Source organism: Balaenoptera musculus, chromosome 19, assembly GCF_009873245.2.
Source record: "Balaenoptera musculus isolate JJ_BM4_2016_0621 chromosome 19, mBalMus1.pri.v3, whole genome shotgun sequence".
In the NCBI taxonomy this organism is placed as follows: Eukaryota; Metazoa; Chordata; class Mammalia; order Artiodactyla; family Balaenopteridae; genus Balaenoptera; species Balaenoptera musculus.
Window position 1 is genome coordinate 251,793 of NC_045803.1, and position 125,229 is coordinate 377,021.

The window sequence follows — 125,229 nt, forward strand, 5'->3', positions numbered from 1 at the left end:
CCAGACATACCTTGACTGAACTGGGAGGCAGTTCAGAGGCTGCACTGTGTAGTTCTGTCTTCCCAGTCTGAGTGGCCACCATGTGGTGGTGCCAGACTGTGTCTCCAACCAGAGGCCAGGTCTCCCACATCCGAGCTTGGAGCTGTGGGAGGAGTGGGAGTCCTGTCCTTCCCCACTGTCCCTCGATCCTGAGCCCCGTTTACCCCACCCGACGCCCTCCTGGACTGTTGCCCAACCCCTGCCTGGAGCTTGGCCCTCGAGGTGCTGGCATACAGCAGTTGTGTATTAGGCTAGCATTATCAACTAATACTTGATAAACTGTGTGTTTGCCTATTTCTTCTGAGAGGTCTGATTTACTGGCATGGAGTTGCTCATAACACTCCTGCATTCTTTTAGTGCCTGCAGGGTCTGTAGTGATGTCACCTCTTTCATGACTGATGTGGTGTCCCTTCTCCCTCTCTCTCTGTCAGTTTAGCTAGGGGCTCATCAACTGCATTAATCTTTTCAAAGAACTTACTACATTTTGGCTTTGCTCATTTTTGTACTGTCTCTTTTCTACTTTGTGAATCTCTTCTTGTATCGTTACTGGTCCCTTCCTTCTACTTACTTCTGAATTAATTTCTTCTTTTTCCTTTTCTTCAGGTGGAAACTTAGGTCATTGGCTTCTGGGGTTAAACATTAGTAACAGCCTAATATTAGGCTTAAAAATAGGTTTGTGTTACTTTAAATCATGGGAAATTACTTCTTTGTGGATAAAAAAAAGATCGACTATTGGCAGTTCATCCATTACATCCAGTTGGTTGATAGGTTGTTCAGGTCTTTTGTATCCCTATTGATTTTCTGTCTTCTTGTTCTGCTGATTCTAGAGACAGGGGTGTTGAAGTCTCCAAGTATAATTGTGAATTTGTCTGTTATTTTCTTTCAGCTCTACCAGTTTTTGTTTCCTGTATTTTAAGGGTTTGTTGTTAGATGCATACATATTTGGAATTGTTGTGTGTTCTTGGTGAATTGGCCCTTTATTACTATGTAATTTCTCTCTTTATCCCTGGTAATTTTCCTTTTTCTGAAGTCTACTTGGTTTGATATTAATATAGTGACTGCAGCATTCTTTGATGGAGTTTTCACATTATATACCTTTCCCCACTCTTTTACTTTCAGCTTACCTATATCATTATATTGAAAGTAGGTTTTTTATTTTCTTTTTAAAAAAATTCCTTTTAATTGGTATGTTTAGACTATTTACATGTAACAATGAATATGCTTGGGTTTTGGTCCACCTTTTTCTCTTCTGTTTGTTCCTTCTGTTTTCCGTCTGTTTCCCCTTTCCTGCCCTCTTTTCGGTTATTTTTTCTCAGGTTCCATTTTAATTCATCTACTGAGTTTTTGATCATCTCTTTGTATAGTCTTTTTTAGAGATTTCTCTAAGGATTACAGTATGCATGCTTAACTCTTCATAGTCAACTTAGAATTAATATTTTACCACTTAAAGTGGGATTTAGAAACTTTATATAGGTCTCTTTATCCTCCCCTTTTTAAATTTTTTAAAAAATCTTGTACCCTAATCGTTTTCTTTGAGATATAATTTATAGACAGTAAAATGTACAAATCTCAAATATATCACTGAATGAATTTTGATACCCTGCTCTCTTTGTGCTGCAGTTGTCATATATACCACGTTAACATACACTGAAAACCCTACCAGAAAATGTCATAAATTTTACTTTCGACCATCATACATATCTTAAAGATCAAATGTATGCAATCTAAAGTCCCTTTAGCATTTCTTTTAGAACAGGCCTGCTTGCAACAGATTGTCTTAGTTTTGCTTCACTTGAGGATGTCTTTATTTTGCTTTCTTTTTTTTTTTTTAATTCATTTTATTTATTTATTTTTGGCTGTGTTGGGTCTTCGTTGCTGCGCACAGGCTTTCTCTAGGTGCGGCGAGCGGGGGCTACTCTTCATTGCAGTGCGCGGGCTTCTCCTTGTGGTGGCTTCTCTCGTTGTGGAACACGGACTCTAGGCACGAAGGCTTCAGTAGTTGTGGCACGTGGCCTTAGTAGTTCTGGCTCGCGGGCTTAGTTGCTCCGTGGCATGTGGGATCTTCCCGGATCAGGGCTGCAACCCATGTCCCCTGAATTGGCAAGCGGATTCTTAACCACTGCGCCACCAGGGAAGACCCTGCTTTCATTCTTGAAGTGCATTTTCACTGCGTATAGAATTCAGACTGACAGTTCTTTTTCTCAGCATTTTAAAAATGTTGTTTCCCTGCCTTCTGGCCTTTATGATTTCTGATAAGAAGTCTATGATCTTACGGGACTTCGCTGGTGGTCCAGCGGTTAAGATTCTGCACTCCCAATGCAGGCGGCCTGGGTTCAATCCGTGGTCAGGGAACTAGATCCAGCATGCCACAACTAAAGATCCCGTACGAGGCAACGAAGATCCTGTGAAACTAAGACGTGGCACAGCTAAATAAATAAAAAAGAAATCTATGATCTTTTGTATTAATCTTTATGTGAGGCATAGTTTTTCTCAGGTGGCTTTCAAAAAGTTTAAATGTTTTTAGTTTTCAGCTTTGACTAGGATGTGTCTGGGCATGGATTTCTTTGAGATTCTGCTGTTTTGGGTTCACTGAGCTTTCCGAACCTGTACGTTTATACCTTTTGCCAATTGGGAAAGTTTGCAGCCATTATTTCTTCAAATATTCTTTCCACCATCATCACAAAGAATGTGATTTCATTTCCGACTATACTTATGGTTTCATGAGTCTCTCATTGTGATTCTGTCCTATAACAAGGCTGTTATAACCTTCCTGGTTTCAAACTATTATGTCATCCTAATGCATTGTTCTTTTTATAAAAATACAGTGATCCTTTGATCTTAATAATGTTTTTCTGCATTAACAGCTATTTTGTCTGAAATTAATACAGCTCCATCAGCTGGCTTCAGCTTCATGCATCCCTTGTATATCCTTTTGTGTTCCTTTACCCTCAACTTTCCCATATCCTTGTTTTAGGTGTGTGTCTTCTAAAGAACATATGCCTGGGGAATTCCATGGCGGTCCAGCGGTTAGGACTCCACACTTCCACTGCAGGGGACATGGGTTCGATCCCTGATCGGGGAACTAAATCCTGAAAGCCCCGTGGTGCGGCCAAAAACATAAAAATACAAAAATAGAAAACATATGCCTGGATTTGAAAGAAATCCAGTCTGTTAGCATTTGTCTTATTTGGTGTGTGGAGTATAGTCATGCTTATTGAAATCACTGACATACTTGGATGTGCTCTCAAATCCCAGGGCTTCCATCCCTCCATCCTACATTCTCTGAGCCCTCTCTGCCTCTATAAAATGGGGATGCTGGGCTTCCCTGGTGGCGCAGTGGTTAAGAATCCGCCTGCCAATGCAGGGGACACGGATTCCAGTCCTGGTCCGGGAAGATCCCACATGCCGCGGAGCAACTAAGCCCGTGCACCACAACTACTGAGTCTGCGCTCTAGAGCCCGCAAGTCACAACTACTGAGCCCGTGTGCCACAACTACTGAGCCCGCGTGTCTAGAGCCCGTGCTCCGCAAAAAGAGAAGCCACCGCCATAAGAAGCCCGCGCACCGCAAGGAAGAGTAGCTCCCGCTTGCCGCAACTAGGGAAAGCCCACGCACAGCAACGAAGACCCAATGCAGCCAAAAATAAATAAAAATAAATAAATAAATTTTTTAAAAAATGGGGATGCTTGTCCTGCCCTCAGAGTGTTGTGTGAGGATTAAATGAGATGCTGTATATAAATTATTTGGCAGACTGACCAACACAAGCAGGCCATTAATAAAGATTCCTTTCTTCCCCTGACCTCCTTCCCCTTTAGACAAACATGGGCAGACACACTTCTCATGGCAGAGTTGGTGTCAGAGATGCTCAGAGCGCCGAGGGTAAGGAGATTTGGTTCCTCAGCGACAGAGACTGGGAGGGTGGGGGCAGAGAGGCGGAGTCAAATGCCACCGGTCAGCGCAAGTGGCCAGGCCCTGGATCAGGTACTGCACAAAGCACGTCTTGTCATCCCCTCGTTCCAGGCTGAGCAGGTCACTGAGGTTCAGGGAGGTCACTTATCCGACGCCCCCAAAGCAGCCTGACTTCAGGGCCACTCCCTGCAGCCTGTTGGAGGCCTGGGAGCACTGGGAACATGCATCTCTTGCCTCTGAGTTTCCCCCCACATCTGTCAACTTTCTCAGTCCCTCGGCCTCGGCCGCACTCTGTGTGGAAGTCGACCTGTGCCTAGGTGTACCTGGGACTCTCTCGGAGATGCTGACACAAGATCTCCATCTCCCTGGGTCTCAGCCTTCCTGTTCTGAACCACCCACGTCGGTCGGTCTTTGTTTACTCGTGACACAGAAGGAACGAATCCAATATGGAGGGAGAAACACAGGGAGAGACGGTGACGATGACCAGTACACAACAGTATGTGGGGTGGTGTCAGATGGTTCACACACGATGGGGTCATCAGAGAAACAGAGGAAAGAAGGCCGACGCCCTGGCAGTTAGGAACAGAGGCTGCGACATCCAGTTACAGACCTGGACCCTGCAAGAGGGGCAGGGGTACAGCATTGTGAGAGAAGGCAGAGAGCACAGTGACAGGATGCTGGCTGCCAGAGCCCACGGCACCAGGGGGGCTCTGGGGCCACGGAAAGGGTGCACTCAATACAGGAACCTTTTACTGAGGCTGCTGCGTGCCAGGCTGGTCTGAGTGCTGGGGCCCTGGAGAAACTGGATTGTTTTGCCCTGTAGGGCCCACAGCTGGCACGGGGGAGAGAGCCACGTAAACATCTATAAGGACGACGTAGGGCGGAGCGTGGTGACCGCCACCGGGAAGGCATCGGTCATGCATTCAGCAGACATGGGTCAGGGCCTGTTGCCCTGTGTGCTGTGGATGCTGAGAATAAGACATGGCCCGTGCTCTTGGAAGCTCACAGTGTCCTTGGGAAACACCGTCTCCAAGCTCTGTAAGGAGAACTATAATATGATAGGAGGTTTAAGAGGAGTAAGGGGGAGGCACTCTGGAAGCAGAGGGGGCAAGTTGGCGTCTGTTTGAGGTGGCTGGGGAGGGATATTGGAAACATCTTAGAGGGAAGAAGAGAGGCGGGTTCCAGGCACAGGCACAAAGGCACGTTCGCGGGAAAAAGGGTGGCTTCTTCAGGAACCGCACATTGTTCCGTGTGGCTGGTGTGTGGGAGGTGTGGCCACGGGAGACAAAGGCTGGGGGCCAGTCACGGATGACCGTGAACAGCAGGTGATGGATCTGAGGTTTATCACACAGGGCAGTACTTTGAAACCATCTTCACTCCACTGCACACACAGAAAAACGACAGTATTCCTATACACATAGGAAGGTAACTGGAGAGACGGCTTGGCACCCAAAGCAACTTATATCTTGGCAAGCTTGTAACCCATTCAGGAAGCTTTGCTGTAGAAGGTGACGCGGTGGAGAGCTTCCCACATGGAGAGATACAATCAGATTCGGGCTGTGGAAAGAGCCTGCTGGAGGCTGGTGTGGAAAAGAAAACGATGGTTTGTGTGTGGTGTGTGTGGTGTGTGTGGTCTGGGATGTGTGTGGTATGTGGTATGTGTGTGGTGTGTGTATGTACGTGGTGTGTGTGGTGTATTATGTGTGGTGTGTGTATGTGTGTGGTGTGTGTATGTACGTGGTGTGTGTGGGTGCATGTGTGTGGTGTGTGGTATGTGTGTGGTGTGTGTATGTGTGTGGTGTGTGGTGTATGTGTGTGGTGTGTGTATGTGTGTGGTGTGTGTATTATGTGTGGTGTGTGTATGTGTGTGGTGTGTGTATGTACGTGGTGTGTGGGGGGGGTGTATGTGTGTGGTGTGTGGTATGTGCGTGGTGTGTGTATTATGTGTGGTGTGTGTATTGTGTGGTGTATGTACGTGCTGTGTGTGTGGGGGTGCATGTGTGTGGTGTATGTGTGTGGTGTGTGGTATGTGTGTGGTGTATTATGTGTGGTGTGTGTACTATGTGTGTGGTGTGTGTATGTGTGTGGTGTGTGGTATGTGTGTGGTGTGTGGTATGTGTGTGGTGTATTATGTGTGGTGTGTGTACTATGTGTGTGGTGTGTGTATGTGTGTGGTGTGTGTATGTATGTGGTGTGTGTGGGGGGTGCATGTGTGTGGTGTATGTGTGTGGTGTGTGGTATGTGTGTGGTGTGTGTATTATGTGTGGTGTATGTGTGTGGTGTGTGTATGTACGTGGTGTGTGTGTGGGTGCATGTGTGTGGTGTGTGTATGTGTGTGGTGTGTGTATTATGTGTGGTGTATGTGTGTGGTGTGTGTATTATGTGTGGTGTATGTGTGTGGTGTGTGTATGTACGTGGTGTGTGCATGTGTGTGGTGTGTGGTATATGTATGGTGTATTATGTGTGTGGTGTGTGTATTATGTGTGGTGTGTGTACGTGTGTTGTGTGTGTATGTACGTGGTGTGTGTGGGGGCTGTATGTACGTGGTGTGTGCATGTGTGTGGTGTGTGGTATGTGTGTGGTGTATTATGTGTGGTGTGTGTGTGTGGTGTGTGTATTATGTGTGTGGTGTATTATGTGTGTGGTGCGTGTAGACGTGTGGTCTGTGATGTGTGTGGTGTGTGGTGTGTGTGTTATGTGTGGTGTGTGTTATGTGTGGTGTGTGTATGTGTGTGCTGTGTGTATGTATGTGGTGTGTGTGTGGGGGTGTATGTGTGTGGTGTGTGTTTGTGTGTGGTGTGTGCATGTGTGTGGTGTGTGGTATATGTGTGGTGTATTATGTGTGTGGTGTGTGTATTATGTGTGGTGTGTGTATTATGTGTGTGGTGTGTGTATGTACGTGGTGTGTGTGTGGGGGGTGTATGTGTGTGGTGTGTGGTATGTGTGTGGTGTGTGTATGTGTGTGGTATGTGTATGTATGTGGTGTATGTACGTGTGTGTGTGTGGGTGCATGTGTGTGGTGTGTGTGTGCGGTGTGTATTATGTGTGGTGTGTGTATTATGTGTGTGGTGCATGTAGACGTGTGGTCTGTGATGTGTGTGGTGTGTGTATTATGTGTGGTGTATGTGTGTAGTGTGTGTATGTACGTGGTGTGTGCATGTGTGTGGTGTGTGGTATGTGTGTGGTGTATAATGTGTGGTGTATTATGTGTGTGGTGTGTGTATTATGTGTGTGGTGTGTGTATTATGTGTGGTGTATGTGTGTGGTGTGTGTATGTACGTGGTGTGGGGGGGTGCATGTGTGTGGTGTGTGTGGTGTGTATTATGTGTGGTGTGCGTATTATGTGTGTGGTGTGTGTATTATGTGTGGTGTGTGTATTATGTGTGTGGTGTGTGTATTATGTGTGGTGTGTGTATTATGTGTGTGGTGTATTATGTGTGTGGTGTATTATGTGTGTGGTGTATTATGTGTGGTGTGGTGTATTATGTGTGTGGTGTGTGTATTATGTGTGTGGTGTTATTATGTGTGGTGTGGTGTATTATGTGTGTGGTGCGTGTATTATGTGTGTGGTGTGTGTAGACATGTGGTCTGTGATGTGTGTGGTGTGTGTATTATGTGTGGTGTGTGTATTATGTGTGGTGTGTGTATTACGTGTGTGGTGCGTGTATTATGTGTGTGGTGCGTGTAGACGTGTGGTCTGTGACGTGTGTGGTGTGTGCATGTGTGTGTGATGAAAGCAGGGAGGGGTCAGGAAGGAGACCCCTGCTGGAATCCAGGTGACAGGTGATGTGGGCTCGCATAAGGAAACAGTGGTGGAGAAGATGGAGCAGAGGTGGCTGTAAGCAAGAGCAACAGGGCTGACTGATGGTGGGATGTGGAAGGAGAGGGGGGTAGAAACGGATGCCAGGCAAGTGGCCAGCCGTACCCTCAGGACACGGAAAATGCGATAGAGGCTGAGGGTCTGGAAAAGGCAGCCTCACAAGCTGGCCTTGGAGTCAACGTGAACAGGTGGAGGGAAACAGCACGTGCGAAGGCACAGAAGTGGGCATGGGCAGGTGTCCCTCCTGGGCTACGCGGCAGAGGAACGGGCAAGAAGAGACGCCACGTGGGAATGTGAAGCTGGAGCCTCCCCGCCCCAAGCATCCAGGGACCACTGTCCTGAGAGCAACTTGACCCTGACTGCCTTGGCTCCGAGGACCAATCCACATCCTCAGCTCAGCTGTCCTCTCTCTGAGATGGGCTTGAGTGGGGTATGGAGGGCAGCAGGAGCCTTCTGGAAGCTTCGCCAGCTGACCTGAATAGCTTTATGTTCATCAGGGGCCGCCATCTGGGTCCCAGAATGAAGAGTTGCTCCCGGACAGCCCCAGAGTTTGCCCTTTAGCACCCGGTCCTTTGGGGGGGATTCATCAGTCACCCGCCCCGTCCCTCCCAGCTCTTTCAGAACTCAGGTTTCTCTTCGATGCTGAGCCGCTGTGGGGAGGCTTCCTCGGCCACTGCAGGACGGTGATGTGGATCTGCAGGTGAACCCTGAGGGCTGAGACGCGGCCGAAGACCTTCCCACAGTCGCTGCACTTGTAGGGCTTCTCCCCCGAGTGGACCCTCTAGTGCTCGATGAGGGACGAGCTCTGTGCAAAGGCCTTTGGACAAACCTGACACTGATAGGGCTTCTCTCCGGAGTGGATCCTCAGGTGCCGGATCAGAGCCGAGCAGTCGCTGAAGGCTCGGCCGCAGGCGTCGCACCTGTAGGGCTTCTCCCCTGTGCGGATGCGCAGATGCTGGGTCAGGTGGGTGCTCTGGCGGAAGGCCTTGCCACACTCCTCGCATGCGTAGGGCCGCTCACCCGTGTGCACACGCTGGTGCTGGCTGAGGTGGGTGCTGCGGCTGAAGGTCTTGCCGCACTCTTCACACGCGTAGGGCTTCTCCCCGGTGTGGATCCTCTGGTGCTGGGTCAGGTGGGTGTGCCGGCTGAAGGCCTTGCCGCACTCCTCGCACGCGTAGGGCCGCTCGCCCGTGTGCACACGCCGGTGCTGGCTGAGGTGGGTGCTGCGGCTGAAGGTCTTGCCGCACTCCTTGCATTCGTGGGGCTTGGCCCCCGTGTGGACCACCTGGTGCTGGGCCAGGTGTGCACTCCGGCTGAAGGCTTTCCCACACTCACTGCAGGTGTGGGGCATCTTCCGAGCACGGCTCTTCTGGTGGGCCTCCAGGGCCAAGGGGCTCCGGAACGTCTTCCAATACTCACCACACTTGGAGGGCTTCCTCCCCAAGTATGTGCCTGGAGGCTCTGTGCCATAACCATCCAGTGGATCCACTTTCTCTCTGGAAGGAGTCTTCTCTTGGGAGGTGAAGTCTGGCCACACGTTGGGACTGTCCCCCAAAGCACCAGCTTCACAGCCGGGCTGGTCTGTGAGGGCGCCCTTGTGAGGCCCTGAAGTTTTCCTGAAATCCATCTCTTGGGTGACAGACTCTGTCCACATCTTCCCTGAGAGTCCGGCCTGCCTCTCTGAGCTGCCCTCAGGTTCGTGGGCATCACCAAAGGTGGGTCCTGGGGAAAGCCCTCCTACCAGGGTTTCAGTGGCCCTGTCTGACGGCTCTGACTCGTCCGAATTGCTCTGCTTACAGCTCGCCTCTGAGAGCTCAGATCCCAGCACCCAGCCTGCAACAATCCGAACCACAGTGTCACCACTTTTTCCATACCAGGCCTCCCCTCTCTGCCGGGCCCTGGCCTCACTCTGAAAGGGGAGATGTGGGCCACTCCTGATATTTGGCCCCATTTCCAAAGGAAAGTTTCTCATTTGGTGTCTTGGATGACAAAAGGGCACAGTGCTGTCCTCCCACACCATCAAAACCGGCGTCACACACACAGATGGCCAATAGGCACATGAAAAGACGCTCGTCATCTCTAATTATTAGAGAAGTGTAAATCCAAATTACAATGAGGTATCACCTCACACCAGTCAGAATGGCCATCATCAAAAAGTCTACAACTAAGAAATGCTGGAGAGGGTGTGGAGAAAAGGGAACCCTCCTATACTGTTGGTGGGAATGTAAATTGGTGCAGCCGCTATGGAAAACAGTGTGGAGGTTCTTCAAAAAACTAAAAATAGTGTTGCCATATGATCCTGTAATCCCACTCCTGGGCATATATCCAGACAAAACTATAATTCAAAAAGATACATGCACCCCTATGTTCATAGCAGCACTATTCATAATAGACAAGACATGGAAGCAACCTAAATGTCCATTAACAGATGAATGGATAAAGAAGATGTGGTACATATATACAATGGAATATTACTCAGCCATAAAAAAGAACGAAATAATGCCATTTGCAGCAACACGGATGCACCTAGAGATTATCATACTAAGTGAAGTAAGTCAGAAAGAGAACGACAAATACCATATGATATCACTGGGAGTTTGGCATTAGCAGATGCAAACTATTATATATAGAATGGATAAACAACAAGGTCCTACTGCATAACACAGGGAACTATATTCAATATCCTGGGATAAACCATAATGGAAAAGAATTTTAAAAAGAATGTATGGGACTTCCCTGGTGGCACAGTGGTTAAGAATCCGTCTGCCAATGCAGGGGAATGGGTTTGAGCCCTGGTCCAGGAAGATCCCACATGCTGCGGAGCAACTAAGCCCGTGTGCCACAACTACTGAGCCTGCGCTTTAGAGCCCGCGAGCCACAACTACTGAGCCCACGTGCCACAACTACTGAAGCCCGTGAGCCTAGAGCCTGTGCTCCGCAACAAGAGAAGCCACCACAATGAGAAGCACGCGCACTGCAACGAAGAGTAGCCCCTGCTCTCCACAACTAGAGAAAGCCCACACGTAGCAACGAAGACCCAATGCAGCCAAAAATAAATAAATAAACAAATAAATAAATTTATATATATTAAAAAAAGAATGTATACATGTGTATAACTGAATCGCTTTGCTGTACAGCAGAAATTAACACAACATTGTAAATCAACTATACTTCAATTAAAAAAAACAAAACCCTGCATCACATGTTTCCATCCACCCCTCAAACCACCCACCGCAAACTCTCCATTCTTTAAGGCTCCTGATTTTGTCACAAGTGTCAGGAGGAAAACCCTGAGGTTGAATGGATCTGAAAGAGAGAGTGAGGGAGAGAGTGAGAGAGCAAGCACGCCAGGCGCCTATGCACCTGCTCCCTTGGACAGGCTTGAGCTCTGTCCCTGCCACCTGGATCTGGATGCAGCTGCAGATGCTCAGTAAATACCGGCCGAATGAGGGAATCAATCCAGGATGCAGTAGACTCTACCCTGAACCCCAGGTAGACACCTGCTGCTGTGGGTGGGTGGGTGATGCCTCTACCTGGCCTCCCTGAGCCCCCGGGAAGCCTGAGGCCTGCTCTTTATAATGCGCTGTGAAGGCAGAGCATGGCTGAGCGGCAGCTGGAGATGGGCTTGTGTACGAGGTAGAAGCATTCCTGAACGGACCTGCCCTTGACGGGTACACAGGGCACCTTAGGACGCCTGACTGGACATCATTTACTGGACAGATTCCAGGAAGTGGTTGGGGGGTGGCCGGAATAACTGCTGGTTAAGTCCACAATGGGGCCCCAGCTCTGCCGCTCGCCAGCTCCAAGGGTTGGGTAGTCTTGCCCTCGTTTGGGCCGCAGTTTCCTCATCTGCAAGAGGGGGGTGCTATTCTGCTTGCCTCCCAGGGCTGCTGGCCACTGTTAGGCTCTTGTTCTGTGCTCGGCTCCAAGTGCAATGGGTAACTCCCATTGCCTCGTTTCAGCTTCATTCTGCTCTCAGAAAGGGGCACTTTGACAACTGTGTTTCAGGCAAGGAAACTTGAGGCCCAGCTGAGGGGAGGTCTTGAGTAATTGGTACAAGACCACATGATTAATTCAGAGAGGTTGAGTAACTTGTACAAGATCACACAGTTAGCTAATGGCCAAGTCGGGATTTCAGCTCTAGACTCTCCTCCTCCTCTAGACCCACAGGTGTTCCCTAAGTCCCTCAACCTCCCTAGCCACATGCTGGGTCCCGACCACCCTTTTTTCCTCTATTCCAGAAACACGGCACCACCTGCCCTTCCCAGAATGCACCAGTGCATACCATACCCCAGGGGCCTTTGCCTCTCACCATTCCCTCTGCCTGGAGTGTGGTTCTTTCTTGCTGTTTCAGTGCCGTTTTGCATTTTCCCTGAAGACTCTCTTGACCCTACAGAAGGATGAGGCCGCGCCCTCCCTCCTCCCCCGTCCTTGTGACGTCCATGTCTCGGCATGGCTGATGGGGCCAAGGGAGCGCATCTGACAAGCTCTTTCAGAAAGGTTCGTTTCTCAGGGAGCAGAACAAATTTTCCTAACAGCTCCAGTTACCACGTGTCTGATTTGTGCAGGCACCATTTCACAGGCTGCATAGACTGCCTTGTTCACACCTCTCGATGACACTGAGGTAAGTATTAGGACTACTATCCCCATTTTACTGACAGGGAAACTGAGGCACAAAAGAAACACACAGCCAGGAGGCGGCAGAGCAGTGGTTGGACGTACCAAGCCTCGATGATTCTTCTGAGCCCAAACTCCATGGTCTCCCCGCCCACGACCTCCGCCCTGGTTGCTGGCACACCCACCCCACCAAACGCTCCCATCAGGTGGGGCTGGGTCCTCCTGGGGTCCCATCGGATCTCCCTGGGCTGCGACATCTGAGTGGGTCTCTAAGCAATGGTGCCCACTCTGGCCTGGGGCAGGTCTGTCTCACCCAGATGCTGGAGGTCAGCATAGGGAGGGCTCCAAGGGGGTGCATCGGGACACAGGGCGTTTCTGCCCCCTCCCCAGCCCCAGGCATCCAGCCCCCTTATCTGGCAGCAGCAGCCTGGTTTTCCTTTGGGGAACTTCCCTTGCTCACATCAGGCCCTGGGGCTTTGGTCAGTCAAAGACAAGCACAAGACCCCGACCAGCTCAGTGAAGCTCAGCTCAGTGAAGCTCAGCTCGGGGATCTCTCGCTGTTCTCCCCATGAGGTTTCTACATTGATAAGACACAAGCATGAGATTGCTGGGCCAACTGTGTCTCCCTTGCGGACAGAAGCTACTTAAAGATGAACCTAACTTAGGAAAACGCAACTGAGAAAGAAAGGAGAACGAGAGAATCCTGATGCCGTCACCTGAGCTCCTGATACACAGCCATGAAGCCTCCCTCCTTGGCTTCCGTCAGTTTGAGCTGGGCTTTTGGTCACTGGCCGTCAAAACAGACCTGCTTACCGCAGCGTGTGAGGGTTTGGGTGAGTGCCCCCAAGTGCAAACCTGCACCCCCAACATTCCGTCCAGGCTTTGCCCCGTGTGCCATGGGCACCTGCCTGTCACCCCCTCACCTCTCTCGTCCAGTGCCTGGGTCAGGTCCTCCACGAGTGCCACAGCCTCCTCACCACTCTCGGGGCACCAAGCCCGCATGCGGGCCTGGATCTCGGCGGGCAGCGCGCCCAGGAACTGCTCCAGCACCAGCAGCTCCAGCACCTGCTCCTTGGAGCGCGCCTCGGGCCGCAGCCACTGGCGGCAGGGCTCCCGGAGCCGGGCCAGGGCCTCACGTGGGTTGGATGCCTCCTCAAAGCAGAAGTGTCGGAAGCGCAGACGGGCAGCCTCAGGGTGGGAGGGGTGGCCAAAGTTAGACTGCTGGGCCTGAGAGAAGCTGGCCTCCTCATCCTCGACCTTCACTCGCAGAAAGTCATCCTGTTCCCAGGGCACCGGGCTCACAAGGCTCCTGGGGATGGCCATCGGGCAGCAGACCTCCAGTGAGATATGGGATGGCTGGAGCCTTGGAACTGGGTCTGCAGGAAGATCAGAACTTGGTCATCCTGTGAACTTGGGGCCCTGCCTTGTGGCTGCCGAGTAGGGCAGATGCGGGCTTGGGGCCTGTGAGATGTGACTCACTCTCACAGAGTCACAGATGATCAAAATAATCAGGGCAGCGCCCATTTGGTGCTGAGCACCTTTCTAAATGCTTGCATATAGTAACTCGTTTAAAACTCACAACAAACTCAGGAGGTGGGAGCTTTCTTTCATTATATGGTATAAAAACAGACAGGAGAAAAAGATTTGCCCAAAGTTTCCCAGATAGTGAAAGGAAGGGCAGTTGCTGAGCTACAAACCCCAGTAGCCTGACCCCATGGCCAGTCTGCTTCAGGCCTACGCTCCTCCCACACAGAGTGGGTCTGTCTTCTATCTCACACACACCCCACTCCCCTGGGAGCCACAGGGGCATTCCCTTACTTTATTTGCTAATTATTTTGTAGTTTCTGAGACGAATATTTAGACAACTGACATTCAGTCTTTCTTCTTTTCTAATACATGTATTTCAGGCTATACATTTCCCTATAAACAGAGCTTTAGCCGTACATCCAGAAGTTTGGTTTTGCATCTTCGTTATCATTTAGTTAAAAATATTTTCTAATTTCTCTTTTGGTTTCTTCCTGAACCATGGGCTACTTAGAACTCTGCTGCTTCATTTCCAAACAATTCAGAGTTTTCTGATAGTCTTTTTATTACTGATTTCCAGATTAACTCTGTTGTGCTCAGAAAATGTGCTTTGGTCGATTTTAATCCTTTGATATTTGCTGGTTTGAGACTTGGTTTGTGACCCAGTGTATGGTTTTGTGGTCAGTGTTCCACATACACTCAAAAATAATGCAAAGCCATCTTAGGTAAGTGACAAAAGAGGAAATAGATAAACTAGACTTCATCAAAATTAAAAACCTTTGTGATCTGCAGGACACCATCAAGAAGGTGAAAAGAGGAATTCCCTGGCAGTCCAGTGGTTAGGAGTTGGAACTAAGATCATGCAAGCTGTGTGATAAGGCAAAAAAAAAAAAAAAAAAAAGGTGAAAAGGCAACCCACAGAATGGGAGAAAATATTTGCAAATCATATATCCGATAAGGGACCTGTATCTAGAACAACTCCATAATAAAAAGACAAATAATCCCAAATTAAAGAATGGGCAAAGGATTTGACTAGATATTTCTCCAAAGAAGATATACAAATGGCCAACAAGCACATGAAAAGATGATCGACATCATCAGCTACCAGAGAATTACAAATCAAAAGCACAAGGAGATATCACTTTACACCTGTGAGGATGTAATACTCAAAATAACAGATAACAACTGTTGGCACTGGAGCCATGACCTTGGGCACAGGGAGAAGTGAACACGAGTAAAACAAGACCTCAATCCTGAAACCTTTCAGTGGCAGCTGGTGACTTCTGGCAAAGCTGTGCTCTAGCCCCTAACTCCACTGTAAAGCTTACTTGGGCCTCTTGCAACCTTGCCTTTGCCATTATCCCAATTCCTGAATTCCTTTGTCCCTGTTACTCTCTCGTCCTAAAATCCCTCTCTGCACCTGAGCAATTCCTCCTAGTCCTCCAGGCCCCACTTGAGCTGTCATCTTCTCCAAGAGCCGTCCCAGCACCTGGGAGCAGGCTACGTATCCTTCTGAGTGCCCCGGGTCACTCTCCCCCAGCTCTGTGCTCTAACCCTGTTTCCCCAGAGGGCCTGGGCAAGCTGGAGCCGCAGTGCCTATAGCAAGTGCACAGACAACAGGTGCTGAGAAAACGGAGGCACCAGGAGAGGCGGAGTCTGAGGCAAGGAATCATTGTTCAGAGGAGGGGGAACAGGGGTGGCAGGACTGACAATAAGTACAGCGACAGTTTCCAAGCTCCCTTTCGTACCCCAGAAACTGCTGTTCTGGAAAATCCCTGAGGACAGTCTCTGAGATACAGGGGCATGAACCATGCTCAGCTCACCCCCAACGTGCTGACCTCACATCAGGTCGAGGTCCCCTGTCCACAGCTGCTTAACCAGCTTAGGAGAGCAGTTCCTTCATTTCTTGCTCCTTACCGTACCCGACCTGACAGCAGGCCTGGCACACAGCAGACATGCAGTAGATGCCCACTCTGACGACTCCACAGGCCCTGCCAGGCTTAAGCCCACAGAAGGTGCGAGTGGACGTCAACCCAGCTGGGTGACTGCAGGTCACATAATTTCAGCCGCAGACAAATTCTCTGTCACATACTTGGTAAACTCCCCGCAAATCATCCAAATATAGTCCCCCTGACAAATCCCAGACAATCACGTAGTTACATGCATACACCCTACCTCGAGCACAGTCTGTCAGTCACATCCCAAAATATACCCCTGCGCCCAAACTTTCCCAGCGTCACTCACAGTCAGCCCAATAAACACAGGCGCTCACAGCACCGCCAGTCATTCATAATCATCAGTCACTGTCTCAGCCACTCACATACACAGACTCTCGGTTACGCCTGCAATCACAGTCAGTCACAGACACACCCTCTCACGCACAACAACACACAACCCTCCGACAAAATCTCAACTTCGTTGTCAGTCGCACACTTGATCGGGTCAGTCAGACATCCTATCAGCCGACCACACGCTCCCAGCTTGTCAGAAACACACCAAAACGAGTCAGACACAGAAACACAACCAGACACACACACACACACACACAACTGGTCAGTCAGCCGGTCCCGCACTGGAACAGAGTTCCACACTCGGTCTGTCCGTCTGTCGGTCCACGCGCGGCTCGAGGTCAGCCCCTCCCTCGCTCCCCATCCGCGCGTGTCGGTCCCACACATCTCGCTTAGACCACCGCAGGCGTTCGCCGCTTCGGGCTTTCCCGCAGTTTCTCTCCGGCAATCCGGGGGGGGACCCCACGGGGGGGACCCCACCCGGGGGGGACCCCACCCCCCACCCAGACCCACCTTACCCGCTGGCGCGCGGGCGGACGCTTCCGGGAGGCGACGCGGCGGCGCTGGAGTGAGGAGTCCGCGCGCCAGCCGGGACCACAGCTCCCAGAACGCGCCGCGTTCAGGCGCCCCGGCTCGTGCGACTGCCCGCCCGCCTGGACTACAATTCCCAGAAGGCGCCGCGTCGGCCACCCCAGCAGCCTGGGGGGCACGCCGGGAGTTATAGTCCGGCAGGGTGCGTGGGCCGTGGGGACAGCGGCCGTGACTTTGTGGGGCAGTGGTGGCGGTGTGTGGATGATCCGGCCGGAGGGTGTGCGGGAGGCGGAACCGTGCATGGTGCGTGGGGGATGGGAGGTGTAAGGGGTGTGTGAGGAGGTGAGGGGGGTGTGAGGTGGTGAGAGGTGTGTGAGGAGGTGAGAGGTGTGAGGAGGTGAGGGGTGGGAGGGGGTGTGTGAGGAGGTGAGAGGTGTGTGAGGAGGTGAGAGGTGTGAGGTGTGAGGGGTGTGTGAGGAGGTGAGAGGTGTGTGAGGAGGTGAGAGGTATGTGAGGCGGTGAGAGGTGTGTGAGGAGGTGTGAGGGGGTGTGAGGAGGTGAGGGGGGGTGTGTGAGGAGGTGAGGGGGGTGTGAGGAGGTGAGGGGAGTGTGTGAGGAGGTGAGAGCTGTGAGGGGGGTGTGAGGAGGTGAGGAGGTGTGAGGAGGTGAGAGCTGTGTGAGCAGGTGAGAGGTGAGGGGGGGGGGTGTGAGAGGTGGGGTGTGTGAGGAGGTGAGGGGTGTGTGAGGAGGTGAGGGGCATGTGAGGAGGTGAGGGGGGTGTGAAGTGAGAGGTGTGGGGTGTGTGAGGAAGTGAGGTGTTGAGGGGGTGTGAGGGGTGTGGATGCTGGGGGAAGGTGTGTATCATGTATGTAATGTGTGTGGCCCACTGCAACCATGTGGTCACAGTGCCTCTTTACCTGGTCCTCTTTCCATTTTCTTTCCCCTTTAAAAATTTTTACCATTTTTTTGGAGCTGTAATTCACATACCTTCAGTTCACCCTTCTAAAGTGGTTTTCAGTGGTTTTTAGTATCTTTACAAGGCTGTGCAACCATCACCACTATCTAGTTCCAGAACACTTTTATCACCCCCAGAAGAAACCCCATGCCCATTAGCAGTCACTCCCTATTCCCCCTGCCCCCAGCCCCTGACACCACCAATCTGCCTCCTGGCTCTGGGGATTTGTCTGTTCTGGATATTTTATGTAAATGGTCCCTTTGCATTTCCTGACCACTGGTAGGCACACCATGGGCACCCTAATCCAAGGAATACTTCACTTTCCCCAACAAAGACCCATCTCGCCCATCAAGTGCTGGGCTTTGGCCTGTGGGTGGCACTGGTGGCCTTCATTTCTTTGGGTCTTCTTGGCCTTCTTTGTGGTCTTCTGCCTTCTGCTGTCCCACTTCTGTTGTCAAAGGCACAGCCCCATGATGCCCACCCCCAATAATCACAACAATAAACCACATCTGCACTGAGCCCCGTTTGCACACCAGGCAATTACTGAGCCTAGTCCATTCATCCAGATTGTCAGCTCTGCCCATGACCTGCTCCCTTTTTGCACCACCAAAGGCTTTCTCTCTGGCAGCTCTTGCTTCCCACCCTCCAGCCCTGCCCTCTCCACCAAGCCCAGCTTCACGTCACTGATGTCTTGCGGCACTTGCCTTGATACCTCCCCGCCTCCAAGCCTAACTTGCCTCCCACCAGTGAAGGGAACCCTGGATTTTCCTGGTTCCTATTTCATCACTTCTATGAACCGTCATGTCCTTCTTCCTATTATACACGTGGGTGCAGTTGGCTCTGCTAACTGGTCTGGTTTGTGTCTAAAGAGGCTGTATTAGTTTCCTATCACACTACTGTAACAAATTACCACAAGTGCAGTGGCTCATAACAACAAAAATCTATTATCTTAGGTTTCTGGAGGTCAGAAGCCCAAAATGGGTCTCACTGGGCTAAAATCACCATGTTGGCATTTGTGTTCCTTCTAGAGGCTCTAAGGGAGAAATCCATTTCCTTGCCTCTTCCACCTTCTAGAGGCTGCCCTCATTCCTTGTTCTGTGCACCTGCCTCGCCGTCATTCCATCCCCTTCTCTGACTGACCCTCCTGCATCTCTTTTTCACTTATGAGGACCCTTGTGATTACGCTGGACTCACCTGGTAATCCAGGATACTTTCCCCATCTGCAAATTCCCTTTTGCCATGTAAGGTAACATACTCACAGGTTCTGAGGATTAGGATGTGGACAACTTGGGGGGCAGGGGAGGCATTATTTTGCCTATTACAGATCCTAATTTCATTGGTCTGGGTTTGGCCTGGGCATCCAGACTTTTTTTTTTTTTTTGGCCACACCAATGCGGCATTGCAGGATCTAGTTCCCCGATCAGGGTCGAACCCCGTGCCCCCTGCAGTGGAAGCGTGGAGTCTTAACCACTGGACTGCCAGGGAAGCCCCCATCCAGACTTTTAGAAGTTTCCAGATGATTCTAACGTGCAGGCAAGGCTGAGAGCCACTGGATAAGAAACAGCATGATGCAGTAGGAGGCAAAGGCTGTAGAGAGGGACCCAGCTGATTGCAATTCCCAGTTCTGCCTCGTAACTCTTTTATGGGCAAATGACTTCATTTATCTGGCCTTCTACTTCCTTCTCTGTAACACGGAGATAATAAACCCTCCCCTCTTCGCGGATGATCATGACGTCCTCTGCTTCTCCATGTCCATGGTGGGAGGCAGAGTTGTACCTGCTCAGACACAGCCACACACCTAGGCTCACACAGACATGCAGACCCACACAAAGACACACAGACACACAAACACACAACTTGCATCCAGGATACATAAAGAACTCTTACAACTCAAATAACCCAACAACAAAGCCCCTAAATAACCCAGTTTAAAAATGGGCAGGGAATTCCCTGGTGGGCCAGTGGTTAGGACTGCTGGGGGCCCAGGTTCCATCGCTGGTGGGGAAACTAAGATTCTGCAAGCCACACAGTGTGGCTACATAAATAAATAAAATAATAATGGGCAAAGACAGTAACATTTACCCAAGGAAAACATGCAAATGACCAATAAGCACATGAATGGATGCTCAACGTCCTTTGTCATCAGGGAAATGCAAATCAAAGCCACACTGTGATGCCACTTCACACCCGAGAGGATGGCTATGATCAGAAAGACAGGTAACAAGTGTGGGTGAGGATGTGGAGAAAGAGGAACCCTCATACATTGCTGGTGGAAACGTAAAATGATGCAGCCTCTGTGGAAAACAGTTTAGTGGAGAAATGAAAACATAGGTCCACACAAAATCTTGTACAGAAATGTTCGCAGTAACATTGTTCAAAGAGGTAAGGGAGGAGCCAGGATATAGAGAAGGTCTTTTTGCTGGAAAAACAAACAAACAACAAAACATGTAGTCGAACATCAAAAGATCACTGCTAATCGCAAAGAACAGACACCTCAAGTTAATAACGTTAGTGCTTCTCTATGTATGGGAGGATGCAAGAGTCTGGGTTCATTGAAATTATTCCTTAGATATGTATCTTAACTATCCAGGGCCAGTATCCAAAGCACGGAATGGATAACATTCTGTGTTATCCACAGAATGCTTCCTGTTTTTCTCCATCTTGAATTCCCCTAAGGGCTCACCGTCTGGAGGCATGCCCTGGCTGATGGAGGGAGAGGAGGAGGCTGGCCCTGCCCCAGGACCCACGCTCCCTGGGGGCTGCAGCTCCAGTTCAGCTCGGAGGTGAAGTGGCACAGAAGCAGGAACGGAAACGGGTGTGCCTGCTGAGAACACTGGCATTTTGGAGACTCACGTGGACGGCAGCTGCCAGGAGTGTGGAGTCCTGGGCCTCAGGCTTATGGTCCTCGATCCTCCCCTGAGAGGGAGGAGCTGGGGGAGGGCAGGGCAGGGGCTTGAGGGAGGCCAGATCTGCCCTCAGACCCCAGGGACCGCAGCCTCAAAGTCCCCTCACCCAGAAGCCCTGCCAGCCAGTGGCCCCTTTCCCAGGGACCCTGGCCCTCCCAGTCCAGACCCTCCCACAGGCGTTTGCTCCTGTGCTGCCTGCCCTCGGCCTGCTCCCTCCTGTTCGCCCTCCAGGGCTCACGGAACCACAGCCCCCAACGTTTGCTTTGTGCCAGGCGCGCTGTGGGAACCTTCCATCAGCTTGCTTGACCGTCACTCTGCCCCTACGAGTGAGGCAACACTACCTGACCCATTTGACAGGAGGGAAACTGAGGCATCAAGAGGGGAAGACGCCTGAGTTCACACGGACAGATGGGGTGATCTGTGCCCCTGGAATTAGTCTGGGGATGTGGCACACCACCTCGGCTCTGGTGCAGGGGTCTGCACAGCCACCATGGATCCGGGGTGACCCGGGGAAGACGCACGCTTGGACCAGGAAGTCCTGGACCTCTGGGCCTGTTTCCTCTCAGGTACAGCAGGGACAGTCTCCGGGAGCATGGACAGCATTACGTTGTGCAAAGTCTTTGTGAAATGAAACACAACACGGGAACAGCTCACAGGGCCTTTGCTGCCCAAGGCCACACCGCCTTTACAGCCTGCATCCCCGCCTGGCTCCTAGGCTGGGCAAGGGGTCATGGGGCTCAGGGCTCCATAGAAAGCTGCCCTCTGCTTTGATGCTTGGGGGCTGGGCCTCAGACCTGTCCCCAAGCTGCAGCCGCATGCCACCCCCAGCCTGTGAGCTTCTCAAAGGCTCTCTGTGCCACACTGGCCCAGTTCCCTAATGTGGGGACAGTCAGGTACTGTCACTACCCTCTGTTATACAGGTGGGGGAAAGCGGGGGCACAGAGGGGTTAAATCTAAGGTTGTGAAGCAAATAATGGGTAGGTGGGGATTTGAAACAAGGCAGTCAGACTTGAGTCTGTGCCTTCAAAACGGTAATTTTTAAAAAGAGAGATATCAGGGCTCAGCTCAATGAGTGCTGAGCAATGCACACACCTGTGTAACCACCGTCCAGATCAAGCTCTAGAACTTTCTGTGAGGATGGAATTTGGCAGCCGTCAGCCCCATGTGGCTCCTGAGCAGTAGGAACGCAGGTGGTGTGACTGAGAAACTAGATTTGTGATTTTTAAGTTTATTTACTTAATGCAGATTTCAATACGTACAACGTGGCTCAAAGATACCAGTTGGAAAGTTCAGCCCTGGGGCGTTTCAGCACCATGGACAGACCCCTCCTGGCTCCCCTCCAGGCAATGCCCTCCCCAGCCAGGAGGTGGTTACTGCTGGGATTTCTGACAGCGCGTGAGTTGTGCCTATTCTTGAACTTCGTACAAAGTGAATGATGTGCTGTGTAACAGTCTGAAGTCTCAGCTCCAAGCTCTCTCAGGCTCACGGGTGGCAGCGGCAGAAGGCACATTTCAGGATCCCTTGTTACCGGGACGGTTGGGGACGAAGCGGAGCTACCAGGTGGGCGAGTACTCAAGAGGGCTGAAAATCGTAGTCCCAGCTGTCTTGAATTCAGGTCCTGACAGAGACTCCCAGGAGGGAACGGCTGACTGAGGCCTTCTGCCCCTCCCCACAGGGGTGAGAGTGGTGAGCAGGTCCCTGGGGCCCAGTGCACCCTTCCTTCCGCCCGGTGTCACTGCTAAGCTGGGGACAGCGAGAGAGGTGGGTAAGTGGAGTCTGTCAGATCTAGGATCAAACCCACCTTCACCACTCCCTGATGGGTGACCTTGGGCTGCTCAGTTCCCCTGGGGCCTCAGTTTTCTATCTGTAAAATGGGGTAATAGTACCTTTTGTGGGAGGCTGTTTGTTCATCCATTCATTTAACAAGTACTCCACGGACTGGGCACCACATCATGAAATTTACAGTCTGTGATGAATGGGAACAAGTGTAAAGTGTTCAAACGTGGTAAGAGATAGAAGCGTAATGTGGGTTTGGGTGGCCAGGGAAGGCCTCTGAATAGCTAAGCTTATACCCTATCGAGTGGCCGGTGGGGTGGAGGAGGAGAATGATGGGCAAAGGGAGAGCCATAGGGGAGGCCTGGAAAACAGGTAGAAGTCAGGTCATGCAGGGCCTGGAAGGCATGGAAAGAAGTGTGAATTCGTTTCAAATCAGGGGTCAGCAAACACAGCCCCGTTGCCTGTTTTTGTACTGTCTATGAGCTAAGAATAGTTTTTACATTTTTAAGCGGCTGGGGGGGAAAGGTGAAAAGAAGACAAATGTTACATGAAAGTCAGATTTCAGTGTCCATCAACAAAGTCGTGGATTTCGTCACGAAAAAAGAAAACAGTGTGGATGTGTGTTTTCTCTCTTGTTAGATAAGAACCTATATGACCTCCATGATTTTGCCTCTTGGACTGCAAAGCTCAAAATACTTGCTATCTGGTGCTTTACAGGGAGAGTTTGCTGACCCTGCTCTGATGACTTGGGCAGTGACAGAGGGTTTAAGGGGAGGGGTGGCCTCACCATTCAGGGTTAAAGACCCCTCCAGTCTTATGTGGAGAGAGATGGAAGGGGCAAAGGGTGGCAGAGACCTGTGAGGGGGGGGTGGTCTGGACCAGGCAGAGGAAGGCAAGGAGCAGGACATATTTCGAGGGAGATCTGGTTTCTGAAAAATTTCCAGCCCTGTGACCACCACCCTGCCGTCTGCCTCACCTGGTGCCTCGGGCTCCATCACCTGCCACTCTGCTCCGTCTCTGGGCTGCTTGGCCTCAGCAGATACAGGACAGTGGTCTTGGTCTCAGGCTGAGGAGCCAGGTTGTAGGTGACACTGGCAGGGATGGATTCCTGTCCCCAGAGTCTACTTCTCACACAGCAGCAGGGCTCCAAGCTTCTGGCTTGAACCTTGGGGCCCAGGGCTGGGATTCTGGTAAATGAAGTACTGCTGGCTGGGCACAGGCAGCAGGAAGTGGGTGTGGCCACAGCCCTCCCATGGGCTCCCCTGGGACAGACCAACTGCCTCAGTCCCCCGAACTGAGAACATATGTCCGCACACAAACCTGTGTGTGAATGTTCACAGCAGCGACGCTTGAGTAAACAAACTGGTCTATTTTTCCATACGATGGAATATTATTCAACTACAAAAATTAAGTAAGTACTGATACACAGCACAACATGAACGGACTTGGAAAACATTACTTTCAGTGAGAAAAGCACACACACAAAAGCACATATTGTAGGACCCCATTTATATGAAATGTCCAGAACAGAGACAGAAGGTAGATTAATGGTGGCCAGGGGCTGGGGAGGAGGTGAACGGGGGAGTGGTGGCTACGGGTTCAGGGCATATAGGCACACACCTGAGGTCACACCTGCGTACATAGGCGGTGTCACACATGCGGGGTCGCGCTCGGATGCATACCTGAGGTCTCAACTGCCAGCACAGGTCGCTCCCCCACCCCCACCCCCTGGCACGCGCATCACCGCCTCTTCTCTCCCCTCCCCCACAGCCCGGCCGCCCCGGTCCACGCCCCTTGGGCCCCACCGCCTGCACACACGGGCCTCCCCCTTCCTCACACTCGCACCGCCAACCCGCTGGGACCGCGGACTCACCACAGAGTGGGAGGGCGCCCCCACTCTCGCGCATGCCGCCCTGTGCAGGCTCACTAAGGCCGCTTCCGCCCAGCGCCGGTGGTTGGGGACTTCATCTCCCAGCGGCCCCGCGCGCTCCGTGCCTGGAAACAGGCGGCACAGGGTGAAGGGCCTTCTGGGAAATGAAGTCCAAGTGCACCGCCAAAGAAAGAGCGTGGAGACGTGTCAGTCCGTCTTCCCCGGGGCGGGGCGGGGGCGGGGGCGGGGGCGGGGGCGGGGGCGGGGGGGGGCAGGTTGGAGGACTGGACATACAGTGACAGGCACAGTTTCCTGTGTCCTTTTAGATATGCAACGTATGTACTTTTTTCCTCTTCCTCCTCACACATATACGTGTATAAGTATTAATGGAAGAAATTTTCATGTATTGAGGTACGGGGAAGTCATTCTGGCTTGTACACGGTTTAACTTTACTTTTTTGCTAACTAAAACTTAAGCCTGTTTGCAGCCTATCACACACATATTGTACATCTGCTTTAATCATTAAAGAAAAGGGTGCACTGACCAGAAGTAAAGAATGTCCATGTTAAAAATAAAGATTAAATGCCTTCCTTCCTGGGACAGCAATGCCGGTCCTCCTTCAATAAGGCTCCCTTCCCAGGTGCCAAGGCCATGCTGACTCACTGTTTTTTGTTTGTTTGTTTAAATTTATGTTTTATTTATTTATTTTTGGCTTCGTTGCTGCACCCGGGCTTTCTCTAGTTGCGGCGAGCGGGAGCTACTCTTCGTTGCGGTGCGCAGCCTTCTCATTGCGGTGACTTCTCTTGTTGTGGAGCATGGGCTCTAGGCGCGCGGGCTTCAGTAGTTGTGGCTCACGGGCTCTAGAGCGCGGGCTTCAGTAGTTGTGGCTCATGGGCTTAGTTGCTCCACAGCATGTGCGATCTTCCCGGACCAGGGCTCGAACCCGTGTCCCCTGTATTGGCAGGCGGATTCTTAACCACTGCGCCACCAGGGAAGCCCCCTGACTCACTGTTGATCTGATTGGTTTTGTTTTTGTTTTTAGAAACCTTGAAGGAAGGTATCTTTGACTTCTCTGATGCTCTTTGTTCTGAGAAGATACAAAACTGCACTGAAAACCCTGCTTCAGTGGAGCAGTTCCTCAGAGTTATCTGAGAGGCTGTCTTCCAGGCTATAGTCCTCAGTTTGACTCAAATAAAACTTTCTTCTATTCCTACTATAGATTGGTTTATTGATGGGAAATGTATGTGCTACAACTAGCTTGCAGGAAACTTTATGGAGTCTAGGCTGTTTTACACTCAATTGGTCCTGTTAGCTCAACACACACGTGTGCATATATACAGAACAGGTGTGGCCAAGACACACAGTCATGGGGACATTTAACTGGGGGGAGACAGACAGTGAACAATGAAACAAATGAACAAACTTAGTTTAATTTGAAAGAATTAAGGTTTTGTTTAAATTTATTTTTTGAACTGGTAATACTTTTACATGTTTCAAAATTCCAAAAATATCAAAAGATATAGAGTGAAAATTATTCCTCATCCTTTTCCCCTCACTTCTCCTCCCCAAGAGCAAGTAGTATGGTAGTATGTTCACTCTGTACCCTTCAGATATAGTGTGTGTGTGTGTCTGTGCGTAAGCAATGGCTTTTTCTTTACACAAATGGAAACACACCATACAAACTGTTTTACACCTTTTCACTTAACAATCTTGGTGCTCTTTTCCACAGTTCATAAAGACAGCCCCCACTTTAAGGGCTGTGTAAAAGGCAGCCAGTTCACCATACATCACTTAGCCAGTTCCATGTGGCGGACACTGAGGTTGTTTCCAAACTTTCACTTTTGAGATCAATGCCACGGTTAAAACTACATACAAACAGTTTGCACGGGCACAAATATATCTGTGGGATTCATCACCGGCAACTGGCTTGCTGAGACAAAGTGTTTGTTTGTAATCTAGACAGCAACCAACAAAGTGCCCTTCACAGAGGCTGTATCAATTCATGCTCCTTCAGAAATGTGTATGAATCCCTCCTCCCCCTTTTGGCTAAAAGTCAAGGCTGGTAAGATGCTGGGTGGAGGTCACATTGTTACGATCCTCCTGAAAGGTAATTTAAAAAGCTACATGAAATCCATTTTCAGAGGAAAATGTTCAAGATAGAGTAAGAAGCACATGTTACAAGAGAAACAGAGGGATTCTAATTTTCTACACACAAGATAACTACACATAAATATTTTTGTTGTGTGCATAAGATTTAGTGTTCACTCTATGTATACACACATGTATATTTCAAGAAAAAATTACAAGGAAAATTAACAAAATCTTAAGGTAATGACCGTCTCTGGATGGTGGAAGTATGAGGAATTAAATTTTAAATAAACCTCCATACTTAACGTGTATTTTACTTTGTGCATTTTACAGGTTTTGCTACAAAGAATTTGCATTACTTTGACAAACTGATAAAACCATATATTTTCCCTAGTTTATAGTAATTTCCCCTGAGGAGTTTCTTATCTGACTTGGTTTCAAAGCATCTGTAAGGAAATCAGTAGGAATATGATGCCTAGAAAACGGGACCCGAAAAGAGAAATGGAAAATTCCCAAAGATCTGCAGTGCACGGGAGAGGGCGGCAAATGGCAACGGTGACAAGCTTGTTCCAGGCTTACCTGGTGAGGCCACTGTAGCCTCAGCCCACCCAGTGTCCACTCTGAGAACTGTGGAAACATGACCCTTCGGCAGCTGCCATTTTTCGGGCCAAGGCGGAGGGAACGGGGCAAATGCAGGCCTGGATTCCAAGCTGTCCAGAGCTGTGAAGTTACCGCGGGGTCTCCCCTCCTCAGAGCACACTGGTGGGGGGAGCATTCCGAGTCTGCACCCCACACCGCTGATGGGGCCGTGAGGAGGGAAAGTCAGAAGTGGGGAGGGCTCTGGTGGCCAGGCCACTTGGTGTCATGTCACTCCCCCTCTCGTGGCCATCCTGCACCAGTGGTGGCAGTGGGAATGGAACGGAATGAAAACGGCTGAGATGTTTAGAAGGTAAAACCAACAGGATATCTATCTTCTGGCTTGAGGGGTGGGGTGGCGGGTGGCAACCATCCCCGTGCAAGGGCCCAGGGAAGGAGGAACAGGTTTGGCCTGGAAAGTGGCCTTTCCCTCCAGGTAGGCTGTGTTCCGGGACTTCGCAGGACATCTAGGGGAACTGCCCAGCAGCAAGCAGGTGCTGTTCTAGCCTGAAGCTCAGAGACCAAGACGTGGGCGTGAGCAGCACAAAGCCATGGGTGTGGACGAGGACATCTGGGAGTGAGCGGCGCACGCAAGGGGCCTCGGGGACCACACCCCAGGGACCCCAACATTTAAGAGGGGAGGGGAGGGGAGGGCAAGAAGCCCCTCGAGAGGTAGAGGGGATCTGGAAGAGTGGCGTGTTCCAGAATGCCAGGGGACCGAGCATTATAGGGAAGGGGGCCTGGCCGGCAGGCTGAACAATCCAGGGGATGAAGAGGCGGAGCCGCGAGGCGGTGGCGGCATCTGATCAGGAAGTGGGGAGCACGAGCGACTCCTCCAAGAAGAGGCTGGAGGAGGAGGGCTGAGGGCGCTGCCAGCTGCCTATCCACTACCCGCTTCCCGAGACCTTCCTCTGGTGCAGTCTCAGCCACAGAGGTTAGAGAAGCTGAACACTAGCTTTCCAAGCGCCCTCGTCGTTAGGCGGCGCCCTGTGGCCCAGGCTTGGCCAATGAGACATAAGGAGCACCGGCTGGAAGCTTCGGGGAAAGGCTTTTCTTTGAAACCTCAGTGGAGAGATGAGCACAGGCCTGCCCTTCCCCCGTCCTGCAGTCCTGACTGTGGACGCAAGTGCTGAGGCTGCAGCAGTCTCCCTGCGATGAGGAGGGATGGGGTGGGAGAGAAGACACCGCCTGTGACGTAGCTGAGGCCCTGAGGACGCAGCATGATCTGTTTAAGCCGCTGTTAACCGGATGCCGACTTCAAGTGCTGCCTCCTAAGCTGTGCGAGCTGGCCATGGCTGCTTTGGTCCTGTGCCTCATTTTCCTTGTACGTAAAATGGCACCGCCTCACAGAACTGTGAGGCACTGCCTGTCTGAAAACACAGCTTTTCTGAGCCATGAAAATAGGTTATTTGCTAAGAATGAAGTGGCAGGTGGTGCAGGCTAAGCCATGAGGACAGAGGTGTTGTGACAGGGAGAGCTGACAAGGGAAGTCCGTGAGGACAAGCCCAGAGGACAGGTGAGCGCAGAGAAGCAAACGCGCGGCTTCGAGGGCTCTTGTGGAGCCCTGGAGACGAGCAGGGAGGCTGGCTCTGAGCGTCCTGGAGGCCAGCTCTGCCGGGATGGAGACCCCGCTGCTGGGACACCCACAGCCCCCAAAGAACAGAAACGGACAGGAGCAAGTTCTGACGGGGTCCTGACACTCAGCCGTCACGTCTCGGCAGTGAGAGTCCTGGTGCTGTCATTCTGACGGAGGTCTCAGAACTGCCGCTGTGTCCTTCCACGATACTTCTTCCATTCCGCTTGACGCTCTGCCAATCCAAACATTCCTTCTGGGATATTGTTAGGAACAATTTCCACAAGCTGAGATGTGCCATGACCAGTTTTCCTTCCTTCCAATTTCTGATGTTTATGGTTTGTGTTTAACTTCACTAGAACTCAGCTGCAGTGGGAACAGCAAACAAACAAAAAGAGGCAACCGTGCTGTATAACTGGAGCAACGACATAGTGTCCCGGTGGGATGGGCATTTTGCTCTTTCAGTGTAGGTTAGAAAGTAGCAGGTTTAAATCCTGGTTTTTACATCCTTTCTGCTATGAGATACCAAGGATCACATCTCGAACACAATGTTCTTCTTTATGTCAAGAACAGCATAGACAAAGGTCACAAGGCTTTGCTTTCCTGAGGAGTAAAGTTGGAGGAACGCAAAAAGATGATCCAGATGAAGTTTCCAATTGTGGACATGAAAATGGTCATGTTAGAATGTTCTGCATCGCATACAAATAAACCACTTTCTCAGACGTCTCTCTCTCCTGGGCATTGACAGCTGAAAGGTCTTCCGAAGGTCTTCCAGCAGAGACCCCAGCAAGATGGGGAGCCGTGCTTGAGATGGGGCAGACGAACTTTGAGAACAGAACAGTGAGTCACACCATTCACACAGCCCCTCATCAGCACAGCCTGGTGACTTGACGCCAAATCAGAAGTCACTCCACCAGGCCAAGGAGGGTCTGATGGGCAGGCTTGGGATGGGGACAAAATTTAGGTTATCTTGTTGTTTGTTTCCCCCAACATATAAAGACTAAAAAGAAAAAGAAAGAAGGGAGACCTATAGATTAAAAGAGACCTAAGAAAATATTAAGCAAATGCACTGTGTGATTTTTGTTTAGATCATAATTAGAACAAACCAAATAGAAAACAAAACAAAATTTATGAGGCAACCAGGACCATCTGAACACTAGACATTTAATAATATATTGAGGAATTACTGTTATTTCTGTTTAGATGTGAAAATGGTAATATAGTTTTACTCGAGATTTAATGAAATTAATCATTTTTCCTGCTTCATCACAGACATTCTTAAATGAAACCAACATTTTTTTTTTCCTTTACTGAAATGCCGGGGAAGGAAAAATATGAACAATGACCTTGGGACCACTTCCTTGATTCCCACTCAGGCTCTGGCAATTTTACCCACTGTTGCTTTTGCACTATCAGTGCAAACATCAACTTGGTGAAAAAGGCAAATGATGCCTCAGAATGATTATGAAAATGGTTTCTGTCAGCATGGGCTAACATGATTTTATATACATATTTAAAAGTCCATGCTTTTTAGAGATATCCAGAAAAATGGATGAAATGACAAGATTTCTGGGGCTGATGTAAAAAATAATCCCGTGGCAGGGCAGGGGTGCAGTGAAAATGTATTATCCACGTTTTACATGGAATGTCCAAAATAAAATGCTAAAATTTAGATTACTCAGAAAAATAAGTGGATTCTTTTCCTTCATACCAACTACGAATGCTACAAAACAGTGAAAAAAAATTACTAAAAAACATGTTGTGCACATGCTCATGATATCACTTGCTAAAATCAAATGTATAGGATTGTTAATACAGCCCCTGATCAATCCAATTTACAGAGTCTGGGGGAAATCGGCTCTTGTGCTGGGCATGGTTTCTCCACCTCAGGGCCATGTGATTCTTTGCTGAGGGGCTGTCTGGGGCTTTATAGGATGTTCAGCAGCACCCCTGGCCTCCCCTACTGGATGCCAGGGGCACCCCTCCCTTCCGCCAGTCATGACAACCAAAATTCGTCCAGACATCATCAAGTGTCTCCTGGGGAACAAAAGCACTCTGAGTGAGAACCTCCATCATAGGCCACACTGCTGTTCTAAGGCGATGGTTTCCAGCGGGAGCTGTGACACCCCCAGGGAACGCTGTGGAATTTCACGGGGGCTCCTCTGACACTTGATTTGGGCATGAGTGTGGCTGCCACGTATGCTCTAATGACTCTGAAGTGCAGAACTGGCCCCCAGGGACCGTGTATGTATGTGTGAAACCACCTGTCTGTAATGTATGAATTGAGACCCTGGGTCGACTCCACGTACAAACCAATTAACTCCTGCAAGTTTAAATGTTACACATAAACCTTCCAGAAATGCACTCGCATTTTGTTCTGTTCAAACCTTTTCCAAGAGTTAGTCACCACTTTGGGAAATCACACCCACACAGGAATGCCTCTCGTAATGTTTCCATGGTCAACACTACACCCCGTGTACCGGACGGCAACAGGCAATGCCCCAGGTCTCCGGGCACAATGGCCACAAGGTCACAGGGAGAGATACCACCAACTCAGCACACGTTACCCTACTGTAAATTACTTTCGCTTTAATTATCCTTTACAAAATGGGGGCACGTATGGATTTTTCAACATTACACGTGTGTGGGTTACATTACCTGTGAATTCATTTCAGGGTACTGGGCTTGACAGATTGGAGAACCACTGATCTCAGGTGTTTGGGAAGCGTCATTTCCTTAGGAAATCAGAGGGCATTTCTACCCCAGTCCCCCTTCCATAAATACACCTTGTAGGACTTACCACATTTTTGTACCTGTGGTTCAAAAGTCATCCGCAGAGTTTCTCCCCTAGGTGGATTCTCTGATGTCAAACAACACGGACGTGCCCACAGAAGGCTCTTCCACCCCAATAACGTGCACTGGGTTTTTCTCTTGCATGATTTCGTGGATGTCAAACAGGGCCAGTGCCCTGCCTGCGGGCTGCCCTGCCTTCGTCCCGGCCCCGGGGCTCTCGCCCGTGGGCCCGAGCTGGTGCCGCCCGAGGTGCGGGCTCCGGCCGCAGGGCTGCGGGCGCCGCCGGCCCCGGCCTCGGGGCTCCTCCCTGGTGTGCGTTATCTGGTGTCGGATGAGGTGCGAGCTCTGCGTGAAACACTTGCCGCACTGGCCGCACCTGAAGGGCCTGTCGCTGCGGGGAGCCCCCTCCCCAGGGGTCAGGGGCTCCGGCCACGCCGCCGTGGGCTCGAAGGCCAGCCTCTGGCGGCAGTCGTAGGGGCCCTCGCCGGCGTGCTTGCGCTGGTGCTGCGCCAGGGACGAGCTGTGCCGGAAGCCCTTGCCGCAGCGGCTGCACTCGTAGGGTCTCTCGGCCGTGTGCGTCCTCAGATGCAGGAACAGGCACGTGGTACGCGAGAAGGCCTTGCCGCACACGCTGCAGGTGAACGGCTTCTCCCCGGTGTGCGTGCGCCGGTGGCGGCCCAGGGACGAGTTCTGGTTGAAGGCCCGCCCGCAGTCCTGGCACGCGTAGGGCTTCTCCCCGGTGTGGATCCTCCGGTGCACCGTGAGGTGCGTGCTGTGGCAGAACGACTTGCCGCAGTCCGCGCACTTGTAGGGCTTGTGGCCCGTGTGGATGCGCTCGTGCTGCACCAGCGAGGAGTTCTGGCTGAAGGCCTTGCCGCACTCCTTGCACGCGTACGGCCGCTCACCCGTGTGGATCCTCCGGTGCACCGTGAGGTGCGCGTTGTGGTTGAAGGACTTGCCGCAGTCCGCGCACTTGTAGGGTTTGTCCGGCACCTGGCTGCGCGCAGGCTCGGGTTCTGGTTCCAGAACCGCCTGACCAGAAGAGTTGCTGCGGTCACTGTTGTCACGGGGCTGTCCTCCCGAGGAGCCCATCCGCTCACCGGCTGGACTCGGGTTCTGCTGCGAGCTTGTAAGCCCTGAGTCGGGAGCACACAAACACTCTGTCCTGGAAGTCTCTGCGAGGGGATTTGGGTTTGGACGCAGGGCACAGTTTTCCCCAAGTCTGAGACTTTCGTGGCTTCCATCTTGAACCAGTGCTTCCTTGAGGCTGAATTCCAATTGCCTCAAATTACCCTGGTCCTTCTCGGGCCCCTGTACCCGGCCCTCACGTTCCCAGTCTTCCCCCGGTGTAGCGGGACATGGAGCCTCCCCCAGGAAGCCTTCCCGCCCCTTCTCCTCAGGAAGGCCCTGCTCCTGGGGCGGTGCTCGGCCCTCAGGTCCAGGCTCCCAGCCTGAAAGAAAACCCAAGAGCTGTGAGGGGCTGGTGGACACACCCTGGGCCTGTGACCTAACCTCTTGCCCCACCTCTCAATTCTGCTCTCACATTGACCCCAGTGCCCTGTCTGCAAACACAGCTTCACTCATTCATCCTTTCAACAAAAACTTCTTGAGCACCTGCCATGGGCCAGATATTGGCCTAGATCAGGAGATGGCCAACTGTAGCCCCCAAGCGACCGATGCTTTTTATGTTTTTAAAGGGCTGTAGGAAAAAAATATGTGACAGAGATGGGCGGGATTCTGAAGCTGTCCGTGGCTGTTCAGGCAGTCATCCAGGTACTGCTATCAAGGGAGTTTGCAGGTGACACGAAGTTTACTCATCAGCTGACCTTAAACCTCAAAATAGGGGGATGACGCTGGATTAGCTGGCTGGGCCCAAAGCAATCCCCTCAAGCTTTAAAAGCAGAAGGAGGAAAAAAAAAAAAAAAAAAAAGCAGAAGGAGGTAGAAGGGAGAGGCTGGCTGGGCAGGGGGTATGAGCCAGGGAATGCGGGTGCCTCTCAAAGCTGACGGAAGCTCTCGGCTGAGTCTGCAAGGAAACAGGAACTTCAGTCCTGTGACCGCAGGGAACTGGATCCTGCCTGTGTCTAGATGCGGATTCTTCCTGTGCCTCCCAGTAAGTCAGAACCCCCACCCCCAGCCCGCCGACGCCTTGCCTTTGGCCTCGTGGGCCCCAGAGCAGATAAACCAGTCAGGTCTGACAGAACTGGGAGATAATAAACGTATGTTGTCTTAAGCCATGTTTGTGGCAATCTGTTTCAGTAGTGACAGAAAACAAACACTGCAACTGCAAGTTGCCCGCAAAGCCTAAAATATCTACCGTCTGGCCCTAGATGCTGGGGACAAGGCAGTGACCCTCCGGAGCTGGGGAGGCAGACACTGAACAAAGCGCAGAAGAAGCAGGCTTGGGTGGGGAACGAGTAGCTCAGTACAGAAAACCCAGGTGTGACAGGCCAGATCCCCAAGCGCAGGTGCCCTCTTGTCTGAGGACACCCTGGAGGAGAGGAACCTGGCCTGCGGATCCTCCAGAATCGCCCCTCACGCAGGCAAGGCGTGAAGTGGCGGTGGAACAACTTACCACACACTCACCCCTACAACAGCACACGCCTACTCTCTGGAAGGCAGAGTCTAGAGCCAGAGTCGGCAGGGCTGTGCCCCCTCTGGAGACTGCAGGAATGGGTTTCCTGGCTATTTCCGGCGTCTAGAGGCGCCCACGTTCCTTGGCCCTTGCCCTCGCCTCCAGAGCCAGCAGCGGAGCGCCTGCCAACCCCTCTCTGACGTCACCTGTCCTCTCCCCGCCTCTCTCACTAGAGGACTGCTGTGACTGCCATGGGCTGGCCCAATAATCCAACGGACGGGCGCTGGGCGTCAGGACGTGGACATCCTTGGGGGCCAGGCTCCCTGCTCACCCCAGCCCTCTCCAACCTCCTCACCTGCTGGAATCCTGTCCACAGCACACTCTATGTGTTCATTCACTTAGGGTCCATCTCACCACACCAGAATGTCCACAGCCAGTTCCTAGAGCTGACAGGGAGCAGGTTCTCCAAAATACACGCTTCAGATGCGAGGCAGTGAGGGAGCATTGGCCGGGGGACAGGTGCCGCAGGAGCCGAGCCTGGCCAGGCAGCAGGCGCCTGTCTCGCTCACCTCCAGCCCCCCAAACCGGACTCCATGCACAGTACCCAGAGGGTACTTAACAAAAACACCGGCCAGCCCACGAGAAAACTCTACAGGAAGGTTTCCAGCAGCACTTTTCACAAGAGCCAAAAAGTGGCAACAACCCAAATATCCGTAAGTGTGGTCCATCCATATAATGGGATACGATTCAGCCATGGAAAGGAATGAAGTACTGACATACGCTACAACATGACTGAACCCTGAAAACAAGATGTTCACTGAAAGAAGCTAGACACATACAAACTATTAGGTATTAAAATAAGCTACAAGGATATATTGTATTGATACAACACAGGGAATTTAGCCAATATTTTATAATAACTGTAAGTGGGGTACAGCCTTTAAAAATTGTGAATCAGTATATTGTACACCTGTAGCTTATATAATATCGTACATCAACTATATTTCAATAAAAAAATAAAAAATAAAACAAAACAAACACAAACAGAAAAAAAGAAAAAGCTGGACACCAAAGGCCACATATTGTAAGATTCCATTTAAATGGAATATCCAGAATATGCAAATCCATGGACAGAAAGTGGATTAGTGTTGCCGGAGGCTGGGAGGGATGAGGTGATAGAGTGACTGCCTTTGATATTGTCATTTAATGAGAAATATGTATTTGGTCTTCATCTCTGGTCCCCGGCACACAGCTCCTAAAAGCCTTGGGATTTCCTTAGTGAGAGGGGTCAGGAGTGTCTTTTCTTAATTGTAATAAGTCCCCCTCAACCATATGAGTTTATGCTAACGAGGTGACTCTTGGTGGGCCCCTGGACAGCTTCAGGATGGGGAGCTTCAGCCCCTCTCCCCTGACATCTGTCTGTTCATTTGTATCCTTTATATTATCATTTACAAAAAACAGTAAATGTAAGCAGTGTTTCCCTGAGGTCTGTGAGTTGTTACAGCACATTACTGAACCTGAGGGGGCCGTGGGGACTCCTGATTTACAGCCAGTCGGTCAGAAGTATGGGAGGCCCTGACTTGTGGCCAGTGTCTGAAGTGGGGGCAGGCTTATGGGACTGAGTCCTTAAGCCGTGGGGTCTGCACCAGCTCCACGGAGACAGCGTCAGAATTGGACTGAATCGTTGGGACACGCGGCTAGTGTCTGGAGGGGTGGAGAACTGGTTGTTGATGTGGAAACCCCACACGTTTGGTGCCAGGAGTGTTCTGTGGGTAAAAACCAACCATGGTACTGCTAATGGGCGACTTCTGGGCAGCAGAAATGTTCTGGAACTAGACACTGCCGATGGAGGCACAACCTGTGAATACGCTCAAAACCATGGAATCGCACACCTTACATGGGTGAATTTTATGGCATGCTTGGGACCTGGCAGCTGGAAGGGGGCTGGCCTGATGGGAGTAAGTTCAGGGCCTGGGGGTGAAGGCCAGCATTCGGGGCTGGAAGACGTCAGACAGGCTCCGTGGCCTCAGAGGAGACAGGGTACTTGTCAGTCCTGCCCCCGGGGGATGGGCCACACCCTATTGTGGAGGTACCGGGGCTTCCCTACAGATGGTGTCAGAGGCTTCCAGGTGGGAGGCTGGGCTGCAGGTACAGCTGGTTAGGTATCCCATGGCCAGAGCCCACTTCTTTCAGAAAGCAGTCAGGGTACCAACGCACCAGCCCCAGGGAAGGGATGGATAAGCCAGTGATGACAATCTAGACTCCCTCCTTCCAGCTTCCCTAACAGCTGGGGTGACCCCCTCCTGACCAAGGAGACCTCAATGGACAACATCTGGAATTCTGATAAAAGGGGACAAATGTGATTGGCGCCATTCTTCCCAGCTCCTCCTGCCCCTGTCTGGAGCACAGATGTGACGGCCAAAGCTGCTGCAGCCACGCTGAGCCCCAAGGAAACGCCAGGAGAATCAGAACCATCAGCCCTGGCATTCCTGGAATGCCAAGCCAGCACCAGCAATGGCCACCCCTGGGTTCCTGCTTCGTGAGAAAAATGCTACTCTCTTGCTCTGAGGTGCTCTAGCCCAGTTGTCAGGTATTTATGGCTGAACACCTTTTCCCGAGAGAACAGAAGGGTGTAGGGAAGAGGTTCACAGACTGTGGACGTGCAAGAATGAAACGGAGAGGATGAAGGGCAAGTTCACACATCAGAAACGATCCTGTGGTAAGGGCACGCTGGGAAGGTTGCTGAGAGAGGGAAGAAGTGGTGCGTTCTGACCCCTCGAGGAGAGGCGGGAGGTCTCTGAGCTCAGCGAAAGGGGAGCACGGGTGAGGAGGCCTCAGAGCACCGGGAGCCCTCCAGGCAGGGGACGGGAGGACAGGCCCAGACTGCCCGTGCAGGAAAGAGCTACAGGGCCGGCCCCAGGCTGCCATCCTAAGAGGGCCAGCTTTCAAGGCTGGTCTTTGGCTGGGTCTGGGAACTTGGAGTTGGGGAGGGTTGCCACAGACCTAACTGGTCAGAGAGGCTCACTGTGCCCAAGCTCTGCGACAACAATACGGTTTAGGGCGAACACATGCTTCCTCCTGGGAGCCTGGAGTCTCGGTCTGTGCCAGGTGGGGGGTGCCCACGTGACCAGCCCCCAGTACACCCCCTGGCACAGAGCCTATAGTGAGAGGCTCCCCGGCACCCAACACTTCTCCCCTGTTGCCACAACTCACTGCACGTCCAGGGAGGCATTCTGAAGCTCCCTCTGGACTCGGCCCCACTGGCCTCTTCCCTTTGCTGACTTTCCTCTGTATCCTTTCTCGGGGACCCCGACACACCACCCCTTCCAAGCAGCACAACTGCTCCTGTTAGGGGTTCCCACTTGGCGGGTTCTCACCTGGACAGCAGCCCTGAGCAGTTCCTCTCTCTGCCACCCATAGCTCAGCCCCTCGCTCCAGCTGGGAGATGACTTCGGGTTTGGGAAGCTCAGGCCCTGGAAACAGAGGAAGACAAAGGAGGTGGGAGCCTGCTCCGGAGAAAAAGAACCAGCCCAGGCTCCAGCCCTAGACTCCTGACCATCAGGACATGGGGGCGCCTCATGAGTTTTTGCATTGGGACAGAAAAGGGCAGACACCCTCCCACCCGCATGTCCCACAGGAAATGAGAATTCAAGGTCTCTGATCCCTAGCCCAGGTCAAGTCCTCACACCAGAGGCCCTATGACCCATAACCCATGAAGAATAAGTCACCACAGGAATCTGATTGTCAGCTTGGGAAGTGGGCCTCACCCACAGAGAGCAGGTGCCCGAAGGTCTCCAGCATCACGTCACGGTACAGGGTCCTCTGGGCAGGGCCCAGTTGCCCCCACTCCTCCTGGGTGAAGTCCACAGCTACGTCCCGGAAAGTCACCGGCTCCTGAAACATCACACACACTCTCAATCAGCCGGACTGTCCTCATCAACGTGCTCGGGAAGAGGAGGAGGAGAGGGGAAGGTGAAGACAAGCAGGCCAGTGTCCAGAGAGGGCACATTCTGAGCGATGCAAGTCAGGTTTCACTGGGCACCTACTGGGCTGCCTCATGTGGGGGTGGGCTGTATGGCGAGGACATGAGAAAGTATCCAGGCAAGATCAAAGCCAACCACAGCTGACCTACAACTGATCTCAGACAGGTGCCGGTGCCGACAGAGACCAGTGTAAACTGCTGACTTGCAGATTTGTGGGCTAAAGAAATGACTACTGTTCTAATCCACTAAATTTTGGGATAGTCTGTTGTGCAGCAACAACTAACTGACACACTAAGAAATCCTCAGATTCAAAGCAAGGCTTATCATCCTCCCTGAAAAGAGGGATGTGCAGCTGAGGTCAGAAACTCGCTGGCCTTGAGAGACTGGGCAGGCTCACAAGTGACTAAAGTGGGCCCACGTAAGAGCTTACGAGGGTTTAACCTATAAGAGGTGACACGGGAAGTGATGAGTAATATGTGTGACCTGTCTGAAGGGGTGGCTGGGACTCAGAATCAGTTGACTGTGGGGAAACACAGGCCCCATGTGGTCAGAATTCCCAATCTCTGGTGAGAAGCTGAAAATTCGGTCACATTTTATGAAGTGAAAACTTTAAATTTTGGTAAGTTTATGCAATGTGTTTAAAATGTTTCCCACAAATGAAACCCTTCTGTGGGCTGGCTGTGGCCATGATTAAAAGCTGGATCAAAGGCTTGGCTCTGCCATTTCCTTGAGAGGCAGAGAGCAGGTACCCACCTTTGCCTCCTTGTTTCCTTGCCTACAAAGAATCACTCCTTGGGAGCTGTGATAGGGATTAAGTGGCTGTAAAACACTTCTTACAGGACAACTGGATAGCCACATGCAAAAGAATAAAGTTGGTCCCCTACCTCACACCATATATAAAATTGAACTCAAAATGGATCAAAGACATAAATGTAAGAGCTAAAACTATTAAATTCTTAGAAGAAGGGACTTCCCTGGTGGTCCAGTGGGTAAGACTGTGCTTCCAATGCGGGGGGCCCAGGTTCGATCCCTGGTCCAGGAACTAGATCCTGCATGCATGCCGCAACTAAGAAGTCCACATGCCGCAACTAAAGATCCCGCATGCTGCAACAAAGATCCCACGTGCTGCAGCTAACACCCGGTGCAGCCTAAATAAATAAATAAATATTTTTTAAAAAAATTCTTTGAGGAAAACATAGTGCTAAATCTTTATAACTTTGTATTTGGCAAAGGATTCTTAGATATACAGCAAAAGCACCAGCAATAAATAAAAAATAAGTAAAATGGACTTCATCAAAATTAAAAACTTCTGTGTTCCAAAGGACATTATGAAGCAAGTGAAAAGACACCCATATGACGGGAGATGATAACAGCAAATCATATATCTGATAAGTGACTTGTACCCACAAGATATAAAGAACTCTTAAAACTCAATAATGAAGACAATCCAATTGAAATGGGCATAGGATCTATATAGGTATTTCTTCAAGAAGATATAAAAGAATATACAAATAGCTAATAAACACATGAAAAGACGCTCAACATCATTCACCACCAGGGAAATGCAAGTCAAAATCACATACCAAATACTTCAATTTTAAAATTGTATTTTCTTTTAAGGAAAACACAGTCAGATTTAAAAATATTAAAGATATTAAAGAAATATAGTACAGGTGGCATATGGCTCTGACAAAAATTGTGCAGCAAATATGCAGAACCCTTTGGTTGGGAACGGAGGTCTCCGCTCCTGTCCTCATATCCTCACCTCCCACTAAGAAGGTCCTCCAATCCTGACAACATGCTCCCTGTGCCTCCTGCCCCCACCCACACCACCTAACCTGCATGGGGTACCAGTGACAGCCCAGCCACCAGGTCTTCAGACCCTCGCAAACCTCCTCCTCCTCTGCACTGTTGGGTCCTGGAGGGATGGGCTTTGTCAGACCCCTTCCTCCCCTCTCACCCAGTGCCTTAGTTAGCTCTCAGTGTCTCTCCTACCCCCACCCCCGAGATGCCTGAATGTTTTTCTCAAACCCATGCCATTCCTGCTTAAAACACTTGAATGGTTCCTTTCCATCTTTGGATACAGGACGACCCTTTTAGCCTGGCTATGGTTGGCTGAAAAACGGCCCCCAAAGGTATCTGGGTCCTAGTTCTTGGAACATGTGAACGTTACCATAAATGGCAAAAGGGACTTTGTGGACGTGATTAAGGATTTTAAAAATAGGGAGATTATCCTGGATTATCCAGGAGGTCCCTAAATTCAATCACAAATGTTCTTCTGAAGGGAAGGCAGAGGGAGATTTAACTACACAAGGCAGAAGACAACGTGACCACTAAAGCAAATGCTATGCTGCTGGCTTTGAAGATGGACAAAGGGCTACAAGCCAAAAAATGCAAGGTCTACAGCTCTAACAGCTGGAAAGGGCAAGGAAACAGATTCTACCCTAGAGCCTTGACAGGAAGGGCAGATCTGCCCACATGTTGATCACAGCCCAGTGAAGGTGATTTCAGACTTCTAACCTCCAAAACTCTAAGAACAAATGTATATATTTTAAGCCACCACATTTGTAGTAATGTTATGGCAGCCAGAGGACGCTAATACACTGGACCTCAAAGCCCTCCACTTCTGGTCCTCGCCTCCTGTGGTGGCTGGCCTCCAAGATGGCCCCCAAGGATCCCCAGCCCTTTGTAGCCCCCTCCTATACGAGCAAGCTTGACTTACGTAACCAACAGGATATAGTAGAGTGTGAATTCTGACCCCAGGTCATAAGACACCGTAGCTGCCACATAGCTCCCTCCTGGATCGCTCACTTTGTGGGAAGCTAGGTGCCATGTTGTGAGGCCGCCCAGGCAGCTCCGCAGAGAGGCCCACGTGAGAAGAACAGAGGGCTCCTGCCTGTCATGTGACGAAGCCACCCTGGAGGTGGATCCTCCAGACCCAGTCAAGTCTCAGGTGACAGCAGTCCAGGCTGACACCTTGACTGCCATGAGCCCAAGCCAAAACCACCAGCTAAGTCATTCCAGGATTCCTATCATCAGAAACTGAGATAATATTTATTGTTGTTTTAGGCCACTACGTTTTTCATTATTTGTTACACAGCAACCGATAATGAACACACTTTCTCTTAAGCCTCTCACTGCTGACAAAGACTCTCTCCTTGACCAAACTTTAGTCTGGCTCCTCACAACCCTCTTCCCAACTAAGCTTTGACTTCTGGGCTTCTGTGTCCGTTTCTGCATCACTCAGTTTTACCAAAAATCCACTGATTTAGCTAGAATCCCACCCTCCATATCTGATCACTCTTGATATCTTTTCAAAGTCCTCATCCCCCACAATCCTCCAGATAACATCCCCTCATTTGGGTGCTTCAGCAATAATCCTGTTTTAGGTCACTTTAGCAAGAATTACCCCCGCCCCCCCCCCCACTATAAATACCCACTTTTCCCTGTTGTATTCGGAATAGAGCCCAGTTCTATACTGAAGTCTCTTTCCCCCTATTGCAACAGTTCCCAAATAAAATCTGTTTTTACTGCTTTAACTACTGTCCAGCTCTGGTATTCTTTGACACTGCTCACTCCCTGCCATCCACAGCAAAAGCAAACTAAAGCGTGGCTGCATTTCCTGCCAATCTGCAACAACACGTCTCTGAACACATGCACACCTAGGATTGTCAAGAGTCTCACTCTGCACACCAAATGCGAAATAAATGCAAACCCCCGCAGACAACAACAAAAAGACAGAAAGTCTGTAATTTCAAAGACCCGGAGCTTCAGGAATTATGAATTTCTTTTGGTTCCTGCTACGTGGAGTCAGCACTACATGGAGAACAGAGGCCACTTTGTCTAGAAAGGCTGGAGCTTTGAATCAGGCGCCTTCCCAGACGGCCCTGCAAGCAGACTAGCCTGTACTGCAGTCCCCCACAGCCCCGCAGGGGTCAGACCCGGTGGTCGCTCCCGCCCCATTAACGCGGTGTGTGGTCACCTGTCCTCACCCCAGAGGCTGAACCCGGCCGCGGGCCAGGGGGTTCGGGCAGCGGGGCTCTGGGTGGGTGTCGGTTGTCTCCGCATGTTGAAGCATCTCTACTCCAGTTACTATTACCCATCCTCACGGTGGTCGGCCTTCGGGGCGGGGCCAGCCCGGTCCTCGGGAATGACCCCAAGTTCTAGGCCGGGACGGAAAGGCGGGAGGACTTGCGGAGCATGCGCACTCGGGGACTGGAAGGCCTGGGTTCGATTCCCGACGCCACCCCTCACCAGCTGGGCTAGTCGGGGCGCCCGACCTGGGCTTCAGTCTCCCCGTATGACCAGGGGATAACGCCCGACCCTGCTCACCGTGCGCTGCGAAGGGTAAAGGGTCAATATCTGAGGGAGATGCCCGGCCTGGGGCCCGCTGCCGTCGTTGTTATTGTTACTATTATTGTTCCGCCGTACCTGGAGCCGTTCCGCCGGCGGCCCCGTAGCCATCTCCAGTGCCTCCGCTTCCTCCTCGGGGTCCATCCTGGGCCGACAGGTCGAGGACAGGCGCCCGATGTGAACCTGAACCAGAGAGCCGCTCCCGCTACAGGGACCGCGGGACTCGCCGCCCGCCGGACAATGGCGGCCGCGCCGGCGACGCTGCAACTACAGCTCCCAGAAGGCTGTGCAGCGCGCTGCAGCCCCGGCCAATGAAAGCCTTCGTTCATCGAGCCTTCGACCAATGGGGGCTTCCTCTCGCTTGCCCTTCGGCCAATGGGGCCCCTCAGGCCGCCGCGCTGTGGGCCTAGGCGGGCGGGGGTCCAGCGCCAGTCGCTATGGTGTTGCGGACCCCGGTGGTGGGGGAATCGTTCTCCCAGACCAAATGCCAGTCCGCTCCCTGCGGCCCCGCTTCCAAATGCCAGTCTGCGCCCTGTGGCCTGGCATCGGAAAGCCAGTCTGCAACCTGGAATGCCACGGCCCGGGTTGAAATCTGGGCCTGCTATTCCCAGCTGGAAAGGCGCAGGAGGAGGCCTGGGGCTTTCCTTGTTTGTCTGTGGATCGTATACTGCCGTTGTGCTTAAAATATTTCTATGCTTTACAATTACATGAACGTTTAAAGATTTTGTTAATAGAATAGGTTTAGGGGGCTAGTGGCCCAGAGGGGGCACAGGCGGGTTCTGAGAGCTGATCACGTTCTGTTTCTCGATTTGGGGTATTCCCTTTGCGAAGGGTCATATCTGTGGTTCTGTTAGAGTCCATTAAAAAGTTTATTAGAAAAGAAGAAAGGAAAAGCAGATGTCCACCAGGATGCAGTCGAACCAGAACAAATATTTATTTGATCATGTACTGTGTGCTAGGAACCAGGCACAGCAAGGCAGAGAACAGATACTCGTACGCCCCCACGGGGCTGTTGGTATAGTGGGGAGAGACAGACAGTAAACCACAAACATGGCAAAGGGGTGAACGACCGTGGTCACTGCGGGGATGGGGCAGCCGGCTTCCAAGGGGCGCGCGGTTTCCGCACTCACTCCCATCCCCGTCAGCCCTTTGCTGCTCCTGCATCTCTCCGCTTCAGTCCAACCACCGCTCTGCAATCTGCTGGACATCTCCCCTGCAACCCCACCCGGGACCCAACCCCACCAGGTCTGCGGTACCAGGAGGAGCATGTGTTCACTCACCACTCGCCGTGGCTGTGGGAACCACGGATCAGGCAGCCTCCAGGAGACCGAATCTGGCTTCTACTGGGAGCCTAACAAAATTTCCTGGTGGTATTCCTTTCTCCGTGGGCAGAGAAGGTCCCAGGAGGGACCCAGGAGGTCCCAGGAGGATCTATTGCCTTCCCCTTAGCAGCAGCCCCCCAGAGGGTGGAGAAGGTGGTGTGGGGTGTTGAGTCTATTATCTTCTCCTTGGGAACAGCTCTTGTATTTATTTATTTATTTATTTATTTACTTTTTAAATTTGTTTATTTAATTTATTTTTGGCTGCGTTGGGTCTTCGTTGCTGCGTGCAGGCTTTCTCTAGTTGCGGCGAGCGGGGCTACTCTTCGTTGCAGTGAGCGGACTTCTCATTGTCGTGGCTTCTCTTGTTGTGGAGCACAGGCTCTAGGCGCGCGGGCTTCAGTAGTTGTGGCACGCGGGCTCAGTAGTTGTGGCACGCGGGCTCTAGAGCGCAGGCTCAGTAGTTGTTGCGCACACGCTTAGTTACTCCGCGGCATGTGGGATCTTCCCAGACCAGGGCTTGAACCCGTGTCCCCTGCATTGGCAGGCGGATTCTTAACAACTACGCCACCAGGGAAGTCCTATTTATTTTTTTAAAGTAAAGTTTATTTAATATATAAATTTATTTATTTTAATTTTGGCTGTGTTGGGTCTTCGTTGCTGCGCGCCGGCTTTCTCCAGTAGTGGCGAGTGGGGGCTACTCTTTGTTGTGGTGCGCAGGCTTCTCATTGCCATGGCTTCTCTTGTTGAGGAGCACGGGCTCTAAGTGCGTGGGCTTCAGTAGTTGTGGCACGCAGTCTCAGTAGTTGTGGCGCATGGGCTTAGTTGCTCCATGGCACGTGGGATCTTCCCAAACCAGGGCTTGAACCCGTGTCCCCTGAATTGGCAGGCAGATTCTTAACCACTGCACCACCAGGGAAGACCCGTATCCTTTATTTTTATTCTAAATGTTTTGGCTGTGCCACATGGCATGTGGGATCTCAGTTCCCCTACCAGGGATTGAACCCGTGCCCCCTGCAGTCGAAGCGTGGAGTCTTAACCACTGGACCACTGGGGAAGTCCTTCAACTGTGTATCTTTTTAAAAAATATTTATTTATTTATTTAGGCTGCACTGGGTCTTAGTTGAGGCACATGGGATCTTCACTGCAGTATGTGGGATCTTTAGTTGCAGCATACGGGATATTTTTTTTTCCAGTTGTGGCATGCAGACTTCTTACTTGTGGCACATGGAGTCTTAGTTGCAGCATGCATGTGGGATCTAGTTCCCCGACCAGGGATCGAACCTGGTCCCCCTGCATTGGGAGCACAGAGTCTTACCCACTGGACCACCAGGGAAGTCCCAACAACTGTGTATCCTTAATACATCACTGCCGTAAATCTCAGCCGTGAGTACAGATGCTGAGCCCCATGAATTCTAGAAAAATCTCTAGATGTGGGAGTGGTCTTGTGGGCCACCAATAGATTCACTACTGGTTGTATAAAAAATACATTATGATTATTTTGGTATCTGTGTTTTAAAAAGTGGGGGGGTGGGCAGGGAGAATGGATTTCTGTTAAAAGGAGCCCCTGGGTCATATGTAACACAGGTGTGGTATCTGTTTAGGGTCTTCTAAAAATTAAGCCACAAATGTAAGTGAAACCAACAAAGAAGAAATAGATATATGGATATACAATTTTGAGATTACTCTTTACAACATGTTAAGATGGGTCCAGTAAGCTGTATTTCTAACACTTCCTTTCAGGTGGGTCTTATGCACGTTTTGATTTGGAATCACTGGGTATGAGAATCATTTGGGCGGAAAGGTCTCAGGTTCCTATTTCAAATGAGCCCACTTCTTGGGTCCTTAAGAGCCTCCGGTTTCCGATTTATGAAAGGGTAGAACCCCTCTCAGAGCAGGGCCTGAAGCACTCACTGTGTACACAGCAACTTCCGTCTTCCATTCCCCCCCGGCCCCTACATGCATCCTTCTTGTGTGATTCCCACAGGGTGTGGTCTCCAGGAACCCATAAACCCTATGCTCCTGTGTGGCGTCCCCATCTTGGGAAGAAGGGACTTGAGGGCACTGCGGCATCACACGCATCTTCCGTACTGAGTCCCTAAATAGTGCCTTCACCGAACGAGGCTACTTTTAAGACTTGCTGAATGGAAATGTCTCTCAGGTGTTTGGTCAACAAGAATTGTCAAACAACACTCACTTTGCTAGATCCATTGCGCAAGTCCTTCCTCCCAGGCCGCAGCATCTTCTGAAAGCTACACAAGGTTGGTCTCAGCAGCAGGACCAACTGCCTAACCAGGCAGCAAAGTCCCCTCTGTTCTGTCCAGGCCACTGTAGGAAGGCATTCCCTGTCTCAAACTCCAAGTCTCATATGAGTCACGCGGGCCGTTACTTCTAGGGTCTTATGGAAAGTAAATACCAGGTAACTGCCAGAGTGACCTTGGGGGAGTACATTCAGTATTTGGTGGTTATACAAATTCACACACCTGTCTTGTCCACCCAGGTGTCCCAGGATACCAGCACCTCTCTGGGACCCACTGACTTCCTGGTGATAAGGCTTCTGGAAAATCAAGTCTTAGAGCCTTAAAAGGACTCCAAGGAATTCTAAGAAGCCAAGGAGCCTTCCTGCTCTACTGTAATCAACTCTGATTGGCAAAAACAGAAGAGCCTGACATCTTTTCTTTAAGCTCTTGTTTCTTTAATCTTCAATTTACAGTGACACTGAGTCAAAAGGAAACATGTACATAACCCTCAAATCAACTGCAGGTGTCTTCATGCACTGTAGTTTTGCTCACCTATAGGTACACATTTGAAATAATTTGTTACCCAAATAAGAAGTGTACCACCAGGGAATAAAACACTACAGAAGGTTTAAAATGGAAAGCAGTTGTCTCCTGCCCCACCTTACCCAACAGCCACAAATCCCATCAACCACTTTTAGCCATTTCTATTCTGGTTCTTCCTGAGGCCACCTCTGCCATTCTGATCTTTCAGTCTATAGACTTTACTGGCTTCCTGCTCTGATAAGGAATTTAGATTTGACTCACGTCACTGCTCCTCTATTTGCTTCCAACTTTTTGTCATATTACTGTTTTGAGCTCTAGTTTTGGTCTCCTAAGTAACCTAAAGTATTGTATTTAAAAGCCCGCTTCCTAAGATGATGATACAGGGATACACTCCCTCCTTTCTATTTCTCTTCCCCTTTCTACTTTGTAACAGTCACAGGCTGTGCCATTACTATTGGTGACAGGACTGGGGACAATGGCACTCCACTCTGTTGCCATTATGAAATCTATTCTGTCATAGATCTGGGTTTCTTCCTAAAATTGAAAAATAAAAATAAAAATAAACAGTATCTACTGTTTATATCAGAGCTATGCAAACACTGTTCAGTGAAGGGCCAATCAAAACAACGATTATATTTCCCCCTCTTTTTTTCCAATTTCCTGAGTCCTCTGCCTCTTCCAGGAAGAATTATTAACACAAGGGTCAAATGAATACTCCTTTCTAAAGTTTGGTTCAGGGGCTTTCCTGGTGGTGCAGGTGGTTAAAAATCCACCTGCCAATGCAGGGGACATGGGTTCAAGCCCTGGTCTGGGAAGATCCCACATGCTGCAGAACAACTAAGCTCGTGCGCCACAACTACTGAGCCTGTGCTCTAGAGCCTGAGAGCCACAACTACTGAGCCCGAGTGCCAGAACTACTGAAGCCCGCGAGCCTAGAGCTCATGCTCCCCAACAAGAGAAGCCACGGCAATGAGAAGCCCGTGCACCGCACGGCAATGAGAAGCCCGTAGCCCCCACTCGCCGCAACTAGAGAAAGCCCACGTGCAGCATTGAAGACCCAATGCAGCCAAAAGTAAATAAATAAATTTATAAAAAAAAAGTTTGCTTCACATTTGGACTGCAATTATCTTGTACAATCTGTACATTTTCTCAATTTGCTTACTTTGAAGTCTCTGATTAACTTTTTTTTAATTAGAAGAAACAGTCCTTTTTCTTAAAAAAATATTCCTTTTCTACTTTCAAAATTCTTTCCAGAAGTTTCTGTGTGTTTTTTGTGTGTGTGTGTGTGTGGCTCTCTTTGGTCTTTGTTGCTGCGTGAGCTTTCTCTAGTTGTGGCAAGCAGGGGCTACTCTTTTGTTGTGGTGCGTGGGCTTCTCATGGTGGCTTCTCTTGTTGCGGTGCACAGGCTCTAGGCACGCAGGCTTCAGTAGTTGTGGCTCGCGGGCTCTAGAGCGCAGGCTCAGTAGTTGTGGTGCACGGGCTTAGTTGCTCCATGGCATGTGGAATCTTCCCAGACCAGGGCTCGAACCTGTGTCGCCTGCATTGGCAGGCGGATTCTTAACCACTGCACCACCTGGGAAGTCCCAGTCTGTGATGTCTTTTTAATAGTGTTCTCAATTTCTCATGCTGCATGGATCTATCCAGGATATGAAGATCTTTCAGCTCTGGAAGTTTCCCTTTTTCTTTCTTTCTTTTCTTTTCTTTTTGGCCCAACAGTCTTACTTTTAATTTCAGGAAGTCTATTCTTTTTTAATTAATTTATTTATTTATTTTATTTTTAGCTGTGTTGGGTCTTCGTTTCTGTGCGAGGGCTTTCTCTAGTTGTGGCGAGTGGGGGCCACTCTTCATTGCAGTGCGCGGGCCTCTCACTATCACGGCCTCTCTTGTTGTGGAGCACAGTCTCCAGACGCGCAGGCTCAGTAGTTGTGGCTCACGGGCCCAGTTGCTCCGCGGCATGTGGGATCTTCGCAGACCAGGGCTCGAACCCGTGTCCCCTGCATTGGCAGGCAGATTCTCAACCACTGTGCCACCAGGGAAGCCCAGGAAGTCTATTCTTTTTAAAAGAGCATCTTGGATTTATTTTTCATTTGCAATTATTTCTTGACTCACTCCTAGAATAAAATATTTAAAATATTTATTTGTCTTGAATATCTGTTCTCTTTGGTGGTGTTTTTTTTTCTGTTTTATCTTAGATTTAAAAAAAAATAATTTTATTAATTTATTTATTTTTGGCTGCGTTGGGTCTTCATTGCTGTGCGTGGGCTTTCTCTAGTTGTGGTGAGCGGGGGCTCCTCATTGCGGTGGCTTCTCTTGTTGCGGGTCATGGGGTCTAGGCGCGTGGGCTTCAGTAGTTGTGGCTCGCGGGCTCTAGAGTGCAGGCTCAGTAGTTGTGGCACACGGACTTAGCTGCTCTGCAGCATGTGGGATCTTCCCGGACCAGGGCTCAAACCCGTGTCCCCTGCATTGGCAGGCGGATTCTTAACCACAGCACCACCAGGGAAGTCCCAGATATTTTTTCATTCATGTTGGAGGCTTTCTTAATCTTTCACCCCCTAGCTCTCATGATATTGAAGAAGCTATCAGAAAGCAGAGGGTAAGCTCCACAGAGGGGTGGGGCTGGTTTAATGGCACACTTTGCTTTAGGATTAAAAGAGTAAGAACCAGCTGTTAGGATGAAGATCCTTGAAATGCCAAAATAAGGCAGCACTTGTTCTGGAGCATAATACACCAGATTCCCTAGTCCCTCAGACTTTTTTTTATAGCACATAATTCATTCTCTACTGTATTTTTTGCTTACCCATGGCCAGATACTTAATGCAAGAGAAGGGAGAGCAAATTAGGGAGTTTCACGGACAGACCTTCAATGAACCCTGCTTTCCTGCCCCACTTGTCAGTCTACAGCTCTGACAGGGGGGCTGTGACCTCCACTCCAACAGCTCCCTCTTTGCAAGTTCCTAGCTTCAGCCTTTCCCACTCTGCATCTCCAGGCGATGCTCTCACCTGCTTTCACATTGCTCAAACCTGCAATAATGGCCTCTCCTACTTGCTTCACCATTGATTTACACTTCAGCCTTTTTTGAACATGCTGCCGAGTTGACCTTCTTAACCAACCATCTGTGAAAATGATTTTATATGTTGTAACATTCTGTGTATATACTGTTTTGAGCCCTGTTTTCACTTCACTTGACATCTTTTGATTAGTCAACCTAACTGAGCAACAACCTTAAGTTAGAGCATGATAGAGTCCCTGAAAAATTCAGAGTCTACTTTTAATTCCAATAAAAATCATTTTAGAAGACTTCCCATCATTAGTTCTCCTTCAATTTGTTTTTTGTTTGTTTATTTTTGCCATGCCACACAGCAGGATCTTATTTCCGTGACCGTTGATAAAACCCAGGCCCCGGCAGTGAAAGGACCAAGTCCTAACCAGTGGACCACCAAAAAATTCCCCAATTTGTGTTTTTAATTACTGGTTTACACTGAACATGGCTGGCTTCAAATTTCATTTCCAAACACCAACTTCCTCATGCAATGGTTTCTTCTTAGGTTGAGTGTTTGGGGCTCTGTGTAAAGAGTATCTTTCAGTTCCCCATCATTTCCATGAATGTGGAGACAACGTCTGATTGAATTTGGGTGGCTGTATGCACTAAAAAGATTATCTGGTGGGTACAGCTCCATTCTGAGTTTTCTAACTTCTGCTGAGAGCTCTGACTGAACGTTTTTCATCAGTGGTCATATTCATGACCTAAATGCAGAAGTATATAAATTTTAGTATACATACAAATCACGTGTGCTCCTTTTGGAAACTGCAGGCTCCTGGGTTTTACTGCTAGATATTCTGATGTAGTAAAATGAGGGTAAGCTTGGTAATATGCAGTTTCAACACACACACTCCAAGCAATTCTGATGTATGTGGTCATTAGATTACACTCTGAGAATCATACCTTGGTCATCTGATGTCTAGTAAAGAAAGTCTGGCAGTGAGCTTTTCCATCTTGATTATTCATAGGGTTTCTCTCCCATGGGTTTTCTCATGTTGAATAAGGGATGAACTATAACTGAAAGCTTTTCCACACTCATTACATTCATAGGGTTTCTCTCCAGTATGGATTCTCTGATGCCTAGTAAGTTGACACCGCTGGCTGAAGGCCTTTTCACAATGATTACATTCATAGGGTTTTTCCCCAGTGTGTGTTCTCTCATGTTTTGTAAGCGTTGATCGATCATTGAAGGCTTTCCCACAGTCAATGCATTCATAGGGCTTTTCTCCAGTATGTGTTCTCTGATGTTCAATAAGGCGTGACCTCTGACTGAAGGCTTTAGCACACATGTTACACTGATAGGGCTTCTCTCCAATGTGTATTCTCTGATGCACAATGAGGGGAGACCTCTGGCTGAAAGCTTTTCCACAATGACTGCATTCATAAGGTTTCTCTCCAGTATGTGTTCGCTGATGCACAACAAGCTGAGATCGCTGCCGAAAAGCTTTCCCACAGTCATTACACTCATACGGTTTCTCTCCAGAATGAATTCTCTGATGTGAAAGAAGGTGAGAGCTCCCAGTGAAGCCTTTCCCACACTGATTACATTCAAACGGTTTCTCTCCAGTATGAGTTCTCTGATGTTCAATAAGGTGAGAGCTCCCAGTGAAGGCTTTGTCACACTGATTGCATTTATATGGCTTCTCTCCAGTGTGAATTCGCAGATGCCTAATAAGCTGAGTGCTTCGAATGAAAGATTTTCCACACTGGTTACATTCATAGGGTTTCTCTCCAGTGTGAGTCCTTTTATGTGCAACAAAGTCAGAGCTTTGACTGAAGGACTTTCCACAATGCGCACACTCATAAGGTTTCTCTCCAGTATGAATTCTTTGATGAACAGTAAGGTTAGAGTTCCACCTGAAAGATTTTCCACATTCATGACATTTATATGGTTTTTCTCCAGTGTGAGTTCGTTGATGCCTAATAAGTTTGGAACTCTGGGTGAAGGATTTCCCACACTGGTTGCATTCATAGGGCTTTTCTCCAGTGTGAGTTCTCTGGTGTACAACCAGGTCATAGCTCTGGCTGAAAGACTTCCCACACCGAGTACATTCATATGGCTTTTCTCCCGTGTGTGTTCTCTTGTGTACAACAAGCTTAGAGCAACAGCTGAAAGATTTTGCACACTGATTACATGCATATGACTTCTTCCCAGTCTGAATGATGTCACAGTCAGGAAAAGATGAGGCCACGTGGAAGGCACCACAGTCCTCCTCACATCTGAATGGTGCCTCTCCAGGATCACTTATTTTGGTTTGTACAAGGCATTCATCGCACTCGTACTGACTTTCTCCAAAATTCATTGGCTTGTGTTCATTCAGAGACATGCTATGATTAATGCTGTTTCCATCCTTACTGTCATTGCCATTCTCTGCTGAAAAAATTCTGTTAAGAAAACGAAGGGAGGTACCACAGTTGAAAGAGTCACTACTGACAGTATAATCATAAGGTTTTTTATTTCCCGTTTCAACATTTGCAATTTTATTCAAGTAAATGCTCTGACAGAAGGCTCTAGCACTTTGATGATCTTCACAGGACTTCAGATCAGCCCAGTTTTTCTGATGATTAATGAAAACCGAGTTCTGTTTCAACCTTTTAACCTGTGAGTTGAGCTTATGGAAATGTGTTCTTGTGGGTAATGTTGGAGGTAGAAGGCTTAGACTCAGATAACTACCCCCTTGAGCAAAAAGTCTCTCTGAGGTAAGTACTGTTTGACTCAGAGAGTCCTCCTGGTGCTTCCCTAGCTGGTCCCTCCAATGCTGCACTTCTCCTAATGACACCAACCAGGGGCCCTCCTCCTGTACACAGTGTTTCATTTCCATGTGGTGAGATGGCTCTTCCACAGCAATACCCTCTTCAGAAGCTGACTCTTTCTTTTCAAGTGTAGTCTTCCAGTCTGAAAGAAATCCAAATTGCCTGAATTACTGGAGAAGCATTAGAAGGGGAGAGTGGGATGAAGGAGACCACCAAGTATGAGAGGTATCTCTGGGTCTGTTTCTAATCCATGGACTGTAATTTCATGCAGGGTGTGAAAGGAAGGGATGGCTCAGCAAAGAGGAAATCAGTGGTAAAATACAAAAAAGCAAGCAAAGATAATGAAGAGATGACTCAGGAAGACTGGTCCCCAAAGAGGGAGCAGAGGAATAAAATAAGCAGGGAACGGTGAAGCTTAAAGGAGAAATTCACACAAAAAATTTGGGTCTGAAGGTATAAAGCCCTCAATCACCACAACAGATACCTACATTCTCTTTGCTTGGACCTGTCAATATGATACCTTATTTGGAAAAAGGATCTTTACAGATGTGTTAAGGATTTGAGATGGGGAGGTTATCTGGATGGGCCCCAAATGTTATCACAAGTGTCCTTATATGAAGGAGGCAGAAGGAGATTTGATACACACAGAGAAAGCATTCTGAACACAGAGCAAAGAGATCTGAAGGTGTTGGCCTTAAAGACTGAAGTGATGTGGGCACAGACCAAGGAATCCCACAGCCACCAGAACCTGGAAGAGACAAGGAATGGATTCCCTATTGGAGCCTCCGGAGGGAGCATGGCCCTGCTGCACCTTGATTTTAACCCAATGATACTGATTTTGGACTTGCAGCCTCCAGAACTGTGGGAGAATCAATTTGTGTTGTTTTAAGCCACCAAGCTGGTAATCTGTAATAGCAGTCACAGGAAACAGGATCTTAACATGTGCCTCAACCTTATGATCCACAATCTTAGTCTATCCATTTCCTGGTGCTGGATCTTGAAACGAGATCCCAAATACCAACACTAATTTAATATTCTTAACGCACCATTTCTACCATCGCTTCAGGCTGCCCACAGAGAAAAAAAAGGCTCTTTAACCACTCCAGAATTGATGTCACAGACTCCCCAGAAAAGTGCTGTGGTCCCTGAAGCAGGGTGCTTGGCCAGACTGGGCCACAAGTGGACTCCACCAGCTGGCGACTTCTGAGGCTCGATTTCCTTGGCAGTAAGCCAGGAATACGAATGCTTAGCTAACAAGGGTTACTTCGAGGCGTACACGAATCAGCATGTGAGCCTCCCACCGTGTCTGGCACACGGTGCACTGCTATACACGGTACTGTTGATGTCATCACCCTTATTATTGTTCTAAAGGGGATTCCTCCGCCTGTTGAAGATACTGGGCCTTTAACAAAGAGTGCCACAGGCTCCCAGCTCAGGATCCTCGCCTGCGTCCTCCAGGATTCCCTTTTTACTTGTCACTTTGCCCACATACTGTCCTTTTCAGTCGGGTAGCCACCCACATCCAGTAATATCAAGGCCTTTGCCCAGGGTCTCATGCTTCTCTCCCTATGGCTGCCAAGGAGATAAGTATCCTCCATTTGGCAAAGTATGACCTACACTCTCCAGCTATCCTTTGACTTCCAGGAGGACGTTTCCCTTCTGCCCAACAAAGACCTTCTTTCCCTCTTGGGGAAGGTCCTTATCTATGCCCAACCCCTCCCACGACCAGCACTGTTCTCCTTCCCAAGACTCTGCTGTGTTCCTTTGGGGTGTTGACTTGGAATCTCTGATGATGAGAACTTTCCAAATGAAACAACAGCCCCACGAAGGGGAGTGAAAGGGTATTTGGGGATAGTGGAGGAAAGGAAAGAAATCTTTGAGTGGCTAAGATATGTCCAAGATGTGCCTGGCTGTTGGAAACTGGGCAAAGGAGGTTAAAATTCTACAGTAGCATCTACACCAAGATCTTGAAATGAGGAAGACAGATTGTGCGGGTCAGCAAGAAAGTAACATCTTTGACAGAAGAGAAGAAAGACACTGCTGGTAAACTAAATTCAGAATGATGTCATTTGAGAACCACAGGTAAGTAAAAGTAGGTAAGAGTTCAGAAGTAAGAAATAACAGAAGCTGCAGGCAAGAGAGTAACAAGGTAAAAAGGCGCAGGAACACATGAGATAAATTAAACACCTCCAGGCTGGGGCAAGGTGTTATAAAGGACAAACATGTTGCTTACTGCTAAATGAAAGCAGTCACTCAGCAAAGAACACGTACTGCATGATTCCAACTATAGGATATTCTGGAAAAGGTAAAACTACAGAGACAGTAAAATAATCAGTGGTTACCAGGCGTTAGGGTGGAGGGAGGGTGAATAGGTGGAGCACAGAGGATTTTTAGGGCAGTGGAACTACTCTGTACGATACTATAGTGGTGCATATATAACATTATATATTTGTCCAAACCCACAGAACATACAACACCACAGCGAACCTAATGTAAACTGTTGATCTCTGTTGATAATAATGTATCAATATAAGTTCATCGACTGTAACAAATGTGCCAAAGAATGCAAGACATTAATAATAGGGGAAACTGTGTGGGGTGGGGTGGTATACGGGAACTCTGTACATTCTGTAAGCATGAAACTGCTCTAAAAAATAAAATCTATCAATGGGGACTTTCCTGGTGGTTCAGTGACTAAGACTCTGTGCTCCCAATGCAGGGGGCCGGGGTTTGATCCCTGGTCAGGGAACTAGATCCCATATGCCGCAACTAAGAGTTCGCATGCCATGACTAAAGATCCCACATGCCGCAACTAAGACCCGGCGCAGCTAAATAAATAAATAAATAAAAAAAGAAAATAAAGTCTATGAATTAAAACAAAACAACAAAAGATCAGAAGCAGCCCAATTAGTCAGTATGATGAACATGTTCTAAAATAGATTGTGGTGATGGATACACATGCTGCGAATATACTAAGAGCCTTTGCATACTTTAAATGGGTGAGCTGTATGGTATGTAAACTGTATTTTGATACAGCTCTAAAAGAAAAGAAGAAAAAGAAAAAATAATTCCAATTAGGCTGACACACAGGGTAGGAGGTGGGCCTATGGGATGAGGGGAGGTGGGAAAGCAGGTCCAGGAAGATTTAGTAGGAATCCTTCCGGAAGGCTTGGATGCACCAGTTTTTACCACACCTTGGGATCATCCTGAAGACACGGGAACGTCCAACATGGAGGAGGGCTGATCACCCAAATGGCAGAGCAAAGACCAGCCTGAAGGGGAGGGCTGAGGAGCTTCCACCCTGGGTAGAAGTCAGGATGAGAGGATGGAGGAAAAGAGGGGGCATGAGGACATGGGAATAAGATGCGGCAGCAGAGGGGTGAAGACCAGAGGAAGACGGGGACAGAAATGAACCCACGTGTGAGACAGGTCCTGACGACAGCAACAAGTGTTCTCCATGGGTGGGCTGGGCACAGAGACACGCTGATGTGGATGAGAACATAGCTGCCTTGTTGGACACGACGAGGCAGCAGAGAACAACTGAGCAAACGGCCTCCCTGCTCCTTGGACCTTAACCACTGGGCCGCTGGCCTGTTCTCACCTCGGGGAGGTCCCTGTTCCACCCTCCATGGGTCCTCCCCTTGCTCCAGTCGGGCGATCACATCCGGTTTTGAAAGCAGAAGCCCTGGTCAATGGAGGAAAAACAGAGGGCTTGGTCTTCTGCTTGGTGACAGGCCCAGCCCTCACCCCTGGGGTCAGACGTGAATGGACTAGGAGGGCCCCCGCACCCTCCCGAGATTTCCCACTCCCTGAACCACAAGCCACAGACCTGCTCTGGAGGTGGAATGAGCGGCAATACCAGGACCCAAATCTCAAAGGGACCCACTTCCAGCACGTTTCGGCCCAGCCTGGGCACACCCTTTAGATGAGCCGCACTCTGGGTCCTGCGGTGGGCAGTGCCTGCCTTACCCAGGGAGACCAGGTGACTGCAGGTCTCCAGAGTCACCTCACGGTACAGCATCCTCTGGGCCAGGTCCAGCTGTCCCCACTCCTCCCATGTGAAGGTCACAGCCACGTCCTTGAAGCTCACAGGTGGCTGAAACATCACTGGTGTTACCATGGGACCCTGCTTTCTCGACGAGGAGGTTGGGGGGACAGGACAGTACAGGGGAGGGAGAACCCCTTGCTCAGATCAGACTCAGACTAAGGCCCGTGGCGTTTTCATTTCTGCCTGGGTATCTCATCTACCGCTGGTCACACCAGTGATCCCGATTTTCTGTTTTGGAAAACAACGGGGACCCCTCTTGGAGATCCCCGTCCCCAGCCTCTCTACAGAATCACAGATTGGAAGCCAGTCAAAGAGGATGCTCTAAATCAGGGGTCAGCACACAGTGGCGCATGGGACAAATCAGGGCTGTGGTGTGTTTTTAGAAGGCTAATGCCATGAGCTGAATTGTTCCCCCATGAATCCGCATGCTGAAGCCCTACTCCACAATGTGACTTATCTGGAGACAGGGCCTTTATGGAAGTAATTAATGCTAATGGAGATCATAGGGCAGGGCTCTAATGTGATGGGACTGGTGTCCTTACAAGAGGAGGAGGAGAAACCAGAGGCCTCTCTCTCTCTCTACTATGTGGAGACATAGAGAAGGCACCATCTGAAAGCCGGAAAGAGTCCTCACCAGAAACCAACCCTGCTAGCACCCTGATCTTGGACTTCCAGCCTCCAGAACTGTGAGAAAACAAATGGCTGTTGTCCAAGCCACCCAGCGGGTGGTACTGTGTTACAGCAGCCCAAGTAGACTAATAGAGCTGAGAAAGGATTTTGTTTTTAAAGGACCACATAAAAAAAAAAAAAGAATATGAAGTAGAAGCTGTATGTGGCCTGAAGAACCTAAAATAGTCCCCACCTGGCCCTTTACAGAAAAGGCTGGTCAAGCCTATGCTCAAGGGAGGCCAGGAGGTAAGGGGCCACATGCCCTGGCCTTGGGGGCCAGGCCAAGTTGGCCTCTCTGCTTCACGACTTGCTAGCTGGACACCTGGACGTGTCCCTGAACTTCTCGGCATGAGCTGCCCTGATGCGACTATGAAGACAGCCTCCTGCACCGGGGAGTCTCACAGGACATGAGTGCAACTGACCCCTGGCACCCAGGAAGCACAGGCAAGTGTATGGTGCTGGGACCCTGAAGGAGGTCAGGGACCCACCCCCACCCGCCATGTGCTGCACCGTGAGCCGTCTAAGGGCGACTCTGGCTCTTTACAGGGACACTCTCAGCTGCCCTCCTGAGTGGTCTCAGCGAGGATCAGTGGGCCCAGAGTGCCTGCATGTCTACGGAGGCTCAGCTCTGCCTGCCCTCAAGGGCCCACTGAGCAAAAACCACAAATAAAAAGTCTGAGGCAGAGACCTGGCCCAGGGAACCAGGTTTGTGGAGCTCCTGGCTTGTTCACGCAGGGAGCCTGTAGACTTCACCCCAAGGCATTGGGCAGCATCACAGAACTCTCGTGTGTGCTGGCCTGAGCAGTTGGGTGTTATCCTTGGACACATTTTACAGCCGAGGAGACTAAGGTAATGAAAGCGAAGGTCCCCAACTCACCTGAGACAGGATCTGCTGAGAATATGCCTCCGTTTCCTCCTCATACCTGGAGAAGCTGTCCTGAAGAGGGCAGAGGTCCTCAGAAGGCAGGGCTGAGGTTGGGGGAACAATTAGGGATTCAGCCCCACCTCAGTATCTCCACGCTCCCGAGTCCATGCCCATCCCCAGAGGAGAGGGTGGCCAATGCCAGCTGAGGACCACCCCTTGGGGAGTGAGGGGCAGGGAGGCGGGGCTCTGACCACGTGTTCTCCCTGTTCAAGGCTCTGAGGTCAGCTGAGGTGGCCGAGCCAGCTTTCCAGTTGCGGAGAGGGCCAGTCTGCCTGGGTCCGGGCCTGGGCTACCCCAGGCTCAAGGTAAATGCCTTGAGGCACGTGCTGGGGTGTCTGAACCATGAGCCCAAAGATACACAGCAGTCCCTCAATACTCAAGTTAAGGAGGGACCAGTTTTTCCTCTTATTTCAAGACGCTAAATAGGGAGAAGTGGAGGCAGTGTCAAAACAATTAATCGTACAATTTAAAAAAATCCCAATGAAACATCAGCTGGTTTCTAAAAATGGAGGTGGGGGATGGGGGCAAGGAGGAAATGAAAATCACCAGGACGACAGCTAAGGGCACGCTGAGAGGTGGGTATCATCCTTCTGGAGCTGCTGGGTGCTGCCCCACTGCCCGTGGGCCACACCTATTATCCCCTGCTTTACTTAACACTGTCGTTGCTTCCCATACTCTGCTCACCTAGTACCTTGGCTGTAGTCACGTGACAGTACAACTGAGACTGCCAGGCAAAAATCCTCCTGAGTCTTGCCCCAAACCCTTCCCTATGTTTGACTCCCTCTCACCCTGCCTGTTCAAAAGCACACCCATGCCATGCACACACACAGATGTTCACCACACCTAAGAAGGCCGCTGAAGACTCTATATGATGCTAGCTTGTTCTGACATTCCCGTCCGTCCACAGGCAATCTCCTACCACCCGTGTCCATTTCCACCCTCTGATCCTCTTCTTCCTAGTCTGGAGACACCCCAGGGTGAGGGCTGGGAACACCTCCCCTCCGCAGCCAGACTGCCTGCTTTCAAAGTCCTAGTTCCACCAGGACTCATCTGTAGACATCCGGGGGAAGAGCAGGCCCTGCCTTGTGGTGCTGCTGTGATGATTATGTGAGCTGCATTTACAATTGCTTAACATTGTGCTGACACACAGTAGGGGCACAGCAGATTTAATTATATTGGTTATAGTTGGACATAAAACTCCCCTTCTTTTCCTCATGCTGGACCCAGGAGGGGGCTGGTCTGGCAGGGGTCCCTCTTTCTAGAGGCCTCTCTTTCTCCTTCCTTTTCTAGTTTCCTCTTTCCCTGCCTGTGAGGGGGTGGGGTTTCAAGGGCTGCCCCAGGCTTTATGTCCAGCCTAGACCTCCCTCCCAGGTTCCCTGCCACTGCCATTCCCTCCTCCACATCCAGCCATGCCTCTAAAGACTTGATGAAATAAAATTCATATTTTATGGCCAGACAAGAAAAATTTAAACATAAACTTTTTCTCTGCTTGTTTGGGTCTCTTCCCTCCCATTTAGTGTGTATCCTGTATCTGCATTAACCCTATCTCCTTAGAAGACAAACTTCCTTCTTTGTAAGGGGTCGCAGTGACCCACTACTGGCTTTGTACTGCAGCTCTGGATTACATAAACTGTCAATTCATCATGTGATATATGACCCTTTGTCTCAAAAAGGTATATAACTGTGCTTTGACCTCTAGGGTGGAACAGTCCTCAGAGCTTTCTGAGAGACTATTTCCTGAGTTATAATCCTCAGGTTTGCTTGAATAAAATGTTCCATTTCTCGGCTTCCCTGGTGGCACAGTGGTTAAGAATCCACCTGCCACTGCAGGGGACACCGGTTCGAGCCCTGGTCCAGGAAGATCCCACATGCCGTGGAGCAACTAAGCCCGTGCGTGCTCCACAACTACCGAACCTGCGCTCTAGAGCCCACGAACCACAACTACTGAGCCTGCGTGCCACAACTACTGAAGCCCATACACCTAGAGCCTGTGCTCTGCAACAAGAAAAGCCATCCCAGTGAGAAGCCCACGCACCGCAACGAAGAGTGGCCCCCGCTCGCTGCAACTAGAGAAAGCCCGCGCGCAGCAACGAAGACCCAGTGCAGCCAAAAATAAATAAATAAAACAAATAATTTTTTTTTTAAAGTTCCATTCCTTTCTTAGATCAACCATGGATTAACTCTATCATTGACAAGACTCCTGGACTCAACACAGCTGAGAGTGACCACGGATTCCTCATCTCTTGCACTGCGGCCTCCATCCTGGCTCCTCACTAGACATGGAAAGTCAGAGTCCTCCTCATTCTTTCTACTCCCTTGGCACTATCCCTTGCACTGAGTTATCCACCGCCTGACGCGTCTACTTACTGAGGCTCTGTAATCCAAACCCCAGCCCTCACGCACAACGGAATTTGTGTCCCTGCTCTCCACACCACTAGTCCTGCTCACCAATACAGCCCCTTCTCACACCGAGCCCTTAACTTGGGGCATCTCCAAACACAACCAACACAGGCCCCCAACATCCTGGTCCGGAGTTTGCCCGATGCCATTTGCTCTGCCAGGACTACCCCTAATTCTTTGTTCATCTGGACAACATACGCTTTCTCTTCAAGTTGAATTCAAAGTCCGCGTACCAGTGGAAGAAAACGTGTCCATGTTCTGGGGCTGGGGTGGCCTCGGGGGTACAGCGGACCCCCCACGCGGGTTCCCGGGCCAGGCTCACCTGCGCGCGCGGGTAATGGCGACACTTCCGGTGGGTGGCGGAAGTGCGCGCGCTCGGCGCAACGAACTACAAGTCCCAGAAGGCCGCGGGCTAGCGGCCGTTTTTCTCGCTTCGGTGGTAGTTTTTCCAGATGCTGCTGCGGCCGTTGCTCCGGGCGGCGGCGGCGGCGGCGGCAGCGGCAGCGTCGAGACCTTTGGTGTCTGGGCGTCGGCGACCCAACTTTTTATCTCTTACAACAGCTCGGGTTGTGGCTGAGAATGTTGCTCCCCTTTAGCTCTGCCCCTCGGCCCCGAGTTAATGGACGACTCTGATTCTCCTCATGGGCGTCTGCGACACAGGTCGAGGGCGCGACGTTCGTGTCTGAACTGTGCACGGCTTCGTGCTTTCCTCGTGGGCCTTTGCAACGGCCAGGCCTGCCGTGGAAGTGAAGGGAGACCACCTGATGAGGACCACAGAAGACGTTTTTTCAGAGCCCGCTAGAGCAGGCGAGTCCACCACAGTCTTTGCGTTTGGCAAAGGCTCAAAGGCCGGCACAGGAGAGGGAAAGCTTGACAGCAACGAACAGAAATGGCCTCAGGTGTGACCTGAGTGTGGCGTATGGAAGTTGGAGGCCGGCTGACTAGTAGTGGGCCATCCTATGTGATTGCTCAGGGGAGCTTATCTGACTTTCTCCCGTGGGTCGTAAGTGGGACAGGGGCAGAAAATAGGGAAGCTGGCAGTTAGTGACCAAGTCCTGTTTGGGCCTGTGTGCTACAGAGATTGCGGGTCAGAGAGTTCTGTTATATGTGGTCTGGCCATTGTTTGTGGGGCTAAGACCCACAGACCTGCTAACCTGCCCTGGCTCTTCAGGGAGGGAGAGACCACAGGAAACCTTCCCAGGCCTGCCTTCTGGTGGGAACCACTCTGGCTGTACTTGAACCTCAGGCATCGTTAAGCTCCTGGATTGTGCTCTTGTGTCTGGGTTGCTCCTGTGACCAGTCTTCCTTGCCTTGACTCTCCTGGAGTTGACCTTCTTGGTTGCTTTACCCAAGGCCATCGCTTCTTATTTGCACACTTCATACTTGCTCACATGACCCTGCAATTTGTGTATTCTTCCAGAATGTCTGGAACCTAACTTCCCAAAGGAGAGTCTTGATGGAGTGGTTTCATGCCTCTTGCCCTGCGATTGAATTAGTCAAGGGCATTCTGGCCAAGGAGAAATGACAAGTCTGCTGGGGGCTTCTGGGGCAGTTTCCCTCTCTCTTAAAAATGGACATAAGACACTAGTGTGTCCCCTTATATTGCCTCTGGACAGTGTTGTCTGCATGTGATGTATAGAAAAGTACTGCCATGCCAGCACCATGAGGAAACCAGCCCAAGAGGCAAAGTCAACATGCTGAGAATGGCAGAGCAGAAAGATGGAAAGAACCAGAATAAGTAATGGGATCCTCCCGGAGTCACTGAATCAGTATTACCTATGCCCACCTTGGGACTTTTCATTATGGTAAAATAGACGACCTTGTTTGTTTTTATTACAGAAAATTACAAACATACAAGAGTAAAGAGAATAGTATGATGAAACCCCATGCTTCCTCTACGCACTATTCAGCTGCATTTACTGTCAGCATTCTGCTTTTTAAATTTAATCTATCCCTACCTGCTCTCAGCCACTGCTGGATGATTTTGAAGCAAATCCCAGACACATCATCTCACGCATAAATGCCTAAGAACATATCTCTAAAAGATAATGATTTTTTCCAGAATAGACAAATCCATAGAGAAAGTAAATTAGTGGTTACCTAGAGCTGGAGGAGTTTTAGAGGCGATGTGAGTGACTGCTAAATAGATATCTGTGTCTTTTGGGGGTGATGAAAATGTTCTAAAATTGTAAAACTCTTGAGTATACTAAAAACCATTGAATTATACAGTTTAAATGGGTGAATTGTACAGTTTAAGTGGGTGAATTTTATGTGAATGATGTCTCAATAAAGCTGTTAATAATCAGTACATAAGATTACCAATATCTATCAGAAAAAAGATAGTACAGGGCTTCCCTGGTGGCGCAGTGGTTGAGAATCTGCCTGCTAATGCAGGGGACACGGGTTCGAGCCCTGGTCTGGGAAGATCCCACATGCCGCGGAGCAACTAAGCCCGTGAGCCACAACTACTGAGCCTGCGCATCTGGAGCCTGTGCTCCGCAACAAGAGAGGCCGCGATAGTGAGAGGCCCGCGCACCGTGATGAAGAGTGGCCCCCACTTGCCGCAACTAGAGAAAGCCCTCGCACAGAAACGAAGACCCAACACAGCCAAAAATAAATAAATTAATTAATTAAAAAAAAAAGATAGTACACCTGAAACTAACACAACATGTAAATCACTATACTCCAAAAATTTTTTTAAATAAATAAATAAAAGGTTATAAAAAAGAAAAAAGAGCTAATGATGGCACAACTTCCTGGGATGTCTGAGCAATTGAAAAAAAAAAGATATCATGGGAAAAAATGAGTTTAAATATATAACTACAAAATCATTAACACACCTAAAAATATTAGCAATAATCCCTTAATGTCAAATATCCAGTGTTTAAATTACCCCAAACTGTGTCTTTTTAAAAATTTTTTTGTTTATTCAAATTGAGATCTGAAAAAGGTTCACACCTTGCATTTGGTTAATGTGTGCTTAAATCTTATAGTTTATGGATTTCCTCCACAAATGCTTTTTCCTTTTATTTCCATTTATTTGTTTTTTTTTTTTAAATAAATTTATTTATTTATTTATTTATTTATTTTTGGCTGTGTTGGGTCTTCGTTTCTGTGCGAGGGCTTTCTCCAGTTGCGGTGAGCGGGGGCCACTCTTCATCGCGGTGCGCGGGCCTCTCACTGTCGCGGCCTCTCTTGTTGCGGAGCACAGGCTCCAGACGCGCAGGCTCAGTAGTTGTGGCTCACGGGCTTAGTTGCTCCGCGGCACGTGGGATCCTCCCAGACCAGGGCTCGAACCCGTGTCCCCTGCATTGGCAGGCAGATTCTCAACCACTGCGCCACCAAGGAAGCCCCATTTATTTGTTGAAACCAGGTAAATTTTTCCTGTAAATTTTTACTACATTTTGGATTTTGGTAATGGTATCCTTATGGTGTCATTTCTCTTTCCCTTGTTTTTCCTGTAAACTGGTAGTTGGATCTAGAGGCTTAATTAGATTCAAATTTGTATGTATATTTGACAGTCTTTCATAGGTGGTGCACGTTTCCTTTTGCATCATATCAGAAGGCACGTGATATCTGGCGTGCTTCTTTGATGTTTATTTTGATCATTCAGGTGTTGACAGCCTGATCCGTCTATTACAAAGTTCTCCAACATTTTTCACAGAATGGGTTCTAGCAGTCATTGATGATCGTTGCCTTACACCCATTATTTCATTAGGAGTTACAAAATAGTGGTTTTCTAATTATATCATTCTTTCTGTGTCTACTTGCTGGAATTCTTCCATAAGGAAAAATTTTCCCTTACCAACTTTTTTGGTTTCCCTAAGATGTACAGGAGAGAGAGGATAAATGCTTCATTCTTACCCTTTGCTTTGAAAAAACTGAGATGTGTTAGCATCCTTCAAAGGTGGCCAGTGAATGTGTTTTATATACATGGATCTTAAACATATTCTCTGTGTTTTAACCTATTTCAGTGAACAATTTGATGCTTCAATTAACCAAACTTTGGCCAAGGTCAGCTCCTTCAGTCTGGCTCCTGTGTCCTTTTGACATGACCTCAGTAGCCTTTGATAGCTTATTTACTTTCCTGTCTGAGAAGACGTTACAGGATCATTCTGTAAATTTCCAGTCCCATCCTTGGAATTGGCCATTTTGCTGAGGAACCCTGCTTCTTTTTAATGGGAAATGTGTTTTAGAGACCACAATCTGGGTACTAGTAGTACTCATTGCTACTATGGTAGTTATTGTTAAAAACCTCTTCAGTGGACATTTAAAAATTGGGATACATATATATATATTTTAAAGAGAAACATTTTAGATTTATCCTGATATTTCTATATCAAATTTAGTGTGACAGGGCTTTAATTATTTATTTTATGCTTTGATCTTTTTTTTTAAAGCTGAAAATCTTGGCTCCCAATTACATCAGCAGAATTACTTAGTTGCTTTGTGTTTCAAATTATCTCCAATCTTATTACTGACAGTTCAAGAGTTATTTGCAGTTCTTTTTGTCCTTAGGATCTATCTCTAAATTGCTGCGTTTTAAAGTTAATGGAAATAATTATTCATGTGATAAGCTTTTCACTGAACACTTTCAATTTTTAGAGATCACTTAAAACTTAACTAATTTCTAATTATGCAAAGCACTCTCATGGTTCCAAAATGAAAACTACAAAAGCAAAATTACACTTAGAGAAGCCTAGCCCCTTTGGCTGCTCCTCCCTCTATCCCTGCCCTCTCCCACTGGTAACATTTATATTAATTTTGGATTATCCTCCCATTTTAAAAAAGTATCTAAGCAAATACATTCTGCATGTGTATCCCACACTCTTCCTGGGGTAAAATATTCCATACCACACATAGTGCTCTGATGTACTTCGTTGCTTATACCTAATGATTTGGTGGGCGATCACTCTCTGCCAGCTGCTAGGGCACCATTGTGTTTGCAGGACCACAGTTCCTCCACCAGCCCCAACTGATGACATGTAGGCTGTACTGAGTGTTTCACTATTACAAACAGTGCTGCAATGGATACTCCTGTGCCTACGTCATTTTGCATTTTTGACAGTGTATATTTGGAATAGATCTCTAGAAGTGGGATTACTGGGTCAAAGGTAAATGTGTTTTTAATTTTGCCCAATTCCTGTCCTTTGGGGTTATACCTTTTGCATCCCACTAACAATGTATTGTAGGACCTGTTCCCCACCGTCTCATCAGCTGGGTATGGCACCAAACTTTTGAATCTTTGCCAATCTGATAGGTAAAAATGGTATTTCAATACAGTTCTAATTTGTGTTTCTCTAATGAGTGAGAATTTCTCTAGTTATGAGCATCTTTTAATATGTTTAAGAACTATTACATTTCTTGTTCTGTGAACTGTTCATATTTTAGCCATTTTTTTTTTGTTGTTGGTCTTTTACTCTAGCTTTGGAAGTTCCTTATTAGCAATATTAACCTTGCAAATTGCAATTTTTCACAGTTTGTAATCTTTTTATGTTGCTAATAGTGTTGTTGGGGTTTTTTTCATGCAAATGGTTATTTTTACACCATCAAATTTATCAGTATTTTCCTTTATTGCTTCAGGATTTTGATTCATGGGTAGGAAATATTCTCAAGTTTTTCAGACATTCACCCATGTTTCTCCTAGTACTTGTATAGCTTCATATTTTACATTTAAATCTTGATCCACTCAGAATTCATCCTAGTGTAAGGTGTGAGGAATGAATTTCATTTTATCTTTTGCCACAGGTAGACTAAGTAGTTTAGCAAAATTGTGTACTTTTCCTCACTGTTTGAGGTGCTCCTTTTATCATACACTAACTTTCCATATGTAATTGAGTCTATTTTCTGGATTTTCTTTTCTGTTGAATATGTCTATCTACTCATGTGCCAATACTACAACTTTAAAATTATAGATGCTTCACAATACAGTTTACTATCGAGGACTGCTTGTCCTCCCTCATTGCCTTTTTTTTTCAGGGTGTTTCTGGTTTTTCTCTATTATTATTTAGTGCTTACAAATTGTCAAGTGTTGAAAGAGGAGCTAGTAATAATAGTAATAACAATAGTAATAGATTAAGGGCTTACTGACTACAAGCATGGTAAAGCGCACATGTGTATTGACTCAGTTCTCCTTTTAGCAACCCTATAAGATAGACTCTATATGAACTTCCCCTTGGAACAGATAGGAAAGCTGAGGCACAGAGAGGTTAAGTAACTAACTCGAAGGGCACAGCTGGTAAGACGCAAAGCCCAGATTTGAACCGAGGCCATCTTGCTGCAGAGCTTGTGTTTTTTGTTTGTTTGTTTGTTTGTCTGTTTTCAAATATCTGCCAGTTTTAGACCAGACTGACTTGGAAATCCCAGATTCCCTCAACTCCTGGTTTGGTCTAAGTCATGTCTCCTCTTCTCTGGAAGATCAATTTCCTCATTATTACTGGGGGAGCCCTCAAAGTTGGGGTGTAAAAGCTGAGTGTTGGTGCCACTGTCAGGAACCACTCTGCCTCACATGGATGAGGGAATATTGCAGGCGGAAGAGGCCCAGCACCCCACCCAGGACCAGACGGAACACTGCTGACCAGCTCACCTTCCATCAGCTGGGCCCCCGCAGGCTTGGGTGTGCTCCTAGTTCCAGGAACAAAACATTGCCCCATTGGGCAGCCCCTCACAAAACTCCAGGGGGCGCCACTCCCACGCACTGCTCACACATCCCTTTCCTTCCCATTTTGTGGGTGTTTAGCTTTTCAAACCAGCTTTTCTTTCTCTTGGTGTCGTGAAAGGAAAGGAATTCCTGCCTTTGGCTGTTCTCAGCGAGAAGACAGCAGGGATATTCTCTGCCACTAGAGCTGCAGCAGCTACGCTGCTGTATCAGGGGATCACCTTGCAGAGGTAACGAGACTTGTCAGCCACCTGGACTATAGGAGCTGTTGCTATCCCCTGTGTGAGTAAACGTTAACCTCTAAGTCTCTAATTCTGATTGATTGTCTTATCACCAGTGTGGCCCCGATGATATACTTCTGAGAACGCTGACCCTGCTACCCAGCCCTGTATTCCAGGGAAACAGCAGCAGTAGAAGAAGCCTCTCTACCTTGTGCTCCTGGAAACTTCTTACTGCAAAGAACCACCCTTCCACACTTGACTTAGGTAAGACTTGCAGATAACCCCCTTGTTCATCTAGGATAAGACCAGACACTTTTCCATTCTTTGTCTCACACATGATTAACCGAGCTGTTTGTCCCATTGGTCAGTTGGAACTTTTGTTGACCAAGTTTTAGTTAATCTTCTGTCCTTCCCACAGGACTGTGAACTTTGACGTCAGCCTGGGCCAGCGTCAGAATGTTGATCAGCCCCTCCCCTCCTTAACAACTCCTCCAGAAAATCAGCTGACAAACAAAACAAAATTAAAAAAAAATTGTTTGATCAACTGCCCAATGCCTGTTCCTTCTAGCATCCCTGTAAAAGCAAAGCCTTTTTCTGCCTGACCTTTGAGACGCAGATCTTGTGGTCAGAGCTATTTTCATTTGACACCTGCAAGATCCTGAGAGTTCCCTTTGTTAAAGCCCCAGAAGACCGTGGTTGCCAGAAGCCCCATGCCTGGGGTGGAATTACAGGCTTCTGCTAGATGTTCTATTTATTTATTTGGCTGCACCGGGTCTTAGTTGCAGCATGCGGGATCTAGTTCCCCTACCAGGGATCGAATCTGGCCCCCCTGCATTGGGAGTGTGGAGTCTTAACCACAGGACCACCAGGGAAGCCCCTACATGTTTTATTTAAACAGAATTTGAAAGTCAGAGCCTCACACTAACTTAATACCTAAGATGCACCTCGGGGTGGTGCAGAGTGAACCTGGCCGAGGGCTTCTTGTTGCTGAGGGTTTGATTTCAGTGAAAAACAAGATCCTATGGGCTTAGTGTAGGGAAGGATCTTTTAGACCCCCTACAAAGCCGGGAATGAAAGCCATTCTCTTAAGAAGTTTCATTGCTAGTGTCAGAAGAATGGTTGAGCAGGCATTCCCATCTTTGAGGCGCTCTGGTTAATGCGTAATGCAAATGCACACTGCACATTAGGGAGGAAGAGAGGAGGCGCAAACAAACAGAGAATTTTATGTTTAACTTTTTCTCATCCCTGCCTTAAATATAATTTCTTCATTAAGGGAAAGCAGCAAACACTGACCCCTAGGAAAACTACAGCCAGCTTATGGAATGAATCTCACTCTGGTTTCATGTCAGACACTCAAGTGAGATAGACTCAGGAGATGGGCAATGGGTTGAAGCTCTTCCCTCCTGAGACAGGCTGGGACCTGAACCTGGGACCCAGGATCCTCTGCTGCAGGGCTGGCACCTGGACAAATGTCTCCTCGAGCAACAAAATGCAAAGAACTATAGGGACTGAAAATAGCTGCATGCATGTGCAGTGGGGGCAAATTATGGACAAGATACAAAAAGACCAAAAACTCAGCAAAAGCAGGGTGTTGGGAGCAAGAGCAGGGTACCGCACATGCACCCTGCACACACCACCGCCAAGCGGGCGGGCAGACCACCTAAGCCACCCCTCCGGGCCAACCGCTGGACTCACCCCTACCCTCACTCCATGTAAGGAACCAGCTGGCTCCCCGTCATGGAGTGAGAAAGGGCACCTGTTACTTGTTTTTGCTTCCTTGTACTGCAGCATGAGTCCTAATCAAGACTTACCTGAATTTCTTAGCTGGCCTCTTATCAGTTTCTATTGATTAAGGAGGCCAAGAACTCTGGGTGGTAGCACTCCCCTTTCTAGGTTTCCTGCATCACTGGTCACTCTCCCCAGGCTGAACACAGAAGGATGTAAGGACGTTCTGGGTAAATGGCACTAGTGAGACAATGATTTGAGCATACATACCTTCTGTGCTGCCCAGGCACTTTCACTTCTGTGATGAGATTCTCCAATGGATTTCAAGTCACCTCCTGAGAAACTACTGGGTCCTCTATGGTGACTCTCTGTGGAACCCAAGAATGACAGGAGGTGTGGCCATCACACACTTTTCTAGAAATACTTTCCAGAAGCCAGGTAGCACTTAACTTCTTAGTTCCTTGTCCTCCTTCCTCCTGATATCCTCAAAGGAGGTAAATAGTCCACAGGATTCTATTTTTGTTCTGGACTTTTAAAATTTGTTGTTAAGTAATTATCACAGGAACATTTAAATATTTTTAAGTGGGACAAATCAAATCAACTATTTATCTATTCCACTTCTATTCTCGCTCATGTACAAACATATTTTAATAAGACAGCACAATCATGCACATCATGCATTTTTCACTTCACATCATAATTATGTCTTACAGAATCTGCATAAAACAGACTAGAAACTACACAAATGTCCCCAAATGGTAAAATATCTAAGTAAAAAAGAACATTGATATTACATTTCCATCAACTGTTTCAATCTCTGTACAAATAATGTCACCATCTGAGGAAACAATTTCTCCACCTCAGTGCTTATATTATTCATTTTCGTGTTCTTGTTCCTTCTCAGATTTAGGCCTCAGTGCTATTAAGAACACTGCCTAGTAGATCAGCTTTTGTAGGACTGTGTCGTAAGAGCAGAGATTGACCATATGTCATTACACTAAAAACTGTTAACAGTTTTCTTCAAGAATGAGTTCTCTGATGTCCAACAAGGGGAGAGCGCCATCTGAAAGCCTTTCTGCACTGATTACATTCATAAGGTTTCCTTCACTATGAATTCTTTGGTGTTCCATAAGTCAGATGGTCCGCTGAAGGCTTTTTCACAGTACATTCAAGTGTTTTGTTTTTTAAAAAAATTTATTTTATTTATTATTTCTTTTTGGCTGTGTTGGGTCTTTGTTGCTGTGCACGGGCTTTTTCTCTAGTTGCGGCGAGTGGGAGCTACTCTTCGTTGAGGTGTGCAGGCTTCTCATTGCAGTGGCTTCTCTTGTTGTGGAGCACAGGCTCTAGGCATGCAGGCTTCAGTAGTTGCGGCTTGTGGGCTCTAGAGCACAGGCTCAGTAGTTGTGGCGCACGGGCTTAGTTGCTCTGCGGCATGTGGGATATTTCCGGACCAAGGCTCGAACCTGTGTCTCCTGCATTGGCAGGCAGATTCTTAACCACTGTGACACCAGGGAAGCCCCTATTTAAAAAATTTTTTTAAACATTTATTTATTTGGCTGCGTTGGGTCTTAGTTGCAGCACACCAGATCTTTGTTGCCAGGAGTGGGCTTCTCTCTAGTTGTGGCGCTCAAGCTCTAGAGAGCGCAGGCTCAGTAGTTGCAGTGTGCAGGCTTAGCTGCCCCAAGGCATGTGGGATCTTAGTTCCCCAACCAGGAACTAAACCTGTGTCCCCTGCATTGGAAGGCGGATTCTTAACCACTGCACCACCAGGGAAGTCCCTCATGTGGTTTTTCACCCTTATGAATTTTCCGATTCACAATAAGATAAAAGCTCCGTCTGGTTTCCCACATTGATTACATTTATACGGATTCTCTCCAATATGGATTCTTTGATGTCCAATACGGTGACAATTCTGGTGGAAAGACTTTTCACACTTTCGGCGTTCATGAGATTTCTCTCCAGTGTGAGTTCTCTGAAGAGTAACAAAGTGAGAACTCCAACTGAAGCATTTCCCGCACTGATTACACTCATAAGGCTTTTTCTTTTCACTGTGAGTTCTTTGATGTGAAATAAAGCCAGAGCTCTGAAGGAAACACGTTCTATATTAACTACATTCATAAGGCTTCTCTCCATTATTCTTTTTTTAAAATTTTATTTACTTTATTTTTGGCTGCGTTGTGTCTTTGTTGCTTCACGCAGGCTCTCTCTAGTTGCAGTGAGCAGGGGCTACTCTTCATTGCAGTGCATGGGCTTCTCATTGAGGTGGCTTCTCTTGTTGCAGAGCATGGGCTCTAGGTGCGCGGGCTTCAGTAGTTCTGGCACTCAAGCTCAGTAGTTGTGGCTCGCAGGCTCTAGAGAGCAGGCTCGGTAGTTGTGGTGCGCGGGCTTAGTTGCTCCGCAGCATGTGGGATCTTTCCGGACCAGGGCTCGAACCCATGTCCCTTCCACTGGAAGGCGGATTCTTAACCACTGCGCCACCAGGGAAGTCCCTCCATTATTCTTTCTTTGATACACATTAAAATCAGGGATGTGACTGAAAAACTTCCCATATCGAATACAACAGAACAGTTTTTCTTCAGTGTGAGTTTTCTGATGCCTAATTAGTTAAGACCTCCTGCTGAAAGCTCTCCCACATTCACGACATTCATGGAGTCTCTCTCTAGTACAAATTATGTAATGTCAACAAGTTGGGAGCACCAGGTGAAAGACTTCCCACATTGATTTCATTATACAGTTTTTCTTAGGTATGAGTTCTTTAATGTGCAACCAGATGAGAACTCCACTTAATAGATTTACCACAGTGGGCTTCCCTGGTGGCGCAGTGGTTAAGAATCCGCTGGTTGGCTTTCATTAAATTCCAGCTCCAAAGGAACCGTAATGGTGGCTGTTTCTATGTTCTGTGATCTAGGAATCTGAGGCAGCGGAAAGCCACATCTTACCTTGTGAATGGGACCCTTCTCCACTTTCTCCAGCTTTCAGCTGACTCATTGTAATTCTCCCAGTTACTGTCCTCATCCATTTCTACAAGTTCAGCTGCCTCTGCCCCAGAGGATACATGTGCACCCTTTTCCACCAGACAAAAGTCTAAGTCCCAGGCTCACCAAAAAGTCTGAGCAGCCTACTCTTCCAGACTGTTGGAATTTCCTACAGAATCTCCATGTTTCTGTGAGAACAGAGAACCATTCCACACAATTCCAAGCCCCTAGTTCCTTGCGGTTTGCCAACCCTAGGCAGAGTGCCTGCCCTCTCTCCCTTTCCCAGATCCAGTGCTTCCTGGAGGGATACACCATCCCTTTGGGTACAGTATCCATTGGTGGAAACTTTCAAATCATGTACACCCCCTGCTATTACTGCAGAAGCAAATTACCACAAATCCAGTGGCTTGAACAATACAGATTTATTATTTTACCCTCTGGAGATCAGAAGTCTATCACTGGGCTAAAATGAAGGTGTTGCCAGTACTGCATTTCTTCTGAAGGTGCTAGGGAATGAATCCATTTCCCTGCCTTTTCCAGCTTCTAGAGGCCCCTCACATTCCTTTATGGTCCTGCGTCACTCAAATCTCTGCTTCTGTCACCATATCTTCTCTTACTCAGATCCTCCTGTCTCCCTCCTGTAACAACCCTTGTGATGATACTGGGTCCGCTGGGATGATCCAGGATAATCTCCCTGTTTCAAAATCCTAATGTAACCACATCTGCAAAGTCTCTTTGGCCATGTGAGGTACCATATTCACAGGTTCCAGGGATTAGCAGTGAACATCTTTAGGGGCCATCATTCTGCCACTCACAACCCTCCACCCAGGATATTCAGACACATCCTGAGCCCTGATGGCAAATTTATGACTGAAATGCTGGGTGGTACAAGTGTGAATTACGTGGGGTTGGGGAAAGATTAGGAGCCACCAGTTTATTTATTTATTTGGCTGCGCCGGGTCTTAGTTGCAGCACGCAGGATCTTCGTTGTGGCATGCAGGATCTTTAGTTGTGGCATGGGGGATCTTTTAGTTGTGGCATGCAAACTCTTAGTTGCGGCATGCATGTGGGATCTTGTTCCCTGACCAGGGATCGAACCCAGGCCCCCTGCATTGGGAGTGTGGAGTTTTAACCACTGGACTACCAGGGAAGTCGCATGTATATTCAAATCCTGCATCATTTCATCCTACGTTAAGGAAAGTGGAAACTCTTCCATTCACCTCAGAGATGAGTTTCTCTGACCTCCTGAAGCAGTCAACTTATGATATTAAGTTATCCATAGTCTTAAATCTTTCCTAACTCAGCATTTATTACCTTCAGGTTTCTTTTAGTGAGAGTGGTGAGTACAGAGGCTCCTGCCATGAGACTAGGGCACTGCTGGCCCTCCTGGTGGCGTCGTCCACCATTCCCTTGGTTGATCATCCTCCAGCTTCACCAGACCACTCATTACAAGAGAGCTGATAAATTCACTCCTATGCTCAAGCCAGATGTAAGCCCCGACCAAGGTCACATAGACACCATCACTGGCTGCTCTCTAAGCCTCAACAGTCAGCAATCATCCAGGCTCCTCATGTAATCCTGACAGATGTCCATTCACCTGAAGGAGGTTCGTGCAACCACCTGCCCTGACACCTGCCAATCATGGTCCCAGAGCATTTCCTTCACTTGCCTCGGCCCCCACTCCCCTTATCTACCCCAGCACAACTTCCCAGGTCTACCCAGGGCCCACCCCTTTTGTTTTAACATTGCTTCTTTTAATCAAGTCATTAGTGAAAAGACGTTTAATCAAATAGGTGGGAAAAAACACAGAGAGATCCTACCACAGAAATATATAGTTTATTTATCTATGTTCTCTTTCAATCCTTGTCCATATGCATAAATACTTTACCACAAATATAATATCAGTGCACAGACATTTTGGTACCTGGCTTTTTAAACTTAGATTATAAGCATTTTCAGGTTTCACTAATATCACTTTTAATAACCAACGAACAAATTAAAATGGCAAATCAACTGAGCGAAAAATTAAATGTTTTTCCAACTGATGCATTCATTAGCGATACTCCCCACGGCTTTTCTTACTGACTTATGTGCAGGGCGGTCTCCCTGGTCATCCTTTGGTCTTGAGAACTTCATCACTCAAGGCCTTCCACGTTCAGTCCCAAATCCCAACCAGGCTCGCTCATGTGGCACTGCAGGATCAGACTGCAAAGGCGATGTCTCTTCACCCGGCTTGAGGCCTACGAGGTAGGCTGTTTCTTCTTGCATTTCACCCCGCTGTGCGTTTTCTGATGCCCTATCAGGTGCGAGCTCTGGGTGAAGGCCTTTCCGCACTTGTTACAGGTGTAGGGGCGCTCGCCGGTGTGAGTCCTCTGATGCCTGATGAGATGGGAGCTCTGGCGGAAGGCTTTGCCGCAGTCCTGACATGGGTAGGGCTTGGCCCCGGTGTGAGTCCGCAGGTGTTGGGAGATGGCCGAGCGGTCGTTGAAAGTCCTTCCACACTCGTGACACTCAAAGGGTCTCTCCCCAGTGTGAACCCTCTGATGCTGCGTGAGGGAGGAGCTCTGCACGAACGCCTTCCCGCAGTCCGGACACACGTAGGGCTTCTCTCCCGTGTGGATCTTTTTATGCACGGAGAAGTACCTGGGGTTCCGGAAGGTTTTCCCGCATTCGCTGCATCGGCACACCTGGCTCCCTTTGTGAATTCGCGTAAACGTGATCTGCTGAGCGCTCCGGGGTAAGGTTCTCCCACAGCTCCCGCTCTCCTGGGCCTTTCCCCCGCTGCAGCTCTTCTGATGAAGTTTTACACAGGGGTTGTGTGTCATCTTTTTGACCCTGGGGTCCCGCTTGCGCAAGCGTTTTCTAGGAATGCTCTTCTGAAGGGAGATGTGGCTTGTGTCGGGACCTGTGCTTGCCTGGGGTTTGGGGCTTTCACCGGCTGGCTTCTGAGGGAGGGTTTTTTCCTGAGTGTGCACCACTGGTTTCAACGCTGTGTCCAAGACCTCTGGGGCCCCAGCCTGCAAGGTGTCTCCTGAGGCAGAGGGCTGGGCGCCATCCCTCGAGAATTCCTCCACTTTCAGGTGGCAGGCTGGCTCTTCCTCGGGCGTGTTGGGGTTTGGAGTTAACTGTTTGCTTTCCAGAGTAGTCTCCCACCCTGAAAGAAACACAGAGGTACAGATACTGTAAACAGAAAGTGCTGAAACGGGTGGACAGTACGACATAATTAAATATCCAGAAGCTGTGTCTTCCCCCAAGTACAGTCATGCACCCTGTGGAGGGAGACTGAAGGCAGTGAAGCAGCCACGAGCGGCACACCGAGCTTGGGCAAGGGCTGCGAGCGTCTCCCAGCCCTCAGAGACCCTGTTCTCGTTCACCCGCAGGGTGGACAGCAAATCGGTCCTTCACTGGACCTCAGGCTGCCTCTGTTCATACGAGCCCCACCCCTCCAGACCTACAGTGTCAGCTAAAGGCCCCGGACGGTGCAGGGGACTCGAGTGCATGTGCAGGGCCCAGAGAGGGTGTAAGCCCTGACTCAGAGCCCCCATGGTATCCCCGTCCCGGAAGCGTGGAGGGGCCTTACCCACAGAGACCAGGTGTCCAAAGGTCTCCAGCATCACGTCGTGGTACTCGGTCCTCTGTGTCGGGTCCAGCAGCCCCCACTCCTCCCTGCTGAAGTCCACAGCCACGTCCAGGAAGGTCACCGGTTCCTGCAATGTCACACACCTTGTATTTCAGCAGGAGGGTCAGGGAGTCCTTGGTGGTGACAGAAGAGGGGCTGGCGGGGACATTCCGACAGAGCTCGCTGTGCTGGGGATGCCCCAGCTTTGGGGGTTTGCTTGGAAACACTGACTGGGGCCTGTAAAAAGTCCAATGGGTCTGTTCTCACAAAACCAGAGTCTGGGGCCCAGGCTGGAGGAAGAGCCCTACTTCACAAGGAACTACAAAGTGCCACAAACAAACTGCCTCTACCTTTTCCCCATGACTTCCCACCGGAGACCACCTCTCGGGCCAGCCTCGCCCCTCCCTGGGCATACCCCATTCTGGAGCAGCCCCTCCCCATGGGGACAGGGCTTGCCTGGGGGTGGGGTGGCTGCCTGGGCCGCACGGTGATGAGTTCTTTCCGAGGAGCTGACCAGCACTCCGGGAGGAAGGGGCCTCCCACCGCCCTCTGTCTGGATCTGGGAGGCATTTTGCCCAAAAGGGGCAGAGCCTGCTTGAGAAGGAAGAGGCTGGAGCCCCTGAATACAGCTGTGCCTGAAGCCTGCACCAGACCACTCATTACAAGAGAGCTGATAAATTCACTCCTACGCTCAAGCCAGATGTAAGCCCCGACCAAGGTCACATAGACACCATCACCGGCTGCTCTCTAAGCCTCAACAGTCAGCAAGACAGGGCCAGGCCTATTTCGTCTACACCCCAGCTCTGATTATTTTGAAGCAAATCCCAGGCTTTGTTTCAGTTATAAACACCCAGCTCTGCGTTTCTGAAGGATGAAGCCTCTTTTGTTCTAACTGGGATCCAGCCTTGATCTGGACGCCTGGGCCCGGGGCTGCGAACGCCTGGCCCCTCCCCCTCTTCCCTCCAGATTTCCTGACTCCTGGTCACTGTGCCCTGTCTCTGTCTCCAATGACACCACAGTCGCCAGAGGGCAGGCCTGCCCTTCACGCTCAGCAACTCTGAAAGGCCTGCCTGTGGGAGGCCTGCGGGGGATGCTGGGACCAGAGAAGGAGAGGGTGACACTCCCCACTCACCTCAGGCAGTGCCTTCGCCAGCCTGGTGGCCATGTCCTCCTGCTGCTGAGCTGTGGTCTGGAGAGAGCTGGTGGGGCCCTCGGTGGGTGGTGCTGGGAAGAGACGGCAGCGCAGGGTTAGGCGGGGCAAGGACAGCCCACGTCTGTCTCCGGGACGCACAGCTTATTGTGCCCCCCCATTCGTCTCTCAAAGCCTGTGCCCAAATCCCCACGTGTGTGACCACAGGGCACCACTGTCCCCACTGCGGGTCCCACCCACTCCCCCTCCAAGGACTGTTCCGGACCCAGTCCCTCCACTGAAGTAGCTGCCTCACCTCCACGCTCACCTCAGCAGCTGGCCTCACGCCTTCTCCTCAGAGACAAAGACCCCATTTCTGGCCTCCACATCCTCCACCCCTTCCTCCTTCCTTCCTGCTGCCCCACGGAGTGGGGAACTTCCCCTGGCCCCCAGGACCAGACTCATTCCGCCAAACCCATCTTGATGCAAATTTTACCAAGTTTCTTCCACCTCAGAAAACAGCTCTGCCTGGCTTTATGGCCCCTCTTGCCCATGGCTCTTTGATGTCTGACTGTCCTTATGTGTCCCCACATGGTCCTTGGGCTTCTATAATGATGATGCCACCCCACTATCAAGGAGGACACACGATGTGACCCAGGCTGGCCCACCAGGCCGTTGCTTCCTCCTGGCCAAAATGATTGGATCAGGGATGAACATGGGCCCCCCAGCCAGCCAATCAGAGCCAAAGGGGCATCTGTTGGAACATTTAGGAAAGAGAAATTCCATCCTGGGAGCCCCTACATGGAAACAGTGCCTTTGAGTGAAGCCATCAGAGGCCAACAGAAGTATGATATAGCAGAGAGGATGAGTCCTGAAGACGAGTGGAGCTGCTGGGTCTAGCCATGCCTGAAGCTGGATCACCCTTGGATTTTTTTCAATATATTGTCCTTCTCCCTTGGGCCACTCTGTGTAAGGCCTGTGGCAGTCATGCCCAAGAGGTTCAATGGACATGCTGACCACAAACGCAGGACTCATAGGGTTCCCTGGAAGGCCTCATCGTCCCCGTAACACTAATTGGTTTCATTCACCCCCAAGGTGTGAAACGGATTCACTGCCTTTCATCTCAATGAGCTCGACAACTGCCTCCTTGGGACCTATATTAGTTTCCTGGTGCTGCCGTAACAAGCTGCCATGCCAGTGGCTCAAAATAACACAAATTTGCTGTCTTACAATTATGGAGATCAGAAGCCTGACACAAGCCTCACAGGGCTAAAATCAAAGTGTTCACAGGGCTGCATTCCTTCCGGAGGCTTCGGGGAGAACATACTCCTTGCTCCTTCCAGCTTTTAGAGGCTATGTAAAATACACGGCTCGTGATGCTTTCCTTGCATCACCGCTGCCTCAGTTTTCACATCTCCTATTCTGACTCTGACCCTCCTGCCTGCCTCTCATAAGGACCCTCATGACATTGGGCTCATCCAAATAATCCAGGATAATCCGTCCACCTCAAGATCCTTAACTTAATCACACATGCGAAGTGCCTTTTGCCATGTGAGGTTCAAGGGGTTCCAATGTGGATAACTTTGGGGCCCTCACCCTGCAGACAACAGCACCCCAGACTCGGTGCCTGTGGAAGAGACCACTCCTACTGCCGCCTGCCCCTCTCCTTCCCCTCACCTGCTTCTCCAGGAAGCCCTCTTCTCTGAATCCCACCATCCAGCCTCAGATTCCCCCCTCCTCCTCAAGCATCAAAATCAATCAGTCAATCATTCATTCACTCAAGAAACATCTTCCAGGTACCCGTCACAGACACAGAAAGTGGTGTCCGTGCTCCACGGAACTCAGCCTAATGGACATCAAGCCTCATGGAGGCTGGCTCCCAAATACATCCCGAACCTGTGCCGTCTCCCTGGCCCACCACCACCGTTACCCTCTCTACCCCACCACTGTCAAACACACGTTCATTTGTCAGACTCCTGTCTTTCTCGCTAGATCGGAGGCTTGTTGAGCTCATAAGTCCATGAGTCCTGTCTATCTCGGTCACCACTTTATCCACAGCCTCCACTGAGTGTATGATGTTAGAAGGCACACCAGGGGACTTCCCTGGTGGCGCAGTGGTTAAGACTCTGCGCTCCCAATGCAGGGGGCCTGGGTTCGATCCCTGGTCAGGGAACTAGATCCCACATGCATGCCACAGCTAAGAGTTCGCATGCTGTCACTAAGGAGCCCGCCTGCCGCAACTAAGGAGCCTGCGAGCTGCAATTAAGGAGCCAACCTGCCGCAACTAAGCCCCAGTGTAACCAAATAGTAAAATAAATAAATAAATATTTTTTTTTAAAAAAAAAAAGAGAAGGCGTACCAGAAATACAAAACCTGTGTGACTGATATTGATATGGCAGGGACCCCAGAGGGATGAAAATGAAGCACATTATCTGCTGGCTTCCATCAGAAACGTGTGGAGGGCTCATTAAAGAATGCAGTGCCAGGCCGCACCCAAGGGTTTCAGCAGCTCTGACGTGGGGCCTGAGACCTTCCATTTCCACAAAAGGGTCCAGAGAGGAGGCCATTCTCAGAGCCTTGGCGCAGGGGTAGCGACAGGTACGTCAGCAAGCAAGTATCTAAAGCTCTGATTCATGAACTGGGGTTGGGGGACGGGGGGAAGCAGATGCCCTTGGCATAGATGGAGTGGGCACCAGCCTTCCCCTACCCCTCCCAGGAGGCCTGGGGTTCCTTCGCCCCCACCCTCCAAGATGCCTTCCCAGGAACTGCTGTCTCCCCGCTCTTCCACTGCACTCACCTTCCTCCTCGGAGATCCAGGTCACATCCTCCACCAGGGCTACTGCCTCCTGGCAGTCCACTGGGTGCTGCGACTCCACCCACATCCGGAGCTTCCCGGGCAGCGCGCCCAGGAACTGCTCCAGCACCAGCAGCTCCAGCACCTGCTCCCTGGAGTGCACCTCGGGCCGCAGCCACTGGCGGCACAGCTCGCGCAGCCGGGCCAGCGCCTCGCGGGGCCCTGCCGCCTCCTCAAAGCGGAACCCCCGGAACCTCTGGCGAGCGGTCTCAGGGTCAGTTAGATGCTTATCCAGATGTTGAGTGGGCTCCCTGAGGATGTCTGGGCTCAGGCCCTCATCTTCAGCATAGAGGGCGCGGATCTGGGCGTTCCGGGGAAGAGCCACCTCCTCGTTCAGTGTGAGGATTTCAACAACCTCGATCTTCATCAGGGGATTCCCAGCAGGAAAAGGATGGAACTGAGGGTCCAACTGAGCCTCAGGACACTCTGTAAGTCAAAAGCAGAGCAAGACAGATGGCCAAAAAATGCATGAAAAGGTGAGCAACGTCGTTAGCCACCAGGAAAATGCAAGTCAAAACCACTGTGAAATACCATTTCACACTCTCTAGGATGGCTGTTATCAAAGATGGGTGCTAACAACTGTTGGTGAGGATGTGGAAAAATTGGAACCCTCGTACACTGTTAGTAGGAATACAGAATGCTACACTACTTTGCAAAACAGTCTGGCAGCTCCTCAAACGGTTAAACACAGAGTTATATCATGATCCAGGAGTTTCAATCGAAGAGAATTGAAACCATGTGTCAACACAAAAACTTGTACAAGAATGTTCACAGCAGCATTATTCATAATTGCCAAAAAGGGAAAACAACTCAAATGTCCATCAAACGACAAATGGACAAACAAAATATGGTCTAGCTATACAGCATGGATGAACCTTGACTACATTATGCTAAGTGAAAGAAGCCAGACACAAAAGGCCCCATACTGTATGATCCCATTTATATGAAATGCCCAAAATAGGCAAATATATAGAGACAGAAAGCAGATGAGTGGTTTCCAGGAGATGGGGGAATTGAAGGGGTTTGGGGTGATGGCTAATGGATACAGGGTTTCTTCTTTGGGATGTAGAAACTGTTTTGAAGTTAGATCATACTGATGGTTGCACAGCCTTGTGAACATAGTAAAAACCACTGAATTGTATACTTCCAAAGGGTGAACTTTATGGTATTTATGGTATATAAATTATATCTCAACATAGAAAGAAAAAAAAAGACCAAGAGATAACAAAAATTGTTATGCTGTATATGCCTGCAGCCATGAGGGGAATAGAACCTGATCCCACCTCCATGCGGGCCAAGAACAAGGATGTCCGGGAAAGGCAGGGACGCTGGGTCTTGTCACAGAGTCCACAGAGAGCATTTGCTGAACAGAACTCCAGGATGGTCCTGAAATGCTAAGGAAAGCTCTCTATAACTTCAAGAAGAAATGCTAATTCTAAATGACTTAGAGATTTAAAAAATAAAATTAAAAAAAAGTAAATAACACAGACTATGATTTATTTTTGGTTAGGTTTCTGTTTTATAGAGTTTTCTTTTTGACCCCAAGCCAATAATCTCCAATCAGAACCTTCTCCTTTTTTCCACTATGAATCTTCCCACTCCCAGCCTGCCTTAGTCTCTACCAAACATAAGGGACGGTGGCTGACCCCCTTGCTAGGGTGGGCTCTGAGTAAGAAGCCTCTGCATGTCCTCCTCTGAGTGGTCTTTATTTCCAAAACACTCACTTCCTAGCAATGTGGTAAATGATGGAATAAAACTGGAAGACACAGGTAGTGTTAAAACACAGGTCAAGAAAATTGTGAAAGATTCCCATGTAAGCATTAAAAAAATTAATACACTGGTTTTAGGGAGATTATGACAACATAGAAATGTTCCTGTCACATGAAATAAAAAGCAGGGCAGGAAATTACTATTGAATGAGTCCCCCTAAAACCGATTCCCCTGCCGAGTTTATGATTAACCTCTGTTATCCAAAACTTTATCCCCTTTCTTGTCCCTGCTGACCTCAATCCTGCGCTAACTGAACATCAATCAACCAGTGTCAGATGACCAAGACTGCTGTGATTGATAACATCAATAAAGTACAAATTCAAGTTGTCTCCTCACAGTAATATGAGCTAACAGATCCTGGAACCATGGACCACCTGGCCAGAGAATCTTAAACCAGAGACATGATGACTTCTAAAACCACAATTAAGTAATGTCACAAAGCGATGATTAATCCTAGCCTCTCAGTTCTTCCTTTAAAACACTCCTAAGTCAAAGACCAAGTTGGAGTGGATCTGAGACTTGCCTCCACGCAATAAACCCTTACTTTGCTGCAAACTCCTGCTGTCAGAATTTGGCTTTCTATGCCTGGAGCACAGGAGCAACTTTGCTCACACTACTGTGGAGTAATTGCAATTGCGTTAAAAAAAAAAAAAAAAATTCAGGAAGCGATTAGGAGCAGCGGCTCCCTGCATACGCCAGTCTCTGTGCTTTTCCTCGCCGTCTACGGCCTCCCAAGCACCTGCCACATCGGCCACCGGGCGCACTTATCAGACAGCATTGGCTGCTGGAGAGCCGGCTTTGGCAGAGTCGCGGAGCGCGTCCGGCCCCTCCTCCAAAGGGTGAAGCGGGAAGAAGCCCATGCCCCACCCACCCACCCCCACCCTGAAGCCTCACTCGCTCCTCTCAGAGCTCCAGGAGCGCGGGGCCGCGACTTCCGGCCTGCACGGAAGCGCGTCAGGCACCCTCCTCACTACAATTCCCAGGAGCCTCCACGCCGCAGACTTCCGGCCCCGCCATGTTGAGGGCTTGGGTTCGCCTGAGGCCCTTGGCAGGATGGTGGCCGCTCGGCTAGTGGCGGGGCTCTCGCCTCTGGCCTCCACTCGCGTTCTCTCTCCCGGCCTCCCCGGCGGCGGTGGACGCGTCCTGGGGCGACGCCGGCGCAGCCTCCACACACACACCTTCCCGAGCTACAGGTCTTCCCCGTTGGGTGACGCGGGGCGAGGGGAGCGCGGCCGCTTTCCCCGAGAGCAACGAGCGCCCGGGTTCCCCACCCACTTTCCTCCCCCGCCTCCACATTCTTCCCCTGTCTCCTTACGGCTTTGTCTTCCCTTCTCGGAATTTCCTGACTACACACTTCGGGTCGGCGGCGGTCTCCACGGACCTCACGGGCGTCGCCCGTTGCTGGCGCGCGACGCGAGGAGTGAGTCAGCTCGGGGTCAGGAGCCGCCCAGTGCCGGGTGGGGCCGCCCCGCCACCCGAGACTGGCCTTGGGCGCTCCAGGTTGGTTGAAAAACAGGTCCTGGGCTCTACTGTGACTTATCGGTCGCTGCCGGTCACTTCTCCCTACGTTTAAATGACTTTTTCCTTGGTAAAATCGTGACAGGCACTTGATCTCCCATTTCTAACTTCTTCCCCCCACTTCCTCCCAAATAAGGTTTTGAGTTAGTTTCACCGGGAGGCTTGCCCGCCCAATTCATATCTGCGTTATCTTGAGCATTTAGTTCCCTTCCTGTTCCTTAGGATTTCTGGAGGGTTATCTCCACCCCCCCCAACCCGACCCCCACCCGGTCATTCTTGATTTGAAATCTTGGTTCACTTTTCTTTCACTTACAGCTCTTAAGGCTTGGTTGGAGTTTCTCTCTGAGGATAACTTGGGAAGCCGGGGATAGTTTACCAGAATCTCAGCAACACTGGCCTGAGAAGCAGCCCCCACAAGGGGTGGGCGTGGGGCTCCCTAGCGGCTCCGTGCTGGGCCACAGGCACCATTTTGAGCAATAACCATGCATGACACTTAAGAACAAACTTAGTTCTCCGGATTGCTTCATAGCTTTTTAACTTATGAAATTTCCGTTTTGTACTCCTTGGTTAATCAAAGGAATTTTTATTTAATGCTTTCTCCTTTAAAAAAAACACGTTGGGTTCTTTTTATTCTACTTCATCCCCTCTATCCCCTCCCCTTCTCCTTTAATCTTGATCAAATATTTACTTCCTCCTCTTATCCTCGGGGGCACCAGGGTGTTTTCTTAGAGTCTTGCATTGAATGCTCACTTAAAATGTTAACTGTTTTAAACTGTAGAGCCTGTCTGGGTTTGGATGTCAGGAACTCCGCCGATGTTTTTGGTGCTGGGAGTCCAGTGTATCCGCCCTCTCCCTGCTGTAGCAGCCCTTCAGGCGGACACTGGCTCTGCAGTTGTCATAAAGCACCTACTGGGTGCTCTGCAGTACGTGAGATGGCCACAAGCCTCTAAACCCATGGGTAAATGTCATCCTAGGCACCTCAGTCCTCTAACCGTCTCATCTCTTGGACCACTCCCCAAAACCTCGAAGGTAATCCTCACGGCTGTCCGGTCCAGAAAAGCATTCGCCCCACTTGACAGCTGCGGTTACCAGCTAACAAGGCTGAAACTGGATCCCCGCCTCACTGAGGCAGGGCTGACGGAGCCACCCACTTGCCCACCTACCTGCCTGGGGCTGCATAAAATCATCCCTATCAGCTGCAGCTCCAAGTACCGGCTTTCAGCCCACCAGCTTAATGACCCTGGGGGAACCTGGGCAATTTAGTCCCCTCCCCCGCAACTCCCTATCTAGCTAGGGGGCTATTAAACAAATTCACTGAGCCTTTGGGCAAGGGGCTTAATTCTTCTGGGCCTCAGTTTCCCCTAAGTCCTAAGTGATTAGGGACCTAAAGCCAATACTGCATGAACGACAGTAAAGGCTAATGGGAGCTGCTGTTTTCTTCTCTCATGTTCTCTCTGCTGCCTCCTCTCCAGGTAAGCTGTCTCCTTCATGGTGCCCACTTCCTAGTGAACGCGGACTGATGAACCAGGTACACTAGGGCTATCAGTCCACAAATATAATAGTAACTAATTACAGTGATCTTTTACCAGCTTGTGGGGGGCAGGGGCAGCTCCCCTCACCCCTGTTGCATACTCCCCTGTCCCTCTTCCTCCTTGTCCAGGATGCCCCCAGCTCTCACCCTGTCTCCTCCTTTCCCCACCACGCTCTTCAGCTCTGCTGGGCACCCTGCTATATCGCCTTCTAAACGTGTCTCCCCCGCTGCACTGCTAAGGCCGCTAACTGGGTCTCGTGCATCGGAAACCCCTAGGCCAGACCCAGAGGAGGATCTGCCAAAGCCACTTGCGACGATCTTTACATCCGGTCAAGTCTTTCAGTCGGTAACAGTAGCTACCATTTCATGAAGGCCCCCCAGGACCTGGGCTTTTACACCACCACAGCCCCACTAAGCAATAGCGTCCAACCTTTACACAAAAGAAATCCATGCTGGGAGAGGACAGGAACCTGCCCAAGGCCACACACTGGGGAAGGGAGCAGCTGGGATCCAAACCCTCTTCTTTTATGCCCTTTACACCAAAGAGGGCTTCACACAGCAACTATCTTACTTTTCCTCAAACGTGCCCAAATGTGTCTCATCCAGAAGTCATTGCACTTGCCTGTCTGATAAGTCTCTCCTAGCATCTCCACCTGGTTCTCCTTCCCCATCCAGCTCTCAGCTCAGATGTCATCATCTCAGAGCTATCTTCCCGCCCAGTTCTAAACTAGTATTGCCCACCCGTGCTTCCCCACTCCCCGACAGATATCCTATTGTTTCATTTTTCTTCATAGCACTGATTGCCACCTTAAAGTATCTGGCTCACTAATTTCTCTCTCCACCTTCTCTAGAACAGCACTGCCCAGTGGAACTTTCTTTGGTGAAGGAAATGTTCTAGATCTGCACTGTCCAACATAGTAGCCATTAGCTGCAGGTGACCAGTGAACATTTGAAAGCTGGCCAGTGCGACTAAGGAACTGACTGGTAAGTTCGTTTTAGTCGGTTTACATTTAATCAGCCACACGTGCTAGTGGCTACTCTGGAATGAATGTAAGCCCAGTGAGACAGGGGGCCTTTCCACCCTGTTCATCGTGGTGACCCACCCCGGTAACAGTACTTGGCATTTTGGCAGGTGCTCAAGCAGTATTTGCTGACACAACACAGCTACTAAGTGCCTTGGTGAATGGTTCACCAAGACATTTGGGCCTTTTAGCCTTATGTCAGGATTTACCCGCATTTCAAATTTCAGGAAATCTCACTGGCACTGTGAGTGTCCCATCTGAAGTTATCATGGAAGGATGGCTGCTGCTACGAAGCTCCCATCTTTTACTCAGGAGCCTAAGAGGACTTCTAGGGCTTAAGAAAGGGACTTCACACACTTCTAGCCTTTGTAAGCCCTCAAAAGAAGTCAGTGCTTTTACAGTACTTACCTAAGTCTGCCATGGCATTCGAACATAACTTTCTCCAAAGAGAGCCTGCTCATTAACAATGTATTCTTAGGTTCCCTTTCAAAAAAGTATCACTCACAAAATCTTTCCTCTATCTGTGTTAAATTGGTTATTCCTGGTTTAAGCCAGAGCTATTCGCTTCTGTACTTTGCGATCTGTTGCAACTGCTCAACTCTTATAACTCTTTCAGAGGATTAGCTTTTTTTTGAAAGGTGTTAATTGTTATAAGCTACAAATATTTCCTCCTTTTCAATATTTTTCTCATTTTGTGCTTTGGTGAGAATGATGCTATGTATACATTGCAGAAAGAACCTGTTAACATAGCACCCTGTGTTGTCATTGAGTAGCTCATGTTCCATGGAAACAGTCTTTTTAACAGGAAGCTGGAAAATATTCACTGCCCAGGTCAATATAGAAACACAACTAAGTGGCCACTTTGTTCTAAGAAAAAGTTGGTTTTAACATTTCTCCTGGGACCAATTTTGCCAACTTTACACTTTTCCAGAAATCTTTCCATCTTATTGTTGGTTCATTCCTGTACTCAACAAATAATTACTGAGCACCTACGCTGTGGCAGGAACTGGTGACATAGCAGGAAGAAGACAGTCGTTTCCATTTTATAAGCATAGATACCGGCAGCACCTCTAAAAATGGAAAGTCACCCTCCCACCCAGTTTCCTTCTTGGGAGACAGTTACATCCTATCAGTTTCTATATTCTCCCAGTGATAACCAATTGACACATTAATACTTGGTGTTTGTGTGTATATTTTTAAGGAAAAAAAACCCATGTACATCTATATATATATGAAGATACGTATGTTAAAAGATATATCTTTTAAGAAATATTTCTTGGAGATTGTTTCATATCAGTACATAGAGCTGGCTTATTCTTTATGACAGTTGGGTGAAGTACTATAATGAGAACTACATGTATTGCTGAATATCTGAATAGAGTTTCTTTTCCCTGTATAGGTTTTTAGCTTGCCTTTTATTTATTCTGTCTATCCAGAAAATGGGCTTTTTTTCTTCTTCATTTCTGACTCATTTATTCCTGCTTTTATCTTATTTTCCCTCAGGACTTTTGGAAGTATTTTTTTGCCAAAAAAGGTTTGAGTCAAATGCTTATTAGTTCATTTATTTTCCTTCTTATTCAATTAACACTTAAAGCACTTCAGGCTTTGAAATTACTCCAGGGACTGTATCTGGACACCAGAGAGAGTGGTCCTCAGATAAAAGGATTAAGATTACATGGTCCTAGAGAACACATAGATGGATGGTAACAGAGAACATAAAGTATTCTTGAATAAAGACTGCACAGTATGTGACCACACCCTGATAGGCTGGATTCCTGCCAAAACATGTCTGATGGTCACTCAAGATTCTAGACTTTTGCCCCGTCCCCAAGGATGTGACCCTCTAAGTTCTTTGTAGCAGTATCTTAAGATTTCCCTTTATCATCCCTTACCTACTCTCTTGTCTCAGAGCCTGGCCTAGTCTTCAGTCTCCTCTTTGAAGATTCCCTCTTGTCTCTTGAAAATTTTCCAACCATTTATTCTCTCAACAGTTTCCTGAGCTAGAAAGTCAGTCATTGTCCTAGCAACTGGGGACTTGCAAGGGAAACTGAAATAAGGATGCGTGCTCTCACCCATGCTACTTAACATTTGTTCTAGATGTTCAGTTCAGATAGATAATAGAACCCAAATTGGAAAAACAGAATGTTTTACTATATATTTGTACAGTTGACCCTTCGTGTCTGACTATACTACACCACTTTATTTTCTTTTTAAATATGGAACGCTTCATGAATTGTATGTCATCCTTATGTAGGGGCCATGCTAATCTTCTCTGTATCGTTCCAATTTTAGGATATGTGCTGCCAAAGCGAGCACTGTACTACACCATTTTATATAAGGGATTTGAGCATCTACAGATTTTGGTATCCATAGGAGTCTGAAACAATCCCCCATGGATACCAAGGGATGGCTATCCTTACATGATCAAAGTTTTGCAGAGTTTGCCTTCCTTATGACCTATCTGATATAAAAACAGAATGAGACATTTCATTTATATTATTAAGTGTGGTTCTCTTCAGTGTAAGTTTTTCTGTTGTTCTGTCAAATAAGGTGAGAGCTAAGATTAATGATTTGCCTGCGCATATTGCATTGAGAGTCTACTCTCATATGAGTCCTCTGATGCTGAACACAACGAGGACTCCTACTGAAGGGCTTCTTGCCGGTGGGTTCTGTGACTCCTGAAACCTTCCTAACACTGATTATTTTCTCAGACACTCTCCACTATGACTTCCATGATGCTGAAAAAGAGAGCTATTCATGAAACCTTTCCATAGCAATCATGTTCCCATGATTTCAGAGTTCTCAGGTATAATTATTTGGTATAAGAATTTTTCCAAATTGAACAGAACTGGAATTTTTTGTCCAGTATGAATTCTCTCAAATCAGACTATATCAGGCCAGAAGCCTTTCCTGCTATGATTATATTCCTGAGATTTCTTCCATGTTTGAGTTCTCATGTTGGAAAACTCACGATGAAAAGGACTTCCTCCATTCAGGGTCTTCTGTGAGTCTGCATGTGAGTCTCCTGTGTGAGCTTTCTCTTAAAGGCTGAGCTGAGAATAGGCTTTCTCACACTAGTCTTGTTCTTGAAAGAATTATCCTTTGTATAAAACAATTGATTTCCTACATCCCCCACACGTTGGTTTTATATAGCCCATGTGAGTCCTCTCAGGCTACACAAAGGATGAAATCTGGAGAAGAATTTCCTTCTCTTCCTCCCAACAAAAAAATCTTCTTGTACAAGCTATTTTTTTCTACTGATGTTTGTACTAATTTGAGAGTTGCCACGTTCATATTTGCAGGGCTCTTCTCCTGCTTAAATTCTTAACCAGTCAAAAAAAGTTAAATATCCTGCAGGCTTTCCTACGATCATGACCTTAAAAATAGTGTCTTTATTGCTTTCCTAATGTTTAAATCTAGATTATGTCTCAAGCTTTCCACCCAAACCACACATATAGTAATACTTTCTTGAAGAACACTGAGTGAGAAGGCAGAAGATTTGAGTGCCATCAAATATTTCTCCACATTCCTTATCTTCATAGCCTCTTTTCAAATTAGTGCCTTCTTGAAGATGAATACCTGTCTTCAGCATTTATCCAGTTTCCCTTCTACTTCAACCAATGCCTATGCTGCCATTTTTACTGTCATGGAGAGCTGAAGAGACATGCAAAATGAGCTGCATCAGAGAGGCCTAGCTTTCATTCAGTTCCAGTTCTCTGCACTGAGGAGAGGCACAGCTACGTTAGTGCTGGGAGAAAGAGACCACTGCAGGAGATGGTTCTCTTAATAGTAAAGCAGGCCATTCCAAACACCTATGACTCCCATGTTTTTATGCACTGCGCCTCAGGAGGAGGTCCAGGCAGATACATTCAGCTGGTTTCACAAACCTCTACCTGGGTGTTTCTAAGTCCTGTCATTCATACTTCATTAACGAACCAGTCAAGACATGGGAGAGTTCCAAAAACATTTGAATCTAGGTGAAAGCTATTAGGTAGTTCTTTGTACTAGTCAACTGTTTGCCTAAAATTATTTCAACATAAAAATAAAAACCAAAGAAAACCTCTATTTCCACCCTTCAAAAGTCTCTGCCTTCATCAGACTTACCACGTCACTGACTAATGCCAAAAATTCCAGAGTCGTAATATCGCTGTTACTGTATTTTTAAAATGAAATACTGATACGTTAAAAAAAATGTATATAGTAAATACATATGTTACAAAGAATAGTCACAGGAAATCCCTTGAAGCTTTCACCTATGAGCAGTTCTTGGCAGTTTCCTTTCCTTTGCTCTCTTGGGTCAATTACTCAACTAGCCCCACTGAATCCACCTACGAATGGGGAGGAGCCAGCTTCTCCCCAACCCTGCTGCTACTCTCGCAGGCCAGGTATTGCCACCTCTTCCCTACATGCTACCACAGCCTGCTGCCTGCTTCCATCTGTGCCCTTCCATCTTCACAGAGTGAGCTGTGAAAAGCACACCACACACGTACTCCATGAAAATCAAACCCCCTTCACAGTGGAAGCCCTGTGTGCTCTGCCAAACTTAACTTGCACGTCAGTACACCTCGGTTACCTCCTCCCAGCCCAGTGGGTGACTTTCCATTCCCAGAACGTGCCAAGCCTGCTCCACTCTCACAGTAACCCCAAGTGGTGTTTGTATCTGGAAGCTCTTCCCCACCACTCTTACACGTCTGCTGACTTTCTTTTCTTCAGGAATCGGCTTAAATCTCACCCCTGCATTGTCACCTGACCAACTCCTCTAGAGTAATTCCCCATTGCTCCCTACTTTACACCATATTCTTTTTCTTCTCAGTACTTACCACTATTTGTGTTTACACAGTTGTATCTGTGTAGCTTGTTTGTAGAAGGCTGTCATCTATTAGACTAAGGAGTCTACAATGGCAGGAATTATGTTAGTTCTTTGGCTTACTACCTAAGTGTACAGTTTTTTTTGTTTGTTTTTTATATTGCATAGGACACAAGAGGCCTTCCACAAATATTTGTGAAGTAAAGGGGAGGCAATGGAGGAAAAAAATCACATAAAGGACTCTTTGTGACACAGCAGAAACATGTTAAGCACCTATCACCTCAGGCCTAGCCTGCAAGTGTCCTGGTAAGCCTCCCTGCACAAGGTCTCTCGTTCTGGGGCACCACCCCTGAATCTCCTGTCACCTGTCAAGCCAGCTCCCCTGAGATGTGCAGAACCATAGGCGCCCAATGCCCCCCCGACAGCAGCTAGATTTAGGAAACTACTAGACCATCCAGAATTGCATGGCTGGGAGGTTTGCCCACATGGGACTTAAGTTCCAGAGAGGATGAGACACAGACCTAAGCCAGAGCCACAAAGATGGGAGGAGACCTTAGGAGACTGGATCAACCAGGGGAACAGAAACGATGTTGGGTGGATACAAAGTGCTTGTGTTGCTGGGGACCTTCCAGGTAAGGTTTGGTTTAGTGACCTGTGCTCATGGTTAGAAGGGAGGTTTTCATTGTAGAGAATGAAAGGAATGACATGAATATGGAAAAGAAAAACAAATTATTAATGTTGAGCCATCAGGCTAACAAAGGAGTCCAGGAAAGGGGGACAAAGAGTCAGTGGAGGCTCTAGTCTATGTTGTGGCAAACAGAACGTCATCACCAAAGATGGGGCCAGGTGCAGGCTTCACAGCTGAAGACTGCCAGGTTGCTCCGAAGCCACTTTCATGAGAGCAGAGAACAAAGGCGGGGAGAACACCCAAAGTTCTCCTTACAAAGCCAGTACACTCGGATACAGAAGTGTCCAAAAATAACAAACACAAAGAAGAAAACCACCCACCTCCCCAACCTAATTTATGAATATTGATGCAAAAACCCTAAAGAAATAAGTTAACAGACACCAGCAACACATTACAACAAGGGCACTTCTATGATTATGTCACTGTTAATTGTTCAAATGAGAAAATCCCCATGGTCGCTTTGGAGGGGGGAAATTGGGGCTATTACTAATTTTCATTTATTAGAAAGGGTGAGGTGACTATTTCTTTATCCAGATAAAAACTGATTTGAATCACAGAATCCAGCAGCATGCTTGTCAAAACCCAGAGACTTGCCCTTTTAAGTCTAAGACCAGATACTGAAATCATCACACACTCAGCCCAGTGTTTTGGAAGTACCAGATATGATGAATGCAATTACATGATCGTGCAAATGAAGTAAAATAATACAACTGCCTCCTCCTTTATACTTGCCAGTAAGATGACTTTGTACTGAGAAAATTAGTGAGACTCTAACAAAACTGTTACAAATAATAAGAGAATTTAGCAGCATGACAGGTTCATCTGCAACAACTACGCAAGACTGCAAGGGACGATTAACCTGAGCAGATTAACAGCAACTACAGTGAACTCCCAACAGCACTTGGAAGGCCTGACTAGCACAGTGAGGTGAGCAGAAATCTCTGGACACCTGTGCCAAAACTCAACTGAGACCAGTTCTGCATCAAGGAATGTCTGAATCCAATCAAATGTTAAGACACATTCTAACAAGATTTTCTCAATGAATCCTGACAAGCTGATGGTGAGCGTTCATTTGGTTGAGAACAGATAATAGGTGTGTTGTTTTCTTTTTTTTAAATAATGAGAGGAACTACCATTTTTCCAAGTTTGTTGTAAAGTTACAGTAAGTACAGCAATATGGTGTTTCCTCAGACACTGACAGAGACCAAGGGAGCATAAGGGGCCAAGAAGGCCTGCACATGGTGATGACTATGGGAATTAAGTCTATGATAAAGATGGCGTTTCCAATAATCAGAAGAACCAAGTCAGAAAACGGTGTTGAAAAAACTTGTGCCCCACATCATATACACAAGGAAACCCAGTTACAGGAAACAGCTAAAAACCCCCCACAAAAATACCAGAATTGACAAAAGTATTTGTACAACCTGCCTGTGTATGACATGAAACCTAGAATAGGAGTAAAGCCAGATTTGAAAGAAAAATATCTGAAATCATAAAACTTCTTTATGGAGACTAAATGTAAAAGATAAATGTTGGACTGGTATTTGCAGTATTAACATCCATAACATATAGTATATAGAGTCCTTCTGACCACACACACACAAAAGACAAACCAATAGGAAGAAAAAAAAGGAAAATACATAAACTCACAAAAGCAAAAATACAAATGATCTGTAAACTTATGAAAATGCATGCAACTTCATGAGGGAAATATGAACTAAACTGAACATATCTTTTCCCGTCAGATCTGCAAATCTTAAAAGAGGACTATAAATCACTGGTATCTTATTATGAAAAGGAAAAGGAGCTCTCATGCTCTTGAGCAGCTATATGTATTTTAAAAGATCTTAGCAGTTTGTTGCTACCAGATTTTTTTCAGTTACATCTTGGTTGATTCTAAGTTCCATTTCTAGAAATCCTTACCTACAAAAATCCAACTTGACTGCAAAAAAAAGTATGCGAGGAAGTTTTTTGCAACAACTTGAATGTCCATCAAGAGTAAAAAAATCAAATGTGGACTACATTGCATTTGTTAAAATGAATGATGCAGACCTGTGTGCACTGAGTATGGAAACACCCCCCAAAACAAACATATATCCATAAATGTAAACGTATCTAAAAAATCTAGCCAGAGACACACACCAGTTACTGGAGATTACAGGATGGAAGGGCAGACAATGAGTGAAGCAGGGTGAGGGAGCCCCTGTTGCCAATGTGGCACCGGCAACAGGTTCACGGTCAACCAAGCAGTACACCCCTGATTCTGAAGCCAGAGGAAAATGCAGGGCTTGATTCAGCATGTCTGCAGCTACTCATCACAACACCCCACTGGGGTTTTCCCCATCCACCTCCTTTTCTAAGACACTAGTTCCTCACTAACCAGGACTCCCGTGCCAGGACTCCCATGTGCCTGGTTCTCACCTGAAAAGGTGTCTTGAGGAATTCCTCTCTCCACCGACCAGAGCTCTTCCTCCTCCTCTAACTGAGATACCACATCTGGCTTGGAAAGCTGATGTTCTGCCCAAGGGAAAAGAGACAGTGCTTGGGGGGGGTCTGTGTTCGGGAGAAAATACTTTCCTGCTGTAGCAATTCTGTCCCTGTGTTCTCCCCTGCTAGGGCATGACTTCTGGTCTAGGGCAGTGTTAATAACCCCACCCACCCATTTGCCAGCTGCTTGCTTTTCTGGACTCCTTTGCCAGTAAAGGAGGCACTGGGACCTGGTTTTGGCCAGCAAGACTCAAAGGGAAGTTTGTCAGCTGGGGGCCTAAGGCATTTTTCTTTCTTTGTAAGGAAGACAGCTGTAGAAAGAGAACTAGCCAGGGTTGCCGTCTCTCCTTCTTTCTGCCTTGAACATGGACGTGATGCTTGGCATCATGGCCATGCATATACTAACCTAAGAATGGAAAACTTCACACTAACCATAGGGAGATGGAAAGGATCAGGATCTCTGATGATACTCCTGAGCTGTCAGACAGACACCACGTCCTGAAATTCTTGTTACAAACAGTAAACATCCTCTGCGGCAGCTGGAAACATCCCTGATAGACCCACCTCCCTGGTATTCAACGCCTCTGACGGATAGACTAGGTAAAGCTTCAGAAGTTATATGTGAAGTTGCCCTTTTCCAAAGGGTACAAAGTAAAGCCCTCTCCCTCAGGCTCCAGGGCCTTGACACTTGAACTCGGATCCCTGCAGGCTGAGCCGAAGCAGACACACACTTCAGAGGCACCACATTCGTGCTGCAAAGCGCAGATCTTTATTGACACAGAGGCCATCCTTACCCACTGAGACAAGGTTCCTGTAGTTCTCCAGCAACACCTCCCTGTACAGGGACTTCTGTTCGAGGTCCAGCATTCCCCACTCATCCGGGGTAAAACCCAGGGTCACATCTTCAAAGGTCACTGGTTCCTAAAACCCACAGGTGCGTGTTCAGCCAGGGCCTGCTGTCACCCATGCTGACAGGAGGGGGAGGCTGACTGAGCACATGTGGGCACAATCAACAAGGTGACCTGAGCATTCCAGGTGTGTCTCATCATGAGTTCCTGCATTTGTCTGAAACAGCAAACCCAAGCTTGACCCTATCAGGTCACAGCAAGGAAGACAACCCATGAGGCTGGAGAGGGTTTTTCATTCTCTGAAAACCTCTCCATTTTTTATTGACCTGGGGATTCCAACATTTGTATCAGTGTGTATACCTCCTGCTAGGAGATTGCGTGAGCTGAATCATCAAACCCCAGCCTTCAGCCCCCACCCACTGCCCATACTGCTTCTACTTCCTTCACCTGTCAAGGATTCATCCTCAGCTCTCTTCTCTCAGGGACTAAGCTCTAATGCCAAAGTACTGTTTAAATATAAGCCTGAGCCCTGCTTAGACCTGACAATGCATACCCCCACCCCACCCCCAGTTTAAACGGTAAATTAGTATCCCCCATACTTGGACCTCTATTCTAACCACTCCCTTGGAAAGTAACTTGCTATCCCTCCACTCACTAGGGTCTCTTCTTCCCATCCTCCTCCCCTTCCCGAGATGCCACGGGGCCCGGGGGCATCTCAGGGAAGGTGGTGTCCCACCATCATCCCGCCACCCCCGCTCCCAAATCCAGGGGTAGACTCAGAAACTCATAAAGAAGCCTCTACTCACACGGAACCAGGCCGTCGGAAGCCCGGTGGCCATACCTTCCTCTTCCTCAACGTGTCTCGTGGGAGTGGGCAGAGTCCTGAGAAGGTCGAATTTGGGAGGTGGGAGGGGCGTGAGTGCTACGCCAAGGCCCCCCGCCCCCCTCGGCCCAATCAACGGGAGATGACAAGTCCATTCCCCACCTCGGAAGATGCCCTAAAGGAAAGTCTCCACCTGCTCTCGAACACGCAGAGGGACGGTTTCTCACCTTCCTCACCGAGAGGGAGTCGCCCCCCACCACCACCTGCCCGCAAGCGCCGGGAGGGGGTGGGCCTGCCCACCCCGCGTCCTCTGGGCCCCCGAGTCCCCGACTCCCACTGCCCCTAAAGGCCACACGGCGGAAGGACGGCAGGCCAGGCTGGCTCTGGGCTTCTACGATTGGTGTGGTAGGGGCCGCAGCTGGGCGCTCCCTGCGGAGCGGCCCTAGAACTGAGCCCCCGACGGGCGCAAGTTTCCCGCCGCACTCACCCCGCGCCCGGCGCACAATGGCGCCCGTCGGCCCGCGGCGAAGTGCGTCAGCACGCCGGCCTGGACTACAACTCCCAGGCATCCCCGCGGCGCGGTGCGCCCCCACCTCGCGGGCGGTGGCCATCTTGGCCGGCCAACTCGGGGCGGCACGCGAAGCCCAGGCGGCGGAGAGCGCCCTCGGCGGTCCCGCTGGGCAGGAGGAGGCCTTGGGAGGGGCAAGTCAGGCCGCTGGGCCCCAGCACCTGGGTGCGCGGCGACGCAGGCCGGGAGGGATCCACGCCCTGCCACGAGGGCTGCAACGCATGGGGCCGCCCGGAAGTGCAGAAAGGGAAGCTTGGGAAGGGCAGGGCCGGAAGTGCTGAGGGGCGGGGCGAGCTTCTGCTCACACCCAACGTAGGGGGAGGCGGGGCGGGCCGGAAGTGCAGAGGGGCGGGGCTAAAGTCCTGCCAAGTTCCGGGAAGAGGGCGGTGCTAAAGGTGCGTCCACGTCTAATGGAGAGGAAAAAGGGGCGGATTGGGAGGGTGGGAAATGTTCTGGAGGCGGGACTGAAATCAGCCAGAGGTCCTGGGAGGAAAAGAGGGACGGGCCTGCCCCAAAGTGTGCAGAGGGTGAGACTAAATGTCCTCCATGCCCAGGGAGGGGAGTGGGGCCAGGACTGTCTACTCAAGTTGTGCGAAGGGCAGGGTTAAGTGGACCCAAGGCACAGGGATGGGGGGGGGGGTGGCTGTTGTCTACGGTTAACCAGAGCTAGACGGAAGTTAAAGCGGTGAAAGTAGATTTTATTCAATAAACTATTGCAACCGGGGAAGGGAGACTCCAGTGTAGAACTGAGATCAGTTATGAATACAACCAGAATAAGTGGGGATTTATGGCCTAGGATTGGGGGAGTGGGATACTGGTGGATAGAAAATGAAGAAAAGGAGACATCAAGTCTGGGGGGATTCTGGCTGAACCAAGATAATAGGCTTTTTTACTGAAGGCAGGCCCAGGTGATGGGGTATCACCTGGGATAGAGAGTGGGGATGAGGAGTTTGATCAGATATCAAGAGTAAGGAATTCTTGATAAACTGACTTAGGATTCTTGCTAAAATGGGATTCTACGAGGAAGTACACGTATGGGGCTTACTGGGGAGAAGGTTCAGGGTAGCCTGTCTGATGTTTGGTTAAGCAAAGAATCAGGGAGTTGGAGTGGGCTGGACAGAATTCTCTGCCCCGTGTCCTCTTCTATGAGCGAGATGCCCATATCTAGGAAGTGGGAGAAGTCTTTCGCTGCCCAGGACCTGGTGTGTGCTCTTCTTCCTTGAACCCAGCCCACTCTCATCTTTCTCGGGAGCCCAGGACAAATTATTTTCATGTCTTCCTCAGAGTCCAGTATCTGGTGTCCTTTCATCTTCCTCAGGTTCCAAGGCCCAGGCTCTGATGTCCTCTCTCCTCCTTGGTGCTTGGGGCTCTCTTATCCTACTCTGACCCAGGGCTCCGTGTACTCTTTCTCCCCTTCCTTGGGGTTTCCTAGCAGGTTTCAGCAGCCCTGTGCCTCTGTTTGGATCATCCTGTCCACTGCTTGCTAAACTTGTTCCAGGAGTTGTTCATTTCTATGGCCACTGTGGAGAATATCCACGTGCAGGCTGCACATTGTTCATCTTATTTGTTTCAATTAAGACAGTATATCTGTTGACTTTTGCATATTAGTATTTAGAGACTATGCAGATGTCTTTACTTCTAACAGCACTTCCCTGGATTTTACTTGGCTGTTGATAAAACAACATCCCATTCATTAAATAATTTAGGCCTCTTTTCCATACTTTGACTTTAAAAAAATTGATGTTCTATAGCCCTAGGTAGTGGGACTGGGCAATTAATTAGCCATATTATTGTTTTGTTTTGGATGTGACTAGAGATGCTTCCAGTGATTCACCATCAAGTTTGATGGAGGCCTTAACATCTTAAGAAAGAAAGCCTTCTTGGAAGTTCAATTTTTTCTGTTTGTATGGTATAGAATAAAAACATGATTTTAGGTTAAAAAGTGTTTTTAAATAAGTATATTATTTCAGATTGATTCATGAAACCCACTTGAATACAACTTTTAATAAATTACATGTTCTTTTTCCATTTAGCAAATTAAGCATACTATTTAATTTACTGTAATTTGATTACATTAAAAAAACATTTCTGAACAAATGTTAACTATTATGCATGTAAAATGTCAAAAATGTTATGCATCCTGTTTGCATACAGGACCCTAATCCTTTGTTCAAAGCCTTCAGGTCCAGAAGTATTTTGGAATTCACAAATATTTGGATTTTAGCAGTATAGTAAGGTGCATACACTGCTCAATATGTAACATCCCAACAGGTCTGGGGCAGCGTCTGGGTATATCTGTATCAAAATATATGAGGAGTCCCACTAAGTTAGAGAAAGAAGCTTTTCATTAGAAAACGTTTTAGAATTTAGAATTGCAGAAAAGGCATTGTGGATCATTTATGAAAATTGCTGGATTAGCAGTAATAATTGTTTCATTCAATTGCAAAGTTTAATTTGCCCTTTTCCTCTCTTAGTATAGTCTGACAAACATGTTTATTGAGGTACTGAATTGTTGAAATATATTAACATTCTTTCATATGCTTTTTAAAATCAGTAGTCCACTATTGGTTTAATTTAAACAATATATGACTAAGAATAAGAGATATAAAACTATATATTGACCAAATCACTATGGTAGCTGGTGGCATTCAATCGACTGAATCATGGACCTACAATTTGATCTCCATTCACCGTTATTATTTCATCACACATAGCATCTCAAAGTGTTCCATGTGAAGGGGAACACGTGTTTAAAAGTCATTTAAAAAACAAGAAAACGAAGAAAGACGTATATTTTTGTCTTTAAAACATGAGCCTCTAGGACACTTCTCAACTCCTCAGAGCTTAAGAACTTCAGGTTGGAGAAGGAGGAATAAATTAATCAGCATTTTACCTGTAAATTATTAGTATCATAACTATTTCCTGAAAATAGGCTTTGGGGTCTATTTATTACTGCTACACATTTGTCCTTCGCCTGTTCTGCCACACATCAAGAATAAGTTCAAAATCACGATAATCCAGACTGGATGTAGCACATGGGGGAAAGGTGAAGAACCTGAGCTCTGAGCAGAGACAGACCACATACAGCTTCCAGAAAGTGATCTGTTTCAAAAAGGAGTGTAGGAAGTCCACAGAATACTGGACAAACCAGTAAGCTGACTTCGGAATAATCCAGTTCAAAGCTTTGTACCCTGTATCCTATAGGGTGTGTTTAGCTGTAAATAACTGAAAATCCAACTACCATAAATAAACACCATTTCCTCACTGAAATGAATGTCTACAAGTAGGAGGTTCCTGGTACTGGTTAAGCTGCCACCAGTGTCATCCAGGACCAGGCTCCTACTTTCCCTCTTGGTATCATCAAGTGTAGGAGTGTCTCGTCCTTTGGCCACTAGGATGTAGACAAGGGATACGCCAGCAACCTGCTTACTGCTGGTCCTGAATACAACCCATTTCAATATTTCTCTCTGCCTTAGGAAATTGACCTTTTCCTCTCTGGTGAAAATTGACGCCCATCTTTCTTCATTCTCTTGTTTATTCACTCCTCTGTTCAATAACCATGGATTGATATACACATCCAGAACAGAAGGATATCTGCTTTCAGCAATCTGAAGTTTAAGATTTCTGTATGTCCTTGTTACCACAAAAAAGATAGGAACCAGACGTAAGAGCTGTAACTATTAGAAAAGAAAATATAAAAATGCTTCTATTAATAGATAACATTACAGACTTCCCTGGTGGTCCAGTGGGTAAGACACCCCGCTCCCAGTGCAGGGGGCCCAGGTTCGATCCCTGGTCAGTGAACTAGATCCCGCATGCATGCTGCAACTAAGAGCCCACATGCCGCAACAAAGCTCCCACATGCCACAACTAAGACCCAGTGCAGCCTAAATAAATAAATAAATAAATAAATACTTAAAAAAATAGATAACATTAGAATACTTTAAAAATCCAATTGGAAATTTTTAAAAATCCATAAGATTGTAATAAACCAGACAATAAGAAATAAAGATACATGAATCAACACACAGGTACACACAAAATCTGTATAACCTTAACAAGTATATTGAAAAGGAGATTCAGAGTAGAAGCAGAAAGACGTAACTGTCTGGGATTAATTTGTTGGGAAATGCAAGGAACCTACAGGAAGATAAGTTTCTGGAAAGAATTACAAGTAAAATTGCATAAATGAAGATGAGTATTATGTTCCAGGTTGGGAAGGCCAACTATAAATCCCAAATCATCACTAGGCTCAATACAACAACAAGTGGGATTACGGGATTACAGTGGGCTCTTTGGGAGCCTGGCCCTTGACTTTGCTCTGTACTTCCTTCCTCTTTAAAATGTGAGGGAAGGAACTGACTGCCATCTTCACAAGAACAATCAAGTTGGATTCAAACTCATCTTAAGGAGAAATGCCCTCAGAAAGTACTAGTTCAAAAAATTATTTTTCTTTCCAATAAATTTAGACTTCAAAGCCATCAATAGCATGCAGTAATAATCATAGAATTGTGTGTGTGTGTGTGGTGGCAGGGGATTCATCTTGTTCAGCAAGTTGACACGATTTTTTTTTAAATGGAGGTATGGTTTTCTTCAAGCACCTTTTTTTTTTTTTTTTTTTCTACACAGGACTATGAAGACTGAGGGGGAGAGTGTACCCATGTCTGCATGTGTAATTTGATGAATCCACCATATGCCCTTGGTCCTGTGTGTTTTCACATCATATCCTTGGAACTCTGGAATGTTTCTTTGCCTCCTCTGTAGCCCCTTGGCAGTGCCTCTCAGGCTGCAGCTGGCCCTTCTTGCTGACCACAGTGGGTCTCTGCTCCTTGTGGGGTGTCCACCTCCCGAGGAGTGACTCTAAGTCAGGTAAGCAAGCGTCAGCCTGAGCCTGCAGAACCTTATTACCTGTGATGGCTGCTTCTAGGAGTCCCTGACTTGTGTCTCAGCATGATTAAACAAGAGACTTGAGAGCAGAAGCTGCTTGGGAGCAAGAAAGGGTTATCATGTGAGATTTTTTTTTTTTTTTTTTTTTTTTTTGGGCCATGAGTAACAGAATGTGCCACCATTCACTATCTCGTTGCGTGAAATCCAGAGCAAGGGCTTCCAAGGATGGTTTCAGGTGCTCTGCATCTTCTGCTCAGCTCTCCTCAGTGTATTGTCTTGCTTATTCCCAAGGCTCGTGTCCTCATGGCCTCAAGGAGGTTGTCACAGTTTCACGCATCACATGAAGCCATACAACATTTGGCTGAAGATATAGCCGTCAGAGAGTGTGTTTGTTTCCTTTGCCACTGTAACAAATTACCACAAACTTTGTGGCTTAAAACAGCACGAATTTATCATCTCAGCTCTGAAGGTCAGAAGTCCAACATGGGTCTTTCTGGGCGAAAATCAACACATTGGCAGGGCTGCCTTCCTTCTAAAGGCTCTAGGGGAGAATCAATTTCCTCGCCTTTTCCAGCTTCTGGAGACGTCCTGCAGCCCTTGGATCATGGCCTCTCTCTCCATCGCCAGAGCCAGCAGTGTAGCATATATAAGTCTCTCTCTGGCTCTGACCTCTGCTTCCTCATCACATTGCCTTCTCTGACTCTGACTTCTCCTGCCTCTTCTTAAAACAAGGACAATTGTGATTACATTGGGCCCAGGATAATCTCATCTCAAGATCCTTAACTTAATTGCATCTGCGAAGCCCCTTTTGCCCTGTAAGATAACATAGTCACTGGTTCCAGGCATTAGGATGTGGGCAGCTTTGGGGAGCCATTACTCTGCCTACCTCAACAAAGGAATACATTTTCTTCAGAAGCACTCTTTCTTGTAGACTTCCTCAGGCCCTGTTGGCTCAGGTTGACACAAGTGTCCGTGTCCTGGCTGTGACAAAAGCTGGAAAAGAGTGGCTCACATTTTAGCATCTGTAGGTGACCCCTCCACAGTGGCTGGCACAAAAGCCGGCTTGGGTGAAGCTCATCTGCCCCAGAAGCCTCTCTTCAAGTTGAGTTGTAAGGACGTATGCCCCATCTGAGAGCAGCTGGTGCTGGAAGTTTCTGGACTTGCTACCAGCAGAGATCTGGAACTGAACAAAGTCTCAACATCCAGGGAGCAGCAAGGAGATGGGGACCTTGGTGGAGGATTTGATGGTAGTGTTGGAAAGGAAAGGTGGTATTCCATGGAGTATAAGGGAAGAGCAGGAGCTCTCCCTTGGGTTTAGGAGGAAAACCAGATTTTCAAAGGATTCTCATAAAGGGAGAGGGAGAGGGAGAGGAAGCTCTTCAGAGTTCATGTGTGGGACATTTCCCTTCATCCCTTCCCCAGAACCATATACCCTTTTGAGCAGCTATGGGTGAGGTTGCTCCCAGTCCCAGTATCACCCTTGGAGTACGGACACTTCACCAGGCTGTGGTATGTCTTTTTAAAAATAAACATTTTATTTTTTTTCCTTCCAGTTTTATTGAGATATAATTGACATCCAGCACTGTATAAGTTTAAGGCGTACAACATAATGATTTAACTTACATGCATCGTGAAATGATTATCACAATAAGTTTAGTGAACATCAGTCGTCTCACATTGATACAAAATTAAATAAATAGAAAAAATTGTTTTTACTTGTGATGAGAACTCAGGATTTATTCTCTTAACATCTTATATAGCATACAGCAGCATTAAGTATATTTATCATGTTGTACCATCTGACTGCCTTCATCCGATTCCCCCTCTGGTAACCACAAATCTGATCTTTTTTTCTATAAGTTTATTTGGTTGTTTGTTTTGAAGTATGATTGACCTACGATACAATACTATGTTAGTTCCTGATACACAACATAGTGATTTGATATATCTATATGTTTGAAAACGTTCACCATGGTAAGTCTAGTTACCATCCGTCACCGTACAAAGATTTACATAATTATTGACTATATTCTCCACACTGTACATTTTATACCTATGACTCATTTATTTGGCAACTGGAAGTTTGTACCTCTTAATCCCTCTCACCTATTTCTCTCCTCCTCCCACCCTTCTCCCCTTTGGCAATCACCTGTTCTCTGAATCTGTGACTCTTTCTGTTTTGTTATGTTTGTTCTTTTTTGTTGTTGTTGTTTTTTAGATTCCAAATATAAGTGAAATCATGCTGTATTTGTCTTTCTCTGTCTGACTTAGTTCACTTAGCATAATACCTCTAGGTCCATCCATGTTGTCGCAAATGGCAAGATTTCATTCTTTCACGGCTGAGTAATATTTCATTGTGTATATATACCACATCTTCTTTATCCACTGATCTACTGATGGGCACTAGTTTTTCTTCCATATCTTGTCTATTGTAAATAATGCTTCAGTGAACATAGGGGTGCATATATCTTTTCAAATTAGTGTTTTTATTTTCTTTGTATAAATACGCAGGAGTAGAATTGCTAGATAATATGGTAGTTCGATTTAATGTTTTTCTTTTTTTTTGGTAGTGCTGCATGGCTTGTGGGATATTAGTTCTCTGACCAGGGATTGAACCTGGGTCACAGCAGTGAAAGTGCGAAGTCCTAACCACTGGACTGCCAGGGAATTCCCTGATTTAATTTTTTGAGGCACCTCCATACTGTTTTCCACAGTGCCTGCATCAATTTACATTCCCATCAACAGTGGATAAGGGTTCCCTTTTCTCCACATCCTTGCCAACACTTGTTATTTGTTGTCTTTTTGATAATAGCCATTCTGACAGGTGTGGGGTGATATCTCATTGTGGTTTTGATTTGCGTTTCCCTGGTGATTAGTGATTTTGAGCATCTTTTCATGTGCCTGTTGACCATCCGTATGTCTCCTTTGAAAAAATGTCTATTCAGATCCTCTGCCCTTTTAAAAATCGGGTTTTTTTTTTATGTTGAGCTCTATGAGATCTTTTAATATTTTGAATATTAATCCCTTATCATATATATCACTTATAAATATCTTCTCCCATTCAGTTGGCAGCCTTTTCATTTTGTCGATAGTTTCCTTTGCTGTGCAAAAGCTTTTTAGTTTGACATAGTCCCATTTGTTTATTTTTGCTTTTGTTTCCCTTGCCTGAGGAGACATAGCAAAAAAAAAAAAAAAAAATTACTAAGACCATTGTCAAAATGTGTACTGCTTATGGTTTTTTCTATAAGTTTTATGGTTTCAGGTCTTACGTTTAAGTCTTTAATCCATTATGAATATATTTTTGTGCATAGTGTGAGAAAGTAGTCCAGTTTGATTCTTTTGTATGTAGCTGTCCAGTTTTCCCAACACAATTCATTGAAGAGGCCATCTTTTTCCCCATTGTATATACTTGCCTCCCTTGTTGTAGATTAATTGCCCATATAAGTGTGGGTTCATTTCTGGTCTTTCTATTCGATTCCATTGATCTATATGTCTGTTTTTGTGCCTGTACCATACTGTTTTGATTATTGTAGCTTTGCAGTATAGTTTTAAATTAGGGAGCATGCTACCTCCAGATTTATTTTTCTTTCTCAAGATTGTTTTGGCTATTTGGGGTCTTTTGTGTTTCCATACATATTTTAGAATTATTTGTTCTAGTTCTGTGAAAAATGCCATTGGTATTTTGATAGGGATCACATTGAATCTGTAGATTACCTTGAGTAATATGGTCATTTTAACAAAATAAATTCTTCCAATTCATGAGCACAGTATATCTTTCCATCTGTTTGTGTCATCTTCAGTTTCTTTCATCAGTGTCTTATAGTTTTCCCAGTGTGGTCTTTTACCTCCTTTGTTAGATTTATTCCTAGTTATTTTATTCTTTTTGATTCAATTGTAAATGGGATTATTTTCTTAATTTATCTTTCTGATAGTTCATTGTTAGTGTATAGAAACGCAACAGATTTCTGTATATTAATTTTGTATCCTGCAACTTTACAGAATTCATTGATGAGTTCTCGTAGTTTTGTGTGTGGTATGTCTTTTTAGTTCTGCCTGAACACTGACTATGTCCCTAGAAACATGAAGATGCAGGCAACTCTTTATGATACCTCTCTTAAAGTTAGTAGTGGAATGCCACTTGTGAAACATTTGTGAGTTTTTATAAAAGTCTGTAATTTGTTTGACGTGACAGGACTATGCAAGAAAGAAATGGTTGGCATATTTTTCAGCTCTCTTCTGTGACTACTATAAAATTGTACATATATTGATCCCTATGATACTATAAGATAAATGATCTCTGCATGACACTTCAAATTTGGTGGTTCTCTGATTTTTATATGATGTAAAAAATATGCTGTTGTCATTGAAACATTTACATTTTATTATCTATGGCAGTCATTTCTATGGGACATTGTCCATCAGGCCTAGACCCCGAGTCCCATTAAATGACGTTCTATGGGAAATCAAGGGCGTATGCAGAGCATAACTGCTCATATCTCGTTATCTGTGACTGCAGGGAGTTACAAGTGCAGAGTCTTATTACATTCAGGTACCTGTTTATGGGTCAAAAATAACTTGTGGATTCTGCCTCCTTTGTCGTTTATTTCTGATATCAAATCACATGGAATTCCAACCAATAGCTTTTCCATATTATGTTCAATGAGTTTCTCTAATCTATATGAATTTCCTGGTGTCAAATAATGTGAAAGCCATAGTCGAAAGCCTGCCAACATTGCCTCTATTCAAAATGTTCTCCAGTATGAGTCCTCTTGTGTTGGATAAAGTGAGAACACCTCCTGAAGGCTCTTCCACACCATTTACATGTGTAGGGTTTTCCCAGTATGAGTTCTCTTATGTAGCATCATAAGTGCTGAGCTATGTTTAAAGCTTTTCCCACAATGAATATATCCATAGGTTTCTCTGCAGTGTGTGTGCTGTGATGTTGAGTAACTGAGAAAAGCACGAAACTTTTCCCTGAATGATTACATTGTAGGGTTTCTTTCCTTTATAGATCCTTGGATGTAACATAAAGCAATCACACCTTGAAAATAAGCTCCTGAATTCACTGCAAATATGAAGTGTCTCATAAGTATAAATTCTCATACTGAGTAAGGGATAATTTGTGCCTATACATTTATAGAATTTTTCTCCTATATGAGTTCTAAAATGTACTGAAAGACAATCTTTCTCAGTAAAGACTCTCCCACACTCAACACATTTGTAAGATTTGTCTCCTGAGTGAATTTGCTCATGGTTATAACGGTTGAGCTCTGTTCAGACTTCTGTACACTCAACACATTGGTATGATCTCTCTTGAGTATGACTTCTCTGATGTCATTATATAGTAGAAGAAGGAAGGACTGAGTTCTAATTAACTTTTCCCCAAAATGTATTATTCTTGCCGCCTCTGTCCTGAATCAGTGTTTCCTCAAGGGCCAAGTGTTCCACCCCTCTCTTCTGGTTCTCCTGCTGCTGCTTTAAGTGAGCCTCACATTCCTGGTCTCTGCCAAATGTGGAGGGATGTAGTTCAGCCTTTGTGAATCTTTCTATTTTCAGGACAGCATATGATTCTAAGAGAAATGCCCTGATTTCTGGCTAACTCTTTGTTTTTGAATCCAGTTTCCAAACCTGGAAAAAATATAAATAATTATACAAATATAGACATATGTGTGTGTGTGTATATACATATACATATATATCACATATATATGCCTCCTTCCCACTTGCACAGGGAGGCTTTGCAAGTCACTAGCAACATGTAAGGATATGTAATCCTTCTTCAAGGAGGGCAGTGAAAAATTGGGACCAGCAATTCAACTGACTGGTTTTCAGTCAATGAATATTCATTAAGTACCTAGTATGTGCCAGGTATGAATAAAGACTTAAAGAGGATAAGGAATGAGCTGGGCAGATATCTGACAGAAACGTATTCCAGGCAAGAGGGGAACAGCATGTGCAAAGGCCCTGACGTGGGAGCATATCATGCATGTGAGCACCAGGGAGAGGACGAGTGTGGCTGGAGCTGAGTAAGGCAGAGAGAAAGAAAGCTGTGGACAGTGAGCTCAGGGCTGACCTGGCTGCCTTGCAGGCTGTGGTGTGGACTTTCCCCACTGAGGGAGCTGGGAGCCCTCAAAAATTTTGAGCAAAGGACGGAGGTGCCATGGGAAGACTCTGGCTGCTATGGGGAAATTTAGTTGGGGAGAAGGATAGAACCAGGGGGACTGGTGACATGATCACTGTAAGAGATGCTGGCTGTCAGGCAGGCAGTGAGAGTTGGCTGCATTCTGGCTAGGTTTGAGCATGATGCTGGCAGGACCTGCTGTCCAGTCACAGGTAGGATATGAATTAGCAGAGTCCAGACACCAAAGAAGATTTGGACTGGGACTTCCCTGGTGGCTCAGCGGTTAAGAATCCGCCTGCCAATGCAGGGGACACAGGTTCGAGCCCTGGTCCGGGAAAATCCCACATGCCGCGGAGCAACTAAGCCCGTGTGCCACAACTACTGAGCCTGCGCTCTTGAGCCCACAAGCCACAACTACTGAGCCCACGTGCCACAACTACTGAAGCCTGTGCACGTAGAGCCCGTGCTCTGTAACAAGAGAAGCCACCGCAATGAGAAGCCCGCGCAGCACTACGAGGAGTAGACCCCGCTCGCCACAACTAGAAAAAGCCCGTGCGCGGCAACGAAGACCCAACGCAGCAATCAATCAATCAATCAATCAATCAATCAATCAATCAATCAATCAATAAATATAAATAAATAAATATAAATAAATAAATAAATAAATATAAATAAATAAATAAATAAATAAATATAAATAAATATAAATAAATAAATAAATAAATATAAATAAATAAATAAATAAATAAATAAATAAATAAATAAATTAAAAAAAAAAAAAAAAAGATTTGGCCTTTATCGTGGAAAGAATGGAAATGCTGGTGACCAAGACAGGCAACGCTGTGAGAGCAGCTGGGATTGAGGGCAGCACTGGCCTTTGCTTTGGGGCATGTAAGCTGCTCATCAGGCCTTCCAGTGGAGAGTCAAGGAGGCAGGAGACTGTTTTAGTCTGGAGTACAGGGAGGGGCCTGGGCTGGTGTGATGTACTTGGGGATCATCAGCAATAGAAAATCTTAAAAAATGAGGCACTGACCAGAAGAGGGAGTACAGAGGAGAGCGCTCTGCAGAGCAGAGGAGTCTGATAATGGAGAACCTGGTGCGAGGAGGGGCAAGGCAGGGGCAGATCCCGACCTTCTTTCTCAAGCCTGAGGCATTTTGGCCTTCGTGGGCTCCTTCCCCCATCAAAAAACAGAAAAGAATACATCTTATGACTACATTGGTATAAAGACGAACATAAGCCAGACTGGATTGCATTCATTTTTCTCCTCTAATTTTAAAAGGAATGATACCGTTTTGGCAGACCCTTAAGGAATCTTGAGCACTCTGGCTTCTGTTCCTGATGGAGAAGTCTAGGAATTGAAAGGGGATCAGAGGCCACAGAAACCAAGGGGCTGGAACCTGATGGAGCTGGGGGCAGGACTCGACCAGGCAAGGCTTTGTAATCAGAGTGAAGGATCTTTTTCTTTAAGGGCACTATGTGCACCAACAGAGGACAAGGCACCAAGGATAGACTATTGGTTGGCTGCTACCCTGACTTGCCTTCAAAGAGGGACCTGCTGTCAGCTGTGAGCTCCTTCGGAGCCCAGGTCACACTCTTTTCCCAGCAGCCTCTGGCCACCAAGCACGCAAGGCCATGGTCCACAGGCCTGGATGTTTGCACCCCACACAAGACTCCTCTCACCGGCAGTCTGCCCTGAGCTTATTGCTGGGCAGCGTGGTGGTCTCACAGTGCCTCCTGGCCAATCCTGCTTTCTCCCCTTTTCACTTTTTCATTCTTTTACTAGTGTTATTCCCCAATAACCTTTTGTACTTCTGACTCCATCTCAGTGTATGCTGACCCTGACTATGACACCTGGAGAAGCCAGACAGGAACATCAGAGGAAAAGGAGGCAGGGGAGCTGCTACATAGAAGTTCATGCACAGTTGTGAGATAGACTCCAGCATAGACATGGATAAACAATATGAAGTGACCAGTCCCGAAAAAGATTGGGTAGCTAATGAACAGACATACAGGAAGTGTGCAGACTTGCTGGTTGTCAAGGGCCTGCAAGTGAAATCAATGCATTTCAACTTCTAGAGTGGACATTGTGGTAAGCAAAATTCTAAGACGGCGCCCATGATTTCCACCTCCTGGTATTACACCCTGATTCGTTTCGGTTGTACAGCAAAGATGAAGGGATTTAGAAGATGTAATTTAGGTTTTAGATCAGTTGACCTTAACCTAATCAAAAGGGAGATTATTGGTGATAGATCAAGATGGTGGAGTAAGAGGGACATGGATCGCACCTCCCTCCACGAACACATGAAAAATACATCTACATGTGGAACAATTCTCACTGAAAACTAACTGGAAGTTGGCAGAAGGACTCCTGTACATCCAAGGCTGTAAGAGAGATCCACAAGTAATCCGGTAGGAAGGGAAGAAAAGCGGCCACGATGGGACCTGTGCCCCTGGGAGGGGACTAAGAGGAAAACCCTAATAACCCAAGTGCCCATCAGCAGACGATTGGTTTAAGAAGGTATGGGGACTTCCCTGGTGGTGCAGTGGTTAAGACTCCATGCTCCCAATGCAGGGGGCCCAGGTTCGATCCCTGATCAGGGAATTAGATCCCACGTGTATGCCGTAACTAAGAGTTTGCATGCCACAACTAAGAAGCCCACCTGCCGCAACTAAAGACCCAGTGCAACCAAATAAATAATAAAATAAATATTAAAAAAAAGAAGATATGGTATGTATATATTACATATATACATGTGGTATGTATATATTATATACGTGCACATTACATATACATATATGTGTCTATATATGTAAGGGAATATTACTCAGCCATAAAAAAATAATGAAATATTGTCATTTGTAGCAACATGGGTGGACCTAGAGAATATCATACTGAGTGACGTAAGTCATACAGAGAAAGACAAATATTATATCACTTACATGTAGAATCTAAAAAATAATACAAATGAATCTATATACAAAACAGAAACAGACTCACAGAGAAAACAAACTTATGGTTACCAAAGGGGAAAGAGAGAGAAGTAGGGATAAATTAGGAGTATGGGATTAACAGATACAAACTATGATACATAAAATAGATAAGCAACAAGGATTACTGTAAGCACAGGGAACTATACTCAATATCTTATAATAACCTATAGTGGAAAAAGAATCTGAAAAAAAAACTGAATTACTTTGTTGTACACCTGAAACTAACACAATATTGTAAATCAACTATACTTCAATTAAAAAAAAACCTACAATCACCAATACGAAAACAAAAAAGTGTATATATTGGGCGAGATTCTTTGAGAATTGTCTCCTTCACCTTGACTTAGGCTGTGTAGGAACTGTGCCTGGTACCCTAGGCCTCACACATATCCTGCCTGGGCTCCTCTGGGGGTTGCCCCCCCACATTCATGCTGGATAGTGGAAGTGTGGGTATTTATTATTTTTTGTACATATACTAATTATTTCTTTTTGGAATTGTTTTATTTTATACACATACATAAAACTGAGAACATTTATTTCTTTTAAAAGCACATTTTCTAACTGCTTGCTGCTAATTTTTATATACTGATTTTTCCACAACACATACATTGATTTGCATTCCTAATCATCCATCTAAAATCCTTACCTAACTCCCATTAATTCCAAAAATGTGTAGCTTCTGTTTAGATTTCTAAGGAAATAACTATATTGTCAATGGATAATGAGTTGCCCTTATCTGAATTTTAACATATTTTTCTTAAAAAAAAATGTGATGATATGGAATTATTTCAGCAAACTATGCAGTACATAAAGATAAGGCTGCAGAATAATGATGTCCTGGGATAAAGCGAAAATAAATGTCAGCGAATCCACATCGATATCAATAAATAACTGAGTAAGTAAATGCGGCGAAGGGACAGCTCTTCCTGACAGCACCGCTCTTAAGTCCCTGGGCTGGAGGCGAAGACTGGGCGCAGGGCGGGCGGTGGGAGCCCGGAACCCTGCGGCCGACCCCCGCCCAGGGCTAGGGGACTGGATCCGGCGCGGTGCCGAGCAGAAGCGAAAGGCAGGCACTCGGGTCTCTACACCGCACGGGTCCAGCGGTGGCCGCGGAGTCTCCTGGGACGCGCACATCCGGGTCCCGGCGCGCGCACGCGCATTTGCACCGAACATGGCCGCGGCAGCCCCCGCCGCTGCCGCAGGTGCCGCTGGCCCGCCTCGGGTGAGTCCGCTGCGCCCGTGGCTCTTTCGGTGCCCCGATTTCCCCCCGAGGGCGGTGTGTGTGTGTCGCGGGAGGCGGTGTCCGCTGGGTCCTGGTGACGCAGGAGCGGAGCGTCTGCCGGCGGGTTTCCCGCGGGCAGTGGGCGCGTCCGACTCGCAGGGCCAGGGGTCCGCCCGAGGCGCGGCGGCCCTAGCGAGTGAGGACGCCCCCGGCCAGTGTAGACGCCCCCCTTCTGCGGTGTGGATGTCCCCCGGCGGGTGTGGACGCCCCCCTTCAGCAGTGTGGACGTCCCATGCAGTTGAGGACGCCCCCCGGCGAGTGTGGACGCCCCGCTGCGGGTGTGGACGTACCTCGGCGGGTGTGGAAGCTCTCTCTTCGGGTGAGGACACCCCAGCGATTTCCTCCGCGTTTCCCGGCAGTTCCGCGCTCGTATTGAGCTTGTCCTTCCATAGGGGCCTTTTTGCCCCTGCCTGCCGGGTGTCCTGGCCCGGCCGCTGGGGCGAGCCCCGGGTCTGCCGCCCTTCTGCTGTCGGGTGGTGGGAGGGCCCGTGTGGGCGTCGGTGGGTCTCGGGCCGAGGTGGCCGCGTTGTACCCGCAGACTGTGCCGTTTCCCACCACTCGGCAGACCGGGAGGTGTCAGATCACCTGTTTTTTCCCCACCTAATAGCTGCAAAATCAGATCTTGCTGCAGTTCTCAATGAGGGCTGCGTTTTTCCAACTGTTAGTGGCCACTTCGCTTTCCTCTTCCTTGGTTTAGTGGGTTCGTTTCCTTAGCTCCTCTTCCCCCAATAGTTTATGATAAAGGTTTTTCTACATATAGAAAAGTTGAGACACTTGTGCGTCCTTATACCAACTCATTAACTCTCTGCTATACTTGGTGTATGCCCTATATTTGTTCCCTTTGTCCACCCTTTTAGCCACCCACCAACCTTTTTGGGATACAAAGTAAATGGCAGATATCACTCCACTCCCCCCTCAAACACCTTACTATGCTTAACATCAGAGTTTAATATTGCTTTTTAAATTTTTGAGGGAAAACTGACTTACATTGAAATGCACAGATATTCATTGTATCACTGGATGAGTTTTGACAAATGCAGTCCAAACCTTTATCAAAATTACCATCACCCCAGAAAGATCCCTTATCATTTGCCAATTTAAAAAAATTGCTTGTTAGCGACTTGGGCTTGTAAAAATATGTTTTGAACACTAAGACTTTGTTATTTTTTCCACCCCCAGCAAGTAACTTTTCTCCCTTCTATTGATTGTTTCTCTCCCTTAGCACCCGACTTTTTATTTTGAAGTTTTACACCTACAGAAATGTTGCAGGAATAGTTCAATAAACACTTGTAAAACCATCCAGATTATCAAGTTATTAATACTTTGCCTCATTAGATTTACCCTTATTTTCTCCCTGCCTCAAACACACATCTTTTTATATCTTACACACCCTCCCACAAGAAGACAAAAGGTTTATTACTCACGTAATGAGACTGTCTTGGAGAGCAGGGCAGACTTCCCATGATGATCCAAAAAAGTGTGAGTGGGACTTCCCTGGTGGTCCAATGGTTAAGTCTTCTCCCTTCCACTGCAGGGGGCGTGGGTTCAATCCCTGGTCGGGGAACTAAGATCCCGAATGCCATGTGGCGCGGCCAAAAACCAAATAAACAAACAAAAATCGTGAGACAGCAGGAAAAGGAGGCTCACTGGGCTTTTATAGTGATTAATGGAGTTGGGATGAGGGTGGCCTTGCACTGGTTGGGGCTTGCATGGTTTGAACGTCCTGCCAACACCAAGGAGAAAACACTCAGGCTTTCTTGTTAGTTTGCCTGGTTTGCAGAAGGAGAAGGGGCAGTAGGTGGTGGTGAGAACGGGGGGGGTTGAAAGCTGTCAGCAGTCAGTCATCAAAAATGAAGTCAGGCTGTTAATCACAATTGGTAATGAGGTGGGTAACTTTATTTGGACAGGACTAAAGTTAGTGGCAAACAATTTATTTTTGTTAAAGAATGTATCATTTGAAGAAGTAAACATTATCATGTGTAGTCCACAGAGATGGCAAGAACCATGCAGATGGGGTCAGGCATCTGAGGTCTGGCAACCATTGATGTCAAACATCCAGTCATTGGGCTTAAGTGGATCCCTCTGCAGGGTCATAGAGACTGGGTATAAAGCCCTTCAGAGGTGAGTGCCTGGGAATGGAATTCTCCACAAGCTTTATTTTATTTATTTATCTATTTATTTTTATTTTTGGCTGCGTTGGCTCTTCATTGCTGCACGCGGGCTTTCTCTAGTTGTGGCAAGCGGGGGCTGCTCTTCATTTTGGTGCACAGGTTTCTCATTGTGGTGGCTTCTCTTGTTGCGGAGCATGAGCTCTAGGCGCGCGGGCTCAGTAGTTGTGGCTCATGGGCTCAGTGGTTGTGGCACATGGGCTCAGTAGTTGTGGCGCACGGGCTCAGTGGTTGTGGCTTGCAAGCTTTAGAGAGCAGTCTCAGTAGTTGTGGTCCACAGGCTCAGTAGTCATGGCTCGTGGGCTCAGTAGTTGTGGCTCGCGGGCTCTAGAGTGCAGGCTCAGTAGTTGTGGCCTGTGGGCTCTAGAGCACAGGTTCAGTAGTTGTGGCACGCGGGCTCAGTAGTTGTGGCTCGCGGGCTCTAGAGTGCAGGCTCAGTAGTTGTGGCGGGTTCGTAGTTGTGGCACATGGGCTCAGTAGTTGTGGCACGTGGGCTCAGTAGTTGTGGCTCGTGGGCTCAGTAGTGGCACGTGGGCTCAGTAGTTGTGGCCCATGGACTCTAGAGTGCAGGCTCAGTAGTTGTGGCATGCGGGTTCGTAGTTGTGGCCCGTGGGCTCAGTAGTTGTGGCCCGTGGGCTCAGTAGTTGTGGCCTGTGGGCTCTAGAGCGCGGGCTCAGTAGTTGTGGCACACGGACTTAGTTGCTCCGCGGCATGTGGGATCTTCCCAGGCCAGGGCTGGAACCCGTGTCCCCTGTGTCAGCAGGCATGTTCCTAACCACTGCGCCACCAGGGAAGCCCTCTCCGCAAGCTTTAATCCCAAGATACCAGAAACATGCCAAGTGGAGTCTAGACCAGTAGTTCTGACTCCAACAGATTCAACACGTGCTTAATTGTTTAAATAGCTGTATCGAGGTATAATTCATATACCATATAATTCACCCTCTAAGGTATACCATTCAATGCTTTTTCGTATATTCACCAGGTGGTGCATCCATCACCCAGATCAGTTTTAGAATATTTTCATCATCCCCCAAAAGAAAACCCCTGCCCATTAGCACTCACTTCCCATTTCCTCCATCCTTCTTAGCCCCAGGCAATTACTAATCTACTTTCTGTCTCTACATTTGCCTATTGTAGGCATTTCATATAAATGGCCATACAATATGTAGTCCTTTGTTTTGGCTTCTTTCACTTAAAAATGTTTTCAAAGTTCATCCACGTTACAGTGTATCAGTACTTGGTTCATTTTTATGGATGAATAATATTCCCTTGTATGAGTATATTAATTTGTTTATCCATTCATCAGTTGATAGCCATTTGAGTTGCTTCCATTTTGGGAGTATTACGAATAATGCTTCTGTGAACATTCACATACAAGTTTTGTGGGGTTTTTTTTGTGGAAATATGTCTTCATTTCTCGTGGATGACCTAGGAGTGGAACTGATTGTAGCCACCCTAGTGGGTGTGAAATGGTATCTCGATATGTTTTTGATTTGCAGTTCCTTGATGGTTAATGATATTGAGCTTCTTTTCATTGTGCTTATTGGCCTTTTGTATATCTTCTTTGGAGAATTGTCTATTTAGATCCTTTGCCCATTTATGAAATGGGTTATTGGTCTTTTAATTATTGAACTCTAAGAGTTGTTTATTTATTCTGGATACCAGTGCCTTATCAGATATATGATTTGCAAATATTTTATCCTATCCTGTGGATTGTCATTTTACTTTCTTAGTAACATTCTTTGAAGCACAGAGGTTTTAATTTTGATTAGTCCAGTTTATCTACTGTGTCACTTGTGCTTTTGCTGTTGTATTAGGTTTCTGAAGAATTATGCCTATGTTTTTCATTTAAGAGTTTTATAGCTTTAGCTTATATATTTAAGCTTGTGATACATTTTGAGTTATTTTTTGTGTAATGCTCAGTCTTTTTTTTTTTAAAGGTGGATTATCTGAAGCCATTCTGTCTCTGCTCTTTCCACAGGAGGAGTTCTACTTTTTTTTAAAATTTATTTATTTTATTTTATTTATTTTTGTCTGTGTTGGGTCTTTGTTGCTGTGCACGGGCTTTCTTTAGTTGTGGCAAGCGGGGACTACTCTTCGTTGCGGTGCATGGGCTTCTCACTGCGGTGGCTTCTCTTGTTGCAGAGCACAGGCTCTAGGCGCGTGGGTTTCAGTAGTTGTGGTTCATGGGCTCTCGAGCGCAGGCTCAGTAGTTGTTGCTTGCGTGCTTAGTTGCTCTGCGGCATGTAGGATCTTCCCGGACCAGGGCTGGAACCTGTGTCCCTTGCATTGACAGGCAGGTTCTTAACCACTGTGCCAACAGGGACGCCCAATGCTCAGTCTTTATGATCAATAGTTGCAATATGCCTTTTACTGTCCTGAAAAGAATTTTATAGATAATATTAAATATCCATATAACTTTAAAAATTAAATGTAAAGAATCAATAAAAGGAAAGGCATTTGTATTAAAAAATTATTTCTATATTTAAATGTTTGGCACAGCTACCTTGAAAACATAAGAAGCAGTCTGCTGCTGGAGATTGTAGGTTTGGGTTAAGAGAAATAGGACAGTCAGAATTCATTGTCTTCAGTGAAGTTGAATGAGGTGAGGTATGGCTGGATACTGCTGGAACAGTGAGTGTTGTGGGTGGATCCAGACCAGGCGTATTAAATAGGAACGGAAGAAAGTACCTTGGTGGAAGCAGGTTCTAAGCACTTACTTAGTTAAGGCAACCCAGGCTGTCTGGATGGTCTGGGGTGACAGGTGAAGGGTCAGTCACCCCCTCTGCTATGACCTGGAACAACATCAGGACAATTTATCACAGAAAACAGTTCTCCAAACAGACCTGAAGTCTCAGCATGTGTTGGGGCAACATTCAGTGTATAGAAAGCCTTAGAGACCACCTTCTTTGGCGGCCATGGGGTAGAGAAGGACAGGCTGGGGAAAATGAGTCATACTGGGGCTCCAGAGAAGTGGTATTGTGAATATCTGAGGTCAGAGGACGAGTGGGGTGGGGGTGAATAGAGACCCCCCCCCCCAGATTTGTGAACAGCATCAAGGTGAATTTTTTACAACATAGTTTTGGTATCATTGTACTGCCAAAAATAGCTACACAGATATGTATGAGGGCAATAATACGAGATTTTTAAAACAACCTTAATTAATGAAATTCAGTGTAGTTCCTGCATTAAATACCCTAATTTAATACTGTTTCCCTGATGTCTGTCCTAATGTCCTCCTGTATGCTTGTGATTGTTTGTTCTTTCTGCAGTAACCGCTATGACACTCAGGCCCTCATTGATTGAGCATAGAGTTGGAATGGCCAGTTTTGGTCAAGGAGAGAGATGCAAAATAGGGAATGAGTTCATGAATTCAGGGCTGTATCTGGACTTCCTTTCAACTTCCTTCCCCTAAATGAAGGCACCTTTTCCCTGATGTCTTGTAACACATGTAGTATTGTTCTGTAGTTCAGTACCCCAGGTTAATACCTGCAGGGACTTTGGTCCACAGGTTGGTCAAACATCACGTGGAGCGGTCCCAAGTGTGTTAGCAAATATGCATCCCTGGTCCAGGCCCATCAGATGCTAGCAGTTCCCCCTGCTTCCATCTTTGTGACCACCTGACACCTCCACAGATTTCTGGATGCCCCCAGGGGAAGTACTGCAAAGGTCAAGCGCTGCAGGTCAGGCTAGGTGAAACTTGTCCCCTTATAGGTGTAAAATTACTTATCACAGCTTTATTGAGATATAATTCATATATCATATGATTCATTCATTCAAAGTGCACAACTCGGTGGTTTTTTAGTATATGCACGAAGTTGTGCAGCCATCACCACTATATATTTCCAAAACGTTTTCATCAATCCAAGAAGAAACCCCATACCAATTAGGAATCACTCCCCATACTGCCTTCTCCCAGCTTCTGGCAGCCACTAATTGACTTTCAGTGTGTATGGAATTGCCTCTTCCGGATGTTTCACTTAAATGTGATCATACAATATGGCGTCTTTTGTGTCTGAGTTCTTTTACTGCGTATAATGTTTTTAGGATTCATCTGTGTTATTGAAGCATTTATCAGTATTTCACTCCTTCTTAAGGCTGAAGAATATTCCATTGTGTGTATTTCCACATTTTGTTTATCCATTCATCGGTTGGTAGACATTTATTTGGGTTGTTTCCGCTTTTGTTTATCATGAATAGTGCTGTTATGTACTCATAATTCATGGAGAAGTTTATGTGTAGACATACGTTTACACTTTTCTTGAGTAGATACCTAGGAGTGGAATTGCAGGGTCATATGATGACTCTGTTTAACTTTTTGAAAAACTGTCAGACTGTTTTCCAAAGCAGCTGCACCATTTTATTTATTTATTTATTTTTTGGCTGCACTGGGTCTTCGTTGCTGCTCGCGGGCTTTCTCTAGTTGTGGCGAGCAGGGGCTAGAGCACGGGCTCTAGGTGCGCGGGCTTCAGTAGTTGTGGCACATGGGCTTGGTTGCTCCATGGCATGTGGGATCTTCCCAGACCGGGGATCAAACCCGTGTCCCCTGCATTGGCAGGTGGATTCTTAACCACTGCACCACCAGGGAGGTCCCAGCTGTACCATTTTACATTCCCCCCAACAGTGTGTGAGGGTTTCAGTTTCTCCACATGCTCACACTTGTTATTGTCTTTTTTTTTTCTTTTTTTTGCCGTGCTGTGCGGCTTGTGGGATCTTAGTTCCCCGACCACAGATTGAACCCAGGCCCATGGCAGTGAAAGCCTGGGTTTTGATTAGCATTTCCCTAATGACTAATGATGTTGATCATCTTCTCATATGCTTATTGGCCATCTGTATGTCTTCTTTGGAGAAATGTTTATTCAGATCCTTTGCCTATTTTTAAAATTCGGGTTGTCCTGTAATTATTGGGCTATAAGAGTTTTTTATATCTTCTGCAAGTCCTTTATCAGATACATGCTTTGTAAATATTTTCTCCTGTTTGGTAGGTTGTCTTTTCACTTTCTTAGTGGTATGTAAGTCTTATTTCAATAAAGGAAGTATCTATTATAGGTGAAATGGACATTCCCTTTGCTCCTCTAGGGCTGTTCCCTTCCACACTCCCAAGACAGTCATGATCACAGCTTTGGTAGATGTGTTGCCAGGGCCTTTTAATATTTTTACTTAAAGAATACTTTGTGTGTCTAAAAATTTTCATTAAGTGGTATCATCCTATATGTGTCTGACTTACCTCATATTTTTTAAGTGCACACATACATCCTGCCCTTACAGACTTGTAGGGAGGTGCTCTCCATCTCTTGTTTCCACAGGACAACTGTAGGCCACCCAGGCCCCAGTCTACTCAGAAGGCTCAGTAGAGGAAACATGCAGCGTGGTAATACGGCAGCCTCAGGAGGTCTGAAAAGTAGGAGCAGCCAGGAGTGACAGCTCGGGATATGGTCCTCCTGGCCAACTGGCCCCTCCGCATCACTGTTGAGTGCTGTGGACCTAGCAGGCATCTGGGGTCTTGGCCTTGGCTTCAGACTGAACAATTCTCATGTTTCCTCACGTGTGATGTTTACCTTAATTCCCTGTGTTCGTAGTTGATGAGAATTTTCATCATGAGTTGGAGCTTTCCTTAAAATACCTTATCAATTTATTGACGTAGGGTAAAGGGGTCTACTACTTTAATCTGAGAGCATTTTGATCAAGAGTCTGGGTGAGATTTGTTCAAATTACTTTCTGAATTTATTGAGATAGGATGTAGGGGGTTGTCTTCTACTTTAATCTGAAAATGTCAGGAATCGTATCAGTAGATGTTCTAATGTTTCATAGGCCTTCTTTTGTAGGATAAATCCAGTGTTGCCATTTTGATAACTTTCTTCTGTTTCTTAATTAAATCCCCTTTTTATGAGGAATATCACCTATGTATGCCTTCTTGTTCTTTATTTTATGATTACTCTTGCCAAAGGTAATTTCATTAGTCTTTTCAAATAACAGACTTCTGGTTTTCTTCATGTTCTTGGCTGTTTCCTTGTTTTCGGTTTCTGTAATTTTTGATCTTACCTTTATTATCACCTTCCTTTCACCTCCTGTTGGTTTTCTCTGTGGCTCTTTCCCTTACTTCTGAAGTCGAACAGTGATCTCACTAACTTTCAGTCTTCTCTTTAAAATACGAGCATTAGGGACTTCCCTGGCAGTCCAGTGGTTAGCACTCTGCGCTTTCACTGCTGAGGGCGCAGGTTCAATCCCTGGTTGGGGAACTAAGGTCCCACAAGCCGCATGGCATGGCCACAAAAAAACAAAAACAAAAACAAAACAAAACAAAAACAAAAAACAATAACAAAAAAAACCCAAACCAAAAAAAAAATCCCATGCATTAAAGACCAACATTTTTCACCTAGAAACTTCTTTAGCTGCATCCTCCTTTGCTATGTGTTTTGAGATGTGCCATCATCATCAGTTGTTCAGTTCTCCGTGTTTTCTAAGTAGATGCTTTCTAATTTTCATCAAGATTTCTCTGATCTGTGAATTACTGAGAAAAAGATTTTCATTTTTCCAAATAAATAGGGTTTTTTTAAAAAAAACTTACTATTATTTTTTGTATTTGGCGTTCTTTCCATTACTGGTTTGTAACTTGACCACATTCTTTGGCCTGGTTTATGACCAGTGTTAGCAAATGTTCCACTTGTGCTTGGAAAGCCTTTGGCTCTAATTATTGGTAGTGGGTCTTCGTTCAGCTGTGTGACCAGGCTGGCTAATTACATTCTCTTATGCTTGTCTCTATTCAGTCTTTCTACATTTCCATTCCTGATAGAGGTTCATAAACCCTCCCAGTATGGTTGGATTTGCTGACTTTGCTTTGTGTTTGGAGGCATGCTGTTAATGTAGACATCTTTGCCATTGTTATATTGCCCTGTTATCATCCTTGAAGTTTATTGTTGGTTAGCAAAGCACCATTCAATCTTTGTTTGGTTAGCATTTGTCTGTTCCAAACTTTTGCTTTTGTCTTCTGTGTCCTTTTGCTTTTGGTGTCTGTTACAAACACATTTTTTAATGCAGTCTGACACAGTGTTTATCTTGCCCATCAAAGCCACTTACATTTATTGTTATTGGTAATGTCCTATTTTATACTTTCTATCTTAACCTGTCCTTTTTGAGCTTTCCCCCTTAGCACCTTCTTCTGGATTGATCTGTTTTTTTTCCTTTTCTTTATTATTCTTTTCTCCTGTAACAGGGTTTTTCAACTTCAGCACTATTTACATTTGAGTTTTGAGGCTGGTCATTCTATGTGTGAGAGGCTGTCTTGTGTTTTAAAGGTATTTCACAGCATCCCTAGATTCCAGTAGCATCTGACCCCAAGTCATGACAGCCAAAAATGTTCCCAGATGTTGTCAAGTGTCTTTTGAGGGTAAAACCGTCTCTGGTTGAGAACCACTGCTCTGTGGGCTTGGAAGTTTTACATGACATTTATTCTTTTATTCCTGACTTGACCAGGTCTAACATGAATCATGAACAAGATAAGAATGTAAGGACACTTAATTTTGCTACCCTGTTTTCATCTCACAGGCCACTGCCATTCAGTATTTTAGTCCATCCCACTGTTAACCCCTGAGTCATTGTTATTGCTTCATTTTATTTGGTCAGCGCTGGATTTTATTTAAATACATGTTCTCTCCATTCCTTCCTTCTGGTTTTTTTTTTTCCCCTGAAGAACAGTTTTTTTCTAATTCTTTTGGCAAGTGTCCTTGGATTTAAACCCTGCTTTTGCTTTTCTGAAGCTGCCTTTATCTTACTTTCACTCTTTTTTTTTAAAATTTTATTTATTTCTTTAATTTTGGCTGCGTTGGGTCTTCGTTGCTGCATGTAGACTTTCTCTAGTTGTGGTGAGCGGGGGCTACTCTTTGTTGTGGTGCACGGGCAGTGAGAAGCGGTGGCTTCTCTTGTTGCGGGGCATGGGCTCTAGATGCATGGGCCTCAGTAGGTGTGGCATGAGGGCTCAGTAGTTGTGGCTTGTGGGCTCTAGAGTGCAGGCTTAGTAGTTGTGGCGCACAGGCTTAGTTGCTTGCGGCATGTGGGATCTTCCCGGACCAGGGCTCGAACCCGTGTCCCCTGCATTGGCAGGCGGATTCCCAACCACTGTGCCACCAGGGAAGTCCCTTACTTTCACTCTTGAACAATCATGTATCTGACAGGTTTTTCCCTTGGCACTTTGATGGTAATCTTCCATTACTATCAGGTTTCTATTTTTGTTACCAAGTTAATCCCAGTACTGTTCATTCCTTCACTGGTGGTCTTTTTCCTGGTGGACTTCAAGACCATTTCCGTAGGTATAGCTTGATGTCCAGTTATGCTTGGGACTCAGGCTTTCTGAATCTAAGACACCACCAAGTGGAATTGCAAGGTGGCAGAATGTGCCTGTTTTATGTTTTGATGGCCACTACCAAGTTACACCGCCAAGTGGACTGACCTCTTTACGTGCCCACCAACTCTCTTCTTGCATGACCTGCTCAAGCATTATATTATCATGCCTTGTTTTACATTTACTCGTGTGAAATGTGCACATTTTGTATTCTTAAAGTTACAGTTTGTAAATGCCTTTAGGTGCGAATGAGCAAGAATTCATGAATTCAGGACATTTCTATTTTCTCTCCATCAAGTTCCTCCTTGTATCCTTTACCCATTTTTTTCCCTTTTATGTGCTGTTCTGTAAGAATTTTTTTATAGATCTCCGGCACTATTCCTTTGTCTCTTTTATACTTTATAGTATCGTCTCTCCACCTGCCACTTGTATTTTGACTCTTACTGTGTTTTTTGTTGTTTAGAAAATTTTAAAAACTAATTAATTAATTTTATTTTTGGCTGTGCTGGGTCTTTGTTGGTGCGCGCGGGCTTTCTCTAGTTGCGGCGAGCAGGGGCTACTCTTCATTGTGGTGCGCGGGCTTCTCACTGCGGTGGCTTCTTTTGTTGCAGAGCACGGGCTCCAGGTGCACGGGCTTCAGTAGTTGTGGCACGCAGGCTCAGTAGTTGTGGCTTGTGGGCTCTAGAGCGCAGGCTCAGTAGTTGTGGCACACGGGCTTAGTTGCTCCGTGGCATGTGGGATCTTCCCGGACCAGGGCTCAAACCCGTGTCCCCTTCATTGGCAGGCAGATTCTTAACTACTCTGCCACCAGGGAAGCCCGAGAGCCAGTTTTCTTGATATCTTCAAGTCAAAGGGGTGGGAGCATGGTTAGAGAAAGATCCATAACAGTGAAGACGCTGGCAGCCACTTACAGTACTGTCTGTTCCCCAGCTCAGAGCCAGCCTCACACATGACGTAATTCTCATAATAACCCTGCAGGAAGGTCGTTGACAGATCTAGGAATTTCAGAACTTTCAGGTCACCAGGTCTGTGTTGTGTCCCATCCACGAAGGCAGAACTCTGACCACAAAGGTGGGGTGAAAACTGCTCGTTCAATGCTATTGTAAGCCCATTGTGAAGTGGAGGATCCGGAGTGTGTACTGATTGTTGGTAGGGGAAGTGGGTGGTGGAGACAAGCACACAGTGGCCGAGATGTGTTCCTGTGTGATCAGAGTGACACCTGGCCTCTGATCTCCCACGTCTCAGGCTAATCCTTTTGGTGATATTTACCCCCAACACCATTCCCCCTGCCTGTTCTCTAGGAGGGTGGAAATGCCATGTGGCTCTTCTTGAACCTGTTCTTGGCTCCATCCCTCGACTCTCACAGTATCTCCCCCTCATATAGATCTGAATTTCAAAGAGAAAACAAGTAAAAAGACACACCCACACACTTGGCCTGTCACCATCTTTCATTCCTCTTCCACACACGGCTTCATGTACTTAAGTCTGTCTTTTTCATTCTTTGCTTTCCAGCCTGGGACAGAAGATTGAAAATGACAGCTGAGAACATTCCTGAGGAAGAACTGTCCTGTGACGTGGAGATGGAAGGATTTACACGAGAGGGTCCTCATTTCTCCATTCTAGGTAACAGTTGGGACTGTGAGAACCAGGAGGGACATTTGAGGCAATCAGCCTTAACTCAGGAGGAACCAGGAGCTCAGGAAGCAATTCGTGAATATCCCGGATTTGGGGAGCATTTGAGCGTGAGCCCAGACCTTCCACGACGTCAGAGCGTTTCCACAAGAAACGGTTTCCATGTACGTGGCTCAGGTGTTAAAAGCCTGGATTGTGACCCAGCTTTACACAATTGTCAGAAAAGTTATGTAGCTAAGAGAACGGGTGACAGTGACACCTGTGGGAAAGCCTTCAACCATTCCATGGAAGTTATTCAATTTGGAAGAACTCAAACTAGAGAGAAACCCTATAAATACCCTGAAAGTGTTAAGTCTTTCAACCATTTTACCCCTCTTGGTGAACAAAAAATAATGAAAAGAGGGAAGAAACTGTATGAAGGTAAGGACTTTGGGGACATCTTTACCCTGAGTTCATCTCTTAATGAAAACAGGAGGAACAGCCCTGGAGAAAAACTGTACACATGTACTGAATGTGGCAAGTGCTTCAAACGGAACTCTTCTCTTGTTTTGCATCACCGAACTCACACTGGAGAGAAACCTTATACCTGTAATGAGTGTGGAAAATCCTTCTCCAAGAACTATAACCTAATTGTGCATCAAAGAATCCATACAGGAGAGAAGCCCTATAAATGCAGTAAATGCGGGAAAGCCTTCAGTGATGGGTCAGCTCTGACGCAACACCAGAGAATTCACACTGGGGAGAAACCTTACGAGTGTCTAGAATGTGGGAAAACCTTCAACCGAAATTCATCCCTGATTCTGCATCAAAGAACTCATACAGGGGAAAAACCATATAGATGTAATGAGTGTGGGAAACCTTTCACCGACATCTCCCACCTCACTGTGCATCTCAGAATACACACTGGGGAGAAGCCTTATGAATGTAGCAAATGCGGAAAGGCCTTCCGAGATGGCTCATACCTCACCCAGCACGAGAGGACTCACACTGGAGAGAAGCCCTTTGAATGTGTGGAATGCGGGAAATCCTTCAACCGTAACTCTCACCTCATTGTGCATCAGAAAATCCATTCTGGGGAGAAACCCTATGAGTGTAAAGAATGTGGGAAAACTTTCATTGAGAGTGCTTACCTCATCAGGCACCAGAGGATTCATACTGGTGAGAAGCCCTATGGCTGTGATCAGTGTCAGAAACTTTTCAGGAACATCGCCGGCCTCATACGTCACCAGAGGACTCATACTGGCGAGAAGCCCTATGAGTGTAATCAGTGTGGTAAAGCTTTCAGGGACAGCTCCTGTCTGACCAAACACCAGAGAATTCACACTAAGGAGACCCCGTACCAGTGTCCAAATTGTGGAAAGTCCTTCAAGCAGAACTCTCACCTGGCAGTACATCAGAGGCTCCACAGCAGGGAGGGTCCCAGTCATTGTCCTCAGTGTGGGAAAACTTTCAGAAGGAGCTCTTCCCTCATCCGACACCAAAGATCACACCCTGGAGAACAACCCGTGGATATTTAATGAACGTGGGCCATGCTCATCTTCCGACTGGCTCTCAAAAACCTATGTGAGGGAGAAGTGTCTTCAGGGGTGGCTCCTCCCTGTCAGTGGAAAAGACTGCTCTGAGCTGTCCAGCAAACTGGTGGATGTGAGACATTCCTTAGCCATCCTGTTAAGTCTATACATTAAGGAACTCTTGCAGAGGATACAGGATAGTAATAAATGTGGCAAAGGCTTCAGGGATGATTCAGCCTGTACCAAACATGATAGTGCATACACTGGAATAAAACCTGAGAAAGTCAGGTAGATACTTCCCTGGAGAACTCACCTATCCGTACATCCAGGTCCTTAAACTGGAAAGAGCCTGTGTAATCGGGAAGAGGAATCCTTTAAGAGGGAGTGTCTGCCTTACTGTACGTAAGCAAACTCTTACTGGAATCCAGCGAGGGAAGCTGTCGGCAGGAGCCCTTGCTGTCTTAGCTGTGTAGCAAAGGCATGCTGGTGAGAAACCCCACACAGTGCTCCAGCTCACAGCAACCACAGAATTACAGCGGATTGACACTTGAATGTATTTCCGCGTTACATTCCTGCCAGGTGCTCTGAGGACTCGTTTCAGCAGGGGCACCTGGGTGAGGAAGTCGCTTGTGAATGAACAGTGATGTTATCCCTCTTAATGTGGAGAACAAAGCAGGTTCTCCTAAGAAGGAAAGGGCTGCTGCTGATAAATATGCGTTGCTTTAGTTGTTGAGACAAACAAACAGAAAAACACTGAGTTGTTATGTTTACGTTGTCACCCCTCATTGTTCATTTCAGACACTTGTGATTTGTTCCATGCAACCATGCCAAACCATGATGATAAAGGTTTTGTTGCCATATTGAAAACGCTTATAATATGGC

General features: G+C 47.6%; 5 protein-coding genes, 2 long non-coding RNA genes and 1 other non-coding gene across 16 annotated transcripts; 2 read left to right on the forward strand and 6 right to left on the reverse strand.

The window, feature by feature from the left end:
- Positions 1-7,632: 7,632 nt before the first annotated feature.
- On the reverse strand, positions 7,633-16,836 carry ZSCAN22 (zinc finger and SCAN domain containing 22). The gene is made up of 3 exons (XM_036833146.1): positions 16,710-16,836; positions 13,308-13,760; positions 7,633-9,600 (listed from the first exon to the last, which is right to left on the reverse strand). Exons 2-3 carry the CDS (start codon positions 13,705-13,707, stop codon positions 8,549-8,551), a joined length of 1,452 nt encoding a protein of 483 aa, XP_036689041.1. The 5' UTR covers positions 13,708-13,760; positions 16,710-16,836; the 3' UTR covers positions 7,633-8,548.
- A 4,994-nt stretch (positions 16,837-21,830) lies between these two features.
- LOC118884956 lies at positions 21,831-24,326 on the reverse strand. 2 transcript variants are annotated; one of them, XR_005017411.1, is made up of 4 exons: positions 24,238-24,326; positions 23,341-23,529; positions 22,475-22,554; positions 21,831-22,331 (listed from the first exon to the last, which is right to left on the reverse strand). It is a non-coding gene; the product is annotated as an uncharacterized LOC118884956 (long non-coding RNA). The 2 variants fall into 2 exon arrangements; XR_005017410.1 differs by lacking the exon at positions 22,475-22,554.
- Positions 24,327-25,689: 1,363 nt separating this feature from the next.
- Positions 25,690-42,508, reverse strand: ZNF8 (zinc finger protein 8). 3 transcript variants are annotated; one of them, XM_036833134.1, is made up of 5 exons: positions 41,874-42,207; positions 37,666-37,792; positions 37,276-37,371; positions 31,332-32,775; positions 25,690-29,531 (listed from the first exon to the last, which is right to left on the reverse strand). In XM_036833134.1, exons 1-4 carry the CDS (start codon positions 41,982-41,984, stop codon positions 31,379-31,381), a joined length of 1,731 nt encoding a protein of 576 aa, XP_036689029.1. In that variant the 5' UTR covers positions 41,985-42,207; the 3' UTR covers positions 25,690-29,531; positions 31,332-31,378. The 3 variants fall into 3 exon arrangements, with proteins under 3 accessions (XP_036689029.1, XP_036689030.1, XP_036689028.1); XM_036833135.1 differs by lacking the exons at positions 25,690-29,531; positions 41,874-42,207 and adding an exon at positions 42,313-42,508 and having other exon boundaries at positions 31,101-32,775; XM_036833133.1 differs by lacking the exon at positions 25,690-29,531 and having other exon boundaries at positions 31,101-32,775.
- Positions 42,509-50,335: 7,827 nt separating this feature from the next.
- On the reverse strand, positions 50,336-60,501 carry ZNF544 (zinc finger protein 544). The gene is given in 6 exon segments (XM_036833125.1): positions 50,336-50,357; positions 50,359-52,273; positions 55,733-55,816; positions 56,101-56,227; positions 57,726-57,817; positions 60,407-60,501. Coding segments are annotated over 6 exon segments (2,262 nt in total). The 5' UTR covers positions 60,429-60,501.
- A 13,065-nt stretch (positions 60,502-73,566) lies between these two features.
- Positions 73,567-94,907, reverse strand: ZNF274 (zinc finger protein 274). Its single transcript, XM_036833130.1, has 7 exons — positions 94,832-94,907; positions 93,972-94,098; positions 93,112-93,207; positions 79,298-79,780; positions 76,504-76,595; positions 75,333-75,459; positions 73,567-74,906 (listed from the first exon to the last, which is right to left on the reverse strand). Exons 1-7 carry the CDS (start codon positions 94,862-94,864, stop codon positions 73,993-73,995), a joined length of 1,872 nt encoding a protein of 623 aa, XP_036689025.1. The 5' UTR covers positions 94,865-94,907; the 3' UTR covers positions 73,567-73,992.
- On the forward strand, positions 82,013-92,273 carry LOC118884954. 5 transcript variants are annotated; one of them, XR_005017408.1, is made up of 5 exons: positions 82,488-82,624; positions 83,421-84,170; positions 85,025-85,157; positions 90,171-90,308; positions 91,225-92,264. It is a non-coding gene; the product is annotated as an uncharacterized LOC118884954 (long non-coding RNA). The 5 variants fall into 5 exon arrangements; XR_005017405.1 differs by having other exon boundaries at positions 83,421-83,671; positions 84,115-84,170; positions 90,171-92,262; XR_005017406.1 differs by lacking the exon at positions 82,488-82,624 and adding an exon at positions 82,013-82,317 and having other exon boundaries at positions 90,171-92,273.
- Positions 87,406-87,511, reverse strand: LOC118885998. The gene has a single exon (XR_005017630.1). It is a non-coding gene; the product is annotated as a U6 spliceosomal RNA (small nuclear RNA).
- A 15,170-nt stretch (positions 94,908-110,077) lies between the features above and the next one.
- ZNF329 (zinc finger protein 329) lies at positions 110,078-124,874 on the forward strand. Of its 2 annotated transcripts, none has more exons than XM_036835005.1 (2): positions 110,078-111,017; positions 122,717-124,874. In XM_036835005.1, the coding sequence occupies exons 1-2, from the start codon at positions 110,588-110,590 to the stop codon at positions 124,351-124,353; spliced, it is 2,067 nt and encodes a 688-aa protein (XP_036690900.1). In that variant the 5' UTR covers positions 110,078-110,587; the 3' UTR covers positions 124,354-124,874. The 2 variants fall into 2 exon arrangements, with proteins under 2 accessions (XP_036690900.1, XP_036690901.1); XM_036835006.1 differs by having other exon boundaries at positions 110,392-110,638.
- Positions 124,875-125,229: the final 355 nt, after the last annotated feature.

What these genes read in the sequence shown, in the direction of transcription:
- ZSCAN22 (XM_036833146.1), bottom strand. Translation starts at nt 13,707, where the DNA reads ATGGCCATCCCCAGGAGCCTTGTGAGCCCGGTGCCCTGGGAACAGGAT. An exon ending in CCAGGCACTGGACGAGAGAG is followed by an intron (nt 9,601 to 13,307) that starts GTGAGGGGGTGA and finishes GGATTGTTGCAG; the next exon opens with GCTGGGTGCTGGGATCTGAG.
- ZNF8 (XM_036833134.1), bottom strand. Translation starts at nt 41,984, where the DNA reads ATGGGTAATAGTAACTGGAGTAGAGATGCTTCAACATGCGGAGACAAC. An exon ending in GGCCGGGTTCAGCCTCTGGG is followed by an intron (nt 37,793 to 41,873) that starts GTGAGGACAGGT and finishes GTGATGTTTCAG; the next exon opens with GAGCCGGTGACTTTCCGGGA. An exon ending in TGCTCAGGGCTGCTGTCCAG is followed by an intron (nt 32,776 to 37,275) that starts GTGAGAACCCGC and finishes GTTTTCTTTCAG; the next exon opens with GCTGGGAGCCTGGACCTGAG.
- ZNF274 (XM_036833130.1), bottom strand. Translation starts at nt 94,864, where the DNA reads ATGGCCACCGGGCTTCCGACGGCCTGGTTCCGT. An exon ending in CTGGATCTCCGAGGAGGAAG is followed by an intron (nt 76,596 to 79,297) that starts GTGAGTGCAGTG and finishes GTCTCTTCCCAG; the next exon opens with CACCACCCACCGAGGGCCCC. An exon ending in TGGCGAAGGCACTGCCTGAG is followed by an intron (nt 75,460 to 76,503) that starts GTGAGTGGGGAG and finishes GTGACATTGCAG; the next exon opens with GAACCGGTGACCTTCCTGGA.
- ZNF329 (XM_036835005.1), top strand. Translation starts at nt 110,588, where the DNA reads ATGGCCGCGGCAGCCCCCGCCGCTGCCGCAGGTGCCGCTGGCCCGCCT. An exon ending in TGTGGAAGCTCTCTCTTCGG is followed by an intron (nt 111,018 to 122,716) that starts GTGAGGACACCC and finishes TTTGCTTTCCAG; the next exon opens with CCTGGGACAGAAGATTGAAA.